General features: G+C 40.7%; 1 protein-coding gene and 2 pseudogenes across 15 annotated transcripts; 1 reads left to right on the top strand and 2 right to left on the bottom strand.

The window, feature by feature from the left end:
* Window positions 1-30016: 30016 nt before the first annotated feature.
* On the bottom strand, window positions 30017-85431 carry LOC122436762 (SSX family member 2 interacting protein). Of its 15 annotated transcripts, XM_043460814.1 has the most exons (16): window positions 85281-85413; window positions 81444-81609; window positions 78059-78149; window positions 58134-58265; window positions 57341-57510; window positions 56679-56891; window positions 47461-47571; window positions 45742-45877; window positions 43364-43439; window positions 43105-43294; window positions 39117-39267; window positions 37548-37684; window positions 37022-37195; window positions 33949-34063; window positions 33315-33480; window positions 30017-30881 (listed from the first exon to the last, which is right to left on the bottom strand). In XM_043460814.1, exons 4-16 carry the CDS (start codon window positions 58174-58176, stop codon window positions 30704-30706), a joined length of 1860 nt encoding a protein of 619 aa, XP_043316749.1. In that variant the 5' UTR covers window positions 58177-58265; window positions 78059-78149; window positions 81444-81609; window positions 85281-85413; the 3' UTR covers window positions 30017-30703. The 15 variants fall into 15 exon arrangements, with proteins under 15 accessions (XP_043316749.1, XP_043316750.1, XP_043316758.1 ...); XM_043460815.1 differs by lacking the exons at window positions 78059-78149; window positions 81444-81609 and adding an exon at window positions 61419-61471 and having other exon boundaries at window positions 85281-85403; XM_043460823.1 differs by lacking the exons at window positions 78059-78149; window positions 81444-81609 and adding an exon at window positions 61419-61471 and having other exon boundaries at window positions 58146-58265; window positions 85281-85402.
* LOC122436763 lies at window positions 78157-81437 on the bottom strand (annotated as a pseudogene).
* A 9905-nt stretch (window positions 85432-95336) lies between the features above and the next one.
* Window positions 95337-95913, top strand: LOC122428854 (annotated as a pseudogene).
* The last annotated feature ends 48266 nt before the right edge of the window (window positions 95914-144179 follow it).

Here is a 144179-nt window from a genome sequence, read left to right as displayed (position 1 = left end):
CAGCAAATATATAAATGGTCCAGGAGAAAGGGAGAAGTTCAAACAGAAGTGTGAGCTCTCTGTTGCTAAGCAATATTCAGAAAACTGCCTGTTCAGGAAGTAAACCAACCCCCCTTCTACATCCGAACCAAGTGCAATGGATGTTCCATGTTTGTTTACAACATTTAAATAAAGCACCTTTGAGAATAAGCTTTGCTCATGGTCCCAGGAACCATTAGGTCCCATTTTTATCTCAATCCTTAAAAAATTTTAAAAGGTAGAAACAAATGATGGACAATTCATGGACACTTCTTACAGTAATTAGTACAAAGGTAGGGAAATATCCTGTTTCTAAGGAGCATAGCTCTAGACAGACCAGGAGTGCATAAGACATAAGTCTCTATGGAATTAAACTTCATCTAAGTCTCAATAGTTTTTTGACTCCATCAATATAAACAAATGGGATTATGTTGTTCCTAACTTAGGAAAAATCACAATATATTCCTATCACATGGATTTCCTGTCAGCTGTCTTGAAGTAGGAAAGTTAAAGGCTTCAGTTCAGTTCAATCCCTCAGTCATGTCCAACTCTTTGCCACCCCATGGACTGCAGCATGCCAGGCTTCCCTGTCCATCACCAACTCCCACAGCCTCCTCAAACTCATGTCCGTTGTATCAGTGATGCCATCCAACCATCTCAACCTCTGTTATCCCCTTCACTTCCTGCCTTCAATTTTTCCCAGCATCAGGGTCTTTTCCAATGAGTCAGTTCTTCACATCAGGTGGCCAAAGTATTGGAGTTTCAGCTTCAACATCAGTCCTTCCAATGAACACCCAGGACTGATCTCCTTTAGGATGGACTGGTTGGATCTCCTTGCAGTCCAAGGGACTCTGAAGAGTCTTCTCCAACACCACAGTTCAAAAGAATCAATTCTTCAGTGGTCACCTTTCTTTATAGTCCAACTATCACATCCATACATGACTATTGGAAAAACCACAGCTTTGAATAGATGGACTTTCATTAGTAAAGCAATGTTTTTGCTTTTTAAAATATTGTCTAGGTTGGTCATAGCTTTTCTTCCAAAGAGCAAGAGCCTTTTAATTTCATGCCTGCAGTCACCATCTGCAATGATTTTGGAGCCCCCCAAAATAAAATCTCTCACTGTTTCCATGGTTTCCCCATCTATTTGCCATGAACTGATGGGACTAGATGCCATGATCTTAGTTTTCTGAATGTTGAGCTTTAAGCCAACCATTTCACTCTCCTCTTTCACTTTCATTAAGAGGCTTTTTAGTTCTCCTTCGCTTTCTGCCATAACTGTGACGTCACCTGCATATCTGAGGTTATTGATATTTCTCCAATATTTCTGCAATCTTGATTCCAGCTTGTGCTTCATCCAGCCCAGCGTTTCTCATGATGTACTCTGCATATAAATTAAATAAGCAGGGTGACAATATACAGCCTTGACGTACTCCTTTTCCTATTTGGAACCAGTCTGTTGGTCCATGTCCAGTTCTAGCTGTTGCTTCCTGACCTGCATACAGATATCTCAAGAGGCAGGTCAGGTGGTCTGGTATTCCCATCTCTTTCAGAATTTTCCACAGTTTGTTGTGATCCAAACAGTCAAAGGCTTTGGCATAGTCAATAAACCAGAAATAAATGTTTTTCTGGAACTATCTTGCTTTTTCAATGATCTAGCAAATGTTGGCAATTTGATCTCTGGTTCCTCTGCCTTTTCTAAATCCAGTTTGAACATCTGGAAGTTCATGGTTCATGTACTGTTGAAGCCTGGCTTGGAGAATTTTGAGCATTATTTTACTAGCATGTGAGATAAGTGCAATTGTGCAGTAGTTTGAGCATTCTTTGGCATTGCCTTTCTTTGGGATTGGAATGAAAACTGACCTTTTCCAGTCCTGTGGCCACTGATGAGCTTTTCAGATCTGCTGACATATTGAGTACAGCACTTTCACAGGATCATCTTTCAGGATTTGAAAGAGCTCAACTGGAATTCCATCACCTCCAGTATCTTTGTTCATAGTGATACTTCCTAAGGACCACTTAACTTTGCATTCCAGAATGTCTGGCTCTAGGTGAGTGATCACACCATCATTGTTATCTGGGTCATGAAGAGCTTTTTTTATAGTTCTGTGTATTCTTGCCACCTCTTCTTAATATCTTCTGCTTCTGTTAGGTCCATCCCATTTCTGTCCTTTATTGTGCCCATCTTTGCAAGAAATGTTTCCTTGGTGTATCTAATTTTCTTGAAGAGATCTCTCGTCTTTCCCATTCTATTGTTTTCCTCTATTTCTTTGCATGGATCTCTAAGGAAGGCTTTCTTATCTCTCCTTGCTATTTTTTGGAACTCTGCATTCAAATGGATATATCTTTCCTTTTCTCCTTTGCCTTTAGCTTGTTTTCTTTTCTCAGCTATTTGTAAGGCCTGGTCAGACAACCATTTTGCCTTTTTGCATTTCTTTTTCTTGGGGATGGTCTTGATCCCTGCCTCCTATACAGTGTCATGAACCTCCGTCCATAGTTCTTCAGGCTCTCTATCAGATATAACCCCTTGAATCTAATTCTCACTTCCACTGTATAATCATAAGGGATTTGATTTAGGTCATACCTGAATGGTCTAATGGTTTTCCCTACTTTCTTCAATTTCAGTCTGAATTTGGCAATAAGGAGTTCATGATGAGCCACAGTCTGTTCCCGGTCTTGTTGTTGCTGACTATATAGAGCTTCTCCATCTTTGGCTGCAAAGAATATAATCAATCTGATTTCGGCGTTGACCATCTGGTGATGTCCATGTGTATAGTCTTCCCTTGTGTTGTTGGAAGAGCATGTTTGCTATGACCAGTGTATTCTCTCGGCAAAAGTCTGTTAGCCTTTGTTCTGTTTTTTTGTGTTTGGTTTTTTTTTTTTTTGTACTCCAGGGTCAAATTTACCTGTTACTCCATGTTGCTCTTGACTTCCCACTTTTGCATTCCAGTCCCCTATAATAAGAGGACATATTTTTTGGGTGTCAGTTCTAGAAGGTCTTGTAGGTCTTTATAGAACCATTCAACTTCAGCTTCTTCAGCATTACTGGTCAGGGCATAGACTTGGATTACTGTGATATTGAATGATTTTGTGAGGCTAAGCCATGACAGGCAGCCTAGATTAGGAGTAGGCCTGGTTTTCCAGGGTAACATGATTATCAGGCCACCTGGAGCCAGCCAATCAACATGCGCCTAGCAAGAAAAAGGGAACCTATCAGGGGAAAGCTGGAAAGCCTGCGAACGCCCAAGTTTGAAAAAAGCCCGTGAAGGTTTGGGCCAATAAGATTACTTTGCAAACATGTAACCAATCCGCTTAAGCCAGCTACCAACTGCTTATGCACACCCTATAAATTTGGGGAACAGCTTGGGCTCAGGGCTTTCTGACCCTGCACCACTGCGTTGGTTGCGGCAGTAAGCCCTGACTCGAGTCAGCAATAAACTTCCCTTTTTTGTGAGTTGCATTGTCTTGGAAGCCTTCTCTCTTCCCGCTTGGGGATTCGGACATCGGGCATAACAATTTGCCTTGGCAACAAACAAAGATCATTCTGTCATTTTTGAGATTGCATCCAAATACTGCATTTTGGACTCTTTTGTTGACTATGATGCGTACTCCATTTCTTCTAAGTTATTGCTCACAGTAGTAGATACAATGGTCATCTGAGTTAAATTCACCCATTCCAGTCCATTTTAGTTCTCTGATTCCTAAAATGTCGATGTTCATTCTTGCCATCTCCTGTTTGACCACTGCCAATTTGCCTTGATTCATGTTCCTATGCAATATTGCTCTTTACAGCATTGGATTTTACTTTCATCTCCAGTCACATCCACAACTGGTTGTTGTTTTGCTTTGGTTCCATCTCTTCATTCTTTCTGGAACTATTGCTCCACTCTTCTCCAGTAGCGTATTGGGCACCTACCAACCTGGGGAGTTCATCTTTCAGTGTCATCCCTTTTTGCCTTTTCATCCTGTTCATGGGGTTCTCAAGGAAAGAATACTGAAGTGGTTTTGTCAGAACTCTCTGCCATGACCTGTCCGTCTTGGATGGCCCTATGTGGCATGGCTCATAGTTTCATTGAGCTAGACAAGGCTGTGGTCCATGTGAACAGTTTTGTTAGTTTTCTGTGAGTGTGACTTTCATTCTATCTGCCCTCTGATGGATAAGGATAAGAGGCTTATGGGAGCTTCCTGCTGATAGAGACTGACTGAGGGGGAAACTGGGTCTGTTCTGATGGGTGGGGCCAGGTTCAGTAAATCTTTAATCCAATTTCCTGTTGATGGGTGGGGCTGTGTTCCCTCCCTGTTGCTTGACCTGAGGCCAGCTCTGGTGGAGGTAATGAAGATAATGTCGACCTCCTTCAAAATGTCGCGTATACTCACTGCTGCACTCAGTGCCACCGACCCTGAAGCAGACTACCGCAGACCCACGCCTCCACCAGAGACTCCTGGACACTCATGGGCATGTGTGGGTCAGTTTCTTGTGGGGTCACTGTTCCTTTCTCCTGGGTCATGGTGTGCATGACCTGAAGAGTCTGTTTCCCCAGTCCTGTGTAAGTTCTGGTGGTTCTGTGGTGGGGTTAATGGCGACCTCCTCCAAGAGGACTTATGCCATACCCAGGTCTGCTACACCCTAAGCCCCTGCGGCAGGCCACTGCTGGCCCGTACCTCAACAGGAGACAGACACAGTCCTGGCTCAGTCTCTGTGGGTTGGGCATGCATTTTGAGCCCTTCCCAAGTCTGAGCAGCTCAGGTGACCAGGTGTTTGGTGATAGCACCATCTCAGGTGTGCTGTATGTCTCTTCTCAAGAGCTGATCTCAGGCTGCAACCCTCCTGGCGTATGTCAGCCATCCAGGATCTCAGGAAGACGTGGTTAGCAGCTGGGAACCTGCTCACAGTTTGGTGAAAGATGCCATCTCTGGGACTGAGATTATAGACTGCCTCTCTGCCTCTGGGCAGGGAGGGGCTGGTATGCAGCTGGCTCTCAGTTGGTATTCGCTCAATCCTTTTTGCTGTGATCAGGCCAGGCTGCGTTGATTGTTAGGTTAGAACCTTTCGCTGAAAAGTTCTCTTTTCTGCAGTTGGGGTTAGGCATGTATTCTGTGTGTTGGTTATTTTTTTTTTCTCTCCTGGTTACGTTGCCTTCTGAGATTACAAAATTCCCCACAGATCCACCTGTGAGAGGGTTTCCCACCATGTGGAAACTTCTCCTCCTTCACGATTTCCTCCCCAGGACGGGTCTCTGTCTTTAACTCTTTTGCCTCTCTTTTTGTCTTTTATATTTTGTCCTACCTCCTTTCGAAGAGAACGGGCTGCCTTTCTGGGTGCTTGGAGTCCTCCGCCAGTGTTCACAAGTTGTTTTGTGGAAGTTGCTTGGGGGTTTAAAAATTAAAGTCTATTGTGGCATTTTCAACATGAACTATTTTTATTGGAGCTCTTCATGTAGGGTTCTCTTCGGATATTTTGATAGAAATAGGAGTGATACAATTAAAGCAATTAAGAAAAGCTAGGTGCTCTCTCATTGCTTACGCTGGTGCAGACTGAGACTCAGAAGGCACGTACCAGGTGTGAGGAAATGGGACAGGTGATGATCATTCATTGAGAAGTTCTTTTCATTTTAAAAATTATATTAATAGTAGCAGTCAAAAGGAGCAGCTGGAAAAAAAAAAAAAAAGGAGCAGCTGGGTAGTGTGACTGGCAACACCGCATGTTTGATGGTTTGGCTTAAACTATGCCCAACAGGAAGAGGTGTGCAGAGAAAACGGCTGAAGATATTGGAAGAGGATGCATCCAGTGGAGAAGATGAAGGGACTAAAGGCAGGAGCAGAAGTTTTGACCCTGGAGATAAGAGATACACTTCTTTCTCTGTGTTCAGGAGCAAGGGGCAGCCCAGGAAAAGAGCGTGGGCTAGAGGCTGGGGACTCAGCACAGGATGGGGATCTGTGCCCAATTGGTCACAGACCACCCACAGCTCACCTGACTTCCACCCCTTACGTGTCTTCCCTTCTGAAGTCAAGGGCCCTTCACATCCATTCACACCACAGAGAGCTGATTAAGTATTGCTTTCAGTGTGCATGCATGCATCGTAAATCGTTTCAGTTGTGTCTGACTCCTTGTGATCCTATGGACGGTAGCACACCAGGCTTCTCTGTCAGTGGGATTCTCCAGGCAAGAATACTGGAGCGGGTTGCCATTTCCTTCTCCAGGGGTTCTTCTCAACCCAGGGATCTCTTATATCTACCTGCATTAGCAGGTAGGGTCTTTACCACTCGTACCACCTGGGAAGCCCATTGTTATCATTGTTGTTTATGAAATCTGAACTTCTGAGCTAGCCTGTGAAGTCCAGGTCTCTTTTCCATGATTTCCCGCTCCCAACACCCCCATTCTGTTCTGCCCCTTTGCCCCAGTGCTCTCAGAGTGTGGTCCTGGGTCAGCAACAGGAGTACCACTTGGGAACTTGTTAGACATGCAAGAACTCAGGCTCTACCCTACTCTGAGAGAGGGTACCAGCAATCTGCAGTTTATCCCAGCTTCCAGGAGATCCTGATACAACTTCAAGTGTGAGAACCATTGTTCTGGTTTTACCAGCAGTTCCCCAGTGTGTGTGTTGAACACCTTCCTGCCTTTACACATGCTGTTCTCTCTAGCCTTCAGAAGCCTCCTCTCCCCCCTACTCCTCTTTTAAGAGTCATTTAAAGAATCACCACCACCTCTGTATCTTGTTCCCTAACCGGCCCTCCCCACCTCTGCCCACGATGACTTCCTCTCTCCCCTGTGCCTCCCTGGAAACTGGTGACAATTTCTATCATTCAAGTGCCATGCTTTGTTGCAGCTCACGGTGGATGTGTCTGCCTCGCTAAAAGCCAGCAAGCTCCCAAGGTTGTGACTGCTTGTGCTGGCACTCAGAAAATGCTCATTGAGTCAAAGTGTTATTGATGAGCAAAGTATGAGAGAGGAGAAAAACAGGGAAAGTGAAGAGCGTGCAAAAGAACACCCACAAAATGATACTAGCTGGCATCTGAGCTCCAATCTGTGTGCTGGGTATCGTGCCACGTGCCTCGCAGGGCTGTCATTTAATCCTCCAACACCCTGTAGCTGTTACTGGGACTCACGTCACGGAGAAGGAGACTAAGGCACAGAGACCTAACATAATATGCCTCCAGCTGGGACCTGGTAGGTTCACACACAGGTGGGTTCTCCTCTTAACCCTACGATCTCGGAGGGGAGCTGGCGTGGCTTGGAGCCACGTCAATGTTCACCAGTTCAACGAACATTTCCTCAGTGCTGGTGCCAGACTGAGACAGAAGTAGGAGGCAGATGAGGGCTCACATGTGACCATTGTTTCTAATTTGGCCCTGGAGAAGCTCACCTTTTGGCGGAGAAGAAGGAGGGGTGAGCCAGGAATATATGTCACTTACAGACGATGACCGTGGATTATTCCAAGTCCTGCACAGCTCCTGTGGCAGGCAGGATGGATTTGCTCTGCCAGGGGCTAAGAACTAGGCATAAACTCACAGGCAGAGGAGTGAGGGAGGGGAAAAGACAAGATTCAAGGCAGAAGGAAATGCAAAAATGACGTGAAGAAGGCAAGCCTGCTGCAGAAGAGCTGTCCCGTGGGGGTGGGGTGGAGGAGCATGTGCAGAAGAAATGGTCTGGACTCATTCCGCCTCCCTTCCCAGCGCGCCGCCTGCTCCAGCGAACTGGAAATAAAGCCGTATTTCCAGAATGCCTTGAAGCTGTGGTTCTGGATGTGACTCTGCTAACCAGATGCACCTGTAAAACTCACCGCCTGCAGTCTGCAGTAGCAGAACACAGATACTTTTGTTTTCTTCCAAATTTATCTCTGTGGTCACTTAGAGAAAAGAAAGTATCTATGGAAACCCAAATGTTGGAAGGCCAAGTGGCTACAGCAATAAACCTTTATGGCAAGAGTGAAGAATTTAGACACTGGGGAGTTGGCTGGCTTCTTGAGTCCCTGTGGAGCAAAAGAAAGAAAAAGACACACATGGAGTTACCTACAGCATCCCCTATCGGGTACCCAGTTCTAGGTCAGTTAGGATTAGGTTCAGCAGAGAGGGACAATAACAATGGCTTAGCCATGTTATAAGTTTATTTCTGGCAGAAAATTCCAGAGGTCGGCAGTCAGGACTCTGGCAGTTCTGCTCCACGGCACTGTCCAACTTGCTGTTCTTCCTCCCCTGAGGTATGCCCCCAGTCTTCATGGTCCAGGACAGAATCCATCACACCTGTGTTCCAGGCTGTAGGGTGGAGAGGGGTACAAAAGAAATGGGGCAAAGAATGCTCTTCAGTGTCTTCCTGAAAAAGTTTTTGAAAATTCTCTCATGATACTTTTGCTTTCATTCCACTTGTCACTGGGCCACATCTAACACAATAGACTTGAAAATGTAATCAACAATTGTTACTTTAATCAAGATGAAGGAGAGGACATAAATCCTAGGGTTGTCTATCATCTTTCCAATGGGATGCACAGTGGAGCATGTCCAAGGAGGACATTAGGATGTCCCAGGAGGATGTCCCAGGAGGACATTAGGATGGATGGGTGTGAGATAGGAAAGGCTTGATGTGACACAGCTAGTACCTTGGGCTTTATCCTCTGACAACAGGGGTATCAGCTAGGTTTAAGCACAAGAGAGATGGAAATGGAGCTGTCTTTTACAGAGATCTCAATGTGTGGATGGGTTCTGGCGAGGTGATACTGTGACCCAGAAACCAGTTAGAAAGCAGCTGCTCTGGTCCAGGTGAGAGGGGATGAGGGCCTGGACAGGGAAATGGAGGAAAGAGGATGGAAGAGCCAGGGTGGGGTAGCTGAGGACAGACCTTGATGACCACTGGGAGATGGCAGTGAAGGAAAAGACAACCAGGGTTGTCCAGCAATTTGGTAAATGACAATGCTCCTAACCAAAATAAAGAAAGGAGTACTGGGACTTCCCTAGTGGTCCATTGGCTAAGACTTGCACTCCCAATGCAGGCGGCCGGGGTTCGATCCCTGGTCAGGGAAGTAGATCCTGCATGCTGCAACGAAGACCTGGTGCCGCCAAATAAATAAATAAATCTTTTTTAAAAAGTACAGCAAATGAGGGAGGTGCTGCTTGTGGTGGGGAGAATATGATCCACTTGATGTTTTGATTAGGAATAGGCTGAGTCTAAGGCACCTTTTGGATGAGAGATGTTCAGCAAACAGACAAAAATATGTGTTTAGAGCTCTGGAGAGAAGCCAGGACTGGAGTGTGTGTGTCTCAGTGACAGCTGCAAACACAAGCTTGGGATGGCTTAACCAGAAAAGAATGGGGGAACCAAGTCAAGGATGAAGCCTGAGGAAGTGCCCATGTGGAATGAATTCTCTGCAGAGTCCATTCTGATGGAAGGTTCTTTAGGAATTGCAGCTCAAGAAATTCAAGGATGCAAAGGCATTCTTTTTCCAGGCATTTGGAACTTAGGGCAAATCTCTGGATTTCAAAACAAGCTAAAATCGCTAAAGGCTTTTCATTTCCCTTGGTGACACACTTTAAGTTTGGGGGGAAAAAAAATGTCATTTTGAAAGTTAAGGTTTCTATTACTACACTGTCTGTGCCCAGAAAACCTCCAACCCCGTCATTATCCAGGGAGCCTCAGTGTAATTATCCCGCCAGGCCCTGGGCCTAGATAGACAATATCAGCAGGTTGAGTTCTGTGTTGTCAGCACTGACATCAGAGAACCCTCTCTGACAAACTGCTTTTCAGCTTCTGGATGATTAAATGCCTGTCTGATTGCTTTCAAGAGATAGGAGTTTGACTATTGATCCCAGTAACTGCTACAGTTCTAGAATGGTTAAAAATTTGTACAGCACTCCTTTCATTTCAATTGATTTTTTTTTTTTTTTTTTTTTTTGGTGCATGTGGGATCTTAGTTCTCTGACCAGGGATGGAACTCATGTAGTGGAAAGCACAGAGGCTTAACCACTGGACCACCAGGGAAGCCTCTTCATTGATCCCTTATTGCTCTTCCCCTTCTCCTCTGCCTCCATCCCTTTTTTCTTTCCTCCTTTCCTTTTTACTTTCATCTCCCTCCCTCCCTCCCACTGTCTCCTCCTCCATTTCATTTTAAGGGGTTGGCTAGTATAACTCACCTTTGAAGCACTGGTTTCTTGAAATTTAGCAATTATACTTTGGAAAATACTTTAGGCCAAAGAATATGATATCAAAGTGCTCACTTCTTTGGGTGGTCACTAGCAGAGAATTCAACTTATAAGAATCCAAGTAAAATGGCATTCAATTATCTAGAAAATACTAAAACAACAAACTTTATTGAAACAACTTTTGTTCTTTTAAGAGAAACAAGAGCAAACTAAAATTTTTTTAAATGGTATATTTGTCTAATCTGGAAAGCTTGGGAGTGGAATTAGTATAGAATCCTATGATTAGTATAAATTAGGGATTAGTCTAAATTCAGCCAAATATCTAATATTTCTCACCTCAGTGTATGTTGTTCACTAAGAGTCATCACTATGGCTCTAAAACAGTGGAGTAACCACCATCAAACAAATATTATAGTCCTTGTGTTCTTGGAATTAGACAGGAAAATAGGCAAAAAAAAAAAAAAGGAAAATAAGGTAAAATATTTTATTATGCAAAATCAGTTATTAAAAGACATTCCTCTATTCTGAGATCATGTCCTTTTTGTTGCTGTCAATGTGTCTATAGATGACAGGTTCTTTTTGAATGACCATACTTGGCAAAATTAAATTTTGTCAGTGCAATGTAAAAGTCTAGGGATTCCTGGAGTAATGCATTTCCCAGAAGCTTGGAAACTGACAGATTTCTGTCAGTTCCCTGAAGGATGAGTGGGTCTGGTTTCCCATCCTGTCTTTCCCTGCTCTGATCATATTGGCTAGAGGTGCAGCAGGTGCTTATTCAATAACAATTTATTGGAATTAATTGATACACAGGGACTCAAAGGCTTAAACAAGGCTTTTGCTTCCTCCATTTATTACCAAAACGTCTAACATTTTAACTTACTTTTGGAATTGTGATTTTTTTAATACATGTATTTTTTATAACTCTGTTACACACACGAACCCACCTCCGTGTGCCAACACTGCAGGGGACACTCTCAGGCTTCGTCTCTGCCCCTCATGAAAACCCGGAAATACATGTGAGGTGTGTGTTCAGGTCAGAGGGCCAAACCCTTCTCTGCTTTTCAAACCCTGGGAAGGAAAGAAGGAGACTTGCAATGGCTAAGCTACATAACTCCCAAAGACAATAAAGATCCAGGGTTGCTTAGAACAAACTTTTAAATAGAAACTTGGGTTCTCTGGCCTCCAAACATCAAAGAAAATTTTCAAAACCACTTTTAAAGAATTATAAAGAAAAAAAAATACCTCTTTGTATAAGTTCTTAATCCACAGATAACAGTATCATCAGGATTCTATTGTTACTTCCCAGAAGCCAGCAGAGAACATTTTCCAATTAATCTGCTCTTGAAACTGGTAAAAATGTAGACAGTAGCCAAGTCAGAGTCATGAATCACTGAGACAGAAACCTCCAGTTGTCTTACCAGAAGACTCAAGCACTGCCTGGTGGGGCTGGAGGGTGTTAATGAGCCTCATCTCCCCAGTAAGATGGGGAAACTCAGAAAAGCCACTGGGACAATCTATGTATTCTGGAGGCGAGGCAGCCTTAAGAGAGAAAATGGATTTTAAAATAGTAACAACTCACCTGCACCGTTATTTTCAAGGTAAAACATTCAGGAAATAAGAATCATTTTAATTCTACCACTTAAAAATTACCACCGTTAATATTTTGATGAATATTCTTCTAGGGATGGAGGCATGCATGCATGAAAGTGTGGATGGATGAACTGATGGTCTGATGGACAAATACACTAATACCCATAATAATATGCTTATATGTATACGAATGCATTTAAGAACTTATAACTATTGTTTATGGTGAGGAGAGTTGGTAAGATGATGGTGAAGGGCGACTGATTTTTAAAAAATATACACACAGGTTATTTGGGTTTTTCACAACTACATATTACTATGTGTGTATTACTTCCCTATTTTTTTTTTTAATTGTGGAAAATAATGCAATCACACTTAGGGGAAGTGGGATCTTGTCATGTGCTCCCCTGGGCGTGCCCTGGTGCACAGAGGTGACCCAGGGTGGCCTCTGGGCAAGGCTGGAACGCCTGCGACGGGGAGCCCGGTGGAGATGGGTGGACAGCAGCTCTGGCCAGGACTTAGACGGAGGGCCATCCGCAGCTGCGAGGATCGCACCTAGGCCGGGAGAGGCTGCCCCCTGCGCTCTCTGCTGGGAGGCGGCGGGACCAGGAGCCTCTCCCAGCAGAAAAGAGCGCCCGAAGGAGCGATAGGCGAGGACGCGGCGGCCCGACCCCAGGGCGCCCTCTGGCGGGACTGAAGTGCGTGGCGCGAAGGAGGAGGAGCCTCAGACTCCCCAAGCCGGGATACCAGGCGGAGAAGGGAGCCCGAGTGGGCCTGCCCTGGTTTTCTGAGATTAGTATTTGGTTTGGGTCTTGGTTTTCATTTCCCACCTTCTTGCCTCTCCATCCATATTTCCTTCAACTCGTGTTTTTTGGGTATTTTTTTGCAATCTCAATCATTTTTTTCTCCTCTCCAAAGTCATGCCTGGTGGTTTAGTCACTAAGTCGTGTCCGACTCTTGCAACCCCATGGACTGTAGCCTGCCAGCCTCCTCTGTCCACGGGGATTCTCTAGGCAAGAATACTGGAGTGGGTTGCCAGTTCCTTCTCCAGGGGATCTTCCCAACCCAGGAATCGAACCCAGGTCTCCTGCACTGCAGGCAGATTCTTTACCAACTAAATTACAAGGGAAGCCCAAAGTCATGCCTAATCATTGTAAAAAATTTTAGAAAACACAAAATATCGTAAAGATGAAAATAAATAAAGCACCGTTAAACCCATAATTTAAGAGATAAGCATATGTTTAAAGTACTTCTTTTCTTCTAGTGTTTTTTTCCATATATGATATTAAGTATAAGATGGGTTTCCCAGGTGGCTCAGTGGTAAAGAATCTGCCTACCAATGCAGGAGATGCAGGTTCCATCCCTGGGTCAGGAAGATCCCCTGGAGAAGGCAATGGCAACCCACTGCAGTATTTCTTCCTGGAAAATTTCATGGACAGAGGAGCCTGGCAGGCCACAGTCCGTGGAGTCTCCCAGAGTGGGAAACAACTTAGTGACTAAACAACAAATGTATAAGATAAGCCAAGAGGCACCCAGGCTGGGTTTCTAGGGGCTGGAGGCCTCTACCCTGGCGTTTGGCCTTTCTGTTTTCTCTTTCACCAGGCTATTTCAGCACCAGGGCTGACTCCAAAGAGCCTTACCCAGTTTGTTTAAATTACCTGACCTCAGTTTGTTCATCTCCAGTAGGGAAGAGTATTATTTGCCTGGAGGTTAGACTTCCATGATTGCTGTGTAACTCAAATGAGTCTTGGAGCTGCATTTGCAAGTTTTCTAACCTTGGAAATGCTATACGTTGTAGTGTTTGATCCTCCTGCATCAGTACTGCAGTCTCCCAGCTAGCAGAATGGCAGCTTGATGTACTTGTGTATGGCTGAACCACACTGACTCCATTTTGTCAGCTCTGTCTCAGGACCCCAGTCCTACCCCCTCTGAGTCCTTTCTGAGCACTAAACTGTAGTCTGGTCACAAGGATTGTGCCCAAGTCAGATGAGTTCACTATCAACTTTTACGCTTGCCTTCATCTGATATGAAAACTGCAAGAAGGCCTTTTGCTAACACAGATGGTTAATAATCATAAGACTCCTGGCGGGGGCGGGGGGGGGATGGGGGGTGGCAGGAGGCAGGGGGACAGAGAAACCCCAGATGTGGTCAGTGCCAGCTGTGCTTCTCACTGGATAGTCAGATTCTATTTTTAGCCTTGACCCCTCTAAGTTCCTCTCTACTCCTTTGGTGGTTCCCAGTGCAGCTGCTAATAGGCCTGCATCATCTGTCTGCCCCATCCTTCCTGCCTTTTGTAAGTTACCCATAATAAGCTTCATATTGTGCTTAATGGAGTTGCCTGCTTGGTTTTTTCCATCTCAAAATTGTTTCTCAGTTCGGAGGTTATTATTCAGAATCTTTATGGGCTACTCAGATGGCTCAGTGGGTAAAGAATCTGCCTACAATGCAGCAGAAACAGGAGACATGGGTTCTATCTCTGGGCCGAGAAGATCCCCTGGGGAAGGAAATGGCAACCCACTCCAATATTCTTGCCTAAGAATATCTTCACCTCCCAACAATTAGACAATCTCTTCACCATGTAGTGGCAGAGGCTTGGAGGACCAAACGACTGGCCCAAAGGCACACAGCTTGGCTGTGACAGGACTGGACTGTAGCTCATAAGGCTTCTGACCCCCCCCGCCCCCTTGCATCATCTCCAACAGAAGATGGGGAAGGAGCATTTCTTTGGAATTGTTCTAGGGCATGACTGTCCCTATGCAGAAAACACAGAGAAAGGGATAGAGGCTTTCAGATTCTGCTCAAAAAGTTCAGGAGTGGAAGAATAAGCCCATTATTCTTTATGCATTTAAAACCTTTTTCTTTTTAATAATGCTCATAACAGAGCTGAACATGCATTTAGAAGCTGTTTGAAAATTTTATACACTGGAATTTCAAAATAGCTTAATAGTCTGCTTGGATGTTAAATGAGTCACTTGAAGTTAAGATTCTCTATTTTTCAGAACTGGTGGGATAATTGTCAGGGACTATTTGCGGGAATGCTCTGACCTGAGCCTTCCTAAATATTGAATGGCCAGTTAAACACTAAATACTTTCCAGTATACAGACTGCAGCTTTCTTGATCAATTTCAGAGACTAAGCGCTGAGCTGGGTTAGGACATGGAAGCAATCTGTAAGACCCGAATGTTTATACTCAGTCCCACAGAAGAGATCATCCAATTTTGACCTGGCTGAGCAACCAGTAAGAATTTTTTCCATTAAATCACTGAATTTATGTCTTGCCTATTCTTATTTATGTACATGGTAACTGTTCCGGCATTATACACTCAAAAGTAAGAGAACCCCCTCCCTCCCGTTAGCATGATTGATGGTATTATCCTAGAAGGCAGTCTGCCTGGTCCAGCAGGGCACCTGGCCTCTGCTGCCTTCCCCCACACCCATGTTTCTCTTGGGATGCACACGGGCAGTGGGGAGACAGGCCCTCCAAACTTGAAAACAAGAACCAGAAACATTTCCAGATGACTGTTGGGGGACCCAACTGGTGAAAATATAGTAAGTACCTAAGAGCAAAAGAGACCCTGGACAGGAGAGTTCTTTTGTAATCCTGTTGGGGATTTTATTTTTACCTGTTTATTTCATTAAGTCAACTCAAGTGAGATATTTCACCTTAGGAGTTGTGTCTGTGAGACAGAAAATGTCAGTTTGTTCTCAGGTGAAGGGGAGGATAAACAGCTTTCTTATTTCCCTGTCAAGGGGTGCATCGTGCAGGCTGTGGCTCCTGTCCCAATGACCACAGATTCAAGGACTAGGTGGGACACCCAGCCACCAGGAATGGAGATTAAGCCACCCTGCAGGGTCCTTGGGGACAGCCCTTTGGCTTGCAGGCTTCTGGGAACACCCCCTCTCCTGAGGACCCTCTCTAGCTATGGTCAGTGACAGTCACGAGGGAGGACTCTGCCAGCACAAAGACAACATGAAGTGTTTACGACCTACTCTTGGGGAAAGAGGTTTTCCCAGGTGGCTCAAGTGGCAAAGAATCCACCTGCCAATGCAGGAGACTCAGGAGACTTGGGTTCGATCTCTGAGTCAGTAAGATCCACTGGAAGAGGTCATGGCAACCCACTCCCAATATTCTTGCCTGGAAAATTCCATGAACAGAGGAGCCTGGCAGGCTACAATTCGTGAGGTCACAAAGAGTTGGACATGACTGAGCATGCACACACTTGGGGAAACAAGAAAATGAGGTTTCCAGAATCTGCCCTACCAAACTGCGCCAATACTATTGATAGTTCCCTCTCTTTTCCAGGTACTAAATGGAGCCAATTACATAATAATTCATCTTCTGAAAATTCACTTAGCTTTGGGGAGCTGGAGGGATGATTTTGCATAGGAGATTGTTTGATGAGACAGCTGTCCTCTCCCCTCCGCCTCTGCATGTAGCAGAGCAAAAGGCAGGGATTGAGGGCAGAGGTGCCAGGCTGTTTTTGTCATCCCTGCCATTGGTCCGTCGCCCCCATTCTTGTCACTTTCCTCCACTGCAGTGCACTAGGAAGGTTTTCCCAGCAGAAGACAAGCCACAGGCAGCTTCCAGAAAGTGAATGCCAATCTCCTGGCTCCAGGATCCTCCTCATTTCTGACCACTTTCCATGGTCAGGCAGCAATGGATCAGGCAGAATATTTTCTGAGAACTCCAGGAGAAAATGCAGGCAGGAGAAGAGCTTTGGACAACACCTTCCAAATCCCAATGAAAAGGATACTTTGTAACCCAGAGGCAGAAGGGGTAAACTTCAACCAGTTGGTTGAGAGCCATCCAGTTGTGGAGCAAACCTGACCAAGATCAGTAACCCATTGGCAGCATGAGATCCAGGGCTCTGTGGGGGCCAGGGTTTCTTGTCTCTTCGTCACCACAGCCTCTGCAAGGGTAGGCTCTGGTCTCCCATGGGATGGATTACCGCAGCAGGTCTCCTCTTGGAAGCCATCTTTGCCGCCCAGCAGGAATGGTGGCACCCACGTACACAACACACACCCCGCGTGCCAGCAGTGAGCCTACACCTTTCTATTGCTTCCAAGAAGCCTAATGAAATGCAAGTGTGTGGGAGTGACAGTAGGGATAAGCTTAACTTTGCTGTAAATAACATTTTTAAAAGGAATTCATTTGCAAGCATTTATACTTTACTGTAACTAACTTCTTGTAACTAATAGCTATGGATGAGAATCATCAGCCTGTCCCTAGGATTGGGGGGTTTCTACTCAAATGCCTTGGGGACTGAAGTCTGCCCGTGGGTGTCGGATCCTAACCACCCACACAGGCCTTGCCAACTCTTTCTACTGGTAGGGTTGTCCTCTTGCCCTGTATTTCCAGCTATAGGTTGATGTTCTATTCTGTTGGGGCACATTGGTAACACTTTCTCAGTGCTTACATGAGTTGCCAAATAGTTTTGCCTAGTCTCTTGCAGTTGGGCTTCCATCACTTATACACAGGACCAAACATGACTTTGCCATGATGGACTGCTGGTTACATCCCTTGAGAATAAGCCTAGGAGCTGGGATGGTGACCCCAAACCTGGTCAAGCCCCCACTCTGGTCTCCCTCAAAAGAATATTTTGAGGCGTGTAAAAATTGACATGAAATTCAATGTCAGTGACCACAAGCTAAGTTTTGCACTGACACCACCCTTTTCACTCATTTATCCACCATCTGTGACTGCTTCCATGGCCACACGGCAGAGTGGAGGAGACGTAATGGGCCATGATTGAGGCCCTCATGGCTCCGCACAGCTGCTCAGTTATAACTGGGTGCTGCAAACTGCAGCCACATCTTGACCACATTTCAAGGGCCATATAGGACCTTTCAAAATTCTGTTTATTACTTGCTTATACTCATCGTAACAAATCAAGACAAGTGAACTCTGTTGTATTCTTAAGGTACAGCAGAATTTTGCCATCGAATTAGATACCAATTAGCATGGTTTTAGACTCACAGACATGGAGAACAGGCTTGTGGTTGCCGAGGGGGAGGGGCTGGAGGAGGGATGGACTGGGAGTTTGGAGTTAGCAATGCAAACTATTATATGTAGAATGGATGAATAACAAGGTCCTACTGTGTAGCACAGGGAATGATATTCAATGTCCTGGGATAAACCATCATCTAAAAGAATATTTAAAATAATATATAACTGAATCACTGCTGTACAGCAGAGATTAATACAACATCATAAATCAACTACACTTCAATAAAAATATATTTTTTAAAAAGCATGGTTGTATTATGCAAGGACACAGGTTGTGCTGAAAGAATACAGTGCATGTTGATATAATTAGATAAGCATTCATCACAGAAAAGCTGTGGTCAGAAAACTTTTTAATTTTAAAATGGAATATCTCCTTATAGCAGAATTTCTTCCCAAAAACAAAAAATGAAAATAAGTTTTCAATCAAACTGTTTCCAAGGAGTTCATTTGTTATCCAAGCAAGGAAAACTGTTTACCAGTGGTGAATTAATCAAATAATATTTGATTATGCAGCTGAAGACATGTGTCCAGACAAAATGAATTTAAGATTATTCATTTTTAGAGGAAGTTACTCAAAGAATTAGGACTTCTCTGGTGGCTCAGTGGTAAAGAATCCACCTGCCAATGTAGGGAGACGTGAGTTTGATCCCTGGAGTGGGAAGATCCCCTGGGAAAGGAAATAGCAACCCACTCCAGTATTCTTGTCTGGAAAATTCTATGGATGGAAAAGCCTGGCAGGCTACAGTCTATGCGGTCACAAAGAATGACATGATTGATCAACTGAACAACAACAACAGCTCAAAGAATTGAGGGCGTAGGCGCAACATCAGTAGAACATTTTTAAAAACCAAAGCAAATGATTTTGAGTCATTTTCTTTGGCTCTTGATGAGTCAACAGATATTACTGATAATACCATTATTTGAGGTATCAACAGCAACTTTTTTTTTTTAACTTTTATTTTGTGCCAGAGTACAGTTGATTAACAATGCTGTGTTAATTTCGGGTGTACAGAAAGTAACTCAGTTGTACATATACATGCAGCTATTCTTTTGCAAGTTCTTTTCCCATGTAGGCTATTACAGAGTATTGAACAGAGTTCCCTGTGCTATACAGTAGGTTCTTGTTGATTATCTATTTTAAATATAGCAGTGTGTACATGTCAGTGCCAAACGCTCAAGCAAGTTTGCAGTGATGGAAGAATTAGCCTCTGAATAGTTGGCATGGAACAATTACAGATGAGAGTATTTTCAGAGACATTGAGAAAACACTAATTCAGGACAATGTGAAATAGAATCTAAAAACACAAGTGATGGTAATATGTGGAGCAGCAGCTATTTTGCAGAAGAATGTGAATCTGTTTGAATTTATTGTGCAATGACACTACAGCTGTGTATTATTGAACCACTGTTCCCAGTGGTGAATTTCCTTCATTCACATGGTTGCCAATTCTGTGAATTTTTGTCAGCAATAGGAGTTGAATAGTTCAACTCTCCTGGCCACATAGCAGTCTGGTGGCTTAGCAAGGGTAAGTTTCATTGTGATTATTTGAGCACAGGATCAATACTGGAATTTTTCAAAGCACCTTCATCTACTGTTATTGAATACTGAATGGCTTTGTAAATTCACTTTTGCTGCAGACGTTGATGTTTCTTAATGAATTCAACTTCCTTACATGAACTTTCTTGAAACTCTCTCTTCCTAGGGACGGTTGATAACTTTTTGCTATTTACTCTCAAAATGCTGGCTTTAGTGCTTACACACTTGCCTTTTAGATGCCAGTGATACCCAAGTCTTTACCTTCTGCCTGTCATTCTTTCTCCTCTTTGACTCCATCTACACTACAGCTGGGCTTCCCCAGAGGCTCAGTGGTAAAGAATCCACCTGCAATGCAGGAGACACAGGAGACAATAGTTAGATTCCTGAGCCGGGAAGATTCCCTGGAGAAGGGAATGGCAACCCACTGCAGTATTCTTGCCTGGAGAATCCCATGGAATGAGGAACCTGGCGGGCTACAGTCCATAGGGTCACAAAAAATCAGACATGACTAAAGCGACTGAGCATGCATGCATGCCTATAGCTGCAACAGTCCCATATGTGCCTATTCTCAGAATTCAATATCTAACCCAGACCTCTTTGTTGATTTCCAAACCCATATTTCCGGTTGCCTACTGGACACATTAACTTGGATATTTCAGACACCTTAAATTTAACATGTCCAGAGCAATTCAGGGATCCTCAAGACCATTCAGGGTTGATGATTCACTAGGACTTATAACCTAAGAAAAGCTGTTACCTTCGTGGCTATGATTTATTATAACTAAAGGATACAGACTAAAAGCAACAGAGTGGAAAACTATAAGAAACCAATGCCGGCAGAAGTACTAATGGTCAGACCACATAAAGATAAGGGTAATCAAACCAGATGAAAAACCAGGACCAGCTGAGGTTCTTGCTGAGGGTGAAGGGAATACAAATGGGTAATGAAGAGAAGGTAGTTATAAATACCAGCAAGTAAAGGTGGCTGGCTTTAAAACATATATGTGGTTGTTATAAGTACTTTTTTTATTCTGTTTTGAATAAGTCAGTCCACATTTACTACATACATGTATGTGACTAGTGAATGTAGACAGAGTATATTCCAAATGTGGGGCTCTTTTGGTTGACTATCATTGCATTTAAACAATTAAAAGCCCCAAAAGGCCAAAAAAAAAAAAACCCAAAGAACAAATGAGGATATTTTGTTCAGCATAGGGAAAGACAGCTCTTATTTTGTAATAACTTTAAATGGAGTATAATCTATAAAAATATTGAATCAAAAAATAAAGAAAATGAAAAAAAATGTTAAATATACATTATGTAAGGAATGTAAAACTCAAAGACCATGATTATAAATGTCTATAAAGTACTTCAATGCCATACTGTCAGTGCTCAACAAATTTTAAATAGAAAAAAATGAAGTCACACACACAAAAAAATCAACAGAGCAATAAGGCACATGAGCAAAACCCACGGCCCAGGAGAAACCAAGCCCAGGCTTCCAGGCATCCTCGCCCAGGAGAGTCACAACAGTGTGTGACAACACCTGTGAAGTGCTGCCAACCAAGGAAGCTCACCCAGGCCTTGGCATCCTGGGGTTTTATTGGGAGTCAGTCACGTAGGCATGTGGCACCCATGTGAATGATCTCAGCTATTCAGATGCCAGCAAAAGCAGTCATTCACCATGAGTCACACTGTGCATGCTGTTGCTTCAGTCGGGCCTGACTCTGTGCGACCCTGACTCTATGGACTGTAGCCTGCCAGGCTCCTCTATCCATGGGATTCTCCAGGCAAGAATACTGGAGTGGGTTGCCATGCCCTCCTCCAGTGAATCTTCCTGACCCAGGGATCGAACCCACGTCTCTCACATCTCCTGCATTGGCAGTCAGGTTCTTTACCACTAGCACCACCTGGGAAGCCCACAATAAACTGGTACAGCATAGCCCGAGGCTTCATGCATATGTTGCTGTTCAGTCACTCAGTTGTGTCCAACTCTTTGTAACCCCATGGACTGCAGCACGCCAGGCTTCCCTGTCCTTTGCTATCTCCCAGAGTTGGATCAAACTCATGTCCATTGAATTGATGATGCCATCCAACCATCTCATCCTCTATCATCCCCTTCTCCTCCTGCCCTCAATCTTCCCCAGCAGCAGGGTCTTTTCCAATGAGTTGCCTTTTCGAATCAGGTAGCCAAAGTATTGGAGCTTCAGGTTCAGCACTCATCCTTCCAATGAATATTCAAGGTTAATTTCTTTTAGGATTGACTGGTTTGATGTCCTTGCTGTCCAAGGGACTCTCAAGAGTCTTCTCCAGTATATAAAAATATTATCGGGCAGAATATTCCAAGAGCTCAGAGGTTATTTCTTGGGAGTCAGCTGAGGGCCAGTCCTGAAGGCAGAACCTTCTAGGGAGTAATGTGCAGGTAACCCAGGGCTACAGAATTAACTCTTTTCCACACAACTTCCCAGAGCTGTTCTTCCTTACACTGTATCATCTGCCATTACCGGAGGAATCAGCCTAGAGTGCTTTGCTTAACCCCAGCATCCAATCAGATCTGCCTGTAAGTCCATTCCCTTTCTCAAATCACTTCTTGCACGGATTATGGCAAACTGGACTCATCTCCATTTTGCTTTCCTTCCAGCAGTTCTATTGCTTCCATCTGGAAATCAGGATCATGACAACTGCTGTGACAGAAGTATGCACAAGCTAGGCATTGGTAATAAACGCTATAATAGAGGAATGCTCGTGATGCGGTGACAAGGAAACAGAGGGAACAGTCTGATTGTGTCGCTCCTGCTCGACATAACAGCATCACCAAGAGAATAAATTCAAAATCCTTTGTATCCTAGACCCCTTAGCCTGGCCCCTGCCTATCTTCCCACTGGTTTCCTAGGTCCTTTACTCTATGCAAACAGAACCACTGACAGTTTCAATAAAGTTCGTGTGGTTTTGAAACTGTTCACCTCAGCTTGGGACTTGAACCGGCCAAAACACAGTCTTCCAACTGAGATCACACACACGGTTTCAGGACCTAATGAAACAGGTTCTTGATATCTCATCTCAGAAAGAATTCCATAAGAGACAAAGTGACAGGTAAGAGATGGATTTATTTAGAGGGAAACATTCCACAGAATGTGGGTCATCTCAGAAGGCAAAAGCAACCCCGAAATGTGGTGTGGTTAATTTTTATGGGCTGGGCAATTTCATAGGTTAATGAGTAGGAGGATTAGTCCAACTGTTTTGGGGAAGGGGAGGAGATTTTCAGGAATTGGGCCACTGCCCACTTCTTGGTCTTTGAAGGTCAACTTTGAAACTGTCATAGCACCTGTGTGTCATTTAACTTTGCTGATGTGTTACAATAAGCATCTACTGAGGCTTAAGGTCTAGTGGAAGTCGACTTGTTCACTATCTTGGACCCATTTGGTTCTATCAGTTTGTCTTTCAAAAGTCGTGCTCTGCCCCCTTCCCTCCTGTTTCAATTTGACCTTGACTGCTCTGTTTCCTTTACCTGGAATGTCTACTCTTCAATATTTAGCTCAGACATCCTCTCTGATCTCCTACCTCCTAGTCGAAGATGCTGCCCTCCCTCCACCCTGCTTCCCTGATCCTCAGAGCATTCTGATACCTCTACTGTATTAATTTTCCAACTGCCTTCAATGGTTCATTCATTTCCCCTTGGAAGATTGTTAGTTTCTCTCAACAATCAAGTTATCTTCAAGGCCACAGCCCTTGCACCTAGCACTACAATCCTAATAGGAGCTCAATAAACATTTGCTGAGAGAATAAAAGAAAGTCAAATTCTGAAAGAAGAGAGGTGACTGCCTGCTTATAGGAGGAGGGGAAGTTGTGTAGATACAAGAACTTTCGAGTTACTATTAAGGGAAAATAGACGCTATCAGATTGAGAGAAAATGCCATAAAATAATTTTGATCTGATTCCTATGCTCCATCATATATTAGCTGTGTGGCACTGGGCAAAATTCTCTCTCCTTGGTTCAGTTTCCTCATCTGTCGCGTTAGAATAACTATTGCTCCTACCTATATAGTTGTTAGGAGAAGTGAAAGAACTTGCTTATTATGGCTTAGTGTCCTGTCTGGAACACAGCAAGGGTTATGTGAAATTAGGCAAGTTTCTATCCGCAAAGATCAGTTTGTGTTTCAGATGTGCAGATCAAGGGAAGCCGGCATGGAATTTTGAGAGGCTCCCCAGCAGCCTCAACTATAAACGGCTCACTAGAAGGTTGCTCTTTTCTATCAGATCTGCTCTCACACAACAAACACACTCCTAAGACCAACATGTGCACAAGTGCACAGTAATAAACACAGGGTGTTTGGGGAAAATAGGATTATGGGCACAACACTCAAAAAACTTCATCAGTGACTCAAAAAACAAAAGTCCTAATAAAATCAACAGCAGCGTTTTATACAATTTAAGTGGTTAAGAAACACATGGACGCTACAATAAACATGGAACTTTACCTTGGGAAAGACTGGAAGTTTGCTTGAGGAAGGGGTATTAGAAATGTCATTATAGCTTGTGAGTTATTGTAAAGTGGTGGCAGAAGATCGTCTGAAATGGAAGGGGAGATTATAATGCTCAATAGGAGCAGGCATTGCTGTAACACACATGATAAACTGAGGTTGCTGGTGGATATTTAAGGTGTCTGAGTAGATGTGTTTTTTGCCTCCCTACCCAGATCAGCTCGACTGGGGGTAGTTTTTTGCATTCATCTACAGTGCTTCTGGTACATACGCAAATGCAAATTTTGCTCTGTGATTAAATCATTCCCAAATATATCAATCACACTGAGACAAATTTGGTTGTGTGTTGTTTGTAAACCAAGTATTTTAGGAGAACTGTTCAATAAGATAGACAATAACTAGATTCTATCTTTTGGAAACCATATCTGAGGAATGAATTAAAGGGAGTAGTTTTGAAGGGATTAGGATTCAACAATCGAAACTCAAGTCAGAGTTCTGGTTACTTAGCGAGCCTTCAGCCACACGCAGGATGATGGTTCATCCCGCATTACACCTCTGGTGTGGACCTCATTACAAACAGCTTCTTGTTCATTTCTGAAAATTCTCAGTTTGGACAGTAATTTATAGATTTTAAATTAAAATAATGGTTTCCTCAGATCTTTGATAAAATGAGCAATCGTGTGTCACAAATAAAAGGATCTAAGCTGAACTTTCTAATTCCAACTAAAATTGTCCATGGTTTCTTTAAAATCAAAATAGTTTCTTGGAACTAACATATGCCACAGTTTTCTGTGACTAGTTGTTGATCTATTTTTCTTTAGGGCATTAAGTCTAGAACAAATAACTGTTTGGAAAAGTTTGATTTCACTAAATAATTTATAGAGATTTTCACTATGTAATATTTTTCACTTAAAATTTAATGAATGAAACTATCAAAAATAAATCTATTAAGTAGTTACTTTTCAAGGTAAAAGCGACTGATAAAGGAAAAGGACTAAAAGAGTTTAAGCTGATACTTCACAAAGCATTACACTGCTGGGCAGCTCTGAAAGGGCTGTGTCTCACTGAACATTTTCGCTAATATAAAATTAGAGGGGGGGTAGATTATTTTGAGTCAGAGTTACAGGTATTTGGGGTAAATTAATTATGACATTATAATCCGGTAATAACCATACTTAGGGGCTGACAGGACAAGGAGCAGACATTTGTTAGGGCTGAGAACCAGCGGTGTCTTATCCTGCCCCTGGCTGGGCAGTTTCCACCTCAGCTTAGACACCAGGTATATTAGAGAACTGGGTCCAGAGAACTGGAATGGAGGCAGTTCTAGAAAGTCTGAGGGCTTAGGGAACATGCAAAATCTGTTTTTCTAATCAGTGCACTGGGGCAAGGTTTGCTTTAATGGAGCACTGTAACGAGAAAACTGTCTTGACAGACAGAAACCAGAAAACTAAATATCTAAACGCAGACCCAGCAGGGGAACTAGAAAAGCTCCAGCTGCCCTGCCAGCAGCTGTTCTTTTCCAACTAAATCAAAATATTCACACACATTACTTCATTCTACTACGGTAGCATTCATTTTTCACGGTGACATCTGAGAAAGGTTACTGGGCCATTGGACAAAACAATCTTTTGGCCACTGTGACTATAGTCACAGAGGGACATGGTACACATACTAAGACCTGGTACCATACTAAAAACCTGGCAGAAAGAGCAGGCTGTCTAGGTATGTCTTAGCATTCATTACTCAGTGGCCTTTCGTTATATTATTTGCTATTAATTTAGCTACTTCAATTAGATCCTTAATGTCCTAAACTTGAAATGGTAGATTCAGCTCATGGTCACCATTCATAGAAACAAGGGTGAGTCTCGTCTGTGGACCAAGTGATCAGTACCTTTGGTGTTGAAGACGACAGCATGGTGGATTATGGGTTAAGAACTGTACAGTTTCACTTAAAAAGTCATGTAAAAGGTACTACAGCAGTCTGGAATAAGCTGAAATTTAGGGATTGGAAGATCTGGGGTTTTAAGTTCTGATTTTGTCACTTAATAGTTATGTGACCTTGCATTTGTCCCTTGACATCTGGGTCTGTTACCAAGTCTCTAAAAATAGGAAGGTTAATATTCTTTTTCACAGGGCTGTTGAATCAACAGAAAATACGTGTTATGTACACTATGTTTTAGTAAATGTGTAAAACTACCACTTAAACTTTTAAAAACTTCATATTATGGAAAGGTTAGAGACTTAAAATACATTACTTCTATAAATTAAGACTATTTGAATCTTTAATAATTAATCAGCAATAAATGCCATGCACAGAAAAGTGTGTTTTGCCAATTTTTTAAAAAATAATTTCTGTGCTGGGTCTTTGTTGCTGAGTGGGCTTTTCCCTAGTTGCGGTGCGGGGGCTTCTCTTTGCCGTGGCTTCTCGTTGTGGAGCATGGTCTCTGAGGCACAGGGCCTCAGCAGTTGCAGCTTGACTCTACAGCACAGGCTCCATAGTTGTGGTGCATGGGCTTAGTTCCTCCATGGCGTGTGAGATCTTCCTGGATGAGGGATCAAACCCATGTCTCCTGCATTGGTAGGCAGATTCTTTACCACTGAGCCACCAGGGAAGCCCCTTGCTGTTTATTTTTTAAATAAGTTAACTCACCAAATATGTAGCCAAGTAAGCTCTCAGTGCTCACCAAATAGCTACATTTCCTGGGTCTTCCAGTCTTGTTTGTTGTTAGGATGGAGCTGTAGGCCTAGGTTCTGGATGAAATAATGTGTAGGAAGCATGTCTCTTTCAGATCTGGTTCTTAATACCCAACATCACCAACCGGTCTGCTTTTTCCAGATTTGACAACACTGTGGGCCATGTGATCCAGATGGCATAAAGATGGAGGCAAGACTGCTGAATCCACATTGATCATTTCACAAGCAAGAATTCAATCTTTGTATTTAGCCACACCAGTTTGGTATTTTTCATTGTAGAATGGCTTACTCTATTCCAATGCCCTGTGTGAGGAATCAAACTACATCAGATTGGAAATCAACCCAAAAAGGTGCCTACCACTACTGAGAAAGAAGAGTTTAAGGATTCGGACCTGAAATTTAGTCCATTCATGCCAATGAAGCAATGTGTTTCATTATACGAGTATAAATACTACTTGTTTCATTAGTATTTCACATCTCTCATTAACAAATATCCCATGCTCACTATGCATTAAGCATCTTACAAGGTACCAGTATTTCTGGATGTAAAATGTGAGTATGGAAGAGGATCTCTACCAGGATCGTTATATATCACTGGCATTACAGTACCTCCTGAGACCTCTGAAATGAGGTATTTATAAATGTTAAAAAAAAAAACAACACTCAAGTAAAATATTTTTGTATAAATCAAATAATTTAATTAGTTCCATTCCACTTTAATCTACATCCAACCTGAAAAAAAAATGCATCATATTTAGAGAAATGACCAGGATAATCTATCTCATTATCCTTATCTACATGGCCCAAATCTTTGCAAATTCTTTCTCTATTAGATAATAATACATGTTCTTGTGGGCAATAATTCTTAATGCTGCTTTGCAGGTATTTTGATTGTAGAAAACAAAACCCAACACCCAACAAAAACAAAATAATATATTAGTTACATAGTTCTTCCCATAGGAAATAACACAAAGACTCTAACTAGAAGCTTGCCACAGCATTGTTATGAGATGGATATACAGTCCTGGAATAGAACAATCAGTCCAGGGTTATCACCAGACTAAACATCTGAACAGCATTTCCCATCATTTATGACAATTTAGGTTTTTTATAGCTGGTCTTTCACTCAACCCAGAGATTCTCAGTGGCAGAAAGCATTAGTTGTCTTTCTCTCCCTAGTAACTGACTAGAAGGTATTAATAAGGCCTGACACAGCAGGTACTTTATTTATGAAAAGACTTTTTAAAATTAAGGATAAACATAGGGAAAAAATATATTTACTAGACTTCCATGACTCACGTATATTTTAAATACAATCTGGAAATAAGAACATGATTTGCATCAGGCAACAAGGCATTTTAAGACTTTTAGAACGGGGACTCACACAGGGGCTTGCTAGCTCACAGTCTGCAAAACCTCTCCCTGAATCCCAGGTGTTTTCAAACTCCATCAGGGTGGGTCAAGACTGGATTCCAGGGTGCTTTCCTTCTCACCATGCACCGTGAAATATGTTTTCCCAGAAAACCTGTTACATCACAAGCCTATGAACAAGCCTGGTCAGCAAAGGTAGGAAAAATGGAACTTTTAAGTAATGATAGTATTTTAATTATACTATGAAGGAAACATTTTGCTGTGGACTGGTCTGTGAATCTAAACATTTAATGCATTGCTTCTATAAGAAAATACCTATTTATTAAGTTTAATTTTTATCTTAATTTCCTGGTAGGATTATTCTATTAAGTTTCTCATCATATACTGAAGATACAAAAATTTAAGAGTAGGAAATAAAATTTTTCTCTATTTCCTTTGCCACTTTTATGCTTTGAAAATGCAAAATGGGTATGCTAGGTAAAAACAAATAAGGCACAAAGTATTTCAGATTTGCATCCTAATAAACAAGAAGACATTTAAGATGGTCAGGAGGACTTTCAAGCAAAAGTGAACACGGTGTTCTCATGCACCATCATGGCTAAATGCAAGACTGCCACATGGCTGAACTACCCGTACACTGCAAATACCTACAGAAGGAAGGGAAACAAAATCTAGTAGTTTTATGTGTGGACTCAGGAGTTATCCAGCATGGAAGCCTTTTTAATATTCTGGGAAGCTTTGCATAACTAGGAACCATTGTTGGAGCTGGAACGTAAAGCAAACTGACACTGTTAAGTAAAACACACGACCTCCGGCAGATCTATGCACATATCAGAAGTATGATGACCCTGGCTTTCATCTGATTGTTCCTTTCACACCTGAGATTTCAAAGTAAGTCTCAAGGGAATTTTTCTTTTCAATAAGAGAATTCAACCAACTTCAAAATGGAAAGAAAAAACATGCTGCTTTGTAGAAATCCATCACCATGGAATGCAACATTCCCTAAAATAAGATCTACTTTAAAAATTAGAACAAGTTTCTAGCCAAGTACATCATGGAAACCCCTGAAAAAAGAAAAACATCCAATTCTTGACAAATATATCACTATTTAGAAAATTTGACTGCTTTTCTTTGATATCATTATTGCTCAGTTCAATTCAGTTCAGTTGCTCAGTTGTGTCCGACTCTTTGCGAGTAGCCAAAGAATTATACCACCAGCTGTTTCTTCCTTTGGAATATGGTACTATTTCTGAAATTCTGCATAATTTCTAATATTTTAAATGGTAAAGAAAGGGCATGCACCAAGTTGAATGTAGTGAGGGACTAATTTGCTTTTGCTCAAGAGCCAGCTTTTTGAGACTGTAACTGTGGTACTTTCACTAATGTCTTATAAAATACTCAATGATATGCTACTAACCCTGAAAAAGTTTTCTATACAGTGAGTAGGTGACAAAAGTACTATTTAACATGACAAATTTTAATGGGACAGCCACAACCAGGTGAGTGAATATAAATGGTTAGAACTGCTAGAAAATGGGAAGGCAGATGGGCCTCAACTACCTGCAGCAAGGACTGGGTATGTGTAGGTTTCTACATGCAGGTTTCTACATGTGTAGGTTTCTACATGTGTAGGTTTCTACATGCAGAGATAAATAAGGGTACTTAAAGCTTTCTGATGAAAATCCTGGAAAGGGCTTGAGCCCACACTTACATTATTCTTACTATAAATAATAACAACAATAACAACCATGAAGAAACATGCAATTAGTCCTGAAAATAAAACAAGTCTGTCCAGAGTATCATAGTATCTGGACTATAAAATCTGATCATTTATGTTGTCAGATTTCCTTATTACTAAATACCTCATTGAAAAATTATTAAAGAATTACTGGCAACTATACAAAGACTTTGCTGGTACAGGCATTACAATAGGGTACCCATCTGGTAAAGAAAATATCACCATCCAAACATCCTAAATATCAGTATCTTCTAACACGCAAGTATCCTAAGCCAATACTCTTAAACTGTTTTATCCAAAGGTACTCTTGTCATCTTACCTCTACTACCCTAAAATCAACAGTCCTTTGAAAAATTATAATATCCTTCATATTAAAAAAATCCAATGCTGTAGAAATCTCAAAAATGGAATGTTAGTAATGTTAATTATCTAAAGAACTTGGCTTCATGGAATAGCTTTTGAGTATTTATTGCTCAGATGGGTTCAAAAAATTCTTAAACATAATGTGGCAATGGCTTTCATATATCTGTAACAGAATATCACTAATAAAAATTTATTGGCATGAAATACTATAATTATGGATGTGTAAAATCTTTAAATCTTAAAGCCTCAACATAATCATGTATATCTATGTACAAAACATACATAAACTTCACTTTATTTAAAACATATGAAAGAGGGAATTTCAAATCACATTAAACATAATAAATATAGAACTTGCTTTGTTAAAAATCTACAGTATACATTCAAGGAAAGGTTAAACTTCCAATGCCAACTATGTATGAGACAAAATTAAACATTTACAATAATCAGTTTCCTAAAAGTGCTATTTTTAATACCTATAATAGGAAACTCATTCTAGTGCTTTGTTTCCACCCAAATGTGTATACATTCCTTTATTCACAGAACCAGATGCTTCTGTTACTAAAAATACATATCCAAAGTTTTTATATCCTTTTAAATAAATTTAACATTTTAGCTCTTTGGGGGAGGAACAGGGAAGTCCAAACAAACAACACAGACGATCTTAAATTATTAAGAGATCACTGACTTTATAACATGCCCTGTTTCAACTCAGATGTGAAATCTGATGACCATGTTAATGAAAAAAAAAAAAAAAAAACTCCCTGTTCATATATCTAAGGTAAGTCATCCTTCTCTACATGAGAATTTGTGTAGGTCGAGGAGCATCCACTATAGCAACCTTCCTGTGACCCAGGCCTTGACGACATGCTCCACTTCTGATTTGTACATTCTCTTCCAACCTGATTTGGCTTAGTTTCTTCAGGGGTGATATTCAGTACATTGACTGAACTGCTGGGGAAAGAAAGGCAGGTCTTAATCATCATTTCCTCCTCCCTTCATACCTTAGATGTGCCTAAATGTCTAAAATCTGATTTCTCCCTTGCCCCATGCTAAATAAAAATTTTGAGGACACACTGGTCAAGAACATACAAGTGCTTTAACATGGTCTAATTTATCACTTTGATCTATCCACCTATTCATTTATCTGTTCAGTCTACTCTGAAGGTTGCTACCCAACCAGAGCCTAAGGTAGATAGATAACATGTGAGTTTTGAAAGCTAATGTCTCCCATACCACAATGTTCTAGTCTTTTTATGCTTTCTTTCTTCACTCATCGATTTGTTCATGCACGCTTTCGTCTTCCATCCATTCAACCATGCAGATATTTAATGAGTGCCTACAAAGTAGTTAAGTCCAGACCCTGAACAGATGGTTTAGGTTCACATCCCAGCTGGACCACTTAGTACATCATTTCTGGCAAGTTAAACCCTGCTGTTCTTCAGCTGTAAAGTGGAAATAATAAAAGAACCCATAACTCATAGGCTTGGGGTGGAAACTAAATAAGTTAACACACACTAAGCATGTGTGATGATGCTTAATTAACTTAAAGTGTCAGACAACAACAATTTAAGTGTCTGAACACTGATACAGCCCCTTGGCTTCAGAGATACTGTCTGAGGTATGCTCTGCAACCAGCCTCAAAACAAGGAAATTTAGTTAAATGATTACTTACAAATCATGGGCTGGGTCAATGAACAATACATTTTTATCAACTGAATAGCTTAATTTTCTCCATAAAACTTACTTTTCCTAAATATTCATTTTTTGGTGTGACTTTGGTTAATAACTCAACCTTATAATGTAGAAATCGTTAAAAAAATTAAGTTGCTTTAATTCTAAAACTCTGAACCAAAAACATTGACAATTTTATACTTATTTGCTTAAAAAAGAAAGGCACTTGCTTATAAATCAGATTCAGAATCCCTGCCATCTCAGATGAGATGAGATCAGTGGTGAACTAAGTTTCCTACATAACTTAGTATGTGAGTTACTTTGCCTGGAATGCAGGTACAGCTGATATATAAAATTCCACTCTACAGTGAAGGAGGAATGAAGATGCTGCTATAGAAATTAGGCATAAATACTCCTAATTATTTTGCCATAATCTTATTACAAAGTGCTTTAGGAGCAGGAATACAAATACACCAAATAATTAAAAATTTCAAGGCCGATGTCAAGCTGCACAGCTTCTTGCCTGATAACTAGTCACATGAGTCTTATTTAATCCTCAGAGGCCAGCAACTGGGAATAGCTTAATGAAATTTTCTTAAGCTCCAAAATTCTGTTTCTATGCCACTGATACTGTTCAGTGTAGCTCTTGGAATACAAATAACAGAAAAGCATTTTTATAACCCATTTATGTTTACATATATTTTTATATGCTGCTACTGAAGGTTTCAGTTCAGTTGCTCAGTCGTGTCCGACTCTTTGCGACCCCATGAATCGCAGCACACCAGGCCTCCCTGTCCATCACCAACTCCCGGAGTCTACCCAAACCCATGTCGATCGAGTCGGTGATGTCATCCAACCACTTACAAAGGACCAAGTACTGTTTTAAGTGTTTTACATATACTGGCACTGAATCTCACACAGTACCCTTAACGTAGGTACTAAATGTTGGCCTTTTTATTAAACACAGTGTCTTCAAGGAGTTATAGCTAAAAACAATTATGTAAAAAAGTAAAAATGTTAAATATAATTGAGGCAACTAGGCTACGTTCTCTTCTAGATACAGAATGCATTATAAATTATAAGCATACTTCATTTTATTGCATTTCAACTTACTGTACTTTGCAGATACTGTGTTTTTTACAAACTTAGCTTAAGACCAAGGAAAATACTGAAATGTAGCAGTTAAAAGCAGTTATCGGGCTTTGCTGGGGGGTGTGGAGCAACTCTCCCTGTCCTGTCACCCTTGGACACAGATCCTCATCACCAGCCAAGGGAAGGTAGCTTTTCCCAGATCTTTGTCCTTCTAAGTCCATAACAAGGGCATACCACATGAAATGCTTAAAGAGGTACTCTACAGAAACTATCAGTGCAATATCCTTCTATTCAATACAATTAAAATATTAAGTACCTCCTGAAATAAGATTGTACTTTAAGTTGTATTTTACCCGTGAAATAAAAAGAATCACACATATATATGAGTCAGCTCCCAGAAGACAGGGACCAGAGCTACCTTGTTCACTACTGTATTCCCCTCACTAATAGGCACCTCTATGTAATGGATACCCAATAAATACGTGTACAATGAATGAGTCAATCTACTCAGTTCCTCTTCAGAGCCTTTACTATTGCTCATCCTAGACAGGCCAACTCTCCCTTCACAACGCCTCTCTAGCACTGTAACAGTGTGGGAGGAGATCACCTACAGGCCAGTACCTATGTTCAGATGCACAAGAACGTGTCTGGCAAAAGTCTGAAGTAGAAGGAGAAGCAGGAAGAGACTTAGTCAGTTTAGACGTGCAAACTGGAGACCCGCTAGGCACACCGTGAGGCTTCTTTTGCCGTGACCTCGAGTGTAATATAGGGGTGTCCCGATCAGAACCTGTTTTAAAAAAAAAAAAGAAGGAAGAAAAGAAGGCAGTACATATGAGGAAGCATTACTAATAAATACAGTGAAGGTAATCAACTAGGATCCTATTCTAGGTTCATTTGCAGCTCTAAGGGAGGGGTGAGAACAAATTAATCTGAGTATCTTCTGTACGTATGAGTGTAGTCTAGCTAATCTGGGGATCTTTGCTATGGTCAGTCCACAAACATTTAGGAGGATCTAGTTTAAAAAATATTTCTACATTGTGAATTTTCAAAACTTGACATTACACTCACAAAAGTTGTTTTGGGTATGCAAAGTCCTCCTATCATTTCTATTTTGGTTACAGTAAATTAAAATATCAAAGTTGACTTTTATTTCAATTAGAGAGTTCTTACTGGTGATTGCTAAAGTTATATATTAATAATCTACAGTACTTTATTTACATGTATTTTCAGATTAAAAAGCTTATGAAGTACTCACTTCCTGAGAAGGCACTGAAAAGTTTCACATTTTCTGAGTTCTGGTGGTCAAAGGTAGTCATATTTAAAAACTGTTGCTTTAACCAACTGGCTCTTTCTTCTTCAAATGCCTTTCTCTACCGTAACAAGCAAACCAAAGAAATACTGATCAATATTTCAATATTCACACAGTTGCCATTTCACACAATTTCTCTAGGTATTTGTGTTTGCTCTCTGACTATCTCTATATATTAAGTCAAAGGAATTAACCCTAAAAAACTAAAATTAAATTTCATTTAAGAAAGCTGTTAAAAATAAAAATTCACCTGTTTCTCCTAACAAGTCAACTACTGTTTTCACATCAATTCTGAATAAATTCAAAAATATAACACAGAAAAATAGGCACATTAGCATAACTTTAAACATATAGAATATCAGCATAACTTTTGAACATACAAAACATGGTAAATATAAGATTACAAACAACAGAAAAATACCCCATTGTAAACTAATCACTTGGGGAAAAAAGGCTTCATTGAGCACCGCTCTCCTCCTCAAGCCAGACCCAGCGCCTCGCAGCCATCATCACTTGACCACAAGAGGGCGCATGTCAAACTCCCCCTTCAGAATAGGTGATGGATCCTAAATTCTCCCTCACCTCTCAGGTCTCTGTTTCCCACCTCTGTACTCAGTGAACTGAGGCAGGCAGATGCTCAAGCAGAGAATGGGGAGTGGTATGCAAAAGTATCTCTTGGAGTGGCATGGAGAGAGGTGAGGGATATGAGCTCAGAAACAGGTGATCCCATAAGACAGGAGAAAATGCTGGCACAAACTGTTTCCTGAGGAAGATAATAGCTATAGATAACACAGAATTTCATAATTAAGGAGGAAGGCCATGTCAGCCTCTTAAGATAACATACAGTCTTTCATTCATAAACATTAATACAAAATCACAGATCACCAGACATTTGAAGAAAAGTAATAGCATAAAAGAAAAATGCCAGGAAAAATAAAGAGAACTGGCCATGGGTAAAGTTCAAGGCAAGTTTTTTTAAGATAACACAAATTATCAGACAGATTTACAAACATCTGTAAAATATAATGCTAGACACAAAACAAGAAATACACTATAAAACTTAAAAGATAAATTGTGAAGTAAAAAATCAGTGGATGAAGTGAAAAATCAAACTGACCTTGCTGAATACCAGGTTGGTGACGCACAAGATAAAAGAGAAAATATTCCCAAATTCGGAACATAAAGTCAATCTACAGATGTAGTCAGAAGGCCAAATATATGTCTAGCAGAAGTTCCAGAATGCAAGAGAAGTCAGAGAAGGAAAAAATATAGAATTGAAGAAAATATCCCTAAACTGAAGAAATATAGCATCTTCAGGTTAAAAGGAGCTAACCAGACCTACCCTGGTAAAATTTCAGAACTCTTAGCTTAAGAGCATAAAATTCCAAAAGCTTCCAGAGAGGGAAAAACACAGCACAGCTGTCTAAAATCAACACAGGGTATATTATAGCCAGGCTGCTCATGAGCAAAATAAAACAATGGAAGAATTAGAATAACTCAAAGTTTTGAAAGGAAAAGTTCGAAAACTAAATTCTATATCCAGGCAAACCAATCAAGTATGAATATATTTTTGGATAGTCCAGAATTCAGAATATTTTTCACTCACACACACTTATGAAAAAATTACTCAAGAAGGTAATACAACAGATTGAAAAAGGAACCCAAGAAAGAGAATATGAGATAGAAGTTGAATCTGATTCAGAAATCATAAAGAAAGCACACCAAAAAAAGTCAAAGAATTTACTACAGATTCCCTTCTGTGTGACAGTCTTAACAACAAAGAATATTACATAGAAGTGTCCAAACATATTACTTGGTTATAGAATGAATAATATTTATATAATCACAATGTTATCAGCGTTCTTTCTGGTTTTCAATTCTTAAATCTCAATGTTGGACAAAGTACTTACACTTGAATTTGTATTAAAAGTCAGAAAATAAATGTGATAACACTTAACAGTGAAAAATAGTATCACTGACAAAAACTGGGGAGTCGAGGGGTAAGAGCAGTGCAACAAGGATAACTACAAGGATGCCCTCATCTTTCACTTCAGGGATAAACCTATACTGTCTAACGTTGAGCAAACATGAAATGGAAGCATTAAACAAACTTACTTAAAGTAAAAAAATCAACCAGGAGAAACAGTTCTTTAAAAATTAGCTTAAAAAAGTAAAAAATATTATGAAGAAATCATATGTATATGAGAAATACTGTAGATGGGAGGTATGGTAAGGGTACTGAACTCCTTGTGTTTTGTAGTGGGGAATCAATAGGCTGACTGTAGGAAAAAAGGCTGAATTTTATTCAAGTTAAAATAGTTTTTCCCAGAAGAATCATAAACCTTCAATAGTGGTACCTCTAAGGAATGAAACTGTGAGAAGAATGAAGGGTACTTTCATACCTTGTAGCTTTTTGGAATGAGTTGTTTTTTTTTTTTTTTGAGTTTTTTTTTTAAATCATGTCCAGACATTACTTCTCTAATTTTTGAAAGGGATATAATGTATGTAATACACTACTAAATAAAAAAGCGAGCTGCTGAAGTGCACACACACACTGTTCATCCCTGGGTAAGGCAATGGCTGGCGAGAGAGACTTTCATGTATACTGTACTCTCCTTTCCCTCAAAAAAAAAAAAACCAAGACACTCTCTTGGTTAAACTCTCTCCTGATTTTACATTTACATTGAGATGACACATGCCCAAAAGAAATCTCTTGGGTGAAGCTAAACTCTTAACAGTAGAAAGCTACCCAAAAGGCATGACAAATGGTTAGTTTTTTCAATATTAAAATTTTTTTCAATTCCCAAATCTGAAGGCAAAATGATATACCTCTATTATAGCTTCCATTTCAAGCTATTTTGTGAAATCACTGGTAAAATACTTGAGGAAATGTACAGCAAAGAAACAAAAAAATAAGAACCTCAATGCATTCTAGTGAGGCTTCTCCAGGACCTTTAAACATTTAAGCAATTTAAATGTTTTAAGCAATTGGTTAAATACCTCCAATTGCTTAAAATACCTCCAATCCTAGGCGAATAGCTGCTTCTGTAAAGCTTCGTCTTTCCTTCTCGAAATTCTTTTTCTGCTCTTTAAATAGGGACCATTCTTCTTTGAGGCGTTCCTTTTCTTCCAACAAGTAACAGTCTCGTAGCAGTGAAGTGGTGTCATCATCACATGCAGTAGCGAGCTGCTGCTATTAAATTTTAAAACATAGTAAGTTCCAGAGGGTCCCTGCAACACTCCAACAAGTTGAAATGAAAGCAAGGGAAAAAAGCAGGCCAAACTTCAGGGGAAGGAGAGAGATGATAAAGAATCAGGAAGTCAATGGAAATGAGGAGCCTCATTTCCCAAATGCTTCTACTCTAAAAGGCAAAGCATCAGCTAATGATGCTTTGTGGTCTACCTGCTAGCAAGCAGAGAACTTAGACTGTAAAACATCAAGGGCTACATATCTTACGAAATAAAGGAGTAAAAATCTAGTACGATTCAATAAAATTCTGACCCTTCACAGGGGAGAAGAGCTTTAAAAGGTGCCTTGCATTTACCTGCAAAAGTTGCTGCTGAGTTTTAATCATCTCTTTACACTGCTGAATTTCTAACTCGAGTTTTTCAGTTTCTTGTTCATGGTCTTGTCGTGAGATTACATCTTCATCGTTAAAACCTTCTAAGTGTACCTTTGAAACTAACACAAAACCAATAATTTGACATAAACCTTACAGTCTCCATTTTAGTTTATGGCATTTGAGGACATACACTTAAAAATCAAGAAACAAATTTAAAAATCAGAAAGGTTTTCCCTTTCTGGAATCTCAGAGGTTTTCTAAAAGGTAGTTATTTCCTTTGTCCTTTAAAAACTCCACTAGCTATAATAAAATAGAATAAAAGGTATATTACTTTTACACTAAAAAAATTTTAAAAGTAAGCAGCTATAATGAGTTCATGGTAACTATAAATTCATGCTATTTCTGGACTAAATGATATCCTTACAAAGTTCTATTGCCAACATTTAACTTGTAATTTGTATTTATTCAAGATGATGTCCTAATTGGAAATGTTAACCTACATTCCCAGAAAAATTAAAATTCATAAACTATACTCTTTTGACACTTCCTCAAAGATCAGTGCAGGATTACAAATCTTGCTCTGTTATTAAATTTGACAAATATCAGGTCCAAAAATACTTCCTATTTACTAATAGACAGTGATGACTGAAATCAACAAAATCTCATGTAAATTAATTTTGATAGTCTAATTGTTCTGACTTCACTTTTTAAGACAATTAGCATTGAGACTGTCATTTCTGACCCTTTAGAATAAATTTTCTTTAAGTAGACTTCATTTACCTAACAGATGTCTTAATTTTCTTGATTTAAAAGCATGCAAACTTGAACAAATATAAAATATTAAGGATATACTCCTCAACATAAATCTACTATGTATCTATAATGACAGGAAGCGGTTATCTAAAAATAATATATTGTTGAGTGAATAAAGAACAGTGTAGAAAAAAACATGTAATATTCAATTTATGGTTTGTAGACATTTAAAATAAGTATTTTGCAAATGCAGAAAGGTCTAGAAAGGTATGCACAAAGCTGTTAAGTGTTACACATAGGGAACAGAGACCTGACTATTCTCTTGGGTTAGCCAAAAAGTTTATTTGGATTTTTCCATAAGATTTTATGGACAAACCTGAATGAACTTTTTGGCCAACCCAATGCCTTATATACTTCCTAACTGATATTTTGCATCAAATGTCTATTATCTTGAAAATAATTTAAAAATGAATTATTAGCAACCTATGAATATGCAAGTATCTAGGAATAATAAGAAAAGGGCTTATATTTATATATATTATGATAATATTTCCTGATTGCCAAGATATAGTAACAGACTCAGTTTACTTTTTTCAGCTGTCTTCTGCACTCAGAATGGATGGACATAATATGTCCTTTTTTGAGAGATTCTGAGAGCAAAGCGTATTTTTAGGCAGAATTTTGCTTTTCAAATTGCCAGGCCGAGCTAAGGACTTCCGTCTGAGCCCGTAACATGACTTTCCCAGGTAGCTCCCTGAGAGTCACAGCTTCCTCCATCTGCATTCAGGCGGTACTCACCTTGGTTATCAAGTTTTTCTACGTGACTTTTCAAAATTCTCCACTGTTTCCTGATGCTGTTGGTAAGTTGCTCTCTCACAGTCTCACAGGAAAGGTCCCATATACTCTCTCTACTCAGTTCCCCAGCATCCTCTTCAACATCAGAGATAACCTACAAGTAGCCAGAGATGAGAGGGAAAGACCAGTATCTTAAAAATGACTTTAGACACTCAGACAAAAATCATCAGACTGATGGTCAGAGACATGTATCAAAAAAATTTCTATGTTGTATGTGAAACATAAATAACCTAGTTCTTAACATAAATGTCTTGAGAAAAAATAATTAATACTGGAGATAGAAATTCCCCAGTTCAGGTCTCTTTAAACCTGAGTTTGAAGCCAAATACAGTTAGTGACAAAGGCATGGAGCTGTGTGAGGAAGAGTTATTCACAGCCTGTCTCATGTTGCGTGAGGTGCTTTCACATGTCCATTGGTCCTCAAATCATGTTCACATGTGAGGAAACTGAGGCTTAGAGAAGTAGACTAACTATCCCGATGTCACACAGCTCTAATCCAACCTGCTTCCAATTTTGGCTGTTCAGACAACTGAAACTGTGAAAAAATCTCCAAAGTAAAAGCAACTATTAATCCTATTTTTCTCAAATAATTTTTAAAATGAAATTGGAAATATTTTTCTCTGTATTCTACCAGGACATTAAATCACTGGAAACGGTAGCAACCTTTACTGATATGATCAAATAGAATCAAAGCAGGAGAAAGAACACAGGGAAGCAATACTAAATGTATACATGTCATAATAACCTGCATCTACATAAAATGGTCCTAATTTGTTATTAACATTCAGGAAAGTAGATATATATACTTAAGTAATTTGAACAATAAATATCTTGCTGGAGAAAAAAAGAAGAAAAGAGAAGATGAAAACAAAGAAGGGCTTGTTAGACTGTTCCCACACGCAGAGATGGCAGAAGTGAGGTAGTGATGAAGTCTGAAGAACTATATCAATATCTGAGGTCAGCAATGGACTGACAGAGGTCAGGGTCTCCCAGGGGGCACAGATGAGGGAAAAGCCCAGGGTATGGCTCACTGTGACTCTGGTTCTTGCCAATCAACACTCTGGAGCTAGCTGACAATTTTTCCAAGGAGCTACACCATTTCAAGAAATACCAGAACACTACAAATTCATTATTAAAATTAATAATTGCCACACATTAACAATTGCCAGATTAAGTGTAAAACCATTAAATGAAAATTAAAAACACACTTAGCAAAAAAAAAAAAAATCACCACACTTAACTTGAATTTTGGGTATATATTTTGGCTACAATTAAGTCAGCAAAATAATAAATGAAAACTTGGATGCTAACTAGGCATTCCAAAGTTATGTTTTACTAATGAGCCAAAATCTTTCCTTACAAGTAAGGAATGGCTGAATTACTTTTAGGAGAAAGTGGATCTAGAGAAAGATCTTCTAAAAATAAGAAATACACTTAAGAGATTATTGTTTCTCCAAACTTCAGCATTTGAATTATGAAAAACTATACAGGATATTATCATTTGTATTAAATTTAATTTTTAAATAAATTTAATTTAAAAGATACTTGCTCCTTGGAAGAAAAGCAATGGCAAACCTAGACAGAGCATTAAAAAGCAGAGACATTACTTTGCCAACAAAGGTCTGTCCAGTCAAAGCCATGGTCTGGTAGTCATGTATGGACGTGAGAGTTGGACCATAAAGGAGGCCGAATGACAAAGAATCGATGCTTTTGAACTGCTGTTTGAGAAGATTCTTGAGAGTCCCTTGAAGTACAAGGAGATCAAACCAGTCAATCCTAAAGAAAATCAATCCTGAATATTCACTGGAAGGACTGATGCTGAAACTGAAGCTCCAATGCTTTGGCCATCTGATAGGAAGAACTGACTCATTAGAAAAGATCCTGATGCTGGGAAAGATTGAGGGCAAGACGAGAAGGGGAAGACAGAGGATGAGATGGTTGGATGGCATCACCGACTTGACAGACCTGAGTTTGAGCAAGCTCTGAGAGATGGTGAAGGACAGGGAAGCCTTGTATGCTGCAGTCCACGGGGGTCACAGAGTCGGACACGACTGAGCGACAGAACAGTCACAACACTACTATCATTTCAGAAAGATCTCCTTCACTTACCACCTACTTTTGCTGACTAGAAGTTGGTAATGAGAGGTGAGGAAAGGCTGAGCCCAAAACTGAATAACTAGAGGAGTTATAGAAACGATGCCAACCCTGGCAAAGTGTTAGTCAGTTATGAACTGACCCAAAGTGATGGAAAACCTTTCAGAGAAAAGGTTAACTGAGGGAATATAAGATGTCAACATCAAGCAGATCTCAAATTGGAGAGTCTAAAAGAACATTAAGGTTCTTTAAAGAAGAAAAAAAAAAGGTAGAAAATGAGCTTAAGAGTAGGACTGATTTTTGATACTACAAAGTAATCCTCAGATACAGGTTAAAAAGGGGCTTCCCAGGTGGTGCTAGTGGTAACGAACCCGCCTGCCAATGCAGGAAACCTAAGAGACATGGGTTCGATCCCTGGGTCAGGAAGAGCCCCTGGAGGAAAGCATAGCAACCCACTTTAGTATTCTTGCCTAGAGAACTCCATGGACAGAGGAGCCTGGGGAGCTACAGTCCATGGGATCACAAAGAGTGGACACAACTGAAGCAACTCAGCAAGGCTCAGCGCATGTTAAAAAACACGTCTGGTGACTTACTGGTAATTAGCACTTTCCACCAAAATCATCATTTTCACATTTTAGTTACTAATGTGAACTTGCCTAAATTCAAAGTTCCATGTAAAGAACTAAGTTTAAAAAGCTTTTCACCAATATGTGACTGGTTTTTTTCAGACCTCTACACATTAGGCCCTTATCAAATTATTTCCCTACGCTTTCTATCTCAAAAATACCTACTAAGGGCTAATTCAAATGTGACTTTCTCTGTGATGCCTTCCATAGCTGTTTTGTTTTATACACTGTACCACCCTATGTACCTGTTAATGTGTATAATAATCACTTCTCTATACACCTATCTCTCTCAGAAAGAGCTTCTTGCAGGATGCAATGGTCTGAATGCTTGTGTTCTCTCAAAACTCATATGTTGAAATCCTAACCTCACAGCATTAACAGGTGGGTGACCTTAAGTAAGTGATTAGATCATGAAGGTGGAGCCTTCATAAATGGGGTCCCCATGAGTTCTCTTGCCTCTTCCCACCAGATGAGGACAAAAGTTAGCAATCCAACCAGGAAAAGGGCCCTCACAGACACCCACTCTGCTGGCATCCAATTTTACATTTCTAGCCTCCAGAACTGTGAGAAAACATTTTGTTGTTTATAGGCCAACCAGTCTATGGGACTTTGCTTTAATAGCCTGAACTAAGACAAAGCAAACAGTCAAAATCTTCTTAGCTTTTTCTTTTCAGGGATTAGAGCACATAATGGACATTCAATAAATTTATGGACCAAGTGATCACTTGGTTCCCAAAGTTACTAAGAGTTTCACTCTCTGAGAAGTAGAGGCTGCTGAAGTTACTGAAAACTGAAGCTACTTAAAAGACATTTGGCACAATGCATAAAAGCAGGAGTTGTGGAGTGAGACAGCCTTGGATTCAAATTCTAGTTTTGTCATATGTTGACACTGAACTGGCTTTTGTGCCTCAGTTTCCTCACCTATAAAAACAGGGACAATTACAGTACCAAAGCCATCAAATTACTGTAAGACATAAGTAAGACAATGCTTATAAAGTGCTTTTCAGGGTGCATGGCACAGATTGAGTCCCCAGAAAATCATTTCCATCATTTCTCACGGCATGTCAGGAAACTTAGAGACATTTTTTGGGGTTGTCAGAGTGATTGGGGGTAGCATAGCAGTCCAAAATATCAACAGTGACCTATCTACTGTTTTACTTGTTCTAATGAACAATCTGAAGACTGTATTAAGAGAGTAAAGAGCCACTTACAGTTCCTGTACTATCATCTGCTCTTTCTCTAGGTTTCTGCTTTTGGGGAGAAAGAAGAGAAATCATTTCCTTTTTCATTTGCTGAAGAACCTTCTTAAGTTCAGCATTTTCCATTAGGATTTGTTTCTGACGATATTCATAATCATTCAAGAGAATTTTATACATTTCATCTTCGTTCCTGAGAAAGAAACTGTCAGTATGAAAATGCAGTAGAGAAAGGGAAGTCTGGTGAAATGTTTCAGTTTTAATTGTGCTTTACCTGGCTTCAGTTTTACCCGTCCTCCAGGAGCCTCTTTTCCCATCAGCTCTCCCCACGTAATTTAAAACTTCCATAGCTACAAACATGAACACAAAGAACAAAACCAATTCTTACATTACATGTTTAAGTATTTAAAACACTAACACTCTATATGTATGAGGGACATAAGTTAACCTGGTATACAGATTAGGATTTGGGTTCAAACAGCCCAGATTTTAAGTTTCAATTCCATCACTCATAAACATCTTGGCAAGTTACTTAACTGCTAAGCCTGTTTCTTCATCAATGGGGTAGTAATAATGAAAGCATCTAAGAGGTGTTGTGAAGATTGAAAGAAACGTTAAAGTGCTTAACATAGTAAGTACTTACTAAGTGTTAATTTAATTATCATTATTAAATTTTATCATCAGGGTTGACACACTATGGCCTGTAGGCAACTGCCTGATTTTTTTAATTAAATTTTTATTAGAACATAGCCTCACCATTTGTTTATATATCTTCTATAGCTACTTTTGCACTATAATGGCAGAGTGACAAAAGACCATAGAACCCACAAACGTCAAAATATTGACTATGGGGACCTCGACAGAAAAGGTCTGCCATGCCCTGTATCTTGACCACCACTGACATCGTCATCAAAGGAGTCAAGGTTCCTAACAGTATTAATGTGTCTTCTGCCCCAAGTGGAGATGAAAGCAGTTGATATAAAAAGGAATGAGATGAGAATAAGTATCGTAATTTTAAAGCTGATTAAAAAATCATTACAGAATGGTCACTTCCAGTTGGGTTTGGAACAGGAAAAGAATTAGATACCCATAATAAAATGGCTCTGCTACAGAGTTAAATACTTAATAAACTTTTCTAAGTGTTACATTTTATACTTCTAGTATTTCATCCTGCTCTTTGTTATTTCTCTCATGAATGAATAAGAGGTTAACCAATCTTAAAAAGCAATAAGTGTTCAAATTGAGTTTAAGATTTATCATCTCAGAATATGTAGGTTTCTAGCCTTGTATTAATTGCTAATTATTACTTTCATTTTTCAATTAATCTTAAACTGAAATGTTCAAATGACTGTAACAGTGCTCCTATACCGCATGAGAGAGACCCAGTCCATGCTGAGCCGCTCGCTGCTAACAGGCCTGGCCACCACGTGACGGCCGGAGACATCTGCTCCTCAGCTGTCGTGTGCGAGTCCAAGTTCAGAATAACGGATAATGTGGGTTAGGTGACGGTGTACAGTCCACTTGGAAACCACTCTTCAATAAATCAATGCACACATTTCCTGTACCCGCAATCTTGGCAGGCCTGCATAACTTTATCTGTGTAGCTCTACTTTTGTGTCTCCGTAGTTCTATTTTTCTGAAGTATAGTTTATTTACAATGCTGTACTAATTTCTGCTGTATAGCTAAGGGACTCAGTTATACATACATATACGTTCTTTTTTATATTCTTTCCCACTATGGTTTACCCCAGGAGACTGCATACAGCTCCCTGTGCTATAAGTAGGATCTTCTTGTTTACTCATTCTAAACAGTTTGCATCTAGTAACCCCACACTTCCACTCCATCCCTCTCCTTCCCACCCTTCCCCCTGGCAACCAGAAGTCTGTTTTCTATGTCTGTGAGCCTGTTTCTGTTTTATAGATAGGTTCATTTGTCCCATATTTTAGATTCCACATATAAGTGATATCATATGGTATTTGTCTTCCTCTTTCTGACTTACTTCACTTAGAATGATAATCTTTAGTTGTATCCATGTTGCTGCAAATGGCATTCTTTTTATGGCTGAGTAGTGCAGTTCTATTTTTTAATCTACACTATTTACCTCAAAGCATGCATAAACTTAGATGAAGTAAGTGGTAAATTAAAGTTTCAAAAGAATAACAGAAAAAAGTATATTTTAGCAAATTTTAACTTTCACTGTCAAACTGTACTTCAAAGACGCACAGCTAAATTAATTGAAAAGAACTCCAAGTGACATGAATTTGGCCTGATGAACAATTTTATGAAGTTAACTAAAAAATCACGCTTTTGAGACTCAGGAACTGATCCTAATCTTAATATCACAGTTCTTTGCTATGAAAGATTAGTCTGTCCTCTGGCTTAGCTCTCTTCTGTGGATTAATCCTACATCTGTCATGTTAAAAAAAAATATATGCAATTCTTATATGCAACAAGAGTAGCAAAGCAAAATCACTATTTTTCAAATAACCAGTTGTCTCAATTTCTAGTTCATATAGATATATACCATCTACAATCAGTTGTATAAAGAATGAAAATAACACTTCCTGAATTACTGAGCTCAATCCCTCTACATTTCTTAGCGTAATACTAATTTATTTCCCTTTGTTTTATCTTAGCCAGCTGCTTTTTACCAATTTTTTTATCCTTCTTGTTCATAACAAGTTGATGTAAACGTTCCTTTAGTTTGTTATATTCACGCTCTTTTCTCTTCATATCATGATTATATTGAGTAGCTCGACTTGCAATGATATTTTGTAATTTCTGCACCTAAAAAAAAAAAGCATTTTCTATTAAATGAGTCCCTTTTGGATTGGTAAACTCGGTTAAAATTTACAAATTCAAAAGAGAGAAGTCATCCTACAATTCGGCTCCTCATAGAATAGTTTAAAAATTATAGGATTATTCTTCCTTCTCTATAACCAGTGGAAACCACTCTTTAAAACATCATTAAATAAAGCACATAAAATATTTATTTTTTAATTCTGAAATTTCCAGAGCTTCTAACTCTCTAAATTATCTTCTACAACTTTCATCCTAGATACATAGATTCTGATCACTTAGAAACCACAAACTCTTATGGAAGTATTAATGTGATTAAAGCTTCATTTGAAATTAGATCATTTGTAAGGACTTCCTTTTACCAGGACTTGAATCATTTTATTCCCTCTCAATCTGTGACAAGCCCAGTTAGTCGTGGCATATGGCAGCAGATAAACAGGTTTGTTTTTCTCTGATCAAAAACAGTTCTCAAATTAGAGTAAGACAAACAGCAGACAGAATCTGATTCAGACATTTGCTAAGTACATATTATATGCCAACCACTACTGGTCAATGTTTGTATCTGCTACGACTTCTTAGGCAGCCCTGGATGGGAAGTAAGTTCTATACAGACATTCTTTATCTCTGCTAGAGATGATCACGTTTAACTTAGTCCTTACTAAAGAAGAACGATAGTCAAACCATTTCAAGTATAGTCAACAGATTAAGCCAAAATTTTCTGTGAAATAACTCAAGGAAAAGTATACATAACCTTGTGGTTTAGGTAAGATACTTCATTACCCACTTACTAAATATACTACTACATAATCAAACATAGCAAAACAAACCTGTCTAAATCACTATAAGGTTCTTCAAGAAATATGCTCCCTTAAAAGTCTAATTATCATCAAAGCAACATATACAACACTGAAAATGTTCTGCTTTTAGAGTGATCATGTGGTCAGAAATCAAACCTCAGAGCAATAAAAACCTAGTGATTTCTTCTTATATAAATTCAAAGATAATTTCAAAAGCATTATTAGCTCTATAGGTCCAAATACCAAGTAATCAATAAAGCAAAAATGAGATTAGAATTATGTCTTCAGCCTAGAAATGAGATTTTTAATGTGAATTGCTTTTTTCAAACAGTAACTCGTGTGTTCATTTAGTCAAGTAATTGTCTCATTAGATGGACAATGTCAATATTTCAGAAAGTTCAGGAAGAAGCATTCAAGATACAAGTAAAGGTATGACAGAGAATAAAAGATCTGCATTTAAAGCACCCTTGTGTCTGACAAAAAGTGACTGTGCGTGTTGAGTCCAGGATGGATGGTATAGAACCCTGGATGTCACAAGCTGTGCACTGACATCCTAAGCCAGATAAACCCCGAGGGGAGAGGGAGCTAAGAAGGTTCCTGACCTCTCAGTTGGGCAACACTATATACACAGAGGTCTGCCATGCCAGTCTGACACAGGATGAATAAACGGTTCTGTTCTTTCTTGTTATAAAGTTAAGTGACCATTACAGTCACTTCAAATTACAAACAACAAAAAATTCACGTAAACTTTATCTGCAACAACTGACAACTCACCTCATCTTTCTCATTTTTCAGTAGCTGATGCAAATTCCTATTCTTGCATTGTAATTGTCTGTCTCTTTCCTGAAGACCAATCATTTCTCTCCTGGAGGTTTCCAGTTGTTCCTAAAACATTAGTATGAAATTTTGACTAAAATTAGCATTGGATTCAGAGCAACTGAATCCTTAAAAGATTAGTAAAAACAAGTTACATGCACTAGGATTTGTTACCTAAAATTGAAGTTTAGCAGCACACAAAATATTTAAAACAATTATTATAAAGCCTGATACTATAGTTACAAATTTTAAATTTGGATAGCAAATTTTACTTAATTTAAATACCAATTTTAATATATATGCAAAAGACCTTCAAAGTGGATCCTTCAAAAGATCCTTCACCTATTCCAGTGATATTGCCACTGAACATTTTCATAATTTCTTTTTAATACTTTTAACACTTCTACGGCACACTCTTAAGAAAGATCCAGAAATGATTTGGAGCTAAGTCTGAAGACAGGTGACTAAGCAAAGTAAAACACTCCAGGTCAGAAAAGGTGGGCCTGCAGCATACCAGTCCTGCCTTGCAAACGGTAAACTCTCTCAAAACCTTTCCTCAAAGGCAATGGCAGCATTGCCAGAATCAATATGGGATTAAAATGTGTGTCTGTTAGTTGCACAGTCATGTCTGACTCTTTGTGACCCCGTGGACTGGAGCCTGCCAGGCTCCTCCATCCATGGGATTTTCCAGGCAAGAATACTGAAGTGGGTTGCCATCTCCTTCTCCAGGGGATCATCTCGACCCAGGGATCGAAACCGGGCCTCCCGCATTGCAGGGGGATGGATTCTTTACTGTCTGAGCCACCAGTGAAGCCCTGGGATTAAGATGTTCACTTTCAATTCATTTCACACATTTCCAGAGGAACTGTGCCAAAGTCTGTATGAAGCTGCTGGAATATTTTTAAATCCTCTCATCTTTATAAAATATAAAAGGCACTCAAGTGATGTCACAACTAACCACAAACAACTTGCATGATCTCTGTAACAATGGACCTCAAGAAAAATTTAGGAATATAAATTAGATAGCTACAAGGCTGCCAAAATTTCCTATCATACTTAAAACTTCCTATCATGCCAGATCATCTGGCACTGGGCCAGCTGACATGTCCCACACACATCAAATCAGATTCTCTCAGAGTCATCCCCACTTTAAATGAACATGAACCATCTTCTCTGCAAATCTATTTCTTACCCCAGTGAATCATACCACCATCATCAGTAAATTCAAATCAGAGACCTGAACAGTATCTTTAATTCATGACTCTCTTTTCCCCAAATTCAATTTTTCAAAGAATTCTACTCATTCTACTTCTTGAGTTTTCTTCATATCTCACTCTTACTCTCTTCACTGGCACTTCCTCAGTTCAAGCCCCAACCCCCCCGGGACTGAGCAATTGCTAAGAACTGCTAAGAGATGACCTTTTCACCAGGCTTTCTGAGCCCTTTTCCTCCATTCCTCTATCGTCTACACCCCCTTCTCTAATCTCTTCAACCAACTGCCAGATGGATAGTCACATGAGGCCTTGTGTTTACACTCCTTGGTGCCTCCAGGTTTCTGCACAATGCCTTTCATACCTGGAGACGGAGTCCCAGCCTCATATCTTATTATTCTTCATCATATATCACATAGATCAGCCTCTACCAAGCTATTTGCTATTCCCTGAAAGGAAAATGCTCTTATCTCCATGCTTGTATATGGGTCATACACTCTGCCTAGAATGGCTTTCCCAACACTAGTGAATTCTTTTTTATTAATTTATTTCTTTTAATTGGAGGCTAGTTACTTTACAATATTGTAGTGGGTTTTACCATACAATGACATGAATCAGCTATGGGTGTACCTGTGTTCCCCAACCTGAATTCCCCTCCCACCTCCCTCCCCACCCCATCCCTCAGGGTCATCCCAGTGCACCAGCCCTGAGCACCCTGTCTCATGTGTCGAACCTGGACTGGTGATCTATTTCAAGCATGGAAATATACATGTTTCAATGCCAGTATTTCAAATCATCCCACCCTCACCTTCTCCCAGAGAGTCCAAAAGTCTGTTCTTTACATCTGTGTCTCTTTTGCTGTCTCACATATAGGGTCATTGTTACCATTTTTCTAAATTTCATATATATGCATTAATATACAGTATTGGTGTTTTTCTTTCTGACTTATTCACTCTGTATAATAGGCTCCAGTTTCATCCACCTCATTAGAACTGATTCAAATGCATTCTTTTTAATAGCTGAGTAAATAGTCCATTGTGTATATGTACCACAGCTTTCTTAACCATTCATCTGCCAATGGACATTTAGGTTGCTTCCATGTCCTAGCTATTGTAATATAGTGCTGTGATGAACATTGGGATACACGTGTCTCTTTCAATTCATGTTTCCTCAGTGTGTATGCCTAGCAGTGGGATTGCTGGGTTGTATGGCAGTTCTATTTCCAGTTTTTTCAGGAATCTCCACACTGTTTTTCATAGTGGCTGTACTAATTTGCATTCCCACCAACAGTATAAGAGGGTTCCCTTTTCTCCGCACCCTCTCCAGCATTTATTGTTTGTAGACTTATTGATAGCAGCCATTCTGACCAGCATGAGATGGTACCTCGTTGTCATTTTGATTTGCATTTCTCTGATAATGAGTGATGTTGAGCATCTTTTCAAGTGTTTGTTAGCCATCTGTATGTCTTCTTTGGAGAAATGTCTGTTTAGTTCTTTGGCCCATTTTTTGACTGGGTCATTTATTTTTCTGGAATTGAGCTGCAGGAGCTGCTTGTTTTTGAGATTAAATCTTTGTCAGTTGCTTCGTTTGCTATTATTTTCTCCCATTCTGAAGGCTGTCTTTTCACCTTGCTTATAGTTCCCTTCGTTGTGCAAAAGCTTTTAAGTTTAATTAGGTCCCATTTATTTATTTTTGCTTTTATTTCCATTACTCTCAGAGGTGGGTCATAGAGGATCCTGCTATGATTTAAGTCAGAGTGTTGTGCCTATGTTTTCCTCTAGGAGTTTTATAGTTTCTGGTCTTACATTTAGATCTTTTATGCATTTTGAGTTTATTTTTGTGTATGGTGTTAGAAAGTGTTCTAGTTTCATTCTTTGACAGGTGGTTGACCAGTTTTCTCAGCACCATGTTAAAAGAGATTGTCTTTTCTCTATTGTATATTGGAGAAGGCAATGCAACCCACTCTATTACTCTTGCCCGGAAAATCCCATGGACGGCAGAGCCTGGTAGGCTGCAGTCCACGGGGTCGCAAAGAGTTGGACACGACTGAGCGACTTCACTTTCACTTTTCACTTTCACGCATTGGAGATGGAAATGGTAACCCACTGCAGTGTTTTTGCCTGGAGAATCACAGGGATGGCGGGGCCTGGTGGGCTGCCGTCTATGGGGTCACACAGAGTCAGACATGACTAAAGCAACTTGGCGGCAGCAGCAGCTATTCTATATTCCTGCCTCCTTTGTCAAAGATAAGGTGTCTATAGGTGCATAGATTTATCTCTGGGCTTTCTATTTTGTTCCATTGATATATACTTCTGTCTTTATGCCAGTACCATACTGTCTTAATGACTGTAGCTATACAGTCTGAAGCCAGATAGGTTGATTCCTCCAGTTCCAGTCTTCTTTCTCAAGAGTGCTTTGGCTATTCGAGGTGTTTTTGTATTTCCATACAAATTGTGAAATTATTTGTTCTAGTTCTCTGAAAAATACTGTTGGTAGCCTGATAGGGACTGCACTGAATCTATAGATTGCTTTGGGTAGTATACTCATTTTCACTATATTGAATGTTCCAATCCATGAACATGGTATATTTCTCCATCTATTTATGTCATCTTTGATTTCTTTTATCAGTGTTTTATAGTTTTCTATATATAGGTCTTTTGTCTCTTTAGGTAGATTTATTCCTAAGTATTTTATTCTTTTCATTGCAATGGTGAACGGAATTGTTTCCTTAATTTCTGTTTTCTCATTGTTTGTCTATAGGAATGCAAGAGATTTCTGTGTGTTAATTTTATATCCTGCAACTTTACTATATTCATTGATTACCTCTGGTAATCTTCTGGTGTTGTCTTTAGGGTTTTCTATGTAGAGGATCATGTCATCTGCAAACAGTGAGTTTTACTTCTTCTTTTCCAATCTGGATTCCTTTTCTTTCTTTTCCTTCTCTGATTGCTGTGGCTAAAACTTCCAAAACTATGTTGAATAGTAGTGATGAGAATGGGCACACTTGTCTTGTTCCTGACTTTAGGGGAAATGTTCTCAACTTTTCACCACTGAGGATAATGTTTGCTATGGGTTTATCATATATGGCTATTATTATATTGAGGTATGTTCCTTCTATTTCTGCTTTCTGGAGGGTTTTTATCATGAACGGATGTTGAGTTTTGTCAAAGGCTTTCTCTGCATCTATTGAGATAATCATATGGTTTTTATCTTTCAATTTGTTAATGTGGTGTAACACATTGATTGATTTGCGAATACTGAAGAATCCTTGCATCCCTGGGGTAAAGCCCACTTGGTCGCGATGTATGATCTTTTTAATATGTTGTTGAATTCTGTTTGCTAGAATTTTGTTGAGGATTTTTGCATCTATGTTCATCAGTAACATTGGCCTGTAATTTTCTTTTTTTGTGGCATCTTTGTCTGGTTTTGGTCTTAGGGTGATGGTGGCCTCATAGAATGAGTTTGGCAGTTTACCTACCTCTGCAATTTTCTGGAAGAGTTTGAGTAGGATAGGTATTAGCTCTTCTCTAAATTTTTGGCAGAATTCATCTGTGAAGCCATCTGATCCTGGGCTTTTGTTTGTTGGAAGATTTTTTTATTACAGTTTCAATTTCCATTCTTGTGATGGGTCCATTAAGATTTTCTATTTCTTCCTGGTTCAGTTTTGGAAGGTTATACTTTTCTAAGAATTTGTCTATTTCTTCCAAGTTGTCCATTTTATTGTCATATAGTTGCTGAGAGTAGTCTCTTATGATCCTTTGTATTTCTGAGTTATCTCTTGTGATTTCTCCATTTTCATTTCTAATTCTGTTGATTTGATTCTTCTCCCTTTTTTTCTTGATGAGTTTGGCTAATGGTTTGTCTATATTATTTATCTTCTCAAAGAACCAGCTTTTAGTTGTGCTGATTTTTGCTATAGTTTCCTTTGTTTCTTTTTCATTTATTTCTGCCCTAATGTCTTATGATTTCTTTCCTTCTAACCCTGGGGTTCTTCATTTCTTCCTTTTCTAGTTGCGTTAGGTGTAAAGTTGGGTTATTTATTCAATTTTTCTCTTGTTCCTTGAGGTAAGCTACATAGAGTTACACAGAGAAGAGAAGAGGGAGGAGGAAGATAGAGGTGATCAGGAGGAGAAGAGGGGGAGTCAAAAGCGGAGAGAGCAATCTAGCCAGTAATCAGTTCCTTAAGTGTTCCCCACAGGCCAGAACACCCAGAGAGATCCACAGAATTAAGTAGAGTAGAGAAGGGGCAGGGAGGAGATAGAGGTGACCTGGGGGAGAAAAGGGAGAGTCAAAAGGGGAGAGAGCAATCAAGCCAGTAATCAAACCCCTAAGTAAAAATGGGTACTGAAGATTAAAATTCTTAAAGGTACAAAACTGATAATACCAAAAAGCAAAGATTAAAAATCTAGAGTAGATGTTAGACTCTCAAAAATACAATATTAAAAATACAAAACAAAATCAATCACAAAAATTATAAAAAATATATATATGAAATTTGCTTTAAAAATAGGGTCTTTTTTTTGCAGGGTAATAGTAGGTTATAAAAATGAAAATTAAAGAACTTAAAACAATTTTTTTTTAATTTTAAAAATTATAATAGTAAAAATATATCTAGGAATTTCTCTGGAGCTCTTCAGGGCAGTGTGGGGTCAGTTCAGTTTCAGATAATTCTTCGTTCCAGCTTATACTTCTTAAGGTCTATAGGTCCCTTCCAAGCTTCTTAGTCAATGCTAACTACAGGGTTTTAATCTGTTGCACCTGTCACTTCCAGAGAGGTCCCCACTTCTTTATCTTGGTTTCCTCTGTTTGCAAGTCTCTTCAGTGTCTAATTTCCACCCTGACACAAGGGGGCGAAGGTGGTCACTTATTTGGGCTCAGTTTGCTGTGGGGAGGGAGAACACTGCAAACAAATATCACTGGCATGCGTGGGGAGTGTTCACAGTGTATGGACCACAGTGGGTTTGCCCCAGCTCACAGCGGCGTGTGCTTTCCCGGTCTACACTGCTCAGGCTCCAGGTTGCTCTGCAGCGGAACTGTCCAAACCGGGCCCTGCATTTCCTGCACTTCTCAGGTATAAGCTGCTCAGGTTCAGGTTCTCAGGTACCCCACAAAGTCACAGACTCAGTTGGGCATGCGTTTTGTGCCCTTCCCAGGTCGAGCAGCTCAGGTGACCAGGTGCTTGGTGAGCGCACTGTCCCAGGTGGGCTGTGTGTCTTAATCACCTCCCCGGTCCCAGCCGCTTGGTTTCCTGGTTACGCCACGAGAGCACTGTCTCAAGTGTGCTGTGTGTCTCCTCTGGGGAGCTGATCTCTGGCTGCGACCCTCCTGGCAGATGTCAACCATCTAGAATCCCAGGAAGACTTGGGTTAGCAACCGGGAGCCTGCTCACAGTTTGGGGGAGGATGCTGGTCTCTGGGGCCAAGATTGCCCCTTGCCTTCTGACTCTGGCTGTCACCAGCCTGCCTCTCTGCCTCTGGTAGGGAGACTGGCTGATCTGCAGCTTGCTAGCTCTCCTTTGGTATTTGCTCAATCTTTTGTTATGTGAGCAGGCCAGGCTGCACCTTAGGGTTAGAGTTTTTCACAGTCAAGTTTTGTTTTCCTCTTTCTGGCTATCCCACAGTTTGGGTTGGTATCTCACATTAGGTCCCTTACATAAGCATGCAACCCATGCCTCCCTGTCCAGCCCACACTCGCTGGTGGCAGACACGAGCGTCTGGGCTAGTTCTCCGCTGGGAGTTGTGGTTAGGTGCATATTCTGGGATTTCTTTTTTCCTTCCCCTCCCAGTTATGTTGCCCTCTGAGATTCCAAAACTCCCCACAGACCCACCAGTGAGAGGGTTTCCTGCTGTTTGGAAACTTCTCCTTCTTCAGGACTCCCTCCCCAGGTGAGGTCTCCATCCCTAACTCTTTGGTCTCTCTTTTTGTCTTTTATATTTTGCCCTACCTCCTTTCGAAGAGAATGGGCTGCCTTTCTGGGTGCCTGGTGTCCTCCGCCAGCATTCAGAAGTTGTTTTGTGCAAGTTGCTTAGCATTCAAATTGTCTTTGGATGAATCTGTGAGGGAGAGAGTGGTCTCCCCATCCTATTCCTCTGCCATCTTAGGACCGCCTCCACTAGTGAATTTTTATTCATTCCTCAAATCTCAGATCAAGTGTTACTTCTCTCTGTAGCATTCCTTACCTCCCACACCAAGAATGAGTGGAGCTAATAATTACAGATCAACCTGTCCCTTTACAATGGATTATAATCTCTCTGCAAACAGGGACTGGGTTCTACTCATATTTGAAACCCAGTGACTACCACAAAAATACTCCATAAATACTGCTCAACAAATTGAGTGAGTAATGGTTAGATCTAGAAACTTTTCTAGGATAGATCAGCATCTTCTCCCCTTGTGCACACATTTCTGTCCAGAGCTAATCCAAAATACCTGATTTTGGCCCAGGTCAAATCCCAAATTAGAAGATCTCTTGGGAAACACTCTACGCTTTGGGTCATCCCAATGAATGATCATTTCTTAGAGGAAAGGTTCAATAGTCCCAGATTATCAATATTACTATATAATTCAGTTCAGTTCAGAACTATGTAATTACTCACTAGCTATTTACAAGACAGTGAACCAAAGGTGCCCAGAAAAAGTTTTAATGCAGAATAACTCCCTTCTAGGACTTAAAACTTTGGGTCTATCTGATTCATAAGATCTTCCCTAAGTTTCTCTGATTAAAACTAAAATCCACAGCCTTTTAATAAGGTTGGAGGGTATCAACTATCCCCTCTATCACAGTGCCCCAATCAGCCACGGCATACAGAATGTACAAAAACCTAATATTATTATAACAGAGAAAATATACTGTTACATATGTATATGAGCTAAGACAACAACATACAATAGTATTTGGCACTGACAGGCTGGTATGGGCAAGGGCTGCTGAGAAGCTAAAATGCTTCCCTATTATATATATTTTACATTATATACTAGAGATTCTATTATTTTCCAATAGAGCTTAGAGATTCAAAATGCTGAGCAGGTTGTTGTTATCTGTTTTTGGAGTGGGGCAGGAGAAGATACAGAAGAAAAATAAGTAGAGACATAGACCAACAGGTGAAAAACTAAACAAAAGATGATTTCCCGAGAATATGCAGATTCAAAGGCTTTTACTTTCACAAAAAAGGAAACCATTTTAGAACAGTATCTTTAAAAAACTTTTGCCTTGAATTGACATTTCCTCCTTTATAATATACAATCACAAGTCCCTACCAGACTATGATTTGAATACCTTCTTTCCTCTCAATAAGTGAGAAATTCATTTTTTAAATAAATGAATAGCACATTTAAAAAAAAAAAAGGAATATATCTGCTCCTTTAGAAGGAAAGAATGAAAACAAAGTGGAGCCAGCAACAGGTGTCCTATAGCTCAAGGCAGCAGGTCAGTGTGAAACACATTTCTTTTGTTCTGAGAAATAAGCAGGTCTCTGAAAGCATTCTTCTCTGGTCCTCTCCAGAGTCCCAGGAACTTCTAAGACTTAGTAGTTATCTGGTCTGCTTTCATTACTGAGCTTTAGCAACTGTGGCATAAATCACCTCAAGAATATTATTCTTGAAATAAACTGATGCAGTATCTCACAGACAGATTATTTTAAATTAAGCATCTACTTTATTAAGCAAGACTTAATAGGATAGGGTGGGGGAGGTCCTCCTTTTATTTTCCTCAGATGTATTTCCTGATCTAAACTTTCCAAAGATTCGCAAGACACCAAACAGTTCATAAAATCATCGCCTTAACATGGATATCAGGAAGCAGCACAGTTGATTTGTACAAACTATGCTCACTTTCACTCAACAATTTAAAAAAATCCTAAAACTTAAAAAAAACACAAAAATTTGTTTGATAAAGTCCAATGAAAATTTATAGTATCAAACTATATAACAATGGCATTGAAATACATACTGAAATGTAATTTCTACCTTAAGTTTTGCATAGCAGTTCTGTAGATGGTCCATATCGCTTCCCAGTTTCAGATTCTGTGTTTCCACATTTTCCTGAGCTAGAAGGTTCTTCCGCTGAAGTACAAGTAGCTCATTCATGCAATTTAAAACAGCAACTATATTTAATTCTCTCTTTGTCTCTTTACCTTTGGAGTCTTCATATAATGAAGGAAAACCGAAAGTAGTCAATTCCTAGTAGGAGAAAATGTTTTCCTAAAAGTTGGTTACTGACAACTTAGTAAATAAACAAAAGACAGAAATCTCTTCTGAGAAAGAAAACTATCCTGAGATACTTAAGAGAGTAGTACCTATGCCAAAGGACAAAGAATTAAGAGACCTGGGCTCTTTCAGCCTCTGCTCTACAATTACCTGTGATCTGGAGTAGGCACTTAGGTTTCTACATGTAAAATAAGGGTAAGACTCCCCCCTGGCGGAGCTCCTGGAGTGATGAGGAAGCCAACTGGTTCCAGACAAAAGCATTCAGCTGGTATCTAGACTAGATGGTCACCAAGGTTCTCTACAAATCTAATACACGTCCCGGGCCAATATGTAACATACGTGTGCTTGACAAGTTTACCATTCTTATGTACTATTATATAACATGATTTCTGTTATTTATTGCATCTTACAAAAAAAGTTACCTGATCAAGATATGAGATACTTTGCTCAATATTCTCTTCTGTGCAAAAGGCACTAAAATAACTGTGCACATTTTTTGATAAAGGTATTGAAGAACATAGCACTTGCTGTGAGTATAAACTTGATGGAGACATCTTTGTTTCTGAGGTATATTGAGAGATAGTTTTGCTTTCTGAAAGAATCAATAAAAGGCATTTACATAAATAACTTGCAAAGAATGTATGCAAAGCTAATAACATGATCTTTATTACCAAAGATTCTGAATTACAGAAATATTGTTTTTTCAAATTAGTTTTTCAAATATTAATTTTTTTCAAAACCAGTTTTTTCAAAGCTGGTTTCTGTACAAAAACTATATAATATTTTCCAAAAAATATACAATAAAGTGGTTACTCTTAGAAAGCATATTAAGTTGCAATATTCTATCTTAAAAATTAACAGTACTTTAGATTTATAAAACTGTTAGGCAAAACCTACTTGTCTATGCACTCAAACTTTATGTGATTAAAATAAATCAGAGAAATATACTGAAGTAGCCAATTAATTTATTTCAAACGCAGAAAAATCTCCTCCTCAAGTAATCAACTATTCAGCCAAAGCACTTAACCCTACTAATTAGGTACAATTCTTAGCTCTCCCTTATGATTTTACTAAAGAAAGATGAAAATTATATATTTTACTCCTATTTATGTCTCTCTCTAGGTACACCTTCAATATTTATGGTAATTACAGTATCACTGAAAATTAACCTGCGCAATTACTGTTCTAGCTTCCAACCATTCTAAACTCTGTTACCTGAAGACAGACCTGGATCTGTAACGGTCATCCAATCTCCCATAGCAATCACCAGAGCCAGGATACCTGAGGAACCAATTCAGCAGTGACACATTCACCCCAACTGCTGTCAGTCTTCTATGTAGGCATTTCCTTAGAAAACAAATCACAGAATAAGAGCATCGAATTAAACATGTGAAAGCAAATATAAAGTCAATGTGTCAGAAATAGTCATATGTGCTTCAAACCAGAAGGATTCTGTACTACTCTCACGTACTATCATATAGAACACAGGAAAGCATAATAATAAAAACTCTGTGTTTGTGTGTGTGTGTAAGTTCAGTTCAGTAGTTGCTCAGTCATGTCCAACTCTTTGCAACTGCATGGACTGCAGCACACCAGGCCTCCCTGTCCATTAGCAACTCCCGGAGTTTACTCAAACTCATGTCCATTGAGTCGGTGATGCCATCCAACCATCTCATCCTCTGTCATCCCCTTCTCCTCCCACCTACAAACTTTCCCAGCATCAGGGTCTTTTCCAATGAGTCAGTTCTTCCCATCAGGTAGCCAAAGTATTGGAGTTTCAGCTTCACCATCAGTCCTTCCAATGAATATTCAGGACTGATTTCCTTTAGGATGGACTGGTTGGATTTCCTTAAGTCCAAGGGACTCTCAAGTGTCTTCTCCAACACCACAGTTCAAGGTTCCAGTTTGTGCTTCATCCAGCCCAGCGTTTCACATGATGTACTCTGCATGTAAGTTAAATAAGCAGGGTGACAATATACAGCCTTGACGTACTCCTTTCCTGATTTGGAACCAGACTGTTGTTCCATGTCTAGTTCTCACTGTTGCTTTCTGACCTCCATACAGATTTCTCAAGAGGCAGGTCAGGTGGTCTTGTAGGAATGGCAAACCACTTCAGTATTCTTGCCTTGAGAACCCCATGAACAGTATTAACAGTGTGTGTGTAAGGATCAAAGTTAAAAGGCTTCTCAAGTTATAGTAAGGTATTCACATTACTTCGCATATACAAAGTACATGATCTGACTCACAATATAAATCTAAGGTACAGAATTGTACTAGAATATTGGAGTGGGTTACCATTTCCCACTCCAGGGGATCTTCCCAACCTAGGGATCAAACCCGTGTCTCTTGCATCTCCTGCACTGGCAGGTGGATTCTTTACCACTGAGCCACCTGGAAAGCCCTAATAAGTACTTCCAAATTATATCCTTTAAAGCAAAATTCCTACTTTACTTTACTTCTTTGAAAAGAAAAAAATTTCTTGGCCAGCATTCCCATTTTTTGTTTGCAGTTTTTACTAACTATATTAGCAAAACTTTTAATTAATGTTGGGATGGATGCAGTGAAATGAATACTCCCATACACTGCTCTCCAGAAACATTAGATCAATTTATACTACTACCAGGCAATTTGACAATATATATCAAAGTCTTAACAATGAAAATAAATTTTGATCCAGAAATTCCACTTTCAAAACTTAATCCTAAAATAACATTTTCCACAAAGATTCACCAACATATTGTTCCTTATAATATGAAAAAGACAGAAATCACTTATATGTTCCACAGTAGGAGATTGGTTACATAATCCATTTATATGCTGGAACACTGTGCATCCTTTAAACACAATCATTCAGAATTAGAGTGGCTAACAAATACACAAAAGGCAAGAAAGGTGTATGAATCAAGTAGACTAAGTATAAGAAACACATAAACTTTTTAGTCTACCATTCATACTTCTATTTTTCTACAGAGACAACAGAAGCAGTAAATATTTCTCCACTATAAAAAATTCAAGTGAAATTATAAATGGCAACTGGAAATTGATTTCAAGGTCAGGGACAGGAGAAGAGAGGTGAAGATGGGAGGCTAGCTGGAGAACACATGTCAACACTTTGGACAGCTGCTTCCCAGCCTCAAGAAACTGTGGCCAAGAGAGAAAGCAACTGTATTGGTACATCATTTCATTTTGAGAGATGTTGAGATGCTGGATTTCTCCATGAAATCTCCAAATAATATTAGCAGCTAATTACAAACATATGCAAGCTACCCTGTGCAAAGGCGGAATGGCTAGAAGGGGGAGATCAGAGCACCACACATTTTGATCTGCGAGGTGGTTACTTAGGTACACATATCAGTACAATTCGTCAAGTGGTACATTTAAGACCTGTGCACTTGACTGAACAGAAGTTATACCTCAAACACTACCATTTTTTAATAAGCCAAATAAAATGTGTCTTTAGGTCAGATCTGGACTGTAGATGGAGAGTTTTACCATACCACCTCTCTTTTGAATACTAAAGATGTGGGAGAATATTCACAATATGATGTTAAAGTGAGACGAAATCTTTCATTCATTCAGTAAAATTTTAACTGTGCTACTACACGCTAGCATGCTTTAAGGCATAGGGAAAGCCCTGCTCTCAGAAGTCCACATTCTGGTGGGATAGAAATAGATCAGAAGTAAGCAATAAATTACAGTAACTTCACATTCACTGTGATGAGAATAAGGAAAATAAAACACTAATCAGAGTATGGGGAGGGAATATCTGGATCAGTCAAGGAAGGCTGCACTGAGATGCTGATGTCTGAACTGAGACCTAAATGATACGGAATCATCAACCACAAAAAATAGCCAATGACCAGAGAAGCCCAGGTGGAGAAAACAGCACATACAAAAATCCAAGATGGAAAGAACTTGGTACATATGAAAAACATAAAAACAACCAGTATACCTGAAGCACAGTAACAGATGTACAAAGTTGGATTTCCTCTAAACTGCAATGAAAAGCTCTCAAAGCGGTTTAGGCAGGAAAGCAACATGATCCCCTTTAGGCTTTAAAAAATATCATTATGGCCACTCTGCCCTATGAGATTACAGGGGGGCAATAGTGGGCACTGAAGAAATCAAGCTACTGCAATAATTCAGGCAAGGAGACCAGAGTTACAGTATGTCTCTTCAGTGAAAGAAGAGACACATGGATAAATTAAGGATGTGTCCTGGAGACAGAACCTTCAGGATTTATAGATGGATTGAAACAAGGGCAAAAGAGAGATGACAATTCCTAGATCACACAGCAACATAAAATATATACTTATGCAATTCACAATTATGTGATATCACATATCACAATTACATGATAAAATGTCACATATTATACACATAACATTATGATGTCACACATATACATAGAAGGTTTTCTAGTCTGGCACTGATCTTTTGCTATTTTGCCACTCATGTGTTTTGGGAAGAACACCTCGAACTCTTGTACTTTCCAATGACCTTAAATGGGTGTCCTCAGCAACAGGAAGAACAGGATGAGAGTTGAATCGGCACTGAGAAAGAAAAATGATCTCACTTTTGGTTTTCAGAAATAGTAGCTATAAGCAAAACAGAATCCAAGGGATAATAAACCCAACGATTCCAACCTGGCTCTGGTTTGGGTAAGTTTAACTTCTCTAAGTCCTAGTTTCCTCACTGGTAAATTGCCATTATCTTCCAAGGATTGAGATGATGCACATAAAATATTTATTTAGCAACTGCCTGGCATATGGGACACATGTAATTAGTATCAGTTGTTATCATTATCATCCCAACATGGATCTGGTTGGTATAAATGACAGGCTTCTAAAACCTATAACAAAATGCATTGCTGCTCTCAGTAAGACTTCAACATAAATCCTCAGAAGATCTGAGACACACCATTAGAAAACATAACACTGGCTCTAAGTGCATTTTCTCCTCATACAGAAAGATTACTAAACACCAAAATGCATCTACTACAATTGTTGTTGTTCAGTTGCTAACTCGTGTGCAACTCTTTGCAACCCCACGGACTACAGCACACCAGGCTTCCTTTTCCTCCACTATCTTCCGGAGTTTCCTCAAGTTCATGCCCATTGAGTCTATGATCTACTACATATCCACACTTTAAAACTGTAATTTAAGTCAGTTACTCTTAACTGTGTGTTTAGCTCTCCAATGTCTACAGGTTTCAACAGTAAATTGTTCCCTGTCCTGTTAAAAACAAAAACATAGATGCAAAATATTCAGGTCGTTAAATATCCAAAGTGAAAACCAAAACTATTCTATTCAATGAGGCACCAAATTAAGCACACCGAGGCTTGTGATAAAATGTCACCTAGCCAGTCTTTTCAAGAACAGAGACTACACATCAATATGCATCCTAAAAGAGAATAATTTATGCAAAGTATTCTATACTTGTCTCCTGAGAAACCTGTATGAGGGTCAAGAAGCAATAGAATCAGACATGGAACAACTGACTGGTTCAAAATTGGGAAAGGAGTACGTCAAGGCTGTATATTGTCATCTGCTTAGTTAAATTATATGCAGGGTGAGTTCAGTTCAGTCACTCAATCATGTCCGTATCTTTAGGACTCCATGGACTGCAGCACACCAGGCTACCCTATCAATCACCAATTCCCGGAGCTTACTCAAACTCACGTCCATCAAGTTGGTGATGCCATCCAACTATCTCATCCCTCCATCGCCCCCTTCTCCTCCCACCTTCAATCTTTCCAGCATCAGGGTCTTGTCCAATGAGACAGTTCTTCCCATCAGGTGGCCTAAGTATTGGAGTTTCAGCTTCACCATCAGTCCTTCCAATGAATATTCAGGACTGATTTCCTTTAGGATGGACTGGCTAGATCTCTTTGCAGTCCAAGGGACTCTCAGGAGTCTTCTCCAACATCACAGTTCAAAAGCATCAATCAGAACTAACCTTTCTTTATAGTCCAACTCTCACATCCATACATGACCACTGGAAAAACCATAGTTTTGTCTAGATGGACCTTAATTGGCAAAGTAATGTCTGCTTTTTAATATGCTGCCTAGGTTGATCATAGCTTTTCCTCCAAGGAACAAGCGTCTTTTAATTTCATGGCTGCAGTCACCATCTGCAGTGATTTTGGAGCAAAAAAAAAATAAAGTCTGTCATGGTTTTCACTGTTTCCCCATTTATTTGCCATGAAGTGATGGGACAAGATACCATGATCCTAAGTTTTCTGAATGTTGAATTTTAAGCCAACTTTTTCACTCTCCTCTTTCACTTTCACCAAGAGGCTTTTTAGCTCTTCTTTGCTTTCTGCCATAAGGGTGGTGTCATCTGCCTATCTGAGGTTATTGATATCTTTGCTGGCAATCCTGATTCCAAAATGTGCTTCATCCAGCCCAGCATCTCTCATGATGTACTCTGCAAGTAAGTTAAATAAGCAGGGTGTCAATATACAGCCTTGACATACTCCTTTCCCAATTTGGAACCAGTCCATTGTTCCATGTATGGTTCTAACTGCTGCTTCTTGACCTGCACACAGATTTCTCAGGAGGCAGGTAAGGTGGTCTGGTATTCCCATCTCTTTCAGAATTGTCCACAGTTTATTGTGATCCACACAGTCAAAGGCTTTGGCATAGTCAATAAAGATGATGTTTTTCTGGAACTCACTTGCTTTTTCGATGAACCAGTGGATGTTGGCAAATTGTTCTCTGGTTCCTCTGCCTTTTCTAAATCCAGCTTGAACATCTGGAAGTTCACGATTCACATACTCTTGAAGCCTGGCTTGGAGATTTTGAGTATTAATTTGCTAACATGTGAGATGAGTTGTGCAGTAGTTTGAACATTCTTTGGCATTGCCTTTCTGTGGGATGGAATGAAAACTGACCTTTTCCAGTCCTGTGGCCACTGCTGAGTTTTCCAAATTTGCTAGCATATTGAGTGTAGCACTTTCACAGCATCATCTTTTAGGATTTGAAATAGCTCAACTGGAATTCCATTACTTCCACTAGCTTTGTTCGTAGTGACGCTTTCTAAGACTTCACATTCCAGGATGTCTGGCACTGGGTGAGTGATCACACCATTGTGATTATCTGGGTCAGGAAGATCTTTTTGTATAGTTTCTGTGTATTCTTGCCACCTCTTCTTAATATCTTCTGCTTCTGTTAGGTCCATCCCATTTCTGTCCTTTATTGTGCTCATCTTTGCATGAAATGTTCCCGTGGTATCTCTAATTTTCTTGAAGAGATCTCTAGTCTTCCCCATTCTATTGTTTTCCTCTATTTCTTTGCATTGATCACTGAGGAAGACTTTCTTATCTCTCCTCGCTATTCTTTGGAACTCTGCATTCAAATGGATATATCTTTCCTTTTCTCCTTTGCCTTTAGCTTCTCTTCTTTTCTAAGCTATTTGTAAGGACTCCTTAGACAACCATTTGCTTTTTTGCATTTCTTTTTCTTAGGGATGGCCTTGATCACTGCCTCCTATACAATGTCACAAATCTCCATCCGTATAGTTCAGGCACTCTATCAGACCTAATTCCTTGATTCTATTTGTTGCTTCAACTGTATAATCATAAGAGATTTAATTTAGGCCATACCTGAATGGTCTAGTGGTTTTCCCTATTTTCTTCAGTTTAAGTTTGAATTTAGCAATAAGGAGTTCATGATCTGAGCCAGAGTCAGCTCACGGTCTTGTTTTTGCTGACTGTATAGAGCTTCTCCATCTTTGGCTGCAAAGAATATAATCAACCTGATTTCGGTGTTGACCATCTGGTGATGTCCCTGTGCATAGTCTTCTCTTGTGGTGCTGGAAGAGGGTGTTTGCTATGACCAGTACATTCTCTTGGCAAAACTTAGCCTTTGCCCTGCTTCATTCTGTACTCCAAGGCCAAATTTGCCTGTTACTCCAATTATTTTTTTACTTCCTACTTTTGCATTCCAGTCCCCTATAATGAAAAGGACATCTTTTTTGTTTGTTAGTTTTAGAAGGTCCTGTAGGTCTTCATAGAACCATTCAACTTCAGCTTCTTCAGGATTACTGGTTGGGGCATAGACTTGAATTACTGTGATACTGAATGGTTTGTCTTGGAAATGAACAGAGATCATTCTGTTGTTTTTGCGATTGCACCCAAGTATGGCATTTCAGACTCTTTTGTTAACTATGATGGCTACTCCATTTCTTCTAAGGGATTCTTGCCACAGTAGTAAATACAATGGTCATCTGAGTTAAATTCACCCATTCCAGTCCATTTTAGTTCACTGATTCCTAAAATGTTGATGTTAACTCTTGCCATCTCCTGTTTGACCACTTCCAACTTACCTTGATTCATGGACCTAACATTCCAGGTTCCTATGCAATATTGCTCTTTACAGCATTGGACTTTACTTCCATCACCAGTCACATCCACAACTGGGTGTTGTTTTTGCTTTGGCTCCATCCTTCATTCTTTCTGGAGTTACTTCTTCACTGTTCTCCAGTAGCATACTGTGCACCTACCAACCTGTGGAGTGCATCTTTCAGTGTCCTATCTTTTTGCCTTTTCATACTGTTCATGGGGTTCTCAAGGCAAGAATACTGATGTTGTTTGCCATTCCCTTCTCCAGTGCTCCAGTGAACCACATTTTGTCAGACCTCTCCACCATCACCCATCTATCTTGGGTGGCCCTACACAGCATGGCTCATGGTTTTACTGAATTAGACAAGGCTGTGGTCCATGTAATCAGTTTGACTAGTTTTCTGTAATTGTGGTTTTCATTTTGTCTGATGGATAAGGATAAGAGGCTTATGAAAGTTTCCTGATGGGAAAGACTAACTGAGGGGGAAACTGCACCTTGTTCTGATGGGCGGTGCCATGCTCAGTAAATCTTTAATTCAATTATATGCAGAGTACATGTGAAATGCCAGGATGGATGAAGCACAAGCTGGAATCAAGATTGCCAGCAGAAATATTAACAACCTCAGATATGCAGATACCACCACCCTTATGGCAGAAAGCAAAAAGGAAGTAAAGAGCCTCTTGATGAAGGTGAAAGAAGAGAGTGAAAAAGTTGGCTTAAAACTCAACATTCAAAAAAGCAAAGATCATGGTATCCAATCCCATCACTTCATGGCAAACAGATGGAGAAACAATGGAAACAAGTGACAGACTTTATTTTTCTGGGCTCCAAAATCACTGCAAATGGTGACTGCAGCCATGAAATTAAGACACTCTGCTCCTTGGAAGAAAAGCTATGATCAACCTACACAGCATTTTAAAAAGCAGAACCATTACTTTGCCGACAAACGTCCATCTAGTCAAAGCTATGGTTTTTCCAATAGTCATGTACGGATGTGAGAGTTGGACTATAAAGAAAGTTGAGCACCAAAGAACTGATGCTTTTGAACCGTGGTGTTGGAGAAGACTCTTGAGAGTCCCTTGGACTGCAAGGAGATCCAACCAGTCCATCCTAAGGAAATCAGTCCTGAATATTCACTGGAAGGACTTTTGCTGAAGCTAAAACTCCAATACTCTGGCCACCTGATGTGAAGAACTGACTCACTGGAAAAGACCCTGATGTTGGGAAAGACTGAAGACAGCAGAAGGAGATGACAGAGGATGAGATAGTTGGATGACATCACTGACTCTATGGACATGAGTTTGAGCAATCTCTGGGAGTTGGTGTCAGACAGGTAAACCTGGCGTTCTGCAGTTCATGGGGTAGCAAAAAGTCTGACACGATTGAGCAACTGAAATGAACTGAATCTATAACCCCCAATTCTCTTTATATAGCATGGATTAGAGTAGCTGCTTAAATTCCCAAAACCATGAGTGAATTTTATGAGCAAGACGTAAAGATTAAGAATTCAATATCTTGTGAAAGATACTTCATTCATTTAAGATGGATGGGAACAGTCATGAAATAAAGAAAAAAAATCTATAAAGTAACCCATAAATAAGAATTTTTTCTCCTATACATCAGAAAGACATAGTTTTGTTCCTTCCTAGTGAATAACATATATATAGGCACATAATAAACTTTAGCATTTCAAGTACTCCTCAATGTACATTCCAATAAATCTTCATAAGAGAAAAGCTTACTAATTGCAGTAAAATTGCAAACTTTAGTAAAAATGTTATCTCACTATTTCTGAAGAACTACTTTGGCATCCATCTATGTGCTATGGGCCCCAAGTACAATGCCATATACCTCAGTATAAAATAAGCAAGGGTAATCTGGTCTTTTCTGGGTGGATTATGCTGAAGTCAAGAATTATCAGGTAGCCACTTTTTAGGTCAGAATCCTGGCAGAAAATTGAGAAGCAGTGAGACAGCATATTAAAAAGCAGAGACATTACTTTGTCAACAAAGGTCTGTCTAGTCAAGGCTAGGTTTTTCCGGTAGTCATGAATGGATGTGAGAGGTGGACTATAAAGAAAGCTGAGTGCCCAAGAATTGATGCTTTTGAACTGTGGTGTTGGAGAAGACTCTTGAGAGTCCCTTGGACTTCAAGATCCAACCAGTCCATCCTAAAGGAAATCAGTCCTGGGTGTTCTTTGAAAGGACTGATGGTGAAGCTGAAACTCCAATACTTTGGCCACCTGATGTGAAGAGCTGACTCATTTGAAAAGACCCTGATGCTGGGAAAGATTGAGGGCAGGAGGAGAAGGGGATGACAGAGGATGAAATGGTTGGATGGCATCACCGACTCAATGGACATGGGTTTGGGTAAACTCCGGGAGCTGGTGATGAACAGGGATGTCTGGTGTGCTGTGGTTCATGGAGTTTCAAAGAGTTGGACACAACTGAGCGACTGAAGTGAACTGTACTGAGACAGTTGAACATAACGATTTATACTGTTTCTGAAAGAAAATAAGGATTTTAGTAAGTTTCCAAAAAGACATCTATCACTCTTCATGTCAAATTATTGTCTTTCATATGTATTTATCTATATTACAGATAGGAAGCTCGGCCTCAAGGGAGTCAACAGGACTGCGTGAGGTCACACTTGTAAGGGGTTGTGAAGTTCAGCTCAGCTGCTCAGTTGTGTCTGACTCTTGAAGCCTAGACACAAATCTCCACCTTTAAACTGGTGCTCCTCACTCTACCATTCAGTCATGCAACACCGTACACACAAATCCATCAAGTACTCTATGTTAAAAGGAGAATATAATTAAAGATTTTCATCAAGGTTCTTTAAAAGACTGAGTACCTCTAATTCATTTCAAATGATTCCACTCAGAACATACAATTCTTAAAGGATCTTACCTACTATTTAAGTTGAGGTACACTTCTAAACTTCTCCTCTGCTGTGCTACGAACAATAGCTTTTTACTCATTTATGAACACTTTGCTTTAAAAAGGCATAAAGACAATGCCTAGAAATGAGATCAGTTCCACAGAAAGTTTAATGAGGGTGGAAATAAGTCATTTTACCATTTATCCCTAAAATATTAAGACATAATCAAATACAAGTTTATGGATCTTTAGCAAGAACATTTGTGGTTCTAGGTTAATTACATGTGTTTTTTCAAATAGAAATGTTCCTTGCCTGGTTCTTCTTCCTTCTTCCCCAAAGACTCAGGGCTGCACAATATATATCAACCACTTATAGAATTTTGGGGTAGGCAGCCTGTAGGATACAGTCATTCCTGTATACACCTTTAGATTGTTCTGTTCCTTCAGAGTGGGCTATATTTAGTGACTACCTTCCAACAAACAGAATTTGCCTGCAGTACAAATTGGCTTTGATCCCTGGGTTGGGAAGATTCCCCTGGAGAAGGGAATGGCTACCCACTCCAGTGTTCTAGCCTAGGAAATCCAAAGGACAGAGGAGCCTGGCACACTACAGTCCACAGGGTCTCAAAGAGTCAGAAACGACTGAGCGACTAACACTTTCACACATTCACTCACTCAAGGTATCATGGATCCCTCTTTCTGGGGAAAGAAAGCTGTCATAACTGTCCTGTTGCGAGCAGCCCCATGAAAGGCCAATGTGGCAAGGAACCAATGCCTCCAGCCAACAGTTAGTGAGGGCTCGAGGCCAGCCAGGAGCCATGCCGAGTGAGTCTGGAAGTAGATCCTCCCCAGTCAAGCCTTGAGATGCCTGCAGCCTTGGCCAACACCTACAGCAGCGTAGTGAGAGACCCTGGGCCAGAGTCACCCAGCTAAGTGGCACCAGCTATGTGGCACCCAGATGGAAAAAAACTTGGAGACAAATGACTTATTTTAAGCTGTTAAATTCTGGAGTAATGTATTATGCAGCAATAGATAAACACTAGTTTATATACACATATATGTATTACATTTCTGAGTCCCTTCCATAATTATGTTTCCTACTGAAACATAACTAAAGTGATACCATGCACAACAAAAGCAACTCATCAGGTTTATGACAATGATACCATGCAGTATTACAACGAATCATTGCATATAATTTTAGCTCACTAGTTCATGAACTTCTAAACTAGGGTGGGAAATGTATTCATCTTTGTATCCAACAGCTCCTGAAACACAGCAGGCGCTCAAGCAGGCGTCCATAACATGAACCAAGTCCCACGTCTGGTACACTCACTTTGGCCTGTGAACGCCACTTTTGCTTTCTTCTTTCACCTGCCCCCAAACTAATATTTCTTCAAAGCCCAGCTCACCCACCATCATCCTGTTCACATAGTCCAAGGAACTCTATTCTCTGGGTCCTTCTAGTTTATTTCACTTTTCCCATCTAGACTCCTGAGTCACATTCTCCACTTCTGTACCCACCTCCCATTTTAGTAGAATAATCAACGAATACCCAAGTAAATAACTGATGATAAATTAGCATATTCATTCCAGCAAGCAAAAGTGGATAAACAAAAACAGCAATGGAAGAGAAGCACAAGATGTGAGTCCTTTAGAGAAAAGAACTACTCTTCATCATCTCCCAAATCTCTCCTAACACTTCTACCCACGGAAAGAGAGCTTGGCAGAAACCTAAGTGATGTTTTGATTACAAGATTTCCTTCACACAGTACACTATTTTAAGTGTTCTTTTCAAGTTCACTTGAAATTCAAACTTGAGAAGACACAACTGCCTACTTAATCAGAGTCCTAAGACAAACTTCAATCAAGGGTGAGAAAATATTGCTTTTTTCATTATACAAGAAGGTAGTAACATGATACTATCTGGGCTTCTAAACATTACACAGGATTTTCCACAAATAACCAACTAAAGTCTTTGCTAAAATCTCACAAAGTGAGAGCTACCCAACTTTGGGTTAAGAAAATAAAATTCTTAAAACGAAGTCTTTAAACATTAGTCCTTACAAATTCAGCCATAAAACTTTAGAATTTAGTTATCTGCATACTTTAATAAATGCTATTACTCTCAAAAACAAATACTTTATGATTACTCAGAAAAATACAATGTCCTACTATGATTTTATTCCAAAGTAAACTATAGCTTTCAGTTCAATTATTAATACCTGTTACCTTACACAAAACTATTCAGATATGCATATCAGTACAGATAAATACTAAATTCAACTTCTTAGAATCTGCTTTTTACAAATTTAAAATCTAAATGATTTCATCTGAGTGGCATAATAGTATAGATCTCTCCACAGAAATAAATTCTTCTCCATAAATTAAATTTTAATATATATTTGAATGGCTGAAACTCAAAATTTGATATCCCTTTAATCACCCTCCCTGTTGCTGAGTTTGTGGCTCTGAGGACCTACAGTTGGGGACACAGTGCAAATACTGTGAGCCTCGCAGGCCTGGGGCAGACAGGTCATATCCTGACCAAGTCTCTCTCAGCTGGTTTCCTCACACAGAACAGGGCGATACTACCTACTTTGTAGGGTGGTTATGGGTATTTAGTGACATAAGTGGTAAAAACTAAGTACCAAATACCTAGGGAACTGATCTAACACACACATCAGGTGCTGTTCTCAATGCTTTAAAACCTTACGAAGGCAACCTTCACAAAACCCTGAGTCATCACATTATTTCCCCTTTCAGTGATAAGGGACATGAAGTACAGAAAAGCTAGGTAACTTGCCCAAGGTCACACAGCGGGCAAGTGGCAGAATCGGAGGCTACTGCCCACTCCACACTCCAGAGCCCAGGTTGCTGCTTCACAGATGAGAGGCCCAAGAACAGTATCTGCTACCACCACTCATTAGAGCATTTGGGCAAAACTGCACAAAATAGTGTGCAGACACAAACTGCAGGAAAATTTTTCATGTGTATCCTTTTGAGCTGAGGGATACAATTGCCATGAAGCTCCAAGTCAGAATCCTCCATTAGAAAGCTACCCTCTTAGCAGCTTAGGGAGCAGGAAGCTATACCAATCCCTTATAAACACCTTGACCCAGATACTGCTGCAGAATGAGAAACAGTACTTAAACACAGGGTCCAAAGTCAGACTACCTGGTTTCAAACTCAGTTCCAGCACTTACAAGGTAAGTGGCTCTGAACAGAAATCTCTGGACCTCATTTTCTTTATCTGCAAAAGGAGAGTAAAACCAATCTTTACCTCAAAGGATTATGATAAAAAATCCAAATTAAATAATTATAGTTAAGTAATAAACTTAGCTTTAAATTTACTTGATAACTTTATTAAATAAGTATATTCATGCAAAGGACTTAAAACAGGGTCCTGGGTATATGGTAAGTGCTCAATAAATGTTAGCTATTAGATATTTTACTAATTTGGAATATTTCCATGATATTTTATAAGTTAAAAAAAAAGGCTGCAGGACAATAACATGATCTTATTTGGTCTTTTTAAAAAAATCTAAAGAATGTTCAAACTACCATACAATTGTGCTCATTTCACATGCCAGCAAGGTCCTTCAAGGTAGGCTTCAACAGTTCGTGAACCGAGAACTTCTCGATGTATAAGCTGGATTTAGAAAAGACAGAGGAACCAGAGATCAAACTGCAAACATTCGTCATATTACAGAAAAAGCAAGGGAATTTAGGAAAAACACCTACTTCTGCTTCACTGATGAGGCTAAAGCTTTTGACTATGTGAATCACAACTAACTGAAAAACTTCTAAAGAGATGGGAATACCAGACCACCTTACCTGCCTCTTGAGAAACCTGCATGCGGGTCAGGAAGCAAGTTAGAGATGGACATGGAACAACAGACTGGTTCAAAATTGGGAAAGAAGTACATCAAGGCTGTATACTGTCACCCTGCTTATATAACTTCTATGCAGAGTACATCATGAGAAATGCCAGGCTGAATGAATCACAAGCTGGAATGAAGATTGCCAGCAGAAATATCAACAACCTCAGATACTCAGATGATACCACCCTAATGGCAGAAAGCAAAGAAGTAAAGAGCCTCTTGATGAAGGTGAAAGAGGAGAGTGAAAAAGTTGGCTTAAAACTCAACACTCAAAAAACTAAGATCATGGCATCTGGTCCCATCACTTCATGGCAAATAGATGGGATAAAAGTGGAAACAGTAGCAGATTTTATTTTCTTGGGCTCCAAAATCACTGCTGATGGTGACTGTAGCCACGAAATTAAAAAACACTTACTCCTTGGAAGAAAAGCCATGAAAAACCTAAATAGCATGCTAAAAAGCAGAGACATCACTTTGCCAACAAAGGCCCATAGAGTTAAAGCAAGGTATTTCCAGTAGTCATGTATGGATGTTGAGAGTTGGACCATAAAGAAGGTTGAGCACCAAAGAATTGATGCTTTTGAACTGTGGTGTTGGAGAAGACTCATCTTGAGAGTCCCTTGGACTACAAGGAGATCCAACCAGTCAATCCTAAAGGAAATCAACCCTGAATATTCACTAGAAGGACTGATGCTGAAGCTCCAATACTTTGGCCATCTGATGTGAAGAGCTGACTCATTGGAAAAGACCCTGAGGCTGGGAAAGACTGAAGGTAAAATAAAAGGAGAAGGAGATGACAGAGGATGAGATGGTTGGATGGACATGAGTTTGAGCAAACTCCAAGAGATAGTGAAGGACAGGGAAGCCTGGCGCATTACAGTCTATGGGGTTGCGATTGAAACAACAACAATATACGAATGTATATACACGTATAAGTTTTGCCCTGTGAAGTTTGTATAAGAACAGAAAAAATTAGAAGACAAGACCAAGACCAACCTGGGAGTAGAAAAGAGGACAAGGGCAGGACATCCATCCCCTTCACAATGTATTTTCACACACAAAGGTATTATGAGTAATCTCTTTTTTTGCGCCTTCCAAATTTTCTATAAGTGAATGTGTTTTTCATATAATGAGAAATAAAATCCACATTTTAAAAAGGCAATTACAGAGATAAGCAGAGAAAATGGGGGAGAGTAGCACCAAAACTCACCAAAACTAAAAGCAGAATGGCATGTGTGATAAAAAATATAAAACATTTATCTTCAGACTAATCAGTTAAGCTGCACTATCAACACACAAAGGCAAACGGCCCTGAAGGGCAAAAATTGATTAGAAATATACAAATGTCCTAGAGTTATTCAGACAGTCAATTATGTAAGTGAAACAGAACTTTACCAGAGGTCATTAGTTTGAAGTTTTAGATGGCAACCCAGCAGTCCACAAAAGTTTGAAATTCGTAAGTCTTTCTACTCATCAATTATGCTTCTAGGCATCTATTACCACATAGTCAATCATGCAACTTAGCAAGCATGACATATAAGAACACTGCTGACTACAGCTTTATTTTTAATGGCAAGAAATTGGAGAAAATTTAAATATTAATAAGGAGGGAATTCCCTGGCGGTCCAGTGGTTAGGACTCCATGCCTCCACTGCAGGGGGCCCTGATCTGGGAATTAAGATCCCACAAGCCCCATGACGCAGCCAAATGAATGAATGAATAAATATCAATAGAGAAACAGTTAAAAATCAATATATATGGTACAGTCAGAAGAAGGGGTACTCTGGGATTAATAAAGTGAAGTAGATTTGCATGTATAGTGTGAAAAAAAGTGATGAAAAACAAAAATATTTTGATTACCGTTTTTTGCTAATTATCTAAATACATTTAGGAGAATAGTATGGAAACGTTGTGAACTGTTAGTAAGGACAGCCCTGGGGAATGGGATGCCTGGGTGTAGTGAGGCGTGGGCCAGTGTTTTCACTTCTACAGCACACCTTTACATAGCTGGATATTCCAGGGCATGTACTGTTCTGCAACATTTTTAGAGGCAGTGGATTTATGCACGGTTAGTGAGGCAATATGGATGCACTTTAACCCCAGACAGGAGCTCCCCTGCCTTTTAGGGGAAACATCAATGTAGACAAATGATAAATGCTCCCCCATCAATCAATGACACTTCCAGAACCTACCCCCTCCTCATGATCACATATACAAGTGAGCAATGGTGCTGCACCCTTCACACTGACCCTGGCCATGTCAGAGCGTGTCTGTGGGGAACCAGCCCACCAGGAAGGTCTGCCTTGCACTGATGTGAAAAGCAAAAACACAGAGTACTGGCTGGCCTGGCAAAGATGGACTCTTCCTCCTGATCAATTACAATCTAAACTCAGTAGGGAGAAAAAGAAGACAAAGGTTGACTTTGGTTTATAACTATTAATATTCTTCTTTAAAAAAATGCTCTTAATCTACCAACCTTCTAGGACTCAAGCAACTAGTACAGTGCATTTCTCTGCTTCAAGAGAGCAGCTCATGAAGTTAGACGGGTATGTCCTTAGAGTCTATGCCACACCATCTGGTATTTCATTATACAATGACTTATTACTCTTGTTTTCATCTGTGTTGGTCTTGGCTCTTCAGATAAGCTCATCTTTTTTAGGTGCTGGCACCTCAGGGAAGCCGCACAAGGTGCTGAAAGAGCACCAGACCAGAGTCAAGGGCCGCAGTTCCCAGAGCCACTTCCACAGGCACGACCCTGAGCAAGTCATCGTTTCTGTGGTCTTCAGTTACCACATCTGTAAAATTAGGGTTTTTAAAGACTTTTCAATTCTACTATCCATGATTTTTACATCTCTCATGGAACCTAATACAGAATCAAGTACAGCTATTTATATCAAAATTTTCTCACATTTTTAAGCAGAATATGCACACACTGTCTTCACAATCATCAAACAAGATTCTACTTAATTTTAAGAATAAAATAACTAAGTGTAAACCATTTATTTGAAACAAGTAAACTGAAATCCTTTTACATGTATTAAATGATTAAATTTCACAATAACCCAGTCAATTGCCCCTATCAGAGATGAGGAAACAGGTCCAGCAAGCTTTCTTACCCAAGGTCACACAGCTAGAATATGATGAAGTCAAGAAGCGAAGCATAACAGTCCAGCACATTTAACTACACACCCTCAGTTCAGTTCAGTTGCTCGGTTGTGTCCGACCCTTTGCGACTCCATGAACTGCAGCACGTCAGGCCTCCCTGTCCATCACCAACTTCCAGAATTCACCCAAACCCATGTCCATCGAGTCAGTGATGCCATCCAACCATCTCATCCTCTGTTGTCCCCTTCTCCTCCTGCCCTCAATCTTTCCCAGCATCAGGGTCTTTTCAAATGAGTCAGCTCTTCACATCAGGTGGCCAAAGTACTGGAGCTTCAGCCTCAACATCAGTCCTTCCAATGAACACCCAGGACTGATCTCTGCTAGGATAGACTGGTTGGATCTCCTTGCAGTCCAAGGAACTCTCAAGAGTCTTCTCCAACACCACAGTTCAAAAGCATCAATTCTTCGGTGCTCAGCTTTCTTTAGTCCAACTCTCATATCCTTGCATGACTACTGGAAAAACCATAGCCTTGACTAGACAGACCTTTGTTGGCAAAGTAATGTCTCTGCTTTTTAAAATGCTGTCTAGGTTGGTCATAACTTTCCTTCCAAGGAGTAAGCGTCTTTTAATTTCATGGCTGCAGTCACCATGTGCAGTGATTTTGGAGCCCAAAAAATAAAGTCAGCCACTATTTCCACTGTTTCCCCATCTATTTGCCATGAAGTGATTGGACCGGATGCCATGATCTTAGTTTTCTGAATGTTGAGCTTTAAGCCAACTTTTTCACTCTCTTTCACTTTCATCAACTACACACCCTACACCCTACTATATTGTAGAAGAGGAAGGAATACACAAATAGTGAGTTGCTTTCTCAAATCTGACACATAGAGGTTCTTGCTTTCTACCACCTCCCCTTGAGACTAAATTATAATCCAACAGTATTATTCCAATTGAATAACTGTATAGAAGCAGACAAAATATTAAATAGCAATACAAAAAAATTTCTGAAAAACAATCTAGTGAATATATGGCTCTTTTCCAGGCTTTCTCTGAATGGCCATTCCTTTCTCTTTGTGCTTCCAGAACACTTTGCATTAACTCTGCAGTACAGAACCAACTGTAATAACACCTTCTCGCCCACCACCTAAGCTGCACTCCTGGCCAGCAGGCCTGTCAGCATATTGCTTGTACCCTTGCTTTGGTATGACAAATAGATGGGGAAACAATGGAAACAGTGAGAGACTTTTATTTTGGGGGGCTCCAAAAATCACTGCAGATGGTGACTGCAGCCATGAAAGTAAAAGATGCTCCTTGGAAGAAAAGCCATGACCAACCTAGACAGCATATCAAAAAGCAGAGACATTCCTTTGCCAACAAAGGTCCGTAGTCAAAGCTATGGTTTTTCCAGTAGTCATGTATGGATGTGAGAGTTGGACTATAAAGAAAGCTTAGCACTGAAGAATTGATGCTTTTGAACTGTGGTGTTGGAGAAGACTCTTGAGAGTCCCTTGGACTGCAAGGAGATCCAACCAGTCTATCCTAAAAGAAATCAGTCCTGAATATTCATTGGAAGGACTGATGCTGAAGTTGAAGCTCCAATACTTTGGCCACCTGATTCGAAGAACTGACTCATTTGAAAAGACCCTGATGCTGGGAAAGATTGAAGGCGGGAGAAGGGACAACAGAGGATAAAATGGTTGGACAGCATCACCAACTCGATGGACATCAGTTTGAGTAAGCTCCCAGAGTTGGTGACAGACAGGGAAGCCTGGCATTCTGCAGTTCATGGAGTCACAAAGAGTCAGACATGACTGAATAACTGAACTGAACTGTACTTGCTTTGGTATGAGGTATCATAACTGACCCTCAGTCAATATGGAATCCAATAAAGTTTGCTGAATGAATGTCAACTAAGTTTGATGATATATTAATGTGATGTATGCTACTGTAATACTGTGACAGACCAGAATCAACACTTCAGTCAGGCTGCAACTTAGTAAGGCTTTTGATGGAGTCTTGATTGTCTCTAAGTCTCTAAGTCTTCCAGCTTAGAGAAGCAGGAAGGTGATTAGATGTTTGAATCAAGACCACAACAACTTAAGAAACAGTATGAAAGTGAAAGTCGCTCAGTCATGTCTCACTCTTAGCGACCCCAAGGGGAGTAAAGTCCATGGAATTTTCCAGGCCAGAATACTGGAGTGGGTAGCCTTTCCCTTCTCCAGGGGATCTTCCCAACCCAGGGATCAAATCCAGGTCTCCCACATCCTTCCAGGGCAGAGGCAGGAATAGCAGCAATCATTCTTAAGAGATGATTAAGAAAAAAAAAAAAAACCCACATCTATCTAACTTTGTAAACTTGAAAGTGAGCTAAGTGAGAATGAAGTATCAATAAATGGCAATTATTTTAAATCTTATTTGAACTTCTTAGCAAAAGAACCTCCCACTTAAAAGTAGAAAAACAGGGCTTCCCTGGTGGTCTAGTGGTTAAAAATCTGACTTACAATGCAGGGGACACTGGTTCAATCCCTGGCCTGGGAAGATCCCACATGCCGTGGGGCAACTAAGCCCATGTGCCACAACGATTGAAGCTGGCATACCCTGGAGCCAGTGCTCTGCAACAAGAGAAGTCCTCCCACCACAACTAAAGCATAGCCCCTGCTTGCCGCAGCTAGAGAAAGTGCGTGTGCAGCAATGAAGACCCAGTGCAGTCAAGAATTAAAAAAAAAAATAGTAGAAAAACAGGCAGTTTTGGCCACAGTTTCAGAGGATCCATGAAGCCATCCAGAGATTTGCCAAGGATCATGGACAGGGACTGAAGAACTTCTGTTTCAGATATCTATGTGAAGCTGGTAGGCGAGAAGAACTATTGCTCTTAGCTTTTACTACCTGCCAAATGTGTTCACCAGCCACGTCACTCAGCCTTACCATGGCCCTAGGAAGGAGTAAATACAACATTACTTTCTTGATGGAAGAATATGAAACTCAGGGAGGCAAGATAACTTAGCCAGTTGCACACCTGAAAGAGAAAGGAAAACTTAGCCCTTTAACCTGGAAGGTAAGAATGAGACTAGCTTACAGCGTTACCTTGGCGATACTGTGGTTTGCTTCCAGATTACTGCAATAAAGCAAGTCACATGAATTTTTTGGTTTCCCACTGCATCTAATAGTTATGTTTACATTACACACGTAGTCTACTACATGCGCAATAACAGCATTATGTCTGAAAAAACAATAAACATGCCTTAATTAAAAGATACTTTACTGCTAAAAAATGTTAACCACCTGACAATGCAGGGTTGCCCCAAACCTTCAATTTATTAAAACACACAATAATGTCAAGCAAAATAAAAAGAGGTATGTCTGTATCTGATTCCAAAGCCTCACAAACCTTGGCCTCCTCTGGACACTCAACAAGTATCTGGAGCAAATGATATAAATTTTTTGAGACCATCTCCTCATAAACTAACACAGCTAGTGATAGACTGTATTTACTGATGATTTCTAAAAGGTCTTTTCCTTCATCTTTAAAATTACACTAATTTAGCGTAGGTACACCTAAAAGAGAACTCACCCTCTCTTCCCACCCAGCAGAAAGCATGCGCAAACCCAAGGTACACATGAAGGGAAGGGCCCTGGCCCCAAGTTAGTGGCTGGGATGGTGCAGTCCTCTGAGTCCCAAGTCTCAGTCAGGAGAGGGTTGGACTGAAATACTGGGCAGCCTGTACTCCCGCTGCTGGCCCTGAGAGAAGCATGCACCACAGCCAAAGGACTGCTTGATGCCCTCAATGTAGTACCGCTGCCAACCCTGCCACATTCTCTCCTCCTCACGGGCAGGAATGCCTCAGCCTTCCAAACACAGCTCATTCTCTCCATTCCTGTCAACGAAGGTCAAGGTGATGGTGGCAAAGCCACCTTTTGGCCAAGATTTAAACCTCCACTTCCTCGCAATATGTTTCTCAGGGACCAGTTCAGTGAATCCTCCAGACACTGACACCCATCAGCTGAAATTTGCCATCTTTCTCTGGTTCTAACATTGCAGGAGGGCTTTCCAGGTGAAGTGGAAATGCAGGAAATGCAAATTCAATCCCTGGGTTGGGAAGATCCCTTGGAGTAGGAAATGGTAACCCACTTATTCCGGTACTCTTGCCTAGAGAATTCCACGGACGAGGAGCCTGTCGGGCTACAGTTCACAGGGTCGCAAAGAGTAGGACACAACTGATCGACTGAACAAACACATAACACTACAGGAGCGTGGGTATAGGCCTGAGCAAGCTCTTGGGGAGTGAAAAAAAAAGGCAAAACAAAACAAAAAAACTCTGTAGAGCTCCTCTGGTGATGTCAGGAAGGCTTCTCTAAGTGGGGATTTTGACACCAACAGGTCTGACCTGGGTTTTTGAAAGGGCAGATTTGACCTTGCGCTCCTCAGTTTTCAGTGCTGGCTGCCAGGCTGGGTCTACTGACTCTCCATGATTGTAGGCAATATCGTACCCTGTGTGAACTCTGTTTTGAGGATGCTGCTGATTCTTTAAGGCCAAGAGATTTGTGTCTGGATCATCTCTGGCAAAGCTCACACTAATCTCCATTTCATCCACACTATTTTCACCAAATTGGGGATCTCCACATGGCCCTTGTACTGCACTCCAGAGGTACCTGTCCAGTTTCGTTTAATGCTCCACTCATAAAAGAAGGTAAATTTGCCTTTGTGATGGTTAATGGATGCCTTCCCATCAAGTTTATTTACTTCTGACACCTTGAACTTAGCACACATATAGGAACAGTGTTTTCAGTTTATCTGTGGACATATTCAAAGCATCCCTCTCAATGCCAGCTGTTGACATTGGTAGTATCTGCTTACTCCTCCATGATCCAGCATGGGTCACCCTCACCCCACCTGGCCATCAGCTCTCCTCACAAGCTGCCACCAGCCCCCGAGCAGCCACAGTCTCAGGACCATCCAGTCCCAGCCTCCCAACAGTGCCTGGAAACTACTAGAAGCTAAAATGTCTTCTTGCTGTTACAGGCTTGATCCTATGTAGAAGGACATTTCTAGAGTTTGGATACAGAATACAGGCATACCTCACTTTATTGTTATTGTGTAGATATTTGTAGATACCGTGTTTACAAATTGAAGGTTTATGGCAATTCTTCACCAAGAAAGTCAACTGGCACCATTTTTTAACAATAGTGTTTTCTCACTTCGTGTCTCTGTCCACATTTTGTTAACTCTTACCATATTTCAAACTTTTTCATTGTTACTGTGTTTGTTATGGCAAACTGTGGTCAGTGATCCTTGACACTACTATTACTACAGAAAGATTAGGATTCGCTGATAATGGTTAGTATTTTTTAGCAAAAAAACTTTTTTAATTAAGGTATGCACATTGTTTTTCAGGCATAATGCTATTGCATACTTAAAAGACTATAATACAGCGAAAACATAACTTTTGTTTTGTTTTGTTTGTTTGTTTTTTGAAAACATAACTTTTATATGCACTGGGAAGCCAAAAATCCATGTGACTCACTTTATTGCAATATTCACAATACTGGAACCAAATCCATTATATTTCTGAGGGTGGCCGTGTAAAGAATAATGCTGAAGGTGCCATCTTTTCAAAAAGAAGCACAGACAATCATATTAAAATCAACTAGCAAAAGACTGACAAACTCAAGACTCTATCCTTCATAACCTAAACTATTAACCATTAGGCAAAAAGTACAGTCATCCTTCAGTATCCAAAAGGGGTTGGTCCCAGGGCCCCCCGCGGATACCAAGCTCTGAGGATGCTCAAGTCCCTTATAGTACAGTATAATGAACACAGTCAGCCCTCCTTATCCACAGGATTCACAGTCACAGACTCAACCAACCTGTGTTCAATTCAATTGATTCAATTCAATTTATGGTTGGTTGAATCCGTGGATAAAGAGGGTAGACTATGCATATGCAATGGCAGTTTTATCCACCTTGGATTACAAGTATCTACTGGCCACTCATGAAACTGAATTCTTTTAGAACAATATTATTCTAGAAATCTCCTCCCACATTATGCTTACAAAACAGGTCCCATTTTCAGTAGCCCTGGCACAAAAATATTATAGCAAACAGAGCAGTTAATAGTCAGGGGCTGGCTGGCCAAATTAGCCAGTGACAATGAAGACAATAAAGGAAAGACAAGAAAAGCTTCAGAAGCTGGGCTGACAAACATGGTGACAAATACACAAAAGGGAGGCGTTTATTTTCTCATGTAAAAATCTGTTTTTGGTACTAGACAGACAACAGTGTCACACAGATAGAACACAGGAGTAAAGTTACCTGCAGGTTTGGTTAAGTGTGTGAAGATAAAGAGCTCAGTGTAGAACTCACTGGGTTTATACAGGTCCTCACGAGACATTCAAATGGGGATAAACTCTAGGGCCTGGAGGTTAATAAGATATCAGAGCAGATTTAGGAGTCATCGGCATACATGTGGCAGTTGAATCTATACAGAAAAAAAGGGGGGAGGCAGAAAGAACCTTCAGGAACATCAACATGTAAGAGGTGAGGGCAAGTGACCTAGATCTAGGAGATGAAAACACAGGGGTGAGGGGAGGTTTTAGGAAAACCAACGAAAACGAGTTTTAAAGAGGAGGAAATGAGGAACAGCAGCAAATGCCACAGAAAGGGCAGAGCTAAATAGAATATTGTGTTGAATCTGGTAATTAAGGACTTTATGACAAACCTGAGGAGTAAAAATGGAAATCAGATTTCAGAAAAATGATCAGTAAATAACAGGAGATAATAAACAAAGGTCACTCGTTCAAGAAGTTTAGTTTAACAGAATATATTTACCCTCTCTGAATGTGGAGGGTTTAGCTAATACTCACAAATAGAATAAAAAAAAGAAAAAATTCTGCCTTTAAGTTAGTTCTTACTCAATTACAGCATTTTTATGTCAAATAGTTAAGTATTCAAAAGATGTAAAGTGTTTTTCCAGGCACCATTCTGGATACTAACATATCATTTAATCATCCCAAACTTGAAGTAGGTTTTACTAATGCTAATTTACAAATGAGACAACTAAGGCACACAGAAGATAGTTAGTAGTATGGTAGTCAAATCTGAAATTTCACTCAAAAGAATTAAGAAGTGGGGAGGGCAATGTGAGAAGTGAGGGTTCATAGACAAAAACTGTAAATGTTATAGTGAGACTGCACTGACTGTTTAAGTGGACAAATTTTAACATCTATTCAGGAACTTATTTTTACTTTGAAAGAATCTGTGTCTTCTCTCATCTCAGAATCCTACATTACTGAAACCTGACATGTTCATGCTTCTTATGACACTCAGATTCAGCACTGTATTACAACTGTCATTTCTCTTACTCAATCACAAGTTGACTGAAAATGGGTGCGTATCTTATTTATCTTGGTGTATTTATTTCTCTAATCCTAAAAGTAGAAGATTCTAGACTTACTATAGTAACCATTTCACAGATATAAAAATAACAAATTATGTTGTGCACCTGAAACTAATACCGTTATATGTCAATTATACCACAATTTAAAAAAGAAAGATGCTCAATAAAGGCTGGTTGTATGAATGATCATTTTTACTTTTCAGAACATCCTGGAGGCTTCAATAACTTATTTTTAGTCTTACACTGCTATGTACTACTCTGACTCAGATATTACTTGGATTGTCTATGGACCACTCAAATTATTGATTTTGCTGGAAATACCATTCTGAAGTAAAAACCAAATATAATTCCCCTGGATAAAACTTTTTAAGGATTCCCTATCACCTACCAGTCAAAAGTCATAGCCCTGGTTTTCCAACCTTACCTCTAATTCTAGTTACCTGCTTCCAACTACCAAACTGGGTTTCCCTGGTGGCTCATGGTAAAGAATCTGCCTGTCAATGCAGGAGACGTGGGTTTGATCCCTGGGTCAGGAAGATCCCCTGGAGGAGGAAATGGCAACCCACTCCAGTATTCTTGCCTGGAAAATTCCATGGACACAGGAGCCTGGCAGGCTATAGTCCATGGAGTCACAAGAGTCGGACACAACTCAGTGACTAAACCACCAGAGCAACAAACAAGTAGGTGTAAGAAACTAGCCTCGTGGGACTTACTTACATTTTAGTGGGGGGAGATAAAAAATAAAGCTGACATTTTGTTAGATTTTTGTTAATTGCTCCGTTTTAATCTCTTTTGGTCATTTGTAGTTTATCCTTTTTAAATAAAATTTAAAAATCCAACCACACACACACACAAAGCTCTGAAAGTGCTCCGACTTAAGTGTGTAAGATGAATTAAATGACACAATTCTGGGGCAGCATCTTTTTTATCTTTTTATTTCTAGATGCATACCACAATGAAGGCACTCAATATCTTTTATAAAACCTGAGTCATAGCTAGCTTGGTCAAAAGAAGCTATGTGAGGTTTTCAGACAGCCCCAAAATATAACGTGTCAGCCTTGAGGCCTTACGCACATCATCTTAACAGTTAATGTTCTTTCTCTTACATACTGCCTCAGCATGTTTCCAACACAAAGTGCTTTAACAAGCCCTGTCACAAGGCACAATGTGTTAGGAAGAGATCCTCACATTTCATCCTAGAATAACTAAGTCTTTGCAGTTATCTTCAAGCTGCTTCACCCATGTTACTAAATCCTGGGCCATGATTATCTTCATTGTACAGATGAGGGAAGGAAGGATATAAAATGACTTGACTGAAGAGTCCCAGCAAGTCACTGAAAGAGCCTTCATTTTAAATATCCGTTCCTGTTCCTCTCTTCAAACCACCATTCTGAGAAACTCTCACTGCCAGCAGGCAGAAAAGAGCATCAAACTATTAGCTTTTACTTGTTTAACTTGAATGAATAACAGAAGCTTCCTAGACCTGCAGGTTATGATAGCTGTAGGACACGAGATTTGATGGATTAAGTTTTGCTGACTGAATCCAAATTCATAAATCTACCTCTAACTTCTTCTAAATGTCAAAAGAGCATGAAGCAAACTTTAAAGGCATTTTTCTCTCTCTCTCCTGATCTCTAATTCTATCCAAGTTTGCTCAGTCCCCTAAATGTGTCAAGTCATACCTACCTTTTCAGTTCAGGATCCAGGCTGCCAGAATTTTCTGCTACTTAAACTGTAAACCAATCCCTCCTGAGCCAAGACACCTATCATTCCTAGCCAACTCTAGATCCAGACGCTAATCTGAACTGTTAGGGGAGCCCAGCAATTTTAAATTCCAGGCAGCCCCCCCCCCTTACACCTCCGAACCACTCTGGGAAGAGTGCCTCTTCTAATCGTCGCCCCATTATGGGGTTCAGAAAAGGGAAATGTCAACTCTCTCAGATTCAATAAAAACTATTATCCACGTTGCCATTAATGGTAATTTGGAGATCACAACTAGTAATGGAAGTAATAACCTAAAGATTCCCACGTTATACGTGCTGAGAAAAAAATTACTTAGCAGATGACATTTCCTAGCCCAAGTGACTTGCATAACTGGGCGATTGGAACAGGCTCGAAAGACAGCAGGAAGCTCACACTTCAGTTTACTGTACTTTACTACAGATTTCTACACCAAAACATCCTCACACACGCCAGCCTTGAGATGATGTAAGTTGTTGCCCTAGTCTTTTAACCAGACCGGTAGGGGGGTTCTCTTCCCCTGCAGCGGCCACCGACCACTCCTAACGACTGGCCCCTGCGGCTCGAGCTAACAACCCCGAAGCCCGCGAGCCCCGCAGCTCCTGCTCGGCGGACACTTCAGCCCCAAACTGGCCATCCCCTCCTCCTCCACGTCCCCGCGTCGCTCGTCATCCCGCGCCAGGCGCCACCCTCTCTCCATCCCGAAGAGGGTTTGGGGCTCCGCTCTGCGACGATCAGCGGGAGCGGTCCCCGAGTCGGCACCTACCTCCCACCTCCTCCTCCAGGCGCAGCCGGGGGGTCAACGCTCGCCCGCCTCCTCCAACGGCCCCAACGGCCGTGCCGAGGCTCCCGCAGAGAAGCGGGGCGCCGCGCCAGGTGCCGCCGCTCACCTCCGCGCCCGCCCTCCTGACCCCGGCCGGCGCCCGCCCGACCGCCTGCCCCAGTCCCCGCAGGCGCCGTCGCCCCTCCCCAGGAGGACGCGTCACAATCCCGGCGCCGGGTGAGGCTCTCACCTTCACGACCCCCGGCTGTGGCGGGGAAGCACCGCTCGGAGTCCTAGACCTGCTCGCGCAGCCCGGAGGGCCCGCACAGGCGCGGCTGCACGCTGAGCCCGGGCCGACGGCCCCGCCTCCACCTACGGCTCCCGCCTTCCCCGCCCCGGGCCGGGCTCCGCCCCACCCCTCGCGGCCACCTCCCCTGCTCCGCAGGTTCGCAAGGCCTAGCCGCTTCCCATTGGCTCCGCCAGTTGCTAGGCGATGAACAACAGCGGCCTGCATTGGTCCGGTGGCACCTCCAAAAAAACCCGGAGAAAAAGAAAACCTCATCCCTAGAGCCTGAGCGGGATGCGGGCGCAGCTGCGGCTCCCGGCACCTGTTACGCCCTGTGATTCACCCTGCCGGGTCCTGCTCTCCACCCCCTCCTCACACCCGCGGAGCTCGGGGCCCCGGGCTTCATGGGGCTAGGGGCGGGTGGCGGGGTCGTGGCTGCTTCAAAGCACATGTCCCCGAGCCCCTGTGAACCCCAGCACCCACTCGAGCAAAAGTGAAGCGCCCAGTAAAGCTCTGTGGGCTTGAAAAAGTGGGGGAAATAAACCAAACAACAGCCGGCACCCAGAATTAGGTCAGGCCCAGGGGAAGGGAGGTTCAAGCGCTGAGAGTCGATGCCAAGGAGAAAAGTTCATGTAAATTTAGGGCAAGAGTTGGACCCAGGCGGAAGACAGCGGGAAGTCTAAGAAAAGGCACTCGTGAATTAGAAGATTAAGCAAAACTGCCCCACACCCACTGATCAAAATATGCGCAAAGAAAATGTATGCCCGCTACTCCCTTAGCCAGGGTCATGGCTGCTCCTCCCGTGTTCCATGGCCTCCTAAAATTCTCCAGCGTAGATGAGAGGCCAGAAAAAGGAAGGAGATCAGATGGAGAAATCGCAGGCATATGAGTTGAGTTATAAAACAAAGACGTACTTGGATAGATTTTTTTTCTTTAAGTGAAGCCAAGAAATTTACTCAAGAGAGTAAAAACAGGTTTGGTATTTTAAGGAGGATCCTGAGAGCACTTTGAAACCAAAATACTATGAGAGAAGGACAAGAATTGTTAAAACTGAAGAACAAGGGAGAAAGGAGTGCCTTCTTCCAGTTCACACACTTCTATCCAGCCCCAATCCTGGATGAAAGATCAAGGCGAGAACATGAACATGCCATGGCGACAACTTCAGAATCCAAGGTAACCTTCCTGTTACTTTGGCCTAAGCTGTCGTGAGGCCAGGACTGATGCAGGTAAGCATAGGTGAATGACAGGCCCTCCTTATAAAGAAAGACGCCACAGTGCAGGCTGGTGGTAAGGAAAGCCAATTATTACCAATAATTAATCGCTAACCCAGACAACTGATGAGACTAGAGGGGGGTTACCCCTGCTCTCGAGAAGAGTTCTGAAGTTTCAACTGTCCACCCCTCAAAACCCCACACCCCTTCCCATCTTAAGAAGCAAGTTCGTGTGACGTTTGTCTTTGAAGTAACACTTCCAGCTTCATTTTGACCATTTAACTGCCTCACTGTCAAAAGCAAGAGCTTACTATCCGATTAGCCAGAAGCATGGAGGTAGGCTAATTCAATAAGCTGCGTCTGCGACTTCCTGCTGTGGCCTAACAATTTACAGAGTAGGATTTTAAGAAGGCTTGGGTCAGAAGAAGGTGAGTTAGGAAAAGTTCTGGCTCTGCCCCTGGCCACAGGGGTGAATCAGACCTATCAAATTAAACCAGCGCTTTACTGTCTTGCTCTAGAGACCCACTTTCCACTCCTAAAAGTTATTGAGGGCCCCCAAAAGCTTTTGTTTATGTGGGTTATATGTATTAGTATTTACTATACTAAAATTAAAACAGAAATCTAAAAATACTTATCTAAAAAATAATTACATCTTATCATAAATAGCACATTTTAATGGAAAATAACCATATTTCCCCCTAAAATAGTAGCAAGAGTGGTGTTACTTTAAAAATTTGCAAATATCTATGATATCCAGCCTAATGGAAGAAAACTGGATTTTCAAATCTGCTGCATTCAATCTGTTGCACTATTTCAGGTGGCCCCTGGAAAACTCCATTGTACCCTCAGAATGGGAGTTTTTAAAAAAAGGCAAATAACATTTTAATGTTAGAATAGTTTTGACCTTGCAGACTCCCTGAAAGGGTCTTGGGGATCAGCTCTTAACACCCTCTCCCCTTCCTCAGATTAATGCTCTGAAAGCCACCAGTCTAGACAGGTCTTGCTTCTCTGTCCCCCTTTGTCAGTGACTGTTTTAGGAACTAAGCGTGTGGTGTGAACATAATGGGAAGGTGGGGAAAAGGGACTCGAGGGGGAGGGTTTTATTTCTGAGAGCCCCTAAAAAGTTTTTTCCTTACTTCTTGCCTTGGCTATCTTCCAGTTAGCAAGATATGTTTCAACCTATGGTGGTACATCCTGAAACAATGAGCAAAGAAAATATAGGAATGGTAACCTAGAACCAAAAGGTCACTGAGTGGCTAAGTTAACCTACCCTGGCTCTGCATACCTCATGACCACTCACGTATGACATAGTAAGTGGCCTGATGCCCAAGCCATTTTGGGTCAGGTATGCAATTCCTTGGGGCTTCTCCAGTGGCTCAGAGGAAAAAAATCTCTCTGCAACACAGGAGAGCCAGGAAATACGGGTTTGATCCCTGGATTGGGAAGATCTGGAGGAAGGCTTGGCAACCCACTCCAGTATTCTTGCCTGGAGAATCCCATGGACAGAGGAGCCTGGTGGGCTACAGTTCGTAGGGTCACAAAGAATCAGACTCGATTGAAGCAATTGAGCAATCATGGGTTGCAGTTTCTTGCAGCCAAGAAGATCCTGGCTAATGTACAGGATAAAGATAAAGAACTTGGCTGCAGCCTGAAAATGGTCTAAGGGCACTTTGGGCCCAGAGACAATAGAATTGGGCCTAATAGGACTTTGCTCTAAAGGAAACAAAGGGGAAAGACATGATCTGGAATGTTTCTTAATGTTTAACTGTGGTTACTTTCCCCTTTCCTGGCAAAATTAGGAGATTGATTATCAGGTGGTGGTGTTTTCCAAAAAACATAACAACTTCCATCCTTGCTCCTCTGTAGTCTTTATCACAGTGGTCAGAATAATATGTCATGCCCCTTTTCTGCTTTGTTTCCTTCAGTCAGTGTTAAAGTCAAATTTCCTTCCATGGCTACAAGTTTCTTATCACTTGCCCTCCATCTCCTTACCTCTCTGATCTTGTAACCTACAACTCTCTCCCTTACTCAACCATTAGCCACCACAGTGCTCCTCATCCTTGCCAGGACTTTCCTACCTTAGAACCTTTGCACTGTTAGTCAGTTTGATGTTTCTTGTCCTTAATGTTTATATTACTTATCTCTGCCCTTTCAGATCTAACCAAAGTCACCTTCTTTGTGAGGCCCAACCTAACAACATTATTTAAAATTGGAAGCCCCCCCGCCCCAGCTTCCTAAAGCTCTCTCACCTTGCTCTTTATATAATCTTCAACCATATTGAAGATTATATTAATCTTGAACTTCTGAATTAACAGAGTTCACTTAGTCTTATTTGTTGTTTGTTTTTTACTACTTTACTAGATTGTAAATCGAATTACTTTACTAGAATGTAAGCCCAGCAGGGACAGGTTTTGTCTCATTGTTCACTGGTGTATGTGTGCCCAGTCACGTCCAACTCTTTGTGACCCCATGAACTGTAGCCCACCAGGTTCCTCTGTCCCTGGAATTTTCCAGGCAAGAATACTGGAGTGGGTTGCCATTTCCTTTTCCAGAAGATCTTCCCGACCCAGGGATCGAACCTGAGTCTCACCTCCTGCATTGGCTGGAGGATTCTTTACTACCACTGAGCCACCTGGGAAGCCTTCACTGATGTATGCCCGGTACCTAAAACAGTGCCTGGCACTTAGTGATTAGTGCTCAATAATTACCAGTGAATAAATATAACTTTAAATGGATGTTTTTCATTTCAAATAAACCACCTTGTCCAAGTATATACATGTTCCTATGATGCTGCTTAAAAGTATCACATTTGTAGACATGGAATTTTTGAAAAGAATTCTTTCTTTGAGAATAAATCTGATTTTTGGAATGATCCAAAAGTTATTCAAAGCCAAATCTGATGAACACATTCTGGAGTCATGTTAAAAATGCCAAAACCTGTGTTTTCCAACTAAGTTACTGCATTTGGGTGGATAGGGAAAGGTCAAAAAACAAAATGTGTTTGATTTTCTAAGACAGTAAAGTGACTGTGAACATAATTTCAAAGAGGAGTTCTAAAAATAACACTAGTAGCAAGTTGCAGGAAGAGTGTACATATATTTTAAGCTCTATATGTTTCAGTGTATGTGTGAGTGAATCTCTTCCAACATGTCTGGTCTACAGACTTCCGTTCTTGCCCTTACTTTTTTTCAAAATGGAAGATCAGATTCTCTCTGCTGCCCTCCCCTTCAATTAAGACTCTTTCATGGCCTTATAGTGTTAAATGAAATTGACCTTCCTACCCAGATTTTGCATGATCTGACCCCTATACTCCTCTTGGAATGCTTACTTTGGTATACTAAAGTGATATACTATATGTAGTGGCCCTCTTTTTTCTTGTCTGGCCCTTTGAACCTGCAATTCAGTCTGCTAGAAGGTTCTCCTAACAAGAGTTCAACACTGTGACTTTTTTTTTCCATCATTGAGATCCCACTTCCATATATCCCATGTCTGGTTTGTCTACTTATTTGCTTGCTGACTATCTGTTTCCTCCCGCTAGAATGTAAACCCCATGAAGGCAGGGACCTTGTTGATCATATTTGCCTCTGTAGCCCCAACCTCTTCATGCCTTCACTGGACAGTTGCTAACCATACTGTTAAAAGTGAAATTGCTTTACATTGTATTAACTCCTGTGATATATGAATTTTTATAAGTATGTATTATTATAATTTTAAAGCATTTTAATTTTGCTGAAATAAACAGGCTCTGATTTTTACATGTAGTAAATTAATAATCCACTCCATATTTACTTATTTTTGTTCTTCAGAAACCAGTTTTTCAAATACCCCAGTAAGCATTCAGGTCACATTGCTTCTAATAACATGTATCTTCAAATCTGGATAATAATGGGCCAACTTATAAAGGCTTTCTGGTGTAATTCGTACCATCTGGATTATTTCAATAGCAGCAACAGTTTCTGGATCTAGTGAGGAACATTGCTTGTCAGGGCCTGTGTGTTATAACAGATGAGGAGAAGGGCTGAGTCACCTCTCCTTCAGGGCCCCGCTTTCGTCACTTCTGTGCCCTGGCCAGAACTGTCTTTCGAGGGGTGACAGAGTGGAAAAACAAAGTCTCACTAGATTCCGTACTAGGAACTTTCGTATCCATAACCTCATTTTATTCACAAGATCAACTTAAGCTGTTTGTAATTAACTACAAAATATAGGACAAATTCCAAAGGCCCTGAGACTTCAGAGTCCTCACTGTGGGCCGGAGTGGCCAGGGATTTCTCCATGGAGGAGAGGGAAAGGGACTAGGGCCTTGGGACAATCTTGACACTGCAAGCCTGACAGTAGGCAGAGACCAGACCATTTTTAGGTCTGCTTCCTGGTCTAAAAGGTGGCCTTACTCTTAGCTGTGCTTGGCTCCTCTAGCTCCTGAGTGAGTCTCTGCATCATGCTACATTTCCAAAGATGATTCATTTCTGGCCAATCCCATTGGATTTAGGCCAGTAATAGTTGAGCTTGAAATGAGTCCTATGCCATTTATAAAGTGCTGGCTGAGTTTGCAGAAAAAGCAGACCACTATAGTTCCCTCTTCTTCTCATCTCCACCCAGGTGAAGATTCTCAGAAAACTATCCATTACCCATCCTGCTGCTTGTCACTACCCTACCCCCATCCTGCCCCACCACCACACACAAACACACAGAACAGCAGACAAAATGCTTGATCATCTTCTAGGAATTTCACTCTTAGTACTTTAGATTTTTGTCTGGTGTGCTGAATGTTTTGCTCTATCATTTCTTTTGAAAGTGGATTTTTTTTTATTTGTTAAGGGTTTTGTTGTTGTTGTTGATTTGTTTGTTTTTGAGCCTAGTGATTTTTACCAAGCTCTAACTCCGATTTTCAACTTTCTATTTGTCCTAAAATTGATTTATTAAGTTTAAAATACATCATGTAAAATTTGATTTTGCATAAATCACTCCAACAGTTAATAAGGTGCTATCATAGAAAACTAATCAGGTACCAACCAGAGTAGTTCTCAAACCCTGTATTTCCAAAAGAGAAGTATCCCTCCCTTAGGAAATGCAGTGAGTGCACATACAAAGCATACAAGCACAGAAACACTGCACACAGCTTACCTTGCTGACTACAGTGACCTCCAAAGCTTTCTCATACAGAGCAGTTTGGCTCAGTCTACATTTCTAAACTTGCAAATTTAAACACCGAGCATTGAGAGGACAACAAAAGAGACTCCAAGGAAGTAGGAAGACCCAAAATGACCCAAAGGAAGTATAAATGACCCAAAATGTTTTTTAGTTATACTGAGATCTATCTAAAAACCACACAGCACAAAGATCCAGCCTTAACTTGAATAGCTGTGACATCATTCAACACCAAAGCACCCTTTTATTGCACATAGTCTTAGTTTTCCTGCTCTTATTTTAAAATTTCCTTAACTGTTTAATGAATACTTATTAAATGATTACCATGTGAGAGACTGAGAGATTTTAAGTCCTTGCTCACTACAAGAGGGCTTCCCTGGTGGCTCAGATGGTGAAGAATCTGTCTGCAACGCAGGAGACCCATGTTTGATCCCTGGGTCAGGAATATCCCCTGGAAGAAGAAATGGCAACCCACTTCAGTATTCTTGCCTGGAGAATCCCATGGACAGAGGAGCCTGGTGGTCTACAGTTCATGGGGTTGCAAACAGTTGGACATGACTGAGCAACTAACAACTGCCTTCTTTCTTCTTTCACTACAAGAACTCAGAGTTTCCCAGGAAGACAGAATGATCCATCGACACTTGAGTCTGACTGCCTGGACTGAAATGCTGTCTAGTCCACTTGGGTCCATGTTGACATCACTGAGCTCCCAAGTCCACCTGGGGTTTTCTTCCTCTGGGCATTCTGTTTAGTAAACAATAAGTGCTTCATGGTCTACGGCACTTCTAGTTAGGTTGTTTGATTATTGCAGCCAAATATGATACATTGAAAAAAGAACTTTCATGAAATGATCTGAGGGTGTGATATTTCATTTTATTGGTACAAATATATTCAACTGCCACATGTGAAAATAGTCAAGTGAGCAAAAAAGTCAATGAGAAATGAAGTATAGGAGTTATTTACAGAGGGCTGAATGAAATAAAGAAGCAGCAAGAACATGTGGGACTCTGTCTTTGCTTTGAACTGTAACTATGTATCTTGGATATTAACATTTTTCTAAATTTTATTTTTTCTTTACTGATTTAACTAGGCCAGAAAAATTAAGACACTTTGATAAATACAGCTTTTCATGAAATAATTTGCTATTCTGAAAATTTTAGGCTTCAGCTCAATGTCTTCTGGCTAGTCGTTATGTTATATATATATTCCAACAAACGTCATATGTAAATAATGTATTTAGAAATCAAGTCATAATCTAAGTGTACTAGTGAAGCTAGATATTTAAAAAATAAATCTATTTGCATAATGAATGACACTTTTGTAGGAAAAATAATCTCCTTATTCATCCAGTCTATAAGATTATATTTTAATATGTTGGATTTTCTTAAGAGAGTTCTGCTTATCCTTACTTCCTAAGCTCAGTTTGTTGGGTTGTTTGTTTGTTTTTCTCTGTTTTTTGGCCACAGCATTTGGCATGGGAAGGTCCTAGTTCCCCAAAAGAAATTGAACCCATGCACTTGCTGTGTAATGAAAGTACGGAGTCAACCACTGGACCATCAGGGAAGTCCCTTCACTTAATTATTTAAAATCCAGACTTCTGTGTACTATTTTAATGAAAAGTTTCTGTAATATGAATCTCAGGACAGAAGACAAAGATGTTGCAATCAACAAAACAATTTTTATCTTTTTATTCTGCAACTGGCAATGCAATTTTGTCTTAGTAATAAATTTCCATTTGATCTCATTATTTCTATTTCACTAGGTAAAGTTTTTTGTTTTGTTTTTTTCTACATTCTCAGTGAAGAAGAAATCTGAAAGCTTGATTCCTGGTGGATTTTATTTTCTGCTTTGTAAACCTGTATCAATGATATCATCAAACAATTGTTCAAATTGAAATACAATGGAAAAAAAAAAAGAAAAATACAGTGTACAGTGGAAGAGAATCCTCTGTATATGGGTTAAAACAGCCCATAAAAATTCAGAGTTGAAAAACTTAGATATCAATTAAAATATAGTATTGATTTAAAGTAACTGCTTAAGGCTTACAATAGTGAGTGAATCTTCCTGTCCCTTTAAAAAGAAAAGCCATTGCATTCTGGTTGCTGAGCTCTCTTGGATTTATTTTATCTTAGCAGCTGTTCCTGAAGTCACTGTTATTCAAATGAGGGTTTTCAAACTCTTTGTTGTGTTTTTTCATAACTTATGGTATATGCTTTCAAATTTAGAATGGGTGGAGGTGAGGACAATTAGAAATACAAGAGAAATAAAGTAATATTGAAAAAAATCTCTAATTTTCATTTAACAAAGACAGTTGAGTATGATCTCCTGAAGCCCCAGTGATAGTAGCAAGGCAAAACCCCTGAACCTCTAAGCACCAGAAGTCTGGATGGTATATTTAGTAATAGTGTGTGTGGGGGGGAAGATATCCTGAATGGAAATAATGGGACTTTTTGTGGTTATAAAAGATGGGGAAAGAGCACATCAAACACTTTTCTTGCCACTTCAAAATAAGCAGATTATAAATTTTACCTAACATAGGCTATGCTTTGATCTAGAAAGAATAACTTTATAACTCATATACCTTTTGTTTCTTTTATTTTTGTTGTTGTTGTTGTTTTCTCAAGAGGTAGCATAAGCCTGCAAACTCTGGACACGGAACCTGGCTTTGCCTTATACTTGTACTTTTCATTGAATTTACAAATTAAATGATTAGCTTTGCTAAGAGCAAAGTATATATGGAATTTTAATTTATTTAGGACTCAGTCATATGAAACTCATTTCTAGTCATGTATAATCATTTCCTAGTATCCCTGTCAATGATTTGAGTAATTATTATTTGTCAAACAGTATTCTAAGTGCTTACATATTAATTCTTCAAATTCTCAATACAACCCTATGAGGTAGGTATTATTATTGCCTTTATTTCTAAATTAGTAATTAAGAAAGTAGAGGTTAATTTGCTCAAGAATACCCTGCTAGGAAATTTCAGAGTTAGGGTTTACAGAGCTCTTATCTTAACCACCATGTCATACCCAGTATTTAGGACTGCCTTCACCTCTCATTCTCCACTCATTTTTGTTCAAATGCCTGCTGACTATTGAATAGAAATCTTCAAACCAGGATAACCATATCGGCCCATGTATATGAAGACTCTCCAGTAGTACAGAGCATGGATAGTTTTAAGGGACTCAATTCCACATTCTTAACTTTCTTTTTTAAAAAATATTTATTTATTTATCTGCTGCACCAGGTCTTAACTATGGGACGTGGGTTCTAGTTCCCTTACCAGGGACTGAACCCAGGCCCCCTGCATTGGGAGCACAGAGTCTTAGCCATGGACTACCAGGGAAGTCCCTCAACTTTCATTCCTATACCTTCCTAAGATTTATCTGCCTGAAAACATGCTTGCAATCTCTTTTCCATACCTCCCCTTTTTTAAAAACAATTTCCATTTTCCCATTTAACATAAGAAAATCTTTCTTCTTACAAATTCCACGTCATACTGTGGTGCATTGACCTTAGTTGCACAAAACATGGAAAATTAGAAGCCTTTGTGAGTGCTGAGAAAAGGGATGACTGTGATGACTGGAAAACAAAAGTGTTACCTGCTAGAGCACTAAAAATAATTTAAATGGCTTTAGTTCCGATTTCAACTTGAAGGAGGCCAAGGTGCCATTTTCTTCAGACCTCTGAAATCCAGGTTTATCTGACACCAGCTGCCTCACCATGTCACCTAAGTTAGACCCTAAGGAGACAAAGTTATATACCTGAGGGGCACCCATGGAGAAGTCTGTGCCACGTCTATCCTGGCTTCCAAGCTCGGCCCCCTGGGTCTGTCTCCAAAAGAGGTTGGTGATAACATTGCAAAGGCAGCTGGTGGTTGGAAGGGTCTGAGGACTACAGTGAAGCTGATTGTTCAGAACAGACAGGCCCAGATTGAGGTGGTACCTTCTGTGTCTATCCTGATCATCAAAACCTTTAAGGAGCAACCGAAGGACAGAAGGAAGCAAAAAATTATTAAGCACAGTGGAAACATCGCTTTTGATGAGGTCATCCACATTGCCCAGCAGATGCAACACCAGTCTTTAGCTCCAGAATACTCTGGAACCATTAAAGAGATCCTGGGGATTGCCAGGTCTGTGGGCTCTGATGTGGATGGCGGTCATCCTCATGACATCATAGACGAATCCAACAGTGGTGTGGTGGAATGCCAGCTGGTTAAGAACTGCAAAGGAACATAATTCAATAAAGGGTTATTTGACAACCAGTAGGAAGAAAAAATACTTTAAGGAACAGATCATCACATGATTTTTGGCATATAGTTGAAAGCAGTTCAAGGAACTGAGTAACAGGGCTACAGCAAATCCCTTCAGTTCCCATCTACTTACTTCTGTGAACAAACTGCTTCAGCAATTATATCTATAAGAACAGTATCAAACTCATGATTAGAGTTGGGGTGAAACTCAATATTACTCTATAATACTCATCCCCAAATCCACTAGGGAAAAAAGGCCCCTCCATTTTTCTAACATGTTTTATTTTTATGCTTAAAAATAGTTATCAATTTGTAATATAGCCATGTTTGATCAGTTATGTACTGCTAACAATTTTAGTGGCAACTCCATCCTGAGACAAAACAAGGACCTTAAAGTTACCAGAAAGCAAAATTATGTAAATATGTAGTTTGAAAAATGATGCAGTCATCAATACAAATTTTTCAAGTATGAAAATATGCAATAAAATAGCAGTCTGTGGGAGCAATGGAAATATGGAAATGAAAACATGAGTTCAAGAAGAAGAAGAAGGAACAATGTAAATTTTCTGGCTGTTAAAGAATAGCTAGGTCACATATATTTAAAAGGAATAATGTTGGGTAAAAAAAGTACTATGGGATTTAGACTCTTTGGGGTAACTTTAAAAGAATGAGCTAACAGCTTTATTTTAAAATATCATGAATTGCATGCAATATGCTGGAAATGATGCTCTGCAAATGTACACTGAAAAATTACAGGTGGCAACATAAAAATACAGGAAGGATGCAAATTTTTCAAAATTCTTTCAGGGAGGTATGTGAGCAGAAAGTTTGAAGACCACTGATCTTGAAGCCACAAAAGATCTCCCCCGGGGTACTTAAAATTTGGTCCAAGTAATCATTAACGCTACCATTTTACATATTAAAAACATGGTTGCTGTGTAAAATAAAATGCCCTTAGTCACTGCTCTGTGCCCTGGATATTCAGCAAATGCTAGCAAATGAGAACTGAATATACCACTTCACGTTGTCATGGGTACATTTCCTGTGCTAGTCTAGCATTTCTAAAGAGGGCTACTGTGTATAACTATGTCCACCATACTGCATATGTTTTAGGAAAACAATAAAATAAAGCATAGCTTTTAAGATCGGAGAAGGCAATGGCACCCCACTCCAGTACTCTTGCCTGGAAAAATCCCATGGACAGAGGAGCCTAGTGGGCTGCAGTCCATGGAGTCGCTAAGAGTCGGGCACGACTGAAGCGACTTAGCAGCAGCAGCAGCAGCTTTTAAAATAAACGTGCCAGAAGATTCTCCTGTGATTTTTCTATCTATATAAGCCTAGTCCATGAGCTCCTTAGGCTAAATATTTTCCAAACCCAAATTTAGGACCCATGATCTGATATGTGAAAGTGTCCTTTGAAGGTTAGACAGCTTACTGGAAATCAGAAATTTCCTGAAAATCCAGGGACTCAGGTCAAAATAAGTAGATATGATCCACATCACATCTACTATCTCAAAGTGAAAGTCTTATAACTTATTCTAGTACCAAACTTGGACTCTAGAAAGCATGGATTCTCATTTTATTCTGCTACTGATCCTCAATAAATCTTCTCTGGGCTTCCTTTTCTTCATGTGTAAAAGAAGTGCGATTGCTTACTTATTTTTTGTTCCTTTTCTGTGCAGAAGATTTTTTTTCATTCATTAATTCAACAAGCTTTTACTGAGCACCTGCCATGTACCAAATTCAAAGGTGAATGAGACAAAGTAAGTCCCTTCCCTCAAGGTGCTTCCAGGCAATGAGGACATTGAGACTGTTAATTTAACACCGACTGATAAATGCTATAACAGAGGAGTGTGGAAAGGTATAGATAGCGGTGGCTAAGTGGAGGGAAGTGTCAAGTTAATGAAGACTTCATGCAGAACCAAACTCTGAAATGTATCTCTTTTTTTGGTCCATCTCATGCTTTAAATTTTTTAAAATTTTCATTCCTTTTAGTTATTTTTCTTCTTTTAATTTATTTTTAATTGGAGGATAATTGCAAAGTTGTGTTGGTTTCTACCATACAACTCGAATTACCCAGAAGTATACATATGTCCCCCTCCCTTGAGCCTCCCTCCCACCCCCTCAAAGATGTAGCAATACATCCATATAATGTAAAATTCAAAATGTATAAAAAGGCATGCTGTGAAAAGTTTCCCTGTATCTTCCCTTCACCAGCCTAGTTTCTCTCCTCCAACACAATCAGGGCTGCCAATTTCTTATATATTCTTCCAAAGATTTGAATCATGTCTTAAAAGAATAGGTGTAAGATAATCAAGTGAAAAAGAGAGGGAGGGAGCATTGCAACAAAGGAAACAAGCAGAGCTTGGGCCTTTGGGGCCGCAGGGCAGTGCTCTGAGGGGTGTTTCCGTGCTAAGTTTGGATCTGATCATGAAGTATTAGGACAGCCATCGTGCTGAGCAGAGGTGGTGCCTGATTTAAAAAATGATTTAGAGCACTCTGGCAGAAACGAGGAGAACAGATTGGAGAGAGGTGAGATAGATGAGGGAGACCAGTCAGGAGGCAAGCGTGATAATCCAAAAGTACTAATGAGAAACTAAGGCAGGACAGAATCGGTCAGCGTTGGAGAGGGGCCACCACCGAGTTACTAAGGAAGAAGGATGAACAGCATTACTGGATCAATTGGATTCCGATGGATTTAATTCCCGTCTGTTTCCACCCAAGAATTGCCTGAGTCAAGTTCTAAGAATAATTAGACATAATTATACACACACACACCCCCCGCACTGAAGCACTGAAGCAGTCACCAGGGTATTCCACATTGTCCTAGATGTTAATCTCAGTGAGGTCGAGAGGTCCAAGCTTCCCAGGTCAAATTTCATCACTTAAATTTTTATCCCTGGGCTTCCCTGGTGGCTCAGTGGTAAAGAATTCACCTACCAATGCAGGAAGCCAGGAGTTTGATCCTTGGTCATGGGAAGACCCCACGTGCTACGGAGCTACTAAGCCCGTGTGTGGGAACTATTGAGCCTGTGCTCTAGAGCCTGAGAACTGCAACTGCTGAGCCCGCGTGCCACAGAGCCTGTGATCTGCAGCAAGAAAAGCCACTGCAACGAGAAGACTGAGCACCGCAACTAGAGAGTAGCCCCTGCTCACTGCAACTAGAGGAAAAGCGAAAAATCCTTGCAGCAACAAAGACCCAACACAGGCAAAAATAAAATATAAATAAATGATGAATTAATTTTTTTTTTAATCCTTATACCGCTCTGTCATCAGAAAAATCCTCTGTAACCACACTCTTCTCTGAACAGCCCCCTCACTTTCTATGAATTGTTCTGAGGGAAACCTGGTGTTTCCTGAGGATACTGCATTCCCTGCAGCCCTCGTGAGTGATGGCCGGTTTTCCTTCACCTCATGCACCACTGGATGAGAAGGTGATCAGGGTTCCAAGTCATTGTCTCTTTCTTGCCGTCCCCTGACAGCTTCACTGAAGCTCATGCTCTGAAGCTCACCTCCAGACCTTTTGCTGTGGTCTCTTCCTGTCCTACTGGTCTTTCCTACACGTTCTTCAGAGATTTCAGCACCAGGTTTACTATCTTTCTCTCCCATTCTGCTGTCATTATTCTTGGTGATTTCAATATCCACACGGCTGGTACATCCAATCTCATGGACTCTCTATTCCTCAACCTCTTAACCTCCAGTGATCTTTTCTTCTACCACTCCACTCCAGCCAACAACCCACACAGTTATCCTTAGTTCTTGTCATTTATAATGACTGCCTCCTCTCAATTGTCTCAGTGTCAAGCATTTTACTTCTACATCCAGCTCATCCCCTCAGCTCAAAAAATTCTTCCACTCTACCAGGCGCTTTGTTCTTCTGACCCTATTGCCTTTTCACTGTTTATTTCCATCCCTCAGGCCCTCATTCTCTCCTTACCTAACTTAAATTCCATGGTCCTGCATTATAATTACTCCTTTAAATCTGCTGTTACCTCTTTCAACCTTTTATTGCTTCCATTATATCATTCTTTAAAAAATCCTGACTCTAGGAATAGTCCTGTCTCTACCTTCTCTGTTTCTGCTCTTGAGAATCTAAATATACCTCAAGAAAAAAATTGATTATGCTGACATCAGACCTTAAGTTGACTGTTACTGCTGATTGTTGATTCTTCTGTATTTTCCTAGTCTATTTATTTGACTCTCCCAGGGCTATTTCTTTCACAAAACTCCATCACCTTCCCTCTATTTCATTGACCATTGCTCTCAGAGAAATATAAGCAGCAAGAGAAACTGTCACATTCCAACGCCCCTCCTTCTTGCATCTGTTCCCGTATGCCATCTTTTCCTTCTATTGCAAGGAGTGAGCCGTTCAGTCTCTGCCTACCATCCCGTTCACTGGTGCACTGGATTCCAGTCCCCACTATTCCCATGGTTACCTCACTGTCCTTCTATACATACGTTCAATGTGTTTCCTCTCTGTTGAGTCATTCTCATTAATGAACAAACAACACTGTTAAAAACATTACTCCCCAAAAAAAAAAAAATTACTCCCTTGACTTCATATTTCCTCCAACTACCACCTCATTCTTTTCCTTCCCTTTACAGAAAAAATTCTGTCTGTGCTCAGCATCTCTACATCTTTACCTCCTATTTGAATCAGCCTTTAACCAGGCTTACATTCAATCATGGGTGCAGGTAGCCCCTGAGTTACTTATTATGGCTTTTCACCAAAGAGAGATGAGAATTGGATGTATTCCAGAAAATTCTGAGAAGAGACTTTGTTTCAGCTTGGTTGATGTGCCTACTCCTTGAACCAATCACCGTGTTATGAGATATGTGGTCACATAGCTTAGTCTGGATCATCGTTTAACATCCTCTGCCAGAGGCAGAATTACCATGATTGGCAGTTACAGTGGAACCACACGAAGTAAATGAGGAGCAGTTAAGCAGTGGTGCTCTTACCAAAGAGAAAGGGACCCAGGATAAACGTAAAAAACAGATACCCTAATAAAGTTCCAAAGGTGGAATGGGAGCCTGGAACTGGGTGGCAGACAAATCCTAGAGGGATGACTGCCGTATAATTTAGATCACAGTTCATTCCATAACAAAGCAGAGTAGGCGAAATAAATTTCAATGCTTTATCTGATCACCTGGGCTTCCCTGGTGGCTCAGTGGTAAAGAATCTACCTGCCAATGCAGGAAATGAGGGTTTGATCCTCAAATAGGGAACATTCCCTGGAAAAGGAAATGGCAACCAATTCAGTATTCTTGCCTGGAAAATCCCATGGACAGAGGAGCTGGTGGGCTACAGTCCATAGGGTCACAAAAGAGTCTGACACAACTTAAAGACTAAACAACAATCCAATCATCTATAAAATATAAATAATAAAAATAATTTTAAAAGTATTTTTCTAAAATAATATTAGGCAAAGTCTCTATAAAGTAAAACTTAGAAAAAGACAAAAGAATCTAGCTTGTGTTGCAAACTGGCAACATATCCAAATCAGAGCAAGACAATTAAGTTTTACTCATCATTGTCATAAGAAATAAAGGTTTAAGTTCAGCACACTTTAAATTTAGCACACTTCTTGCAAACCCAGAGTAGGAAATAAAAAACACGAACACATTCTAAAATATTCAAACAAATCTCATTTGTTTAGTGTAATGATAATTGTTGACAAAACGCCTCTTTTCTCAACTATATTAAACAAAACAAAACAAACGAAATAAAATAGGGAAAAAAAAAAAAAACCTCCTGGAGATTTTGAGACAATAAAGTTCTCAGAACTGCCGTTCACATTTATGTAATATGATGAACTATTTATAATCCCAGCATTTTCAGAATTCAACATATTTAAATGTTGCTACCTGATTTTACAAGCCAAGAGATTTAAAGCTAGAACTGCAAGCAATATGGATAGACTAGTCAAACCCAGACCAGATGGCTCTTTAATGCTTTTTAAGTAGGCTGGTGGTAACATCGTGCTATCTGAAGACCCAAAATAGCACTTCAAAAATCTCTCTTTTATCTAAGAGACTTGGTGCCTGAAACCCCACCTTTAGCAATTGGGGAAGGCTAGAGGATATATCCTGGAGGAGGGCATGGCAACCCACTCCAGTACTCTTGCCTGGAGAGTCCCCATGGACAGAGGAGCCTGGCGGGCTGCAAGTCCATGGGGTCGCAAAGAGTTGGTCACGACTGAGTGACTAACACACACACACCCACCTGTACTTAGTCGCTCAGTTGTGTCCGGCTCTTTGAGACCCCACAGACTGTCTCCCACCAGGCTCATCTGTCCATGGGGATTCTCCAGCCAAGGATACCGGAGTGGGTTGCCATGCCCTCCTCCAGGGGATCTTCCTGAACCCAGTTCTCCCGCATTGCAGGTGAATTCTTTACCATCTGAGCCACCAGGGAAGCCCTAAAGTTATATTATTATGCCCCTCCTCCCAAGTTTTCTGATCCAGTCTTTAAAGGCATGGGGTCATGCTGATTTTCAATTGTAGAGCAAATTTCATCTTTTCATAAGGGTTTTAGACTGAGTGACAACCTTCTGATGTCCCTGTGGGTCCAGCAATATTCACCAATTTCTACTTCTGACTACATCAATATTTTCCTTCAAAAGCTGACATTCAAACCCAAAATGTGCTCCAGTAATATGGTTCTGGGTTTTGATTTCTTCAAGCTTCTTTCTGCTTGCAAACTTATTTGTTAGAAACTGGAACTCAGATGCAATAAAAATAACTGTACTCTCCAAAAAGATAAAATAGATCTGAAGCTACATGCAACAGGGAAGTATTTATAACAAAGTCAGGTTACTGGAATTATTCATAACAAAGATAGTTTAAAGATGTATTTAGCTGAGTAGCACATATCTGCCTTACGTAATAGTTTGGAGAGGCTTTAAAGTTCATTAAAGAGTTTTGAAGTCAAATGAGTGGTAGAAGTCAACGGGGCTGCTGCTGCTGCTAAGTTGCTTCAGTCGAGTGAGACTCTGTGTGACCCCATAGACAGCAATCCATCAGGCTCCTCTGTCCCTGGGATTCTCCAGGCAAGAACACTGGAGTGGGTTGCATTTCCTTCTCCAATGCATGAAAGTGAAAAGTGAAAGTGAAGTCAATCAGTCGTGTCCGACTCTTTGCTACCCCATGGACTGCAGCCTACCAGGCTCCTCTGTCCATGGGATTTTCCAGGCAAGAGTACTGGAGTGGGTCCCATTGCCTTCTCCGGAAGTCAACGCTTCAGTTCAGTTCAGTCACTCAGTCATGTCCGACTCTTTGCGACCCCATGAATCGCAGCACGCCAGGCCTCCCTGTCCACACCAGCTCCCAGAGTTTACCCAAACTCATGCCCATCGAGTCGGTGATGCCATCCAGCCATCTCATCCTCTGTCGTCCTCTTCTCCTCCTGCCTCCAATCCCTCCCAGCATCAGGGTCTTTTCAAATGAGTCAACTCTTTGCATGAGGTGGCCAAAGTATTGGAGTTTCAGCTTCAGCATCAGTCCTTCCAGTGAACATCCAGGACTGATCTCCTTTAGGATGGACTGGTTGGATCTCCTTGAAGTCCAAGGGACTCTCAAGAGTCTTCTCCAACACCACAGTCCAAAAGCATCAATTCTTCGGCGATCAGCTTTCCTCACAGTCCAACTCTCACATCCATACATGACCACTGGAAAAACCATAGCCTTGACCAGACGGACCTTTGCTGCCAAAGTAATGTCTCTGCCTTTTAATATGCTATCTAGGTTGGTCATAACTTTCCTTCCAAGGAGTAAGCGTCTTTTAATTTCATGGCTGCGTCACCATCTGCAGTGATTTTGGAGCCCCCAAAAATAAAGTCTGACACTGTTTCCACTGTCTCCCATTCTATTTCCCATGAGGAGATGGGACCAGATGCCATGATCTTAGTTTTCGGAATGTTAAGCTTTAAGCCAACTTTTCCACTCTCCTCTTTCACATTCATCAAGAGGCTTTTTAGTTCCTCTTCACTCTCTGCCATAAGGATGGTGTCATCTGCATATCTGAGGTTATTGATATTTCTTCCAGCAATCTTGATTCCAGCTTGTGCTTCTTCCAGCCCAGCGTTTCTCATGATGTACTCTGCATGTAAGTTAAATAAGCAGGGTGACAATATACAGCCTTGACGTACTCCCTTTTCCTATCTGGAACCACTCTGTTGTTCCATGCCCAGTTCTAACTGTTGCTTCCTGACCTGCATACAGGTTTCTCAAGAGGCAGGTCAGGTGGTCTGGTATTCCCATATCTTTCAGAATTTTCCACAGTTTATTGTGATCCACACAGTTGAAGGCTTTGGCTTAGTCAATAAAGCAGAAATAGATGTTTTTCTGGAATTCTCTTGCTTTTTTGATGGTCCAGCAGATGTTGGCAATTTGATCTCTGGTTCCTCTGCCTTTTCTAAAACCAGCTTAAACATCTGGAAGTTCACGGTTCACATATTGCTGAAGCCTGGCTTGGAGAATTTTGAGCATTACTTTACTAACGTGTGAGATGAGTGCAATTGTGTGATAGTTTGAGCATTCTTTGGGATTGCCTTTCTTTGGGATTGGAATGAAAACTGACCTTTTCCAGTCCTGTGGCCACTGATGAGTTTTCCAAATTTGCTGGCATATTGAGTGCAGCACTTTCACAGCATCATCTTTCAGGATTTGAAATAGCTCAACTGGAATTCCATCACATCCACTAGCTTTGTTCGTAGTGATGCTTTATAAGGCCCACTTGACTTCACATTCCATGATATCTGGCTCTAAGTGAGTGATCACACCATTGTGATTATCTGGGTTGTGAAGATCTTTTTTGTACAGTTCTTCTGTGTATTCTTGCCACCTCTTCTTAATATCTTCTGCTTCTGTTAGGTCCATACCATTTCTGTCCTTTATTGAGCCCATCTTTGCCTGAAATATTGCCTTGGTATCTCTGATTTTCTTGAAGAGATCTCTAGTCTTCCCATTCTGTTGTTTTCCTCTATTTCTTTGCATTGATCACTGAGGAAGGCTTTCTTATCTCTCCTGGCTATTCTTTGGAACTCTGCATTCAAATGGGAATATCTTTCCTTTTCTCCTTTGCTTTTTGCTTCTCTTCTTTTCACAGCTATTTGTAAGGCCTCCTCAGTCAACCATTTTGCCTTTTTGCATTTCTTCTCCATGGGGATGGTCTTGATCCCCATCTCCTATACAATGTGTCAATGCTACTATGACCCAAAAGGCCAAAGCTAAAAAAACAATCATGGTACCATTGAGCATTCAGTCACAGGAGTTTCCAATTTGTCAGGTGATGGATGGTTTATCTGATGAGTAAACTCCAACAACCTGCTCTGAATACAGCACCACACCCTCCCTCTTTGTTTACAAGAGTTCTTAGCTGTGAGTGTATCAAATGCTGGCTAGAATCAGGCCCACCTTCTCCCAGGGGAGAGTCCACTGTCTGTCTTCTCTACAGAGGCCTGAATAGAAATAAATCAGCCATTCAATATGCCTACTCAGATGAAAGCCTATTCCCTGAGGGCTGACCTCAATCCCACAGTGAATGGGGAACCGATTAGCATATCACCGATCCCAGAGAACCAGGCATTGTCTGGTAAACAAAAAGAAATTAGAAACACAGGAGTGGGACACAAAAGCAGAGACAAATTAATGCTCTATGTGTGTTAATGTTTATCTTTGCTTAAATAAAGATTTTTGAGACAGGTGGTCAGTCATCTGTAAATAAATGTCTAGTTAGATGGTGGGGTGGAGGCAGTGTGGTTCATTCAACAGAACACTTAAGATTTAGATTTCACAGGTGAGCTTTAGAATCATTAAAAATAAAGATGACTTCCTCCTGTCATTAAACTCTTATTACCTATTGGTTTTGCTTTTAGTTAGGGCTCTATTAAATTGTATTTATATGTTTAGCTGTTTACTTTGTCAAACAAACAAAAAGTGAGACTGTGGGAATCAACCGTGGTTAGCGGAACAAACTAAATGATTAGATGAAGGTCAGCAAAGCCCAGAACGTGGAAAAGTCTACAGGATAGATGACATGGATTTTCCAATAAATAAAATACAAGAAAAATAAAAAATAAAAAGAGGAAAGAGAAATCTATAAAAGAGACATAAGAGACATATTGACCACATGCAATGTGTGGACCTTGTTTGGATCTTGCCATAAATAAATAAATGTTTAAAACATTATGAGACAATTGAGGATATCTGAATACTAGACATTTGATTAAATAAAGCCTTTATACTGAATATACATAGTTATACTGAATATATATAGTTAAAATGATATGATGTCTAGGATTTGTTTCAAAATACGCAATGTTATCGACTGTCCATGGTTAATAATTATTAAGGTTGAGAGATAGGTATATGGAGATTCTTTATATTGCCCTCTCCTTTTGTTTATGTTTGAAATTATCCATAATAAAACATTTTTTTTAATCAGCAAGGTCTGAATAATAAAACAGAAACTATTCTTATTAGAAATACATTACAGTACTTCTACCTGTTCTTATATAAGGACACTGTAAAAGTCCAATCAAAGTTCATAAACATACAAGCTCTTTTGTGAATGATAGGCATAAAGCACTTGAAATGCTGCTATATATAGTACATGATAAGTGTTGAATAATTGTGTTAAATGTAGTAGGTCTAAATCTCGGCTTATAAATGCAAGCATTTAAGAAAAAAGGTATTTTTCTATAGCAGGATACAATCTCTTTTTCAGTTCATTTCCTACTAGGGTGGTAGAAAAACAAAGTATCAGTCAACTGTAAGATCTGCCCCAGTTTTCACCTGTATTTTACCTAAATTGCAGAGGCATCTATAGAATCAGGTGCTGAAGTCGGGGGCATGCGGTGGGGATAGGGGGAGTCTATCTGAACCTTTACATCTTCTGTTCACACTTAGCATTTTCTGAGACATTCACCATCGCACAGGACTATCCATCCTTGGGCTGGGTGGATCTCTAATCTGCTTCCAGGCCATTCTGAGTTCTTTGAACTCATGCTGCTGCTCACCACAGTGGGACATCCTTGAGAGTCTCCAGGGCCATTTTTCTTGGGGTTTTCCTACTTTCTGAGGCTCTACCTGGGAGACCAGACACTGACCTCTTCTTTTGAACCTCACAAACCTAGTTGGGGTCTTGCCCAGCTTCATTCTCCTCTACCGTACCCCAGTCCAGATTGAGCCTAGAGAGCTGGTGCAGGGCCCCCTTTTTTCATGACCCATTAAAACAATTTCTCTATCATTTCCATTCAACACAGCCTTCATCTGCAGCCTGGGAGCACTTGCTTTTTATCAGCTGTATTCCCTTATGTAATTGTTCCGGCTCAAGTGCTGGAAAGGTGTGTTTTTCCTACTTTCTCCTATCATATTCCCTCTCTGAGGCAATGCTTAGAGAGAGAGTAACTGATTACATGGAGAAAGGAAATAAGTGATGGGAGAATGTGTTCATAAGTATGTCAATTATTTTTCCTTCCATTCCAACAATGCATGAATGGAAAAAGTACACAGCTGAGTTCCTTAACCTTTTCCAAGTCCCATAATGAGTTAAGACAGCCTTGGCTGTGATTCAGAACATCCAGAATGAGGGTCAGATTGGGTGGGCGCCCTTGACTCAGTCCCCAAAAGAACAAATGAACTCTCCAAAGTGGGCTTACAGGTTCAAAAGACATTTCCCCCTTCAATGTTTTCCAAAAATCTATCCCAAGAGAACTAGTGAAAGCTAACAAGCTCAGACCCAGAGAACCATGGCCAGACAGCACCCACCAATTGTTGCACTTCAAATCTAGGATGAAGGTTCAAGTTTGCAGGAAAATCTTATTTTTTGCAAACAAAACAGAAGCTAGGAAAAGTAAAATTTGTGCTTTTGGCCCTGAGTCGTCCCCTCCCACTGGACATTTGGAAATCATGCCATGCTGGTGGTTTCACTTATTCATCTATCTGTTCAGGCATTCAGTAAACATGTGTATGAGTGTGCCAAGCACTGTGCTAGGAACCCATTCTCAACAAAGACTGGGACCATTGGAAGATCACGTATCTTCAATATGTATTGGGTTTTGTCTCCTGATCCAAATTGACCAATCTGTGGATATGAATTTGAAAAAGCATTAAGCCAATGTTCTGGCCAGAAACATCAGTTATTATGGGCTAAGTAATGTGCAGTTAGGAGATGTGTGACTAAGAAAAAAAACCACTAACTGTGGCTTTCAGCTGAACGGAAGGGACTAGAATGAAAAGGCCCTTTATTAGCACAGTGATGGGAGTGCATTGTGCATCTGACTGTCAGGTTAAATGCCGCTGCGTTATTACTGGTCTAATGAATTTTAAAAGTATCATTCTAACGCAAATCCGGTGAGCAACAAAGATAAAGAAATTCTGCAGCCACAGCTGAAAACATTGCCACCTCCAGGGAAGTTTATAAACCAGCCTACACTCAGGCTGGATTATGCTTGGGCCCATTAACCACTCACTCCTCAAAACAAACATCTCTTTGAACCCAAGTTAAGGGCCAAGAGAAAAAGCACTAATTGTAATCTAACAGTTGAGGACCAGAAGGTCATGTATTCATTCCCCTTACTTCACAGCCTCACATATTCCCAGAATTTCCAGCTCACTGAAAGAAATTAATCACCTTTTTCCATTATATGCTATGCATTTTCTTTACCAATATTGATAAGCTGATACTTGCTTTGTTCAGTTTCTATTAATTAGTGATAATGATGGGGCTTATAGCCAGTTGAATTAGGTCACTGGTTAAAAAGAAAGGTCTTCATAGAAATTACTGGGTTTTGTTTTTTTTTTCCCTTGCTATGGCATAATGCTATTATTTTTCAAACAGTTAAGAGGTCAAAGCTATTTCCATAAGACATTTAAACAAAGTGGCTATTCAGGTAGGTTTTCCTCTGAGGATCAGTGACTTTGAAAAATTCAGTACATAAAAGAAAAACAAGAAATGCCCTTTCCCAAATACTTAAACTGTAGCAGAAGGATCACCCCTATTTTATAGACACACTTTGCTTCAAACCTCACTTTTGAGATGAAAGCCATGTCTATGCAAATTTACGTACAGAAAAGTATGCACGAAGAAAGAAACAGTTTCTTTGACCATTAACCATAAAACCCCTCCATGGTGTGTGTGAGTAGTGGGGACCCATGTCCCAGGATGCACCAGTGGAACCACAGATGCCTGATGGCAGGGTGACGGTTTGCTGACTCAGGGTCTTCCTCTCTCCCCTACATTAGGCACCTGCCACAGTCCCAGAGCTTCATTTCAGGTCCAGCTGGGTAATTTTTAGGTAACTCTATACATAGCATTAGCAATAAACACTATAATCACAGCCTTCAATCCAATGACTAAATGCAATAGATTATTTTGTTTTTCATTTTTCCAATTAGTTCAGCTTTATGGCTATCTTCCATTTTTGCACTTGGCTACTCTTTCCTTGTAAAAGAAGCAAATCTGCCTCCGGCTTCATCATCTCCATATTTTTGACTAGTAATTACGAACGTCTAATGAAAGTGGTCTTGTAGTGTTTAAATTTGTAAACTGGAAACACTTTTTAAAAAAAAGTATTTCCAGGCTTAACTGGAGGAAGATTAGACTCTGTGACTTTCTTCTTTCTCCCGAATCTATTTGTAGCGTCAGAAAAGGCTTAACATTCTGGTTTTCCAACATATGCACTATGTACATTTTCCCCTGTCTTTCAAAATCTTTGTAAACTGATGGAGCACCAAAACCCACATTTATATTATATCTGATAATGAGTAAGGCCTTACCTGGTTGTGTCTTCATCACCTGCAGTTCCTAGATCATCTCAGTGTAGTTGGCTGGTAGTTTCTCATACTGCTTTAGGGTTGGTGTTGCATAGGAAACTTTATTCCCATGGCCAGAATAGGAATTCTGGCTACCTGAAGGTTAATGCTAGACTCCTTTCTCATCATCCATATGGAAGTAATCAGATACCCCTATCTTCCACAAACTCCAGCATGCCACAGTATGCCACCTGGTCTCTTTTTCATGAGTTAGTTTGAGCAACCTGGGTTAAAAGAGATTAAGTCAGCCAATGGCTCCATTGCTGAGGGTGGTATCATTATTTCTCCCCACTTCCCCACATCTGTCACTGCATCTGGCCCTGTCAAGTTTCAAGTGAATAAAGAAATGGGATACAGGAGGCACAAAAATGGCTTTGAATTTGTGGCAAAGCAGACTTGCCAAAATCCTTCCTTTACTAAAAGATTTATCCACCAAGTTATGGACATAGATGTGCAACCTTAGTCTCTGTGATAGGAACAAGCCCTGTCCATAACTTATAACAGAGGAAGTCTGATAGGCACACCCTTTGGAGGTTGGCAGCTCAAAGAAAAGATAAAGAGCCTAAGTCAGGCATGCTCAGTTACATCACCTAATTCACTGATTAGGAGGAAGCTTACTGAGTTCTTTTCTTTTGGATGGTGAAATGGAGATTCCTTTCCTTCCATGGTCACATAAACAGTGGCAACAAAGCATGCACCCCTAGCACAGTCATAAATGCTACAAGAGTCCAGGGGAAGGAGTATTTGGTTGAGTTGCCTAGGCTTCCTTGCCAAGATGGCTGGGCCCCATGGGTAAGAAGGGGGCAGAGCCACAAATGGAACCTCTCCGGCTGTTCTCCTGGCCGATGCTGTCTTGGCAGTGCCTAGATGTTGTTCCTTCTCTCTCTTTCTTCCATGCTAAGCCTGTAGAACTCATGGAGGCCCAGGTCAAAATGATTCTTTCTCAGGGAATAATCTCAAACTTTCAAGAATAGTTTTAACCATCTCAGTTCTCACTCTCCCACCCCCATCCCACCCCAATTCAAAGGCTGAACCAAGAATTTCTGGAGCAGACCCTCCATCCCTGAGCCAAACCTGATGGACAAGCTATGGCCAAGATTCCAGACAGAGGTAGGAGGTCTAAACTCCTGTCATGGCCCTGTTCCTTCCGGATGTTGCTAGAAGTAGCCTAAACTGAAAATAATGATGACGATGATGATAAGCATCTTAGTTTAACCTGTACAGTACTGTACTTCTCCTTATTATCCAAACATCATTCGAGTTTTCTTGATAGTTTTAGAAGTCAACTATCTTTGGAACAAGAAATTGTTTCTTTTTCCAAAAGAAAGGCAAATTGAAAACTGAGATAAACATATTTTCAGAGAAGTAAATCATGCTTGTAATCTCAAGATTTTCTTTTTAACCTGTTTAGTTATAAAGATGGCTGTATGTGTATTTATAGATACATAATACTCACACTGAATTAGGCAGGGTTCTTAGTAAAAGCAACAGAATGCATTCTGGCTAGTTTAAGTAGAAATATCCCTTTAAAAGGATATCAAAGGATGTTGAGGGGCTCGTTGGGTACCAGAAACTAGGCCATAAAGAATAAGACTCAAACCACACTCCAGGGGATTCTCCAGTGAAAACACTAGAGCTCACACCGTAAGGGATGGATACAAGATGTGAGGAACGCTGCCATGACTGCCCTTTTAGTGTGGGATGTTTCCAAAACCACCCTCATCAACAGCTCCATTCTTTACTGTATTGAATTTCAGTTTCCTCACTTCTAAATAAGAGATTTGCGTGAATAGGACTGAGTCAGTATCACATGTCTGAACCCTAGCTGCAAGGAAGGCTAGAAGAGTAACTTGCGGAAGAGAGGCTTACAATGTGGAAAAATTTTCCAAGCAAAGAAAGAGTGGTTCATATGCTGTGTGACCACAGAACAAATAGTGTTGACTTCATCCACCCTTTGATTGTTCAACAGTGATCATATACCCCTCCTTTCTAAACTTACATTACCCAACTCTTCATTTGAAGGGCCAGACATGCTCTTCTCCTTCCATTGTTGTTGTTATTTAGTTGCCAAGTCATGTCAAACTCTTTGCAGCCCCATGGACTGTAGCCCACCAGGCTCCTTCATCCATGGAATTTCCCAAGCAAGAATACTGGAGTGAGTTGCCATTTCCTTACAGAGGATCTTCCAGACTCAAGGATTGAACCCACGTCTCCTGCATTGGCTGGCAGATTCTTTACCACTGAGCCACCAAGGAAGCTCCTCTTCATGCCATACCCTTCCTCTAATAAGAAGCAGGGTTTGTCTGCAACTGACCCCAAATCTATACTCAAGCATCCTCTCCCCTCTTCCCTTTCCTCCCCTGAATGACTACATATTTCCCTGCTTTTGTGAGCTTATTAATGCAAAAGACTGTTTAATTTTTTCTACTGTTATTACCTTAAGATTTGAAAGGAGTGGAATTAATTCTGGAATTCAATAATATCATATATTAAATAATTAAAGCTTTGAGACTCTTAAGCCTAGGAGAATAATAAAGTCAGAGATAAGATTAGTACACAAAATTGTATGCACATATTTTTATATATTTACTAGAGTTGGGTCACAGATTTGGCTCTAATATTTCTAGTGGTCAAAAGAAAGTGAGAAATCTAATAGCTTACAAGATTTAGAATGCTCTATAAGATAAAGCAAAAGGAAAACTATATGTTCCACAGAAGACTAGTTTTCCTTGATTTTGAGTCTCCTACAGACATAAAATATCTTCATAATATTCCTATTGAAATATTTACATATAAGATTTTCACATCACTGTTCATGATAAGGTATCTTAAAATCTAGTTTTTCTAGGAAAAAACTACAGCAAAGCAAAATAACCCAGTATCAGTAAGTCATTCTCTGTAGCTTAATCTAAGGGCAAAATCTGAACTCTAAATAGATGTGTTTAACATGGTATCCTGGAAATTCTTGAATTTCAGGGAGGTGCTTTCAGAGCTTCCCTGTTTAGGGGAGCAGGATTGAGTTTGAAGGATCTGGAATTTTGTTATCATCTGTTATCTTTTTAATGTATTTTGGGTTTAGCTTGCTAATCTTTTTGTTGAGGATTTTTGCATCTATACTGATGAGGAATGTTGGTTCCTCAAAGCTAATGTTGTAATAGCTTTGTCTGAATGATGCTGGCCTTATAAAGTGAGTTGGGTTGTATTACCTTCTTTTTTATTTTCTGGTAGGCATTGTGTAAAGTTAATATTGTTCTTCCTTAAGTATCTGATAGAATACACTAATGTCACTGCCTTATACTTCTTACTTCTTTGGCCAAGCCTCATTTGGGTAAGGTTGACAGGTAAAAATACAGAATTCTAGGTTAAATTTGAATGTTAGATAAATGACAAATAGTTTTTAAATATGTTTGTCCCATGCAATATTTGAGCCAAAATTGTATTAAAATATTACTAATTGTTTATCTGAAATTAGAATTTAAGGGAATTTAAAACAGGTACTGGTACATGGATATTCATGGTAGCACTATGATTAATAGCTGAACTGTGGAAACAATCCAAATGTCTATCAACTGATGAATGATAAGCAAAACATGGTGTATTCATACAATGCAATATTATCAGTCATAATAAGGAAGGAAAGTACTGATTCATACCATCACATGAAAGAAACTTAAAAAATTACACTAAGGTAAAATAAATCAGACACAAAAGGCTGTATATTATACAATTTATATGAAATATCCAGAACAGGGAAACCCATGAAGACAGAAAAAAAAATTAATATTGCTGGGGTCCAGAGAACAAGGAGAATGGAGAATGATTGCTAGTGGGTATGAGGTTTCTTTGGGGGGTGATGAAAATATTCTGGAATTCAATAGTGGTGATGGTTCCACTTTGTAAATATACTGAAAACTATTACATTGCATACTTAAAAAGTGTAAATTTTATCTCAACAAAATATATAATAAGAATCTTAACTGGGCATCATCCTGTATTATTTGTTTAATCTGGATGCATTTGATGGGTGAAATGACTTACATACTTCTATATTCTAGCTGGAAGGGACTCTGGGAAATATTGCTTTGAGGCCCATAATGTGAAAAACTATCAAAATATAGAGAGGATGTTTGAAACATGTTGAAGAGTCTCAAATGGCAGATGTTTACTATAAATGCTGAAGTAAAATTGCCTGCATTGGAATGTCATTTCCGCCACATTCAGGCTGTGAGACTAGAGGAGGTTATATAGCCATCTGTGTTAGCTTCTCCTGCATACAATTTGTCAGTCCTGGCACTGCAGTTGTTTACTAACGGGTCTTCCTATTGGCTTCTCTGGTGGCTCAGATGCTAAAGAATCTGCCTGCCATGCAGGAGACCTGAGTTCAATCCCTAGGTTGGGAAGATCCCCTAGAGAAGGGAATGGCAACCCACTCCAGTATTTTTGCCTGGAGAATCCCATGGACAGAGCAGTCCATGGGATGGCAAAGAGTCAGACATGACTGGGCGACTAACACTTTCACTTTTGGTTTACTGTGGTGTTCTTCCCTGCCATCTTTGTTCAGCAGAACAGCCAGAGGGATCCTTTTAAAACATGTTAGATTGTGTCACTTCTTTGCTCAAAACTCTTTAAGAGTATCCCAGATTACTGAGAGTAAAAAGACTGGAAGACCGGGACTCATACAAGGTAAAATTTTAGGCAGTGGAATCAAAGTTGAGCAGAACAAGGACAAGAGAGATTAAAGGAAAGAAAAGTACAGATAAAAGTGGTGGAGGGAAAGGAGCCAAGAGATCTCAGAAAACAAACTGTGATATTTCCTAAACTCTACATGAAAAATAAGTAAACAAATGGAATAGGGAGTTCCGTGATGTTACAAAGGCTATCTCAAACTAATATTAAATAAAACTGAGCCACAGAAAGGACTTGTAATCACATTCTAAGCGAAGCTATTACAAGTACAAAAACTCTAAGGAATAGGAAAAATTTTTGCAGTCAAGAAATTTAGTGATTTTTTTAAAAAAAATTAAAGCTGTAACCTATTTTTTCAAAGCAGGCTAAAATACATAAAGAACAGAACAGAATGTAAGACATGAAATAACAACACAAATTAGAATTAGCAAAACGCAAACATGATATGACAGAATTCAATATGAGAAATGAAAGAAAAATTATTTTAGACATGAAGTCTAAACTAGAAAGAATATAGAAGCAAATGAACACAAGAAATGATGTCATTAGAAGTTGAAGGTGAAAAAGAGAAAAAGGTTAAAAATAACAAGATGAAGAAGAAAAAGTGCAAATGCTTGAAACAGGCAAAAAAGATCTATACCTATAACAGATTTTAGACTGTGGTCTTGAAATATTATTTCAAGAAACCAGGGCTTCTTGGTCTTGTAGATCAGACTGATTTCAGGTGTGAGGAAGGAAATGTATAAAAAGAGGCTGGACCAGCTTGCCATTCCAGAAAAGAAGGATGCTTGTTGTCAAAGACTACATGATCGTATCAAAAAGACTTGGAGCCAACTCAAAGAGGTCCCTACTAGCCAAAAATGGAATGATTTAAGCTTCAGTAATGATAATAATGACCCTAAACTGCAGCATATTAAATGTATATGAATTGTAGAACAGTATGAGGTTTAAAAAAAAAAAAGGAACTGTCATGTGTGTGTGCTAAGTTGCTTCAGTCGTATCTGACTCTTTGCAACCCTATAAACTATGGCCTGCAAGGCTCCTCTGTCCATGGGGCTTCTCCAGGCAAGAATACTGGAGTGGGTTACCATTCCCTTCTCCAGGGCATCCTCCCGACCCAGGGATTGAGCCTGTATCTCCTGCACTGCAGGTGGATTCTTTACCACTGAGCCACCAGGGAAGCTCGAAACTGCCATATGACCCAGCAATTCCACTCCTAGGTTCAGTTCGGTTCAGTTGCTCAGTCATGTCCGACTCTGAGATTCCATGGATTGCAGCATGCCAGGCTTCCCTGTCCATCACCACCTCCTGGAGTTTGCTCAAACTCATGTCCATCAAGTCAGTGATGCCTTCCAACCATTTCATCCTCTGTCGTCCCCTTCTACTCCTGCCTTCAATCTTTCCCAGCATCAGGGTCTTTTCCAGTGAGTCAGTTCTTCACATCAGAGCCAAAGTATTGGAGTTTCAGCTTCAGCATCAGCCCTTCCAGGACTGATTTCCTTTAGGATTTACTGGTTGGATCTCCTTGCAGTCCAAGGGACTCTCAAGAGTCTTCTCCAACACCACAGTTCCAAAGCATCAATTCTTCAGCGCTCAGCTTTCTTTAGTTTAGTTCAGTTCTCACATCCATACATGACTACTAGAAAAACCATAGCTTTGAATAGACAGACCTTTGTTGGCACACACACACACACATATACACACACACTTATATAACGGAATGCTACTCGGTCATAAAAAAGAATGAAATTTTACCATTTGCAACAATATGGATGGACCTGGAGGTGATTATGCTAAGTGAAAATGTCAGACAGAAAAAGACAAATACTATATGATATCACTTACATGTAGAATCTGAAAAATACAACAAACTAATGAATATAATAAAAAAAAAGTAGACTCACAGGTATAGAGAACTAGCAGTTAACAGTAGGGCAGAAGAGGAAGGAGCAATATATAGGCAGGGAATTAAGAGATACAAAGAACTATATATAAAATAAATTATAAAGATATATTGTACAATACAGAGAATACAGCCAATATTTTATAATAACTATAAATGGAGTATGTGTTTCCCTGGTGGCTCAGATGGTAAAGAATCTGCCTGTAATGCGCGAGATCTAGGTTCTTTCCCTGGGTTGGGAAGACCCCCTGGAGAAGGAAGTGGCAACCTACTCCAGTATTCCTGCCTGGATAATTCCATGGACAGAGGAGCCTGATGGGCTGCAGTCCATGGGGTCATGAAGTATGGGACACAACTGAGTGACTAACACTTCATTAATGGAGAATAAACTTTAAAAATTGTGAATCACTATACTGTACACCTGTAACCTATATATTGTACAAAACAGTACTTCAATAAAAGATAAATTTGAAAATATTTTAAATATACATTTGAATTGATGAGTTCATAATGATATTTTTAAATATAAAAATAATTGATCATCTTTGGAGGATAATAGGGAAGCAATATATTACTATCTTGAATGCTATAAATAAATGGAAAGAATGAAACATTTATCCTTTCTTTTCTATATGAATATTACAATTGTGTAACCAAATAGTAGAGAAAGAAATCATCTCTTTACAAAATTACTCCAGCTAATAAATGAAAACTAAATTATAAGATTTGAATATTACTAATTTGAAACTACCAGTGAATAATGAATCTAAGAAATGAACATCAACAGCTGCTAGCATCATAAAACAAAGGTCATTCAGGCAATTATGTGCCTCCCAATGAAAGAACATACAACCTACCTTCTTGCCAAAGGAATAGAACCTGCATCTGGTCAAGTCCCTAGATTCAGCATCCAATCTGCCAGAAACACAGAGGACAGTGGAACATATTGAATGCACCAAAAGAATGCAATCAATAAGATTATAATAGTGAAATATTTCACATGTCAGTAAGTCTTTAAGTATGGTCCCAGACCAGCCACACCTGTATTATCTGGGAACTTGCTAGGCAAGTAAATTTTGGGGCCCCATTCCAACCTACTGAGTCAGAAACTCTCGAAATGAGGTCCAGCAATCTATATTTTGATGAGCTTTCCAGGTGACTGTGATGCAGGTTTATGTTTGAGAACCACTACTATAGGTCAAATGTCCAGGGTTCTTCAATAAAAGTGTAAGCAAAAGAAAAGATGGAAGAGAAACCTATAGATTAAAAGAAATATGTCAAAAAAGTTTTAAATGGGCAAGAGTCAACCACAGTGTCTCAGGAACTGCATGTGGGTGAAGAACCACAAGGATATTACTAGAACGAAGTCAACACAGTGAAGTTATTTTGGAGAAACATGGGAGATTATGACTTTGCTAATGTCAGAGCACGTGGAAGGCTCTCTGGAGTGCTGGCAAAGTTGTGTATCTTCACCTGGGTAGCAATTACAAGGGTGTTTAATCAATCATACTTGACTAAGCTATATATTAGTTTTGTGGCATTTTCTGTATTTTTGTTTTATTTCACAACAATAGGTTATAAAACATTACTGTTGATTGAATGACATTATTTAAACCTCTTGGGCCTTAGCTTCTTTGCCTGAGTTGTGAAGATATAGCTTCACACTCACTCTGAAATTTTATTTTACAACCCTAATAATGTTGACCTTATAGTAGTTATTTGTCATGGTTATGGGAAATTATTGCTTATGTTACAGTCCTCCAAGCCAGTGCTTAAATCATGTCTGAGGAGTGGAGGGAGTAGAGAGGACTGGCTTAATTTTGACAATAATTGCTTCTACACCCCCATTTTCTCTTTACCATGCCTGAGACATACACTCTTTCACCAGGAGCCCATCATGGAAGGGGAGAAAGCCACAAAGTGAGATACTCTTAGGCAGTGAAACCTCCTGTTCTTTCTTTCTCTTGGGAGGATGTATGTTGATAATCATGAATCACTAACCTGCTTAGGACTGGAATTGTAACCCAGACAAAATTTGCTGAGAAATAGCATGGGATTTATGGTTTGACAGTTTCTTTCAGCCCCAGTAAAGGGGAGCCCTGGCCAGGAAGTTTTGCGTGATATTACATCACAAGGTCCAATTCCACTGATGACTGAGACAAAGGCTGAGTTGTTGATGTGGAGAGCTCGGCAGAAGGGCTAACCCTGGGTGGGAGGTGGCAAGAGCCGTAGTGGACTGGCTCCTCATGACTGACGTTGATCCAGCCGTGCCTCTGTGACTGCAGGGCAAAGAGAGCCTGTGCCCATGGGTCTGGGTGTTTGTGTGATCACAAAGGTAAGTCTGAAGGAGCTTGAAAACACTCACTTGGCTTGGGAAGATTTACCTTCCTTAGTCTTTCTTCCTTTTTAAAATGAATATTTATTCCTCTTATAAATAAATACTTTAATGGCTTTGCTTTCTATTTAATTTTTTATTAGTTGTTTTTTATAGTATTTCTCAGAAATATGTCTATGACAGGCTGGAAATTAAAAACTGGAGGGAAAAAAAAAGTGCCACAGATAGTCTGAGAAACACTAAAATAGACTCCACTAGAGTCAAGAAATTCCATTCATTAAAAGACATCATAAAGGGTGAAAGAACAAGCCACAGAATTAATGAATTAATTAGAAAAAGTGGGCAAAAAACTTGAATAGTCACTTCATATGAGAGGAAATCCTGATGGCCGATAAGCAGACAAAAAAAGATGAATTCATTTGGAAAAAGAACATTAAAACCACAGAAAAAAGCACACATTCACCAGACTGGCAAAAATTTAAGTCTCCTAATTCTAAATATTGGTGGAAGGTACAGAAGCCCTCATAAATTGCTCATGAAAGTACAAAATTGGTGAAATCACTTTAGAAAACCCTGACAGTATGAATCTACCAGAGCTTAATATGCACGTGTCCTGAGCCAGCAACTCTGCTTCCAGACACACCAGAGATATTCAGCACAAATGAGTCAAACAGAAGATTCAAAGATTCTCAGAGCAGTATCATTTGTATTAACTCCAAACTGAAATAACTAAAATATACACATCCCTCATCTGAAGAACAGATGCATTCAGGTGTAGTCACACTGGAATACTGAACAGGAAAGAAAAGGAACAATCCACAGCTTCACACAACAACATGGATGAATCTCTGAGACATACACACTTCTCATAAGGTTTCACCATCGTCCCCGCTAGGGACACAGGATGTGTCAGTGGTCTCAACTAGTCTGTAAGTTTAGATACATCCTGCTGCTGGAACATTCTCCGCTAGAAACTCAGCTCCACTTTGGAGCTGGGGGGTCATACAGGAGGTAGATCTTGAAGTCACTGATGGAATCTGGAACCAGGAGAAATTTCAGATTTTGACTTATGCCACCACTCACCAAAGGCTTCCGTGGGTGGTCCCTGCTACATAAAGAAAACCTTTCAGTTTTGCTTACAAACAAAGGGTTGTATTTGCCAACCATATGAAAAAAAAAAAAAAAAAGGAAGATGTTATTCTTAACTACAGGAGTGAGAATTCATTTTGGTTTGTCTCCCCTGTGTGTCCTGGGGTCTACAGATGGCAGATTTTTGGAGCCAATGTCTCCGGGTGACTCTCTGTTGAGAAGAAATTTCTCTCTAACTCAGGAAAAGAATGAAGATGAATAGTCTGCTGTAAATCCTCTTGGTTCAGAGTTTTGAAAGCTTGTTTTGCACAGATGTTAATACCGATGTGTAGCTTTAAAGCCCTTCTTCCATTACGCCAATCGTTCCTTTCTAACATTCCCTGAGGAAGGTTTCTGTCTATTGTATTACTCAACTCCCTTAACCCCAATCCTCTCCTAACAGCAAGAAACATGGTCCACCTTCTCATGTGCCAGAACATAGAGGGAGGGCAACTTCCCTTTTGAGTTAGAAAAAGAGAGCTATACTCATGAAGGGGGAAATCTATATGTCAGGCTTTTCTGGTAGCTCGGACAGTAAAGAATCTGCCTGCAATGCAGGAGACCTGGGTTCAATTCCTGGGTTGGGAAGATCGCCTGGAGGAGGGCATGGTAACCCACTCCAGTTTTCTTGCTTGGAGGATCCCCATGGACAGAGGAGCCTGGCGGGCTACAGTCCATAAGGTCGCAAAGAGTAGAACAAGACAAAGAATCGGTATGTCAGTATTTATGAATAATAGATTTTTACTGTATTAATTATATCCATCAAAATGTATTAAGGATGTGGAATTCTATACTAGAATCACAGGGATGTGACATTCAATATGATACATTATCCAACCTTAAGTTCTGACAACCTAGTGAAGGATAGTACTTAACTACTTATGGAGGGCTGTGACTGATAGTTTTTTTACTAATCTTTAAATATTCCACACTTTTACTTTGAGTCATCACTCATTAGTTTCTTCCTTTTGATTATGAGAAGGGAAAGCGCCAACTTCAGTTTCTGTTCTTTTGCCCCAGTCAGCAAAAATTATGGAGACTCATTCCTGAGATCTCTTCATCTAAAGAAGAGCAAATGCACAAACGTGGCACTGAATTTTTGTAGTGGCAACATGTCTGTGGAGAAGTCAACATGTCATCACGTGACTACATTGTAAACCCTTACAACCGTAAGCGTATTCTAAGGAGGGTAGCTCTTCTTAGATGAAACCTGAGGGGTTTTTTGTTTTTGTTTTTTAGCTGAGCCTTTCCATGGGAGCTGAGTTTGGAAGCCAAGGCTGTAGAAGTTTTCATTGTTTTGCATAACAGGATGAGAAGAATTGGGTGTTCTCACTGCCAATCCCTGGGTTGTGGGGGATGGGGAGGGAAGAAAGTGGGGAAGGGAAGGAGGGAGGAATGGGGGGGGTGGCAAGGAGTAGAATGAGGTTAGGGTGCCATGTGGGGTGGAATGCCAGGAAAACCCCCTACCCAGTGATGGGATGGCCAGAAGGATGATGTGTGAGAGTCTACCGAAAGTAGTCAGTGGAGCTGTAGTGGAGCATCCTTCCACCCCTTCTCTCTTCCCCATCCCTCAGTGAAGTCTGCTACTTGTGTGAAAGGATATTGTGTGTGCGGTGGGCAGAACAATGGCCCCCAAAGTTGTCCTAATTGCTGGAGCCTGTGAGTCTGTTAGGTGACTCTATGGAAGTGATGAAATTAAGGATATTGAAGTGGGGAGATTATCCTGGATTTTCTGAGTGAGCCTGATGTAATCAAAAACAGTGAATTGGGAGGCAGAAGAGGCCAGTCAAAGGGAAATGGAACTACAGAAGAACTGCACAGAGAGAAGTAATGTTGCTGGCTTTGAAGAGGAAGGAAGGGGGCTGACTCTAGTAGCTGGAAAAGGCCAGGAAACATTGTCCCCTGGAGCCTCTGGGGGGAACACAGCCCTTTTCAACACCTACATTTTAGCTCCAGGAGACCAGCATTGGACTTCTGACCTCGAAAACTGTAAGATAATAAATTTATATTTTTAATCCACTAAGTTTATGATAATTTGCTACAGCAGCAGTAGAAAACTAATACCAGGTATAAATCAGGGAGAGGAGTTGAGTGCAAAGACAGAAAAATGTGAGCATGATTTAGGGGCAGTCATTAGACCCAAGGGTTGCTATAGCGAGCAGGACAGAATTTAAAGCCAGAAGGTCAGTTTTAGTCAGGCTGTGGGGCCCCTTAAATGAGAGATTAATGAGTCTAGACAGGATCTCTGGGCCACTGGAAAGCCACTGACAGGTTCCAGCATGGAGACTTAATGAGCAGAATTTCAGAGGCGGCGATGTGAGAGTGCGGAGGGCCTCTTGGAGCAAACTGTAAAGATGTGAGGGCTGCCCTGGGGCTCGGCTGAGTTGGGGCAAGCGAACAGGTCCTGGGTCTCCCACCCCACTTCTCCAGAGCACTTTGCCTTGTTTCCTGATTCCTATTCTGGGCTTCCACTTCAGAGCTCAATGGAAGAAGGGATTTGTATCTAAAATAAAAGGAAACAGAAAGTGAGCAGAATTTACTGCACAGAGAAGTTAAGTTTCTTGCCCCAGGTTGTCCAGCTGGAAGGTGGGAAGGCAGGGACTTAATCTCCAGGAATCCTGACTCCCAGTCCTGGGCTGGGCTGGCGGTGGGCTGAAGGAATTGGAAAGTGAAGCTGGTGAGGCCTTCTGTTGGATGATGCTGAGTCATGGACAGTAGACACTTTGAGTATGAAAGGTCTGGTCATAAAAGACAAGCCCCAAGAATCAAGGTGTCTGGGAGACTTGGTGGGCCCAGAGGTAGCAGATGCCAGTGAGAAAGCCCTTCCCAAGTCCAGAAATCCACGGACAGGAAGACTGGATGTTTAGAGCTCCAGTGTGATGGAGGGGCACACTGGCAGACCCCAAGGGGATGCATGAATGAAGCAGAAATGCTTTCCCAAGGAGGGTCCAGTCTCTGGTTAACAAAGCAAGAAAACGAATGAAATGATAGATCAGGAAGCAGAGACCTGGATTCTGGCTTCTGCCAAAGATCCCAGATAAATTACAGCCTGGTCTGTTAACCTCCTTATGACCCCGCTTCCAGGAAACTTGTAAAATCATAAACCAAACAGCTCTGTGAAGGTTCAAAATGAATGTTTAGGGTTTGTGGTTCTCTAAGTATGCCTTTTGATTGTCAGGGTGTTATTACTTAAACAGGAACATTGTAATTACTTTTGCATTATTACAATACACAAAGTGATTTAAGCAGTAAAAAGGCTTTGATGAATTAGTAGTTTTTTTATTCCTGCAGTTTTGTGGCTCATGGTCAAAGATGTCTGTTAAAAGTTTTTAGATCCATGGAAATGCAGCTCTAGCTCCTACCCAGACTTTCTTTTCTCTGACTCCAAGCCTGTGTATTTTTCTGCTTTCTGGGCACTCCACCCAGATGTTCCACCCTCATCTCCAGCTCAGCTTTGCAAAATTAAACTTACTTCCTTTCACTCCAGGCTCACTCCTCCTCCTGTATTTTCTTTCTGGGAGAATGGCTGTTCCAGCCACTTGGTTGTCCCAGTCACATATTTGAGGAGTCATCTTTATTCTCTTTTTCGTCCTGTCTTCCATGATCATTCTTTACAGTCATCAATTACCAGCATAATAGTAATATGGGCTGCCACTGTTGAGTGTCTGTTATACTTCGGGCACCTAGGATACTTTATTGTTAATCCTCACAAATTCTGCAAAATTTATATTGTCATCATTTAAAAGTCAAAGGTCCTCAGATTCAGAGACACTATTTCAGCAAAGGCATTATACCAGCAACTGCTAGTAGAGGGCAGGATTTGAACTCACATCCATCTGATTCTAAGACATATACATTTTCCAGTACCCAGGGCTACATTCAAAAGATCACCGAGAGTTCTGCCGAATTTTCCTGTTAATTATTGCTAAAATCCTCCCACTTGGCTTCATTTGCAGGGCTGTTCCCTACCTTAGTTTACACGTTCATTAGTTATCACCGCGACTCCGCACTGGTCTCCCTACCTCCCAATCTTGCTATATTTTCAACCAACTTGTCTAGTGGTGTATTGGTAGCCTGACTGGCCACAAACATGTTCCTGGACTTACTAAATCAGAATCTCCAAGCCTACAGGTCTGTCTTAGTAACATATACCACCCCCACAACCCTGCCCCAACACATATTGATTCTTAAGCTCAGCCAGTAAAGCCAAAGAGATCTCTAAGAGGGAAACCCTTTGCTTAAAACCTTCACTGACTCCTTTTTTTTTTTTTTTTTTTTAATTTGCAGATAGGGCCTTTGGTGGGGGGCCACTGTGGTGTCTCTTCATTGCTGAGTGCAGGCTTTCTCTAGCTGTGGTGAGCGGGGGCTACTCTTCCTTGCGGTGCCTAGGCGCTAGAGCACGGGCTCAGGAGTTGTGGTGCGGGGTCGCAGCTGCCCAGAGGCGTGTGGAATCTTCCCAGACCAGGGATCAAACTTGTGCCCACTACATTGGCAGGAAGATTCTTAACCAGTGGGCCACCAGGGAAGTGACTCTTCAGTGACTTCACTCACCAGTGAAGTGAGGGGATTAGTGACTCTTGATCCCCTACAGAATAGATTGAATAATCTTTAACTTGATATCTAAGGGCCTTTTATTATTTGGCTTCAACTACACTTTCTAGTCATGCTGGCCCATAGAAGTCTCTCAGTAAACTGATGCATGGTGTGGTAAGCAGAATAATAACCCCCCAAAGATGTGCATACCCTAGTCCACAGAACATCTGAATATGTTATCTTACATGGCAAAGGAAATTTCGGAAGTGTGATTGAGGTTATGGATCTTGAGATGGGATGATTACCCTCAGTCACTGTGGTGCCTCTTGAGAAACCTGAGGCAGATCAGGAAGCAACAGTTAGAACTGGACATGGAACAACAGACTGGTTCCAAATAGGAAAAGAAATACATCAACGCTGTATATTGTCACCCTGCTTATTTAACTTATATGCAGAGTACATCACGAGAAACACCGGGCTGGAGGAGGCACAAGCTGGAATCAAGATTTCAGGGAGAAATAGCAATAACCTTAGATACGCAGATGACACCATCCTTATGGCAGAAAGTGAAGAGGAACTAAAAAGTCTCTTGATGAAAGTGAAAGAGGAGAGTGAAAAAGTTGGCTTAAAGCTCAACATTCAGAAAACTAAGATCATGGCATCCAGTCCCATCACTTCATGGCAAATAGGTGGGGAAACAGTGGAAACAGTGGCTGACTTTATTTTTGGGGGCTCCAAAATCACTGCAGATGGGACAACAGCCATGAAATTAAAAGACGCTTACTCCTTGGAAGGAAAGTTATGACCAACCTAGACAGCATATTAAAAAGCAGAGACATTACTTTGCCAACAAAGGTCTGTCTAGTCAAGGCTACGGTTTTTCCAGTGGTTGTGTATGAATGTGAGAGTTGGACTATAAAGAAAACTTAGCACTGAAGAATTGATGCTTTTGAACTGTGGTGTTGGAGAAGACTCTTGAGAGTCCCTTGGACTGCAAGGAGATCCAACCAGTCCATCCTAAAGGAGATCAGTCCTGGGTGTTCATTGGAAGGACTGATGTTGAAGCTGAAACTCCAGTACCTTGGCCACCTGATGTGAAGAGCTGACTCATTTGAAAAGACCCTGATGCTGGGAAAGATTGAGGGCAGGAGGAGAAGGGGATGACAGAGGATGAGATGGTTGAATGGCACCACTGACTCAATGGACATGGGTTTGGGTGAACTCTGGGAGTTGGTGATAGACAGGGAGGCCTGGCGTGCTGTGACTCATGGGGTCGCAAAGAGTCGGACATGATTGAGTAACTGAACTGAACTGATTGTGGTGAGCCAACCTAATCACTTACGTCATTAAACCCAGAGAACATTTTTTCAGCTGCAGTCAGAGAGAGATATGATGATGAGGAAGGATCAGAGAAGACTGAGGTAAGAAGGACTTGACCAGCCGTTACAGATGGAGGAGGGGGCCACGAGCTAAGGAATATGGTAGTATCCAAAAACTAAAAGATTCTCCCCTTGGGCTTCCAGAAAGGAATGTGCACACCTTGATTTTAGTGCCTGTTGGACTTCTGACCTCCAGCACTGTAAAACAATTGACCTATTATATTTTATGTTGCTAAGTTTATGGTTATTTTTTATAGCAGGAATAGAAAACAAATGTATATAGTTTTCCAAAGGTGATCTGCTTATCTATATTTCTTGCATGTACCACTTTCTCTGCCTGAAGTGCCCTGTTAGGTATACTTGGAAAACTCCTACTCATCCTTCAAAATCTAGCTCAAATTAGCTAATTCAGGCAGGCATTCACCTACAGTTCCTTCAACTTCAGTAGCATCCAATATTTTATTCATAAGTGCTAACATCACCTTGCTTCAGATTTATTTACAGTTCCCATACTCCTTAGGATTGAGATCTTATCATGCTTATTTTATATTCCTAGCCTGGCACAGTGCCTGGCATTAAGTTAGTGCTCAGCAAGTATTTTCTGGGTAATAGCTATGAGGATATTGAAGGAACTATATTATGGAAGCAACTCACGTAAGCCAATCAATGTTGGATTCTGTGAATTCTTAATAGAATATCAGGGTTTTAAATGTCAAAGGTAATGATTCCAAAGATGAGTTTCTTTGGGATTGACACTTGATGTTTACCACTTACACATACTTTTGAAATCAGATCATTTTTATTTCCCTTATATGGAAAACATTGATTTCTGATATTTTACTCCAGGCAGGCAAGACAGAAGAAAAAAATTGCTTAAGTTAAACAAGTCCTGCATCCCTATGTGATTATTAAAACTGAGTTTACACATTTTCCAGGAACTTGAACCCCACTGATTCCCTTGTTCTACAGCTATGTGAAGAAGTTAGGAACCTTGTCACATTTCCTCCACAATGTGAGAAAGCCCTTAGTAGCTCGGAAAGCCCTTCTGGGATCCCAGGGAAGAAACCAGATCTTCCAGAAGAATTCCAGTCATTTTGTCCCAGCACCCCAAGCTTAGCCACACTTTGTGTCACAAGGAGCCCAGGGTTCTGTCCAAACCTGCCTCAGGGCCCAGGTAAGAAAAGAGGACAGGGACTGGGAGTGTCACTCATGCTTACTCCCCTAAGGCAGGGTCCCCAACCTCCAGGATCTAATGTCTGATGATCTGAGGTGGAGCAGATATAATAATAATAGAAAAAACGTGCACAATAAATGTAATGCGCTTGCATGCATGTTAAGTTGCTTCAGCTGTGTCCAACTCTGCAACCCCATGGACTGTAGCCTGCCAGGCTCCTCTGACCATGAGGTTCTCCAGGCGAGAATACTAGAATGGGTTGTCATGCCCTCCTCCAGGGGATCTTCCCTACCCAGGGATTGAACCTATGTCTCTTTTGTCTCATGTATTGATAGGCAGGTTCTTTACCACTAGCGCCACGTGGGAAGCCTAATGCACTTGAATCTTCCCCCAAGCCATCCCTCCCCCCCACCTCCTGGTTTGTCCCTGGTGCCAAAATGTTGGGGATCCCTGGAGAACTCTTATAGTTTCCTATCATGAATTGCTCCATTTTCAACCCTAGTGGAAAACTAGAATCACCTGGAGGAGGCTTATTATCAAATTTCTGGGGAATTTTTATGAATCAGTCTGTAATAGGACCTGGGTAACAATATTTTTCTAAGCTCTTCAGATGATTTTGACAGGAAGCCAGGTTTGGGTTCCCATCAGGCAGTGGTTTTCAAATTTCAACTGGAATGAAAATCAGTTGTGAGGCTCCTTAGGTGAAAAGAGCGATGGCCTCCAGGGCCAGCAGATTTGAGAAGAGCCTGGGAACCTGCTGGCTTGATCTGTGAGAGAGTCAATTCCTAGCAGGTTGATAAGTCCAGGGTCCCCAAGGAGGAGAAAGGGGTCTGGGGCTCTCAAGGAGGAGAAAGGGGTCTGGAGAATTCTCAAGGAAGAGGAAAGGACAAATGTCTTTTTTTTTTTCTCTACATACCTTAGTCTTCATCACATAAAACGTGTTTTTCTTTAAGCCCAGAACTGATGATTATATAGCAAACTCAGTTTAAACTTTGTGCTAAGGATTATATTGGAGAAGGCAATGGCACCCCACTCCAGTACTCTTGCTTGGGAAATCCCATGGACAGAGGAGTCTGGTAGGCTGCAGTCCACGAGGTCGCCAAGAGTTGGACGCGACTGAGCGACTTCACTTTCACTTTTCACTTTCATGCGCTGGAGAAGGAAATGGCAGCCCACTCCAGTGTTCTTGCCTGGAGAATCCCAGGGACGGGGGACCCTGGTGGGCTGCTATCTATGGGGTCGCACAGAGTCAGACAGGACTGAAGTGACTTAGCAGCAAGGATTATATAACAACAATGTATCCTGCTTGAGGACAGTTTCTCCTTCCTGAAAACCATCTGGCTAATCCTGTTATCTTAAAATGTAAATTATGGGAGTGGGTCTAGTAAGATCTTTACAATCTTGAGACATTCTTTTATTATAATAACTAATTAAAGTATATAATTCCCTTGCTAAGACTAGGGATGGGGGCACTCTCCGCCCTCCTTCTGATATCTATGTCAGAAGCTTTCTCTGTCCCTTTTTATACTTTAATAAAACTCTGCTACACAAAAACTCTTGAGAGATCAAGCCTGGTCCCTGGTCCTGAAGCTAAATCTTCAGAGATCAGGAATCCCACACCATTCACCATAAGCTATCACCTGCAGCCCTAGCCTGGCAGCCCCTCTGGGATGTGGACACTGTCAGCAGCTGCCATCTGGAGGCACCCAGCCCCACATGTTGTCCAGGCCAGGACACTGTCCTAAGTAGCAGATACACTAGGAAGGTACAGGGTCCCTAAAACAAAGGCTGCAATTGTTCACAAGCACTGACTTTTCCATGCAAAGCTGACACCACGAAGGGGAGAGGAAAAAGCACTGTGTAGATTAATGACCACATAGCATACAGAACACACCCCTCTTTTCCCACCAAGTGATAAAGTGAATTGGGCCTTTATGAGTTCCTTCTTTCCCACAGTCACATCCTGAGATAACATATTAACCCATGGACTGTAGCCTACCAGGCTCCTCCATCCATGGGATTTTCCAGGCAAGAGAACTGGAGTGGGTTGCCATTTCCTTCTCCAGGGGATCTTCCCGATCCAAGGATCGAACCCAGGTCTCCCATATAGTAGGCAAACACTTTACCGTCTGAGCCACCAGAGAAGTCTATTAACCCATTAGTGAAGTGAGTGAAAGTCACTCAGTTGTGTCCGACTTTTTGTGACCCCATAGACTATACAGTCCATGGAATTCTCCAGACCAGGATACTGGAGTGGGTAGCCTTTCCCTTCTCCAGGGAATCTTCCCAACCCAGGTATCGAACTGGGGTATCCTGCATTGCAGGAAGATTCTTTACCAACTGAGCTATGAGAGAAGCCATTAACCCATTAACGTCTGGCAAATGTCAAAGAAGCGTTCAGTACAAATCCACATGTGAACTCTCACAACACACTGCAAACATCCAGTTCTTTTAGATCCATCCAGCCTCTGTTCATCCACTTCTTATTCACTCAGCTTAATCTTTGTAATAAAAACATTTTGTCTTTACTGACATAAGTATACTGGAATCTGTGTTTGTCATGGTCAGGGACAAACCTGTCAGGCAGGCCAGCTTTGCTCGTTATCTGTGGCTTTGGTTCAAATATTTACATAGACGATCCTACTCCTCAAGGATGAACAAATATTTCCTTACAGGGGGTATGAGAACACAGACTCCCTTGCTGCTCACATTCACCCTCCCCAGCTTCTTGGATACAAGATAGTGCAGAATGAATGAGTCAGGTTGCCTTATCTGCTGAGACCAGTGGTGTCTAACACATCCTGTAGACAGATCCAGAAGCAGACTTGAGGCAACAGTACAAGAATGGCCATCTCTAGGTCAGCTCTGCCTAGAGAAGGTTGGCGATGCTGAGCAGACAACATTTAGGCTGTACACACTTGCTGGAGGCTTACCTGCCTTTCAAATTCTCCTGTGGAGTTGTACATATAGTATACCAGACTACCTGAGCTGCCTCTTGAGAAATATGTATGCAGATCAGGAAGCAACAGTTAGAACTGGACATGGAACAACAGACTGGTTCCAAATAGGGAAAGGAGTACATCAAGGCTATATATTGCCACCTTGTTTATTTAACTTATATGCAGAGTACATCATGAGAAACACCGGGCTGGATGAAGCACAAGTTGGAATCAAGATTCCTGGGAGAAATATCAATAACCTCAGATATGCAGATGACACCACCCTTATGGCAGAAAGTGAAGAAGAACTAAAGAGCCTCTTGATGAAAGTGAAAGAGGAGAGTGAAGAAGTTCGCTTAAAACTCAACATTCAGAAAACTAAGAATATGGCATCTGGTCCCATTACTTCATGGCAAAAAGATGGGGAAACAATGGAAACAGTGAGAGACTTTATTTTGGGGGGCTCCAAAATCACTGCAGATGGGATGGCAGCCAAGAAATTAAAAGACGCTTACTCCTTGAAAGAAAAGTTATGACCAACCTAGACAGCATGTTAAAAAGCAGAGACATTACTTTGCCAACAAAGGTCCATCTAGTCAAGGCTAGGGTTTTTGCAGTAGTCATGTATGGATGTGAGAGTTGGACTATAAAGAAAGCTGAACACTGAAGGACTGATGCCTTTGAACTGTGGTGTTGGAGAAGACTCTTGGAAGTCCCTTGGACTGCAAGGAGATCCAACCAGTCCATCCTAAAGGAGATCAGTCCTGGGTGTTCACTGGAAGGACTAATGTTGAAACTGAGACTCCAATACTTTTGCTACCTGATGTGAAGAACTGACTCACTGGAAAAGACCCTGATGCTGGGACAGATTGAAGGTGGGAAGAGAAGGGGATGACAGAGGATGAGATGGTTGAATGACATCACCAATTCAATGGACATGAGTCTGAGTAAACTCCAGGAGTTGGTGATGGACAGGGAGGCCTGGTGTGCTGCAGCTCATGGGGTCACAAAGAGTCAGACACGACTGAGCGACTGAACTGAACTGATACTTATATACACTTCATATGATGTACTTTTGCTTGTTAACTCTTGAGGTTGGTTTGGATCTTATATAAAGGAGGGGCAACCACGTGGTATCACCTGCACTGCTGAGTGTAGTGAAGAGTACCTTATCATTCAAATGCCCTCATTGGTTTAGGAAGGGATATGGTTCACTCTTTGTTCCAAATGTATTATTCTCCATAATTCCATCCTGAAAAGGAAAAGTGTCACACTGACTTGCTGAATTCTCAGCGTGACTTGAGATCACTGATGGCAGTGACCATGCCTGTCTCTCATGCAGGCATGAGAATGCTTTGCCCTTACTGAGCCCTGGTAACTGTTCACTGTATCAAAGAATTAAACAACTAATGGCGTGCTGTGCATTACATGGTTCTACCCAAGTTTAGCGGTGCTTCCATGGTTTCACAACTTGTGTTTGAAGGCTTCTGTGAAACATTAAGGAAGTAGAAAACAGTAGTTTATGGAAACTGACTAAAATCTGCTGTTGGCAGAAATCACATATTTGCAAACAATTCTGACAAAATGGAGGTGTGTTAAGAGGCTCCAGGGCTTTGTGAGGCTTTGGTTGACTCCCTGCCTTGAACATTTTGTGGTCCTTTGACTTGTGTTTTCCTGCCCGACGAGGCACGGTGTTCAGAGTGCTGACACAGAGTTTCTCTGGCCAATCATGGGAGGTTGCGTGCTCACACACATGAGATACAGAATTGAGACATTTTAGTGGAGTTCCAAAAAAAGATATCTGTTTTCAAAAAATGTTTATGCTAGCATAGAAGTACTTTCTGATTCCACTAAATTATGGCATGAATTTACATATTTGTGAGCCCCTGGAGAGATCGAAGTTTACATCAGAGGCTCTCTCCTGGTTCTGTGAAAGATGGAATCTTCATTCCCTGATAGCTCAGTTGGTAAAGAATCTGCCTGCAATGCAGGATACCCCAGTTTGATCCCTGGGTTGGGAAGATCCACTGGAGAAGGGAAAGGCTACCCACTCCAGTATTCTGGCCTGGAGAATTCCATAGACTGTATAATCCATGGGGTCACAAAGAGACGTGACTGAGCAACTTTCACTTTCATGCAAATAGGGTACCAATACTCTTTCGAGGAAGTTTGTCCCCTAGAGTCTTTAAGAAAAGGATCACCTGGAAGGATGGCCACCATGCACATATTACGTTTAACTGAAAAAAGTTTTCACAAAATGAAGGGTTCAGTTGTGTCTGACTCTTTTCTGTCCCATAAACTGTAGCCTCTCAGGCTCCTCTGACCATGGAATTTTCCAGGCAAGAATACTGGAGTGAGGTACCATACATATTCTTACTCCATGGGATCTTCCCGACCCAGGGATTGAAACTACGTCTCTTGAGTCTTGTGCATTCGTAGGCAGAGTCCTTACCACTGAGCTACCTGGGATACTTTCCTTACTATGCAATGCCTTTTAATAGTTTCCATTCTAAGCTATTACATCTTTCAAAATGCTGGTCACACTCACTATATTGATGATCTGACACATAAACAGACTGTGATCTGCCATTGGAAAATACACAATATAAACACGAAGAGTGTGCCCAAACTAAAGACTACCAGGAAGTCACAGACACTGCTTGGAAGGTCTGGAAAGGTTGTGATCCAGAACATCCACCCTCCAGAGCACACTCCTCAGCAGTGACCTATAGCTCATGGTCTGGGAAGGTGGGCTGTCTGGATCACTTGGGCGACAGCACTCTGGGCTCTGGGGAAGAGTAGGGATGCTGGAAGGCTTTGTATCCTTCTGCTGTTAGCACAGCATGGTCAGGAACAAGCCAGCTCTCCTAGATCTTGGCACAGGCTCACAGAGCTCTCACCCGAGAAGGAAACCTCTCATTCTTTGAGATGAAGTTCAAGTGTCACTTTCATGAAAATTCCCTTTGACACCTACAGTTCAAAGTCTTCTTTCTTTCTTCTCAACATCTGCAGCCCTTAATCTACACTTCGCCTTGTGTACATAACACCTTCAAAACTGTGTATTGATTGTGCTTTTTTTTTTTGATTGTGCTTTGATTTTACCTCCTTTACTCACTGTAAGTTGCTTGAAGACTGTTATGATGTCTTACTTATTTTGTGCCCCGGATCTAGCACAGTGCCTTGCACACAATAGGTGCTCAATTAATATTTGGCATACACACAAGCAGGCCAGAGAAATGATTTGCCTTATACTTGTAAGTTGAAAATGACTTATCTTTGGGCAAGTATCACTAAATTCTGTAAAGACTCACTTATTCAGCATTGGTGTTTACACATCTCTTATCCTCTGCCTTTCCATCCATCCATCCATCCATTACTCTGTCCAACACTTACTGAGATTCTACCATGTTCCTGTATTAATCATTATGGTTACTAAGATGGGTAAAACAGTCCCTGTCTCTGAATCCCAGAGTCATGTGGGCAGAAGACAGTGTAGAGAGTAATGACAATACAGGATGAGAAGGGGCAGGAGGGGACAGCTAAGACAGTTTGCTGGCTCTCACCACAGATTTTGTTTACTTTTCTCAAACTTCTTAAACTCTGCCCCACCAGCAGAGATTTTAAGTTTTATATACCTATAGTTTGTGTTATGAAAATCATAGCTGTGTGAAAATGTAAAATTATTATAACACTGAATATGGCTTTTCAAAGTGTTTATATATATCTAAAGTAAAGATAAAACAGAAATTACAATGCAGTGTGAAAAGCAGATATTTAAGTGGAATAATCTCACTTTACCGCTGAAACTCTTCAAAGCCTTCCCTTTGCTCTAAGAAGGAAATGTGAACTCAGGTCTTCCCACGATGAAGCATCTCCACCTGGTCTGATCCCTTCACACTCTTCTTTTCCTCGTGTTTCAACCAGTGTGACCCTTACTGTCCCTCTGTTTGGCACACACTTCCACCCCTTGGTGGGATTGGGGTGGGGGGGAGCGGTGTGCAGCCTAAAACCTCATCAGAAAGGTTTTCCCTGACCATACTTTTCATTTACTTGGCTGCTTTGGGCCTTAGTTACCTAATGTCATGTGGGAGCATGGACTCTCTAGCTGTGACATACAGGTTCCAGAGCGCATGGGCTCCAGAGCGCACAGAATCAGTAGCTCTGCAGCATGTGGGATCTTAGATCCCTGACCAGCGATCTAACCCCCAACCCTGCACTGCAAGGCTGATTCTCAACCACTGGCCCACCAGGGAAGTCCCTCTGACTTGTCTAAGGACAGTTGCCCACCATTATTTCTATCACAAGAGCCCATTTTTTCCCTTCAAAGACCTAACCACAATGTGTCATTATTTCACTTGATTACTTCTTTTGCTGGGCTTCCCGGGTGGCGCTAGTGGTAAAGAATCCGCCTGTCAATGCATGAGACATGAAAGATGTGGGTTCAATCCCAGGGTCAGGAGGATATCCTGGAGAAGGAAATGGCAACCTACTCCAGTATTCTTGTATGGGAACTCCCATGGACGGAGAAGCCTGGCAGGCTACAGTCCACGGGGTCACAAAGAGTTGGATGTGACTGAGCGCGCGCGCGCACACACACACACACACACACACACACACACACACTTCTTTTGTTAGGCTGTGAGCTCCACAAGAGTTAACCAGTCTATCCGCAGAGTCCCACATGGCTTTCAGCACATGGTAGATACTTAATGTTAGAGCGGCTCAGAAAAAGAGCACCGATGGGCTTGGCAGGGAGGACGTCTTCCACCAGTGAGGGAAAAGCCTCTGCAGAACGCATCAGTGGAGCAACAGCGCCACCAAGCGATCAGCCACTATTTCTCAAGGCATCTGCTTCTCTTCAGAAATCTTCGCGTTACGGGGCTGTTCCTGGAATTTAAAGGTGAATCACAATCCATAAGGCTTCTTCCTTCCTTCCTTTTTTTTTTTTTTCTTTCCCCTATTAAAAAAAATTCCAAAAACTACCCTCAAATTCCTTCCACTTCTGCCCCTCCACAGAGCGGGACATTTGAAGACATGTGGAGGCCAGCGAGTTAGGCCGGCTTTGGGTGTTGCTATGGTAATGTTCCCCTTTATTGATAATCTTGTGGAAATCTTACATTTTCAAATCTGCACTCTTTGAAAACGTCTGCTTGCTGTTACTTTGTTTTTCAAGCTTTGCTTTGCTCTACCGTATTTAATTTGCTTCACCTTCTGATTTGTTTAATGACATGTTATTAAAATTCAACGAGGAGTCCGCAGGAATCTGCGCTGCTGAGAGGCAGAACTGCATTCTGGAAGCTTCGGTGATTAATATCCGAGCACCCCTTATAAGGTTTTAAAACCCATTAGGGTATCCCTGCTGAGCCGCTGAGGATAGACCCTGCGTTGGCCTGGAAGCTGCAGCAGGCAGCTCACGTCTTAAGGCGATGCTGGAAAAGCCGGCTTTGTCTCTTCATCCCGGTCCTCGTCTCCGTTGCTGCGGGCCCTGGGTGTCAGAAAAGTGACCCTGATTGCCTATCGCGCCTGCTTGTTTTCTCCCGTTAACCACCCCTACCAGACAGGAGAACAGTGTTCTGCGCTCAATTAGAATGACGCTAAAATGCCTCCCCGGAGGTCTGTCTTGCGCGAGAGGAGAGGTAACAGAGGAACAGGCCATTAGGCGGTAACTGCAGGGCCCCGCCTCATACTCGGGCCCTGGAAGGGGGGATGATTCAGGGAGGATGCGCAGTGCGGGTCTGCACGGCCACGGCGGCCAAATGGAAGCGTCAAGCAAAGGAAATGCAGGCAAAACGTGGTTGCTAAGACTTACAGAGCTGCCAGAGCTCCCGGGAAGAAGGTGAGGGTAAAATTTATTTGCATTGTGAGAAAAATAGATCCCAGTACCATCTTAAACGTTATTACACAGCCTTGAGGTCCATGTTGTTCTTCAAGTACAAAGGGAAGCAATTTATCCTGGTGAAGACCAAAGCCACCCCCAGCCCACCCCCACCCCCACCCCCACCCCACCCAAGCCTGTACGTTTCTGGAAACTAGTACATGCTTCCACCCTCTCCCATTTAATTTTTTTAAACAGTAAATATGTGGAAGTTGTTTTACATGTTTCAGGTAAAACATGAATAAGCCTGTCCCTTATTAAAGGGAAGAAAATCAAGTAGAGAAACAGTACAGAGAAAAAATTAACGTTCTCTCATTTCTCTTACCCCCTTTCTGCTCACCTCTCTCTCTAGGAGCAGTTTGGTGTCTAGTTTCCCAGGGTGTGTGTGTGTGTGTGTGTGTGTGTGTGTGTGTGTGTGTGTGTGTGTGTGTGTGTGTGTGTGTGTGTGTGTGTGTGTGTGTGTGTGTGTGTGTGTGTGTGTGTGTGTGTGTGTACAACTGAGGTGAACAATTCACCTTTCAGACTCCGTGATCCTGTTATGCTGTTTCCAGAGTACAATCTTATTTTTTTAAGTGGATTTTAAAACTTTATTAATTTGTTTTTAAATTCACTTACTTATCTATCTGCTTATTCATTTTTGGGTGTGCTGGGTCTTGCCTTGGTGTGCTCTGGCTTTAGTTGGGGGTGAGGCGGGGGCAGCTGCTCTCTAGTTGCAGCGCTCAGGCTTCTCATTGCAGTGGCTCCTCTAGTTGTGGGCTCTGGGGCTCCGTAGCTGTGGCTCGTGGGCACTAGAGTGCAAGTTTATTATTGTGGTGCATGAGTCTAGGCCCTCCTCGGCTGGAGAAATCTTCCTGGAGCAGGGGTAAGTGGTGTCCCCTGCATTGCGGGCATATGCTTAGCCACTGGACCACCAGGGAAATCCTCCGGAGTGCAGTCTTTTTTGTTTTAATTTGGTCTCATGCAAAGCCTCCTTGGGCTGGCACTGCTTTGGTTGCCTCCAGAATCCCACTCCCCAGCCCTCCTGACTTCGCGCTGACCTCCCTGCAAACCACGCCCCTGCTCCTTGACGGTGTGTCAGTTTCACCCTGGACGCACAGTCTGGATTCTGTCCTTGCCTTCTGGTTCTCCCACTTTCTCCTTCTTTCTAAAAGCCGGGCTCTGATACCCACCACCATGCCTCCCAGAATCATTTTGCCTGAGTGAAATCCACCTCATTCTTTACCATCAGAGTCACAAGGCTCTCCCAGTGACTTCCATGGAATTGCTTTATCTTTGTGTGTGATAGAAAATTCCAGCCACCCCCCCTAGGGTGTTTATACTGACCCACTTAAGCTCTCATTTCATCAAATTTGTCATCTTGCCAGCTTAACATCAGGCTTGGTTCTTTCAACGCTAGGATTCCCTAGATTTGGATAAATGAAGGGCACGTCTACCATACGCAATCTGTTTGGCTGACATTTTGCACGATGAAAGCAAATTTCCTTATGAGTAAAGTAAGAAAAAAGGTGTCTTTAACCTGTGTGTAAAAAAAGGGGGAAAACTGTACTCAATATTATATAATAACCTATAAGCAAAAAGAATCTGGAAAATAATATATATATATAGCTGAATCATTGTACTGTATGCCTGAAAGGTACAAAATATTGTAAATCAACTGTACTTCAACTAAAAAAATTTTTAATGTGTCATTGTTGTAAAGCTTGTCATGGTAGCTCCACAATCAGATCATTTGGCATTTCATTTCTAAGTGGAATTATAATATCAAGATGGTTACTACTTCTGTCTCCTTCCCCTCCCCCACACATCCTTTCACATTCTTTATGTTTACCTATGTTTACCTGTAATTTCTTTCACATTGATTGAGAGAAAGTATTTATTCAGGGCATAACCCTGTGATAGGCACTAAGAGGGATATGAAAAAGCCATGGGCCAACTCTTAGAAAGGTGTTAATTGGATTTTTCCCATATAAAACCCCCCATAGCATTTTATTTCCTAACTCTACTTCTCACAATCAACTTCATTTGCCCACTTAATGCAATTTGCTTCTCATGACAAGATTCTATTAAGTGATTATTAAGACAGTCTGAGTTACTTCAGCCAAGCACGTCTAGAATCATTACCTACCTCCTGGGGGTGATGCGAGGTGTAATTAGTTAAAGCTCACTGTTACCTCCCAGCATCCGGAACTACAAACAGAGCCCATTTCCTCACAGTTAAGCCAAGGGCCCTGGACTTAGTCTAGCAGCAGGACCAACACAGCTGCTCATATTTACATAAGCCCCACAGACCCATGTTTAATGACAGTCAATGTCAGATCTGTGGAAACAACATACTAGAGGTTGGCCATCTGTGTTTTTTAATTGATGTATAGTTGATTTACAGTATTGGTTTCAGGTGTACAACATAGTGATTCAATATTTTAATAATTTTACTGCATTTAAAGTTACCATAAAATATTGGCTATATTCCCTGCTTGTTGTTTAGTTGCTAGGTCATGTCCCGCTCTTTGTGACCCCATGGACTGTAGGCTGCCAGGGTCCTCTGTTCATGGGATTTCCAGGCAAGAATACTTGAGTGGGTTGCCATATCCTTCTCCAGGGGATCTTCCCAACCCAGGGATTGAACCGGTGCTTCCTGCATTGGCAGGCAGAATCTTTACCACTGAGTCACCAGGGTATTTATTCCCTGTACTGCACATTATATCCTTGTTGCTGTTTGTTTTTTATCAATGAATAATTTGTACCTCTTAACCTCCCCCTGCCCCACATATAAATCACTAGGTTGTTATTGTTGTTGTGTTGTTTTGGACTATGTCTATTGATATCAAATTATATCCTTAAGGACTGATTTCTGTTGGTTACAAAACCCTATTATATAAATAGTCCCAATCTTACTGTTAATAAACAAAAAATCTTTCACTTAAAATAGCTTGAAACAAATCAACCTAGCACTCCCCTTGAACCACTCATTCTTTTAGTCTTTCACAAACACTTACTAAGCTCTTACTGTGCAGAAAGGGCTAGGCTAGGATCTAAGGCTACAATGTTGAGAAAGAAAGTCACCACCCTCAAGGAATTTATAGTCAGTAAACTATACAAATGGTTATAAAGACTTGGGGCAAACTTTCTCCATTTACTCAAAAGTCTACCAGGTACTAAGATAATGGTTTAAAAACTTCACTGATGAGTCAGACAGAACAAGTATCATATGATATCCCTTATATTCAGAATCTGAAAAGAAAGGATACAAATGAGCTTATTTACATAACAGACTCAGAGACTTTAGAGAATGAATTTATGGTTTTGGAGTGGGGGACAGGTGAGAGGAGGAGGGATAGTTTGGGAGTTTGGGATGAACATGTACACACTGCTATATTTAAAGTGGATAATCAACAAGGACCTGTTGCATAGCACAGGGAACTCTGCTCAATGTTATGTAGCAGCCTGGATGGGAGGGGAGTTGGGGGGGAAATGAATATATGTATGGCTGAGTCACTTTGTTGTCCACAACAAAGCTATCACAACAGTGTTAATTGGCTTTATTCCAATAAAAAGTTAAAAAAAAATTCACTGATTAAAGTGCTTGAGTCAAGTACCAAGGGCCCAGAGGTCCTGGGGTCTCGCCCCTCTTGGGGGGCTAGTGTTTAGTCCACTGGAAGATTAGAAGCCTTTAATTAGAAGAGGAAGTGAACTGCTTCAGTACCCAGCAGACTGTGAGAAATAGTGAGAAAGGACCCGGGTGTTGTTCAGTTGCTCTGTCATGTCTGACTCTTTGAGACCCTCATGGTCTGCAGCACACCAGACTTACCTGTCCTTCACGATCTTCTGGAGTTTCCTCGAACTCATGCCATTGAATCAGTGATGTCACCCAACCAACTCATCTTCTGTCATCCCCTTCTCCTCCTGCCTTCAATCTTTCCCAGCATCAAGGTCTTTTCTAATGAGTCAGCTCTTCGCATCAGGTGGCCAAAGTATTGGCGCTTCAGCTTCAGCATCAGTCCTTCCAATGAATATTCAGTTTATTTCCTTTAGGATTAACTGGTTTGAACTTGCAGTCCATGGGGCTCTCCAGAGTCTGCTGCAATACCACAGTTCGAAAGCATCAATTCTTTGGTGCTCAGCCTTCTTTATGGTCCAACTCTCACATCTGTACATGACTACTGGAAAAAGCATAGCTTTGACTAGATGGACCTTTGTCGGCAAAGTAATGTCTCTGCTTTTTAATATGCTGTCTAGTTTTGTGATAGCTTTTCTTCCAAAGAGCAAGCATCTTTTAATTTCATGGCTGCAGTCACCCTCCACAGTATAATAAATAATAAGAGATCAGGGTGAAAAACTCAAAAAAGAAAATTTCACAGAGTACTGCCACGCGGGACATTTAGCATAAGGACCAAGAGCTCTGCAAACTCCTTCGGCTCCTCAGGGTTTCTTGCCTTATAGTGACAGGCAATCATTTATTTGCATAATAGCTCTAACTCAACAGAAAAGGTTACAGTGTGGCTGCTAGGCAGGGGAATAAGTCATGGAAGATGATTTCCACCAAAAAACATTTCTGGAAATTTAAATCAGTTCTTAAAATGATTAAAGTCAGCTCTTAAAGTCATTCTTCAGTGATAAAATGTAGGAGACAATTTGTAGCTCAGTATAAAGAAGTGTGTTCTCATCATTTTAGCTGCTCCTGAATGGATTTGGAGACTTTGGGAGGTAGTGAGTGTCCTGTGGCTTAGAGGTATTTAAGCCAAGTCTGGACAGCACCCTTGCAGAAAAAAAAGTACAGAAAGGTACAGAAGTACTACAAAGTACAGAGCTAAGAATGGTTTTTACCTGTCTTAATGTACAGTATAAAACGGCCAAAGATCTGTTAGCTTTTCAGTGAGAGTTGCTCAATTTTGCTTCTCAGCCTGGAAAGCCTAGTTGTCCTGGGCTCACCCCTGCATTGTTCTTTTTCAACTCTGAGTGCTGGGGTCTGCACACAATTCATTTTCTGATGCGGTCTCCAGCAAAGTAACTCTGGAGCAAAGCTGCTTCACTTTGGACCTGAGGGTGTCTGCAGGAGGCAGGACGGTCTCCAGAAACAAACCTGGATTTAGCAGGAAGCCTTGGCTTCCCTGATGGCTCAGATAGTAAAGAATCTGCCTGCAATGCAGGAGACCCGGATTCGATCCCTGGGTTAGGAAGATCCCCTGGAGAAGGAAATGGCAACCCATTCCAGTATTCTTGCCTGGAGAAGTCCATGGACAGAGGAGTCTGGCAGGTTACAGTCCATGGGGTCCCAAAGAGTTGGACACGACTGAGCAACTAACACACTTTCATGCTTGTTAGCAGATACACATACTGGATTGCCTCTTTCTGTCCTCTTTCTTACCAACTGCATTTTATACTTTCAGATTTTATTCATTGGCTGGGAAAAATGATAACTTGATGATCTCTAATAGGCAAGTGGCAAGAGTGGGGCATGTCATAGCCACCCAGGTCTCCCCTCACAGGGGAATGAGTCCCAGGCATCCCGCACACAAGGGCAATGAACATCCTTCTGGGTCCCTCCAGGGAAGATGGTAGAGACAACAGCCATGGACCATTGTGTTATCTTTACTCTAAAAGAGAAATACCCTAAGAAAATACAAGTGTTCACATTTCTTTCATTTTTGTTCTTAATTTTTTTTTCTCTGAGTATAGGATGGGAGAATCTTAGCTTGGAGAAATGCTGTCTACACCTGTCTTGCCTTTGCTGAGGGATTAGCCTTTCAAGGGGGGACCCTTGAAAGCATGCTCTGGTCCCCGGGGCATGCTAGGGGCAAGAAGGAGAGGGTTCATCTTGTGACAGCCCCAGGCGTGAGGTGGTGGATTCAGGAATGGAATTATGATCCCTCTGTCTCTGGGAGGAGGAGAAACAAAGGGGGAATAAACCTTATGCACGCCAGTTAATCTTAGCTTAAGGTAATAAATTCCACTGCTTGGAGTTTGAGCCAAGAGAACAAGTCTTCAGGGGGATTTCACAATCTCTGAGGATGAATGTTGGTTTTTAAAACATGCACTTATGCAACCATGAAAAATGTGCATTGATAAAACCGCAAGTTTGTTATCTACATCAGTGAATCTGTTTCTCTTTTGGGTATAGATGAATTTGTATTATTTTTAGCTTCTACATCAGTTCAGTTCAGTTCAGTTCAGTCACTCAGTCATGTCCAACTCTTTGCGACCCCATGAACTGCAGCACGCCAGGCCCCCCTGTCCATCACCAACTCCCGGAGTTTACCCAGACTCATGTCCGTTGAGTCAGTGATGCCATCTAACCATCTCATTCTCTGTCGTCTTCTTCTCCTCCTGCCTTCAATCTTTCCCAACATCAGGGTCGTTTCAAATGAGTCAGCTCTTTGCATCAGGTGGCCAAAATATTGGAGTTTCAGCTTCAACATCAGTCCTTCCAATGAACACCCAGGACTGATCTCCTTTAGGATGGACTGGTTGGATTTCCTTGCAGTCCAAGAGACACTCAAGAGTCTTCTCCAACACCACAGTTCAAAAGCATCAATTATTTGGCGCTCAGCTTTCTTTATAGTCCAACTCTCCCATTCATACATGACTACTGCAAAAACCATAGCCTTAACTAGATGGACCTTTGTTGGCAAAGTAATGTCTCTGCTTTTTAATATGCTGTCTAGGTTGGTCATAACTTTCCTTCCAAGGAGTAAGCGTCTTTTAATTTCATGGCTGCAGTCACCATCTGCAGTGATTTTGGATCCCCAAAAAATAAAGTCTGACACTGTTTCCACTGTCTCCCCATCTATTTCCCATGAGGTGATGGGACCAGATGCCATGATCTTAGTTTTCCGAATGTTGAGCTTTAAGCCAACTTTTTCACTCTCCTCTTTCACTTTCATCAAGAGGCTTTTTAGTTCTTCTTTGCTTTCTGCCATAAGGGTGGTGTCATCTGCATATCTGAGGTTATTGATATTTCTCCCGGCAATCTTGATTCCAGCTTGTGCTTCATCCAGCCTGGCATTTTGCCTGATGTACTCTGCATATAAGTTAAATAAGCAGGGTGACAGTATACAGCCTTGACGTACTTCTGTCCCTATTTGAAACCAGTCTGTTGGTCCATGTCCAGTTCTAACTGTTGTTTCTTGACCTGCGTACAGGTTTCTCAAGAGGAAGGTCAGGTGGTCTGGTATTCACATCTCTTTCAGAATTTTCCACAGTTTATTGTGATCCTCACAGTCAGAGACTTTGGCATAGTCAAGAAAGCAGAAATAGATGTTTTTCTGGAAATTTCTTGCTTTTTCAATGATCCAGCGGATGTTGGCAATTTGATTTCTGGTTCCTCTGCCTTTTCTAAATCCAGCTTGAACATCTGGAAGTTCACGGTTCACATGTTGCTGCAGCCTGGCTTGGAGAATTTTGAGCATTACTTTACTAGTGTGTGAGATGAGTGCAATGGTGCAGTAGTTTGAGCATTCTTTGGGATTGCCTTTCTTTGGGATTGGAATGAAAACTGACCTTTTCCAGTCCTGTGGCCACTGCTGAGTTTTCCAAATTTGCTGGCATATTGAGTGCAGCACTTTCACAGTGTCATCTTTTAGGATTTGAAGTAGCTCAACTGGAATTCCATCACCTCCACTAGCTTTGTTCATAGTGATACTTCCTAAGGCCCACTTGACTTCACATTCCAGGATATCTAGCTGTAGGTGAGTGATCACACCATCGTGATTATCTGGGTCATGAGGATCATTTTTGTTTAGTTCTTCTGTGTATTCTTGCCACCTCTTCTTAATATCTTCTGCTTCTGTTAGGTCCATCCCATTTCTGTCCTTTATTGAGCCCATCTTTGCATGAAATGTTCCCTTGGTATCTCTAATTTTCTTGAAGAGATCTCTAGTCTTTCCTATTCTATTGTTTTCCTCTATTTCTTTGCATTGATTGCTGAGACAGGCTTTCTTATCTCTCCTGGCTATTCTTTGGAACTCTGCATTCAAATGGGAATATCTTTCCTTTTCTCCTTTGCTTTTCACAGCTATTTGTAAGGCCTCCTCAGCAAGCCATTTTGTTTTTTGCATTTCTGTTTCTTGGGGATGGTCTTGTTCCCTGTCTCCTATACAATGTCATGAACCTCCATCCATAGTTCAAAAGGCACTCTGTCCATCAGATTTAGTCCCTTAAATCTATTTGTCACTTCCACTGTATAATCATAAGGGATTTGATTTAGGTCATACCTGAATGATCTAGTGGTTTTCCCCACTTTCTTCCATTTAAGTCTGAATTTGGCAATAAGGAGATCATGATCTGAGCCACAGTCAGCTCCTGGTCTTGTTTTTGCTGACTGTATGGAGCTTCTCCATCTTTGGCTGCAAAGAATATAATCAATCTGATTTCAGTGTTGACCATCTGATGATGTCCATGTGTAGAGTCTTCTTTTGTGTTGTTGGAAGAGGGTGTTTGCTATGACCAGTGCATTCTCTTGGCAGAACTGTATTAGCCTTTGCCC

This window comes from Cervus canadensis, chromosome 2 (genome assembly GCF_019320065.1).
Source record: "Cervus canadensis isolate Bull #8, Minnesota chromosome 2, ASM1932006v1, whole genome shotgun sequence".
Classification (NCBI taxonomy): domain Eukaryota; kingdom Metazoa; phylum Chordata; class Mammalia; order Artiodactyla; family Cervidae; genus Cervus; species Cervus canadensis.
Note: the sequence above shows the minus strand (reverse complement) of the source record. Positions and strands in the feature narration are given on the sequence as shown.

What these genes read in the sequence shown, in the direction of transcription:
- LOC122436762 (XM_043460812.1), bottom strand. Translation starts at nt 58,176, where the DNA reads ATGGGAGATTGGATGACCGTTACAGATCCAGGTCTGTCTTCAG. An exon ending in TGAAAAATGAGAAAGATGAG is followed by an intron (nt 45,878 to 47,460) that starts GTGAGTTGTCAG and finishes TTTTTTTTTTAG; the next exon opens with GTGCAGAAATTACAAAATAT. An exon ending in CTATTCGCCTAGGATTGGAG is followed by an intron (nt 34,064 to 37,021) that starts GTATTTTAAGCA and finishes TTGTTACGGTAG; the next exon opens with AGAAAGGCATTTGAAGAAGA.